Below are 122,014 nucleotides of genomic sequence, written 5' to 3'. Positions count from 1 at the left end.
TAAGAGACATGTTCATTGGCCCAGCCCCTGGAACCTAGGAATGTGGCCTAATTTGGCAAAAAAAAAAAAAAAAAGGCCTCTTCATGTGTAATTAAGGATTTGGAGGTGAGGAGACCCTTCTGTTGTTATTCAGTCACTCAGTCGTGTCCGACTCTTTGCAACCCCATGGACTGCAGCACGCCAGGCTTCCCTGTCCATCACCAACTCCCAGAGTTTACTCAAACTCATGTCCATCGCTTAAGTGATGTCATCCAACCATCTCATCCTCTGTCATCCCCTTCTCCTCCTGCCTTCAATCTTTCCCAGCATCAGGGTCTTTTCCAGTGAGTTGACTATTTACATCAGGTGGCCAAAGTATTGGAGCTTCAGCTTCAGTATCCATCCTCCCAATGAGTTTTCACACCTGTGAGAAAATAAATTACCATTGTATTGAGCCATCAAATTTGTGGCAACTTGTTGCAGAGGCAGTAAGGAGCTAATATACTCATCAAATCACAGAGGACGTTCTGGAGTCTGTCCTGAGTTCACTCCCTGCTAACCCTGAGACATAGACATTCCTGTTCCCATTACCACACCTGGAATCCTAGCAAGTAGCATCTCCGGGAAGTATTTGAAAATTCCATGAGCCACAGGAACTTCACCCTGAAACACTCAACTCGGAATGTCTTTCTCGGACTTTGGGGCACCTAATGTGGCATCCACAGCAGTCAGATTTATGAACTCAGGTGAGGTGGGGTTTTGCACTGACTTGCCTGTTAGCAAGAAGAGCAAGGCTATATGACCCAGCATGGAATTTTCTCGGGTTCAAATGCTTACTAAATATTTTTTGTATTATACAACTTTTTTTTTTTAATCTGATCCTTTAATTTTATTTATTTACTTTTGGCTCTGCTGGGTCTTTGTCGCTGATATGGGCTTTCTCTAATTTCGGCTAGTGGGGTGGCTACTCCTTGTTGGGGTGCATGGGCCTCCCATCGCAGCAGCTTCTCTCGCTGCGGAGCACCAGCTCTAGGCGGGGGCTCAGTAGTTGTGGCCCCTGGGCTTAGTTGCTCCATGGCATGTGGCATCGTGCCAGAGCAGGGATCAAACCCCTGTTCCCCACATTGGCAGGCAGATTCTTAACCACTGGATCACCAGGGAAGTCCTGTATTATAGGACTTTTACTTCAGTACTTAAACCCATTCTCACCATTAGAAATAATTCTCTGCCACACAGTGGGAGACGACTCATCCAGCCTCCGCCCGCTAATTGTCCTCCACGGCCTGCCTCCCATGCCTGGGACTTGAAATGTACCCAAGGTGCCAAGGCCAGTCTCCGCAGCCCCTCCCCACCTGTGACAGCACAGCCCCCTAACACCCTTCACGCGGGCCCACGTAGTTATCCTGGGAGTTACGAGTTGGATATTCATTCATTTCAATACCATGCCTTTTCCAACCCTTGGATAAAGGTCTAATGACTAGTTTAGACGTGTAAAATTGCTAAGAAACTGTCACACCGAGAGTGTCACGGGTCTATTCATGGGGTCTGCTCTGCTGAATTATGTATGTGTACCCACAGCCAGAATATCACCATCCCAAGAGCTGTGTTTTCTTAGCTTTCACTCTTTCATGTTAATCTCCAGTCTGTCAATCTGAGGATAACATATTTCACAAACATAATCACAGAAGAAATTATCCAGCTCTGGTTCTGATTAAAAGCATAAATAACTTTTTTGCATAATCATAACAGTAAATTAAAAAAAACGTCCAGCCTCTAAATTGTCAAAGACTTTTGTACTTAACACATAAACCACTAAGATAAATAATCTTTCTAAGGTATATATTTTATCCCAACTATATATTTTATTATACTTTGCATGCTCAGTCACTTTAGCCGTGTGAGATCCCATGGACCATAACCCGCCTGGCTCTTCTGTCCCGGGAATTCTCCAGGCAAGAACACTGGAATGGGGTGCCATTTCCTCCTCCAGAGGCTCTTCCTGACCCAGGGATGGAACCTGCATCTCCTGTGTTTCCTGCACTGCAGGCAGATTCTTTACTGCTGAGCCATTCATCCTTCTACAATAATTGCTAGAGTTTAAATTCCATATTTTCCAAATAGCATATGAGTTCTCATTCCTTGAGAGGGTGAATTAACACGTCTCAAAACTTAGTACTATTTATAGAAGTTAAATTGGGACAGGGATTTTTTTATGCTAACAAGTATTAAGGAACCACTCCATTTCAAGCACTTTTACATATGTTACTGTAATTAACTTTAGAATTTCATTTTTCTTTTATTACTTCTTGGTGCAGCTCCTTGGTCTCCCTCATTTTCTCTTTTCTCTGTTATAGGCTATTTCTTTATGGGAGCCCTTTGGGTAGAAACAGTGGTTTTTCCACAGATTTTCCAGAACTCTCTGGGGTGTGCTGAGGTTGTAAGACTCACAGCTGATTAATTCCCGCTACAGTTACCCTAGTGAACACCCTACCCCCGGTCACCTTCCTCTGACAGGAGTCAGCTATTGCTCTGAAAAGGCCCCTCAGGTCATGTCCTGGAGGATATGGGGACACTCGGCACATGTGAGTGTGTGTGAGTGAGTGTGCCTGTAAGGTGTGCAGCTGTGTAGGCTGGGGGGTGTTCAGAGGAGAGAGACAGCCATAAACACCTGGTGAGAGATGATGTTTTAACTTCAAAGTTTTATCTTCACTCAACAACCAATTGATAAGCCCCTTGGACATCTGGAAATCGAAGCGAGGTATTCATGGTCTCTTCCAAGCTGAGGGCAGCCTGCATCCTTTGGGGGAGAGGGCAGGAAAAGCAGGGAATCTCCTGGGGTGGGGGAGGGTAGGAACAGCAAGGGTATGAAACCGGGAACCCAGAACTTAGACCAGAACAGGATCTCCAGTATACAGAGCAGAAGTTTCCATAGCTGCTTCCTGCCCAGTCCGAGGCAACCTAGTGAAAGTCCCTTTGTGGTTGGTTGGTTTGTTGTTTGTTTTTAATATATTGTATACCTTTTCCAACTTCTATGCACTACATGAATAAAAAACTCAAAACATACAGGAGGACTTACAAAGAGCAGCTGTCCTGGGCCTCTTGCTTCCCAAATGCCCTCTCTTGCCTGCTGTTTCCTCTTCCAGTGGTTCCGAGCATATCTCTACAAAATGTGCTTGTTAAAAAAGCCTGATGCTGGGAAAGATTGAAGGCAGGAGAAGGGGACGACAGAGGACGAGATGGTTGGAAGCTATCACTGCCTCAGCAGACATGAGTTTGAGCAAACTGCAGGAGATGGTGAAAGAAAAGGAAGCTCTGTGTGCTGCAGTCCATGGGTTGCAGAGTCAGACATGACTGAGTGACTGAATAACAACAGTTAGCATTACTCAACCTGTCAATTACATATTGACATCATCCTTTGACAGGTGAAGTCTTTACTGTGCCCCAGCCCTGGTCCCAAAAAGTACATCTCTATTTTTTAATTTTCCTATTGATTCCTTAGTAATTTTAGTAATGCCCTCTCATCTCTTAACTCCATCAGTATAAACCACACATCCCTCAAATGTATAAGCAACTTAGACCCCTAGCAATGATCTGAATGAGCTCTTCAGGGCTTTATCTGTAGGGCTGGTTCCACACATTACAAAGCAGCCAACAGTGATACCTTCCTGAGACTATGCCATTTTTTGAGAACCAAATGGTGTGTTTTGAATCCATTCCTTTTATTGTACTGTTCATTGTTTTTCTCATGTCTTTTAAGGATTGGCCTTGTTCACATCTTCCCCACCACTACCTTCTCCAGTATCTGTTCTATCCAGTCAAACCCTCCTTCTGCTGGAATGACCTGCAGGAGTTCCCCATCCTCACCCTCCTAGCCTGGATCCACTTTCCAGGCCACATCACTGACATCTGGGAGCTTCTCTCCTACTGAGTGTGGCTCACTGTCTCCTGGACCCCACATCTTCCTCTTGTTTGCCTTTCTCAAGTATAAACTTAAGTGAAAGTGAAAGTTGCACAGTCGTGTCCAACTCTTTGCAACCCCGTGGACTGTAGCCCGCCAGGCTCCTCTGTCCATGCAATTCTTCAGGCAAGAATACTGGAGTGGGTAGCTGTTCCTTTCTCAGGGGATCTTCCCAACCCAGGGATCAAAACCAGGTCTCCCACATTGCAGGAGGATTATTTACTATCTGAGCCACCAGGGAAGCCCAAGAAAACTGGAGTGGGTAGCCTATCCCTGACCCAGGGATTGAACTGGGATCTCCTGCATTGCAGGTGGATTCTTCACCAACTGAACTACTAGGGAAGTAATTTTAAAAAATATATATTCTTTAATTATGGGAGTATGATAGCTCATTCACAGGAGACCTGGAAAATATAAAACAAATTTTAAGTAACCTTTGATGAGAGAACACTGGTAGATACAATTTCTGAATCTTCACACATCTGAAATGTGTTCATCCTGCCTTCATAGTTTATACTTTGATAGTTTGGCTGGGTAGAGAAATCTTAGTTCCAAGTCATTTTCCTTTAGAACCTGAAAGACCACTCCATTATCTTTTAGCACCCAGTGTAGGTAACAAGAGATCTTATTTCAAACCAACGTTTATTTACACAAAGAGCCTTTCTGCACCCTTGGCTTTCTGAAATCCCCCCAGGAATGTGTCAGGGCTGGGGGGTCTCAGTCATGGCACTGATAACTCAGTGGTCAGGGCTGGGGGGTCTCAGTCATGGCACTGATAACTCCGTGGATTGTTTTAATCTGAACACGTTAGTCCCTTAATTCTGGAAAGTCCTCAATCTCTGTTATATGTTATTCCTTCCCTCTGCTTTCTTTAATTTACTCCTATTAGTCACATATCAGGCCTCATACAATTTTCCTTCAGGCCTTTTGTTTTTTTTCCCATACTCTACCCTATTGCTTCCCAGGTGTCTCTAGTGATAAAGAACCCACCTGCCAACGCAGGAGACATAAGACACACAACAGATGTGGATTTGGTCCCTGGGTCAGGAGGATCCCCTGGAGAAGAAACCCACTCCAGTATTCTTGCCTGGAGAATCCCATGGACAGAGGAGCTGGTGGGCTACAGTCCACAGTGTCTCAAAGAGTCAGACACGACTGGAGTTTATGCGTATATATGCAGTCTCTTTTGCTGTTATTCTGCTGTCTGGAAGATTTTCTCTATTTCATTTTCCAACTTTTCAAATTTTTTATCCCAGCAATTATCTTTTATTTCAAAAAAGCATTCTCTTATTCTCCGATTGTTCCCTTTCTTATTTAGTAGACGTGTTATGTCTTGAATCTCTGAGAACACTGAATAGTGTGGGGGCCTTTTCACACCCAGTAAAGGGCTCTCTTGTTCCCTTGTTAGTTCCATTTGCTTTGCTCTGTTTCTTCTCCTTTTTCTTTCTTTTCTTGCAATGCTAACAGGGCTTTGCAGTCACTGCGAGCACGTTTCTCCTCAGTTGGTCCCTGCTTACCCATTGCTGATGAAGTGCAAAGCAAGAGCTCAGCTGCTTGTGGGCTGCGTGTGTGTGGGTGGAGCGCTTTCACTCGGCCCAGCTGGGGATGGTGGGGACAACCAGCATGTTTCAGGGCCCTAAATGCAACACAGGGAGGACGCTGCTTGGAAAACCAGTTCCCACAGCTAGCTGCCTGAATTCTCCCAAGACATTTCACTGAATGTCTTCAGAAAAGAATTCTACTTTCAGGGAAGGGAGGTGGATGAGGCAATAGGGATTGTTTGTGCTGGCTGTTGTCATTGTTGCTATTTTAGGTAGGCTTAGTCACTAAGTCAGGTCTGACTCTTTCGACCCTATGGACTGTGCCCACATAAATCACAGTTGTGACTGTGACCATATGCTGAGTCCTCTGAGTCCTCCTGTGTGTGTGCTCAGTGACTCAGTCGTGTCTGACTCTCTGCAACCCCATGTACTGAAGCCCACCAGGCTCCTCTGTCCACAGGATTTCCCAGGCAAGTACACTGGAGTGGGTTGCCATTTCCTTCTCCAGAGGATCTTCCTGACCCACGGGTCAAACCCGGGTCTCCTGCATTGCAGGTAGACTCTTTACCAACTGAGACCATGTTTTTGCTAGGAAATAAATTCTCAGGCATGGAATGGTCTTCCTGAGAGATGGAGGAGTGTTTGATCCTTAGAAAAAACACAGCATCTCCTGCAACCATGTCAAAATCCTCTAAGTATAAAGAACAGGGGAATCAAATCAGATATTTATGTGACACCAAAATTGGTGGAACCAAACCCCAACTGAAAATTGGTCTGGTTTTCTTGGGTCAAGATGAAGAGGCAATTTCTAAGACATCCCCAATGAAAACAAAAATCAAAGTATGATGATTTGCAGCCAAATGAAACAGAACTCTTTCATCATGTCAAAATGAGGATGTGGTCTATTCTCAAATGTATATTTCTGCTATTCACAGATTTCCCTTGCTTCTTTATAGGCATACTCCTCAAATGATGTATGAAACCAGATAGCCTTGCTTGCGAGCATGAATCTTAAAACTGAGAATGTTGTAGTGGTCACCTAGTTTCGGTTCTAAATTTAGAGACAAAGAAACTAAATCCCATGGGAGGCGATAGAAGAAGGGACACGGTGGGGGTGGGGGTGCTTCCCTGGTGGCTCAATGATGAGGAATCCACCTGCCAATGCAGGAGACACAGGTCTGATCCCTGGGTCGGGACGATGCCACATGCCACGTGGGACTGTGGACCACCACCATTGAGCCTGAGCTCTAGAGCCTGGGAGCCACAACTGCTGAAGCCCACACACCCTAGAGCCCATGTCCACAATGGGGGATGTTACTACGATGAGAAGCCTGTGCACCACAGCTAGAGAAAAGCCCACACAGCACCGAAGACTCACCAAAAGTCAATCAAAAAATTATATAGAATGGAAGAGACATGGGGTTAAGAAGGGAAGACTTGGGTTTGGATTGGTTTCCTAGTTTGAACTGGCCACATTGCCTGGGATGTGCTTCCAGTTGGTTAATATGTGAACATGAATCCTGGTAACAGAAATCTGGGGTGCTCTAGGTCCCAACAGACCCTGAAAAATATAAAAATTATCTGAGAAGTATAGGATGAGCATTCCAGATGCCTTAATTTAAAGGACAGGGAAGACCCTAGACATTCGCTCAAATCCATTCTAAACATTATTGTTTGAATGTGCAGGTGAATTTTCGGAAACTAGATTGTTCTCCGATATTCTTCATGGAGCTCTCAGAAGCAATGGAGAAGGATCTGAAGAGGGGTCAGATATTTGAAGAATCAGGTGATACACTCTGATGCCTTCTCTGCTCAGGGGAAGAACAGAACTTATAAACAATTTGACCAAATCACACAAGTTAAACAACAGAGGCCAGAGGAGCTGCAAGCCACAGGCATGTTGGATGTGTGGATAAATACTCACCAATACGTTCTCTAAGACCGTTCCCTCCAGAGATACATGGGCCATTAAAAAACAAGTCAGGAAACCATGATTGGTAAAATCATCTGGGTGATTAACATCATATAAGAGACGTGTGGCTAGATCCTAGTTGATGAGTTTTAGTATTATTTAGCATTTATTTAGTATATGAAAGTGAAAATGTCAGTCAGTGAGCCGTGTCTGACTCTTTTTGACCTCATGGACTGTAGCCTGCCAGGCTCCTCTGTCCATGGGATTCCCTAGACAAGAATACTGGAGGGAGTAGCCAGTCCCTTCTCCAGTGGATCTTCCCAACCCATGGATTAAACTGGGGTGTCCTGCACTGTGGACAGATTCTCTACCATCTGAGCCACCAGGGAAGTCTCTCATTTTGTATACAATAGTGTTTAGTGCTATATAATATATTTACATGGACATTTAAATTCCTATTAATTTCTCTTTTTAAATTTTTATTGAAGTATAGTTGATTTACAATGTTGTATCAGTTTCAGGACGGAGGTTCGTGACACTGTACAGGAGATAGGGATCAAGACCATCCCCATGGAAAAGAAATGCAAAAAAGCAAAATGGCTGTCTGAGGAGGCCTTACAAATAGCTGTGAAAAGAAGAGAAGCAAAAAGCAAAGGAGAAAAGGAAAGACATAAGCATCTGAATGCAGAGTTCCAAAGAATAGCAAGACGAGATAAGAAAGCCTTCTTCAGCAATCAATGCAAAGAAGTAGAGGAAAACAACAGAATGGGAAAGACTAGAGATCTCAAGAAAATTAGAGATACCAAGGGAACGTTTCATGCAAAGATGGGCTCAATAAAGGACAGAAATGGTATGGACCTAACAGAAGCAGAAAATATTAAGAAGAGGTGGCAGGAATACACAGAAGAACTGTACAAAAATGATCTTCATGACCAAGATAATCACGATGGTGTGATCACTCACCTAGAGCCAGACATCCTGGAATATGAAGTTAAGTGGGCCTTAGAAAGCATCACTATGAAAAAAGCTAGTGGAGGTGATGGAATTCCAGTTGAGCTCTTTCAAATCCTGAAAGATGATGCTGTGAAAGTGCTACGCTCAACATGCCAGCAAATTTGGAAAACTCAGCAGTGGCCACAGGACTGGAAAAGGTCAGTTTTCACTCCAATCCCAAAGAAAGGCAATGCCAAAGAATGCTCAAACTACCGCACAATTGCACTCATCTCACACGCTAGTAAAGTAATGCTCAAAATTCTCCAAGCCAGGCTTCAGCAGTACGTGAACCGTGAACTTCCAGATGTTCAAGCTGGTTTTAGAAAAGGCAGAGGAGCCAGAGATCAAATTGCCAACATCTGCTGGATCATGGAAAAAGCAAGAGAGTTCCAGAAAAACATCTATTTCTGCTTTATTGACTATGCCAAAGCCTTTGACTGTGTGGATCACAATAAACTGTGGAAAATTCTGAAAGAGATGGGAATACCAGACCACCTGACCTGCCTCTTGAGAAACCTATATGCAGGTCAGGAAGCAACAGTTAGAACTGGACATGGTACAACAGACTGGTTCCAAATAGGAAAAGGAGTATGTCAAGGCTGTATATTGTCACCCTGCTTATTTAACTTATACACAGAGTACATCATGAGAAACACTGGGCTGGAAGAAGCACAAGCTGGAATCAAGATTGCCAGGAGAAATATCAATAACCTCAGATATGCAGATGACACCACTCTTATGGCAGAAAGTGAAGAGGAACTAAAAAGCCTCTTGATGAAAGTGAAAGAGGAGAGTGAAAAAGTTGGCTTAAACCTCAACATTCAGAAAACGAAGATCATGGCATCTGGTCCCATCACTTCATGGGAAATAGAAGGGGAAACAGTGGAAACAGTGTCAGACTTTATTTTTGGGGGCTTCAAAATCACTGCAGATGGTGATTGCAGCCATGAAGTTAAAAGACGCTTACTCCTTGGAAGAAAAGTTATGACCAACCTAGATAGCATATTCAAAAGCAGAGACATTACGTTGCCAAATGCAGCCTACAAGGCTCCTCTGTCCATGGGATTTTCCAGACAAGAGTACTGGAGTGGGGTGCCATTGCCTTCTCCCCATCTAGTCAAGACTATGGTTTTTCCATTGGTCATGTATGGATGTAAGAGTTGGACTGTGAAGAAAGCTGAGCACCGAAGAATTGATGCTTTTGAACTGTGGTGTTGGAGAAGACTCTTGAGAGTCCCTTGGACTGCAAGGAGATCCAACGAGTCCATTCTGAAGATCAGCCCTGGGATTTCTTTGGAAGGAATGATGCTGAAGCTGAAACTCCAGTACTTTGGCCACCTCATGCGAAGAGTTGACTCATTGGAAAAGATTCTGATGCTGGGAGGGATTGGGGGCAGGAGGAGAAGGGGACGACAGAGGATGAGATGGCTGGATGGCATCACTGCCTCGATGGACGTGAGTCTGAGTGAACTCCGGGAGTTGGTGATGGACAGGGAGGCCTGGCGTGCTGAGATTCATGGGGTCACAAAGATTTGGACGTGACTGAGCGACTGAACTGAACTGAACTGATCAGTTTCAGGTACAGCAAAGTGAATCATATATAATGGTGTATATATATATACACATATATACCATTTTTTAGATTCTTTTCTCTTATAAGCCATTACACAGTGTTTACTACAGTTCCCTATGCTATACTCAGTTCAGTCACTAGTCATGTCCAACTGTTTTCAACCCTCTGGACTGCAGCACTCCAGGCTTCCCTGTCCATCACCAACTCCCAGAGCTTAGTCAAACTCATGTCCATCGAATTGGTGATGCCATCCAACCATCTCATCCTCTGTCATCCCCTTCTCTTCCTGCCTTCAATCTTTCCCAGCATCAAGGCCTTTTCCAATGAGTCAGTTCTTGGCATCAGGTGGCCAAAGTATTGGAGTTTCAGCTTCATCATCAGTCCTTCCAATGAATATTCAGGACTGATCTCCTTTAGGATGTACTGGTTGGATCTCCTTGTAGTCCAAGGGACTCTCAAGAGTCTTCAACACCACAGTTCAAAAGCATCAATTCTTCAGTGCTCAACCTTCTTTATAGTCCAACTCTCATATCCATACATGACTACTTGAAAAACCACAGCTTTGACTAGACAGACCTTTTTCAGCAAAGTAATGTCTCTGCTTTTTAATATGCTGTCTAGGTTGGTCATAGTTTTCTTCCAAGGAGCAAGCATCTTTTCATTTTATGGCTATAGTCACCATCTGCCGTGATTTTGGAGCCCAAGAAAATAAAGTCTCTCACTGTTTCCATTGTTTCCCCATCTGTTTTTCCATGAAGTGATGGGACCAGATGGCATAAGCTTATGAGTTTTAAGCCAACTTTTTCACTCTCCACTTTCGCTTTAATCAAGAGGCTCTTTATTTTTCCTTCACTTTCTGCCATAAGGGTGGTGTCATCTGCGTATCTGAGGTTATAGGTATTTCTCCCAGCAATCTTGATTCCAGATTGTGCTTCATCCAGCCCAGCATTTCATATGATGTACTCTGCATATAGGTTAAATAAGTAGGGTGACAACATACAGCCTTGACACACTCATTTCCCGATTTGGAACCAAGTCTGTTGTTCTGTGTCCAGTTCTAACTGTTGCTTCTTGATCTGCATATAGATTCCTCAGCAGGCAGGTAAGGTGGTCTCGTATACATGCAGTCCTTATTACTTATCTATTTTATATATGTGGCTGTATGTGCTAAGTCACTTCAGTTGTGTCCTACTCTTTGACACCCTATGGACTGTAGCCCGCCAGGCTACTCTGTCCATGGGATTCTCCAGGCAAGAATGCTGGAGTGGGGTGCTGTTTTATATGTAGTAGTGTGTATTTTACACATAGTAGTGTGCACTTTATACATAGCTGTGTGCATTTTACATGTAGCAGTGTGCTTTTTATACATAGCAGTGTGTATTTGTCAATCCCAATCTCCCAATCCATCCCTCCCCCCTAGTTAATTTCTAAATAAATGCCCATAAGCATCCAGAATCCCAGTGGAAAATGTTTGTTTCCTGGACCAACTGGGACACACACGGTCCTCTTTTATCCATCTGGGCCCTCCCACATCCTGATTTTGCCCAGGGGGTTTCAGAGCAGGACCAAATCAGCTGTGGGTGATGACCTGGGCTGCTCCTGACCACAGGGCACCTGACCGTCCTGTCTGATGATTTCTGCGTTCTTAGGAAGTAGGTGGTTACAGTCAAATCCTGGGAGGGAAATGTCAAGATAGAAGAAAAGAAGCTTTGAGAACATGGGGTTGAGGGGTGGGTGGGCCGTCCAAGCCACCCGAGATGCTGTGTCTGAGGCCAGTGGAGGCCTGCTCTCCCCTGACCAAGCGGTGACGATGTACATGCTGCCCCACCCTCCCTGGTGGCCGCCTCCGGGGGTCCCTCATCCTCCTCCCGGCTTCAGCTTGCTCGTCTGTGAGACGAGGCTCGGGGGACAAAGACCCCCGGGGGCTATCCCAGCACCAAATTTCTTATCACAAATAAAAATAAAAACTTTCTCCCTGCGGAACCTACTGCCAGCACAAGCCCCTTAGGTGGCTTCTCTGATCTGGTGGCAGAGTTTAGTCACTGAAGCCTGTGGAGTTTTTGACTCATTCCGGGTCGCACAGAAGTTCCAACTTCAGCATGCCTTGGTGAGAAACGTGTTAAAAATGTCTTTAAAAGCAGTCATGTCCACTTTAGTGTTTCTCCAGCCGAGGGACTTATTTTATCTTGAATTATGACATCGACACTAAATTTTAGACACCGCTGCTGCTGCTAAGTTGCTTCAGTCGTGTCCGACTCTGTGTGACCCCATAGACGGCAGCCTACCAGACTCCGCCGTCCCTGGGATTCTCCAGGCACCAGAGGTGCGAATATACCTGTCTGGTTACGTAATGCAGGTGGATGATCTTGTTTAAATGAGTAAGCTTGATTAAAAGCCTCCATAGATGCTCCTATCAGTGCTTTGAAATTGATATGGTGACTTACTCTCCTGGCACAAGCACCAGTGAGCAGGAAATCTCAGCCATGAAGCCCATTCCTCTTTGACCAAGTCCCATTCAATAGGCTGCCTGCCTCCCTCACCCTCAAGGTCAACGGCACGACGGCAGAGTTACGAAAGTACAGGGATATAACTCCTGACTCATGACGGCCAGGGCTGGGCGTCCGCCCCAGAGGTTGCATAGCTGTGGTCACCTCGTCTGGTCAGCCAGGTCCCTCTCAGAGAGGCCGTCTAGTCTCTGGCCTCCTGCCCCCTCTCGATTTCAGCAGCCCCAGGAATGCCTGTTCCAAGCCAAGAGCTTCCCTGGAAAAACACAGGTTTACAGCAGAGCCAGCTGCTCTGTGGGCAGCGACCTGATTCAGCAGGACGACCAAAGGCGAGGTCAGACAGGAGCCAGCGGTGAGCACAGGGCCCTGGCTTCCGTTCTTTCTCTTCCCCCTGTCACTCTCCCCGCCTTTAATTTTGTTCTGTGTTCACAGGGTCCTCTTTTAATAAAGGCAATCAAGTCTAAAAAGAACAGAGGATTTATTTAAATGTCAACCCAGGAAACTCTTGGGAATGAGCTGGCAGTCATAAGGAAGAAAGATGTGTGTTTTCAAATGAAGGAATTGTAGGCTGAAAAAAGTACACGCAATCTAAAGGCTGAGAGTTCTGTTTTCTTTGGTTTCTTTTCTTTCTTTTCTTTGGAATTTTTAGGACTCAGACCCAGGAGGCAGCATTTCAAGTGATCACGAGAGAACGGCTCCAGGGAGGCGAGGGAAGGAGCCAGCTTATAGAGAAGTTTTGCAACAAAGGACAGGGAGCATGAATATCAAAAGATGATTGGTAATTAAAGCAAAGCATGTATCGTGTGGAAGATGCGGGAGTCTGGGCTCACTGAAATCTTTCCTTTCACAGGCGTCTCAGCTATGCGGAGCCAGCATCCTGCGTTTTTCACACCCTGAGCTTCCTTTGCTCTTGTTGTTCAGTCACCCAGTCATGTCCCACTCTTTGCGACCCCATGGACTGCAGCATGCCAGGCTTCCCTGTCCTTCACTATATCCCGGAGCTTATTCAAACTCATGTCCATCCAGTCGGTGATGCCATCCAACCATCTCTTCCTCTGTTGCCCCCTTTTCCTCCTGCCCTCAATCTTTCCCAGCATCAGGGTCTTTTCAGTGAGTTGGCTCTTTGCATCAGGTAGTCAAAGGATTGGAGCTTCAGCTTTAGCATCAGTCCTTCCAATGAATATTCAGAGTTGATTTCCTTTAGGATGGACTGGTTTGATTCCTTTGCTGTCCAAGGGACTCTCAAGAGTCTTCTCCAACACCACAGTTCAAAAGCATCAGTTCTTCAACACTCAGCCTTCTCTATGGTGCAACTCTCACACCCGTACATGACTACTGGAAAGACCTCAGCTTTGACTATGCTCACCCGAGGGAGTGGCTGCAGTCTGATGGCTGCTAAATGGCAGGTATTCTTCTTTCTGAATGTCCTCAGGGCTCACTGGTTCACATCAGAGGGCTGGAATCGCCGATGACTGTGACATCCTTGTTTACTGATGTGGCAAGAAACCCTCCATGTCTCAGAATGCACCGTTCCAAGCACAGGTCTTCTGAGCCTTCTCTCAAGCTGCAGGTCAGCAGAGTCGGGGTACTCTGCACCTTCCGCCCCGAGCACCTCGAGGCCAAAACAAAGCAGTGGTATGGTGGGCAGAGGGGCAGGCCAGCTCCTTGATAAAAAGGATTCTGCAGAGGGAATGAGTCAACCACCCAGGCCATCTAATTTCAGATCCTTGGCCGATCTTACAGAGAAGTTCATTTCTTCCCCCGACATCCCCATCCAGTGGCCTCTGTGAGGATTTCACATGGGCGTGTCTAGAATGGATCCCTCTCAATAGTCCAATTCCAGAGCAAGCAGACTTGAGGAAAAAAAAAAATCAGACCAGACTCTCGGGACCGATCAAGCACAAGTGTGTGCAGACCATGGTCTGTGTGACTGTGGTAAGACAGTGTGTCACCAGCTCTGAGTACCGTCCACGCACACACGCTGCCTCCTCGCCAAGGACACCACCACCTCAGCACAAGCCCCAGGCTGACCCTCCCACCTGAGTACCAGCCTTGTTTCCTTTTCTGCCTCCAAGAGAGCAAGGCCATGTGGATCCCATGGGGGCAAACGGTGCTTCCTCTCCTGACTCATCAATAAGTCAGTATCACGAATAAAAACTGCTGCATTGGGGGTTTTGATTTTCGTTTTCTCAGGGCGGTGGTTGTATACCCTGAGAAAACCATCATTCTGAAAGACACATGTACCCCGATGTTCATAGCAACACTATTTACAACAGCCAGGACATGGAAGCAAGCTGGATGTCCATCAACTGATGAATCAGTAAAGAGGCTGTGGTACATCTAAGCAACGGAATAATTATTCAGCCATAAGAAAGAACGAATTTGAGTCAGTTCTAGTGAGGTAGATGAACCTAGAGCTTGTTATACAGAGTGAGGTAAGTCAGAAAGAGAAAAACAAGTACTGTCTGTTAATGTATATGTATGGAATCTAGAAAAATGGTATCGATGAACCTCTTTGTAGGGCAGCAATGGAGACGTGAAATTCAAAGACACTTGCTCCTTGGAGGGAAAGCTATGACAAACCTAGACAGCGTATTAAAAAGCAAAGTCATTACTTTGCCAACAAAGGTCCATCTAGTCAAGGCTATGGTTTTTCCAGTGGTCATGTATGGATGTGAGAGTTGGACTGTGAAGAAAGCTGAGCACCGAAGAATTGATGCTTTTGAACTGTGGTGTTGGAGAAGACTCTTCAGAGTCCCTTGGACTGCAAGGAGATTCAAGCAGTCCATCCTAAAGGAAATCAGTCCTGAGTGTTCACTGGAAAAACTGATGTTGAAGCTGAAACTCCAATACTTTGGCCACCTGATGCAAAGAACTGACTCATTAGAAAAGACTCTGATGCTGGGAAAGATTGAGGGCAGGAGGAGAAGGGGATGACAGAGGATGAGATGGTTGGATGGCATCACTGACTCAATGGACATGAGTTTGAGTGAACTCCAGGAGTTGGTGATGGACAAGGAGGCCTGGCATGCTGCAGTCCATGGGGTCACAAAGAGTTGGATAGACTGAGCGACTGAATTGAACTGAACTGGATGGAGACAAAGATGTTGAGAGTGGGCTCGTGGACATAGTAGCGGAAGGAGAGGACAGGACGAATGGAGAGAATAGCATCAACTTATATACACTATCATGTGTAAAATGGATAGCTAGTGAGAAGTTGGGAGATTTTACATCAGAGAAAAATCCAAAGCTCCCTGGGAAGAGCTCAATTAATAGCTTCCAGACCCCAATCTCTTTTTGATAACACTGTTGACATCCCATGCAAAAACCTAATAGGAAAAAAAAATGCACCTAAAAAGGTTAGATTTTCAACAAGATTGTTCCCAGCATGAGTAACTGAAATAATTGATAGACAGAAGGTGGATTTGAACTGTCACAACCCAGCCCCCCAGACCTGGCGAGCCTTTTAAAGAAGTAAACCTCTGTTAGCAAACGCACTCAAGTGTAAATGATCTCGACAAGCAGGCTTTTGACACCAAAGGGAGTTTAACAATAGTTTGTGACAGGTGAGTTTGAATGTGCAGAATTGGAGAAGATAACATTTCTCCACTGTTTCTTTAATTACAGCTTTGAGAGAGGAGGTTGTCAGTTCCACCTCATTCAGGAAATTGTCTTGTGATGTCTCTGTTAATTAAGACTGTCTACCTGTTGTCAGGCTTCCTGGGTAGCTCAGATGGTAAAGAATCTGCCTGCAATGCAGGAGACCCCAGTTCGATTCCTGGGTCAGGAAGATCCGCTGGAGAAGGGATGGGTTACCCACTCCAGTATTCTTGGGCTTCCCTTGTGGCTCAGCTGGTAAAGAATCTGCCCGCAATGCGGGAGATCTGGGTTTGGGAGACCTGGGTTCGATCCCTGGGTTGGGAAGATCCCCTGCAAAAGGGAAAGGCTACCCACTCCAGTATTCTGGCCTGGAGAATTCCATGGACTATTTAGTCCATGGGGCCGCAAAGAGTCGGACATGGGCGACTTTCACTTTCACCTGTTGTCAGGGAGGCTCCTCCTCATTTCCCAGCCTTTCGGTAGGTCTCAGGCTGGGGTGATCAGTGCAACTCTCCAAAAGAGGGTGCGATGGACAGGCCATCCACTCGGACTCACGTAGCTCACCCATGCCTTTGACAAGAAGTCCCTTTCAGCATAAAAGCCACGGCATGAGCCCCCTGGGAACCAAGCACCAGTGTTTGTCATGGTCATCATTAAACAAGAACTGTTTGAGCCACTGATGTTTTCATCACTTGTTGTCTGCAAAGGGATAAGGTCCGGGAACACCTGGATCCACCTCTCATAAAAGCCCTGCTCAGGAACGAATCCAGAAGGTCTGTGTAACTACTCCCCCCTCTAGCGGGTAGAACGTAACATCATTCTTGCCTGTGGGCTCAATTCCATGACACTTGATTCCAAAAGACAGAATATGGCAAGGGGAGGGAATAAGGTTATGGTGGAGAAATCTGGGAATCTCCACTCCACATGACCAGGGTTATCCTGCCCAGGGATGTCGTGTCCAAATCGGGTGCCCCGATGTGATGGGCTACAGAAGACCTCCCCTTCCTCCCCCAAACATCCTGAGTATTGACATGAAAGAAAACCTCCAAGAAGATAAATTGAGGGACATTCTAACAATACCCAGACTTATCAGGTGGCTCAGTGGGTAAAGAATCCACCTACAATGCAGGAGATGCGGGTTCGATCACCAGGTGGGGAAGACACCCTGGAGAAGGGAATGGCAACCTCTCACCCCTCAGTATTCTTGCCTGGGGAATCCCATGGACGGGGGAGCCTGGTGGGCTACAGTCCACGGGGTTGCAAAGAGTCAGACACGACAGAACAACTGCGCGCACACAGCACACAGCGAATGATAGTAGCCCTGCAGGGGTCCCCCAGGTACATAGCTGTGTTTAACGACACCCAAAAAGACACCTGGACTTGGAGCTTTATAAACCCAAGGGATCTGTTGAGAATGTTGGCCCCACGCCATGAAAAGCATATCAGTGGACTATACTTACAGCTCATAGCCAACTGGGCATGATATTTGGTGGATTCTGATAAGACTCCTCAGAGAATTAACTTCAGCCGCAAATCAGGATGGATACTACCCCAGTGGATCCAGACTTGTGAGACCTGTGTTACTCTTCCCACATGTGGTCTGGGCTGCTTGAGTGGTGCTATTACATGGCGGACCCATGACAGTTGGCCATGTCTGCTCTCAGCCTTCACTTAGGGAGCCCAACAGGGACCCACATAGCACTCCGAGTCTGTCCCACGCTCCTGTGGTGTGGTCCCTCTGAACAGGGTATATTTCATCAGCTGTGCCCTTGATAGATCCCAGCCAGGAGTGGGCAGGATGGAGGGAGAGAGAGAGGAGATGTAAATTCTCACAGGGAAGAGCATCACCTCCTACTTGAATTGAGAGTTTAAAAAATGTTCTCCTGTGTGTGGCATCACGGAACTTCCTGTGTGATGCCACCAAACACCCACTCATGGAACACAGATTCCAGTTCTTCCTCCTCACTGCCCAGCGCCGGGGAGGACCGAGAGGAGCTGACCCACCCCCGGAAGATGACACCGATGATGTGGATGTTGGTACAACAATGAACAGCTAAGCAGTTTTAAAACTGTCAATGTTGAAAGAAAAAAAAAATGGAAGAATGGAGAATCTTGCCAGAGGAATAGCTGAATGTCAGCGAGGAGAAAGAACCCTGAATAAACCCAAAATATGTTTTAAGGAAACCCTGAAAATGCCTTCTGCATCGCATTATCTCCTGCTGCTAGAACTGCCAATTTTTAGTTTTCTCACTATTTTTATTTTCTTGAGAAATGATCATTTTTATAAATAGCTTTCTAAATGTCAAACTAACTGCTGAATAATTTATCTCGCCTTATCCCGAATAACTTGTATTGTTCGGTCGCTAAGGCATGTGTGACTCTTTGCAACCCCATGGATGGCAGCACACCAGGCTTCCCTGTCCTGCTCCATCTCCTGGAGTTTGCTCAGATTTATATCCACTGAGTTAGTGATACCTTCCAACCATCTCATCCTCTGTCATCCCCTTCTCCTGCCTTCAATCTTTTCCAGCATCAGGGTCTTTTCCAATGAGTCGGCTCTTCGCATCAGGTGGCCAAAGGACTGGAGCTCCAGCTTCAGCATCAGTCCTTCCAATGACTATTCACAGTTGATTTCCCTTAGGATTGACTGGTTTGATCTCCTTTCAGTCCAAGGGACTCTCAAGAGTTTTATCTGATACCACAATTCGAAACTCTTTAGTGCTCAGCCTTCTTCATGGTCCAACTCTCACACCCATACATGACTACTGGAAAGACCATAGCTTTGACTAAATTAATCCTTGCTTAATTTTCTTCAGCATCACAAAAGGGTTGGGGGAAGGAATCATCAATGGCTGGAATGCAGTCATCTCTTTGAATGTCCTGTTGGCTTTGGCCATTCAACAGTGACAGCCCATGGCCAAATTCAGGTAAGATAGATTGAAGCCACCGAGGATCAAAGATAGGAGCCATGGGAGTGCTTCCTCTGTAGCAACGGTGAGCCTGTGACTCTGATCCTCAAGGAACAGAGTGTATATCTACCTGGTCCAGAGCACTGCGGACACTTGTCTACTTGGACACACTGCTCTCCCTTGTAGGAGCTGCAGAACTAGCCTGCGTCCGGGAGGAAGTCCAAGAGACTTAGCTTGACCTAGAAGGAGGTTCTACAAGGGCGTGCCTGGAGCATTTGCATCACCTGGTGTGTTAGAGGCACACTGGCTGAATCAGGAATTGGGGTAGAAGAGGGACAGTGACCTGTGAGTTAGCACACCCTTGGGGTCACTTGGATGCATCTTCATGCGTGAGGACTCCTGGTCTACAACCCTGGTTCTCAAACCTGGCTGAACATTAAATACTAATAATAAACTGATGTGTCTGTGAACATGGCCCGTGGGATGGACTCAGGTTTTCAAAACCGCTCCAGTGATTCAGGAGGGCAGGAAAGCTGGGGACTGCTGGTCAGGAACAACCCAGCAGCTGTGCGTCCACGTCCTGCCCCACACACGCATCGTGGGGTCCTACACATGTCTTCCAGAGCCAAAATACTCCTTTTCTCCCAAGGTTGTTCTAGAACAGGGCTTATTCTTCTCCTGCATGTCAGAATCATCAGAGGAAGTCTCAGAGATTTTCATTTAATTGTTTTTAAATTACTATTTACGAGGTCATTCTATTGTGCAACCAAGGTTAAGACTCAAGGGTTACAGAGGTATCCTACACCCTCATCTGGAAGGATTTCTCCTTTCCCAACAAGACGTTGAGTCATCTCAGTAACTGGCTTGGCGATGTGATACTGTGATTTATAAGGGATAAGCTGGGAGGTTGGGATTGACATATGAGGTGATGGTAGCGCTCAGTCACTTCAGTCGTGTCTGACTCTTTGCGACTCCATGGACTTAGGCCACCAGGCTCCTCTGTCCATGGAATTCTCTAGGCAAGAATACTGGAGTGGGTTGCCATTTCCTCCTCCAGGGGATCTTCCCACCTGGGACTGACATATACGATTACTACCCATCAAATAGATCATGAATGAGAACCTGCGGTGCAGAACAGGGAGCTCAGCTCAATCCTCTGTAGTGACCTATACGGGAAAAGAATCTAAAAACGCTTACGTAAATATCATAACTGATTCACGGTGCTGTACCCCTGGAAGGAGCACGACTTGTGAATCAACTATATGTCAATAAAAAGAAAAGAAAGAACGAGATACTTGAGCCCCGGTTCTGGCACAGAGCTCCCAGAACCCTTGGCGAGTCCTGTGTCTAGCGTTCTGTTAACGAGATGATTTTGGAAGGCAGCAAGAAGGAGGGCGGGTGGGCAGGGACTCAACCTTTCAGAGTGCTTTAGACGGTGGATCTTTCAGTCCCACCCCCGACTCGCGGGATCAGAGGCTGGAGACTGAATGACGCAAGCAATCCGTCCTCTGTAGTGAAGCCCCCATAAGAAGCCTGGGGAGGGAGGGCTTCTGGGCTGTGAACTGGTGCTCAGATGGCCGGTGCTCCCAGCCCCTACCCCATGCCTTGTGCTCCGCGTCTCTGCCGTCTGCCTCTTCCCGAGGTCTCTCCTTTTATAATACGCTGGAGAGCCAGGAAGTAAGGTGTTGCAGCTCTGTGAGCCGCTCTAGCAAATCAGTCAAACCCGAGGAAGGGGGGGAATCACTGGACCTATAACCGTAGGTAGGCCGGAAGCACAGGTGAGCGGGCCTTTAAAGTGGCCAAGGGACGGGGGTGGGTCCTGTAGGAATGAGCCCTTAGTCTAGGGGACTGGACTCTGTCTCCAGGTGGGGGTGGGGGTGGTGGGACCCCCAGCTGGTAACACAGAACTGCTTGCGTGGTGGAGCAGGGCACTCCACAGCCCGCGGGCGGAGTCAGAAGGGTCAGGTGGGAATGCCTGCCAGAACATAGCAGGCTGCTTGGAACCCAAACCACCTTCAGAACAGGAGGAAACTGGAAAAGGAAGGGGGTCAGATCTGGACAAAATACAAATCGAAAACATAAGACCTGTGAGCTCTGCACAGTCTCCTTTAAACACAGATATTGTTAAAGGAGATTGCTCAATATGCGAACTCATTCAAGTCCCTCTGCATTAAGAAATAGAGTGCTGTCTACTCTCCGCAGTAGTTTGACACCATTTGGCTCCTAGTTGTTCACAAGCCCACCCTCCTGAGTGACATTTTAGATGGGCCCTGGGTTCTTGCACCTGTCTTGGGACCCCGGCACATCAGAGATGTCTGAGCAACACCTTCTAGGATCTCAGCTTCCTGGGCTGCCTCTTAGCAAAGCTCTTTCCTTCCAGGCATTCCTGCTTCTGTAAAGAAACGAAAAAGATGCATCTCTTCCCCTTTAATTTAAGGAACATCCTTAATTAGGGCAATTTGATTAAAATCTTTTAAATAAATAATCCCAAATTTCATTTTAACATAACCAGTTTCAAAGTAATTAAAATGCCGTGGAAGATGTGAATCAAATCTCCCAGAAAAAATATCCTGGCCTCCATTTAAATTTCTAAAACAAGTGTGCAGATTCCTACATAAAATCATCTTGACTCAGCTGCTGCTTCCTCCAGGAAGCCCTCTGTGACTTACCCCCAAAGTAGACAAAGCCCCTGCTCCAGGGCTTCCCGACTCTGTGGACCTTTCTCCCTGTCATTCAGCGTCCCCAGCCATTAATCCCCAGCTGATTGACCCCTCCATCTGCCGAGGATGCAGCCCTCTGGGTGGCTCTGTGTTGCACCCATGGTGCCTGGCCCGGTGGCTGGTGCGTCCAGTGGGTGCTGCAGGTAAACAGAGAGCTCTTCCTTGGGCTCCAATGAGCCTGTGCTCTTTCTCTCATCTTGCAGCCTCCTCCAAACAGTCCAGTTGCCCAGCACTTGATATCAGGAGGGATTCAGGAAGTTCATCATCCGGCAGGGAAACTTACTACCAGGAGCAGGAGAGATCCTGCCACTTCAGCAGGGCCAGCTGCAAAGCCCAGCAGGGCCGCTCGGTCTGGTTTATTCCATCCTGGCTCGCTATCACTCCAGATGATCAAACACAGAGCAGGAGACACGCCACAAATCGGGAGATCAGAGAGCCCCGAGCGAGACATTAATAAATGCAACCACGCCGAGGGGGGCCCTGGAGAAGGGCAGATGTGATTCAAAGCGGAGGCTCCTCTTCCTGATCCCCTGGGACTGACTGTGTCCCGGGAATCTCTGGTCAGAGCTACAATTCCGGCATTTGTCCTGGACTGAATTGTGTCCTCCAAAACTCACAAGTTGAAGCCCCAACCCTCCAAGTGACTGTATTTGGAGGTGGGGCTTCTAAGGAGGTGAGGAAGGTCAAAGAGATCGGAGGGTGTGAGCCTGATCCAGGGTGTTCTTCGTGGAAGAAAGGAGACATGTAGGTGGTCTCTCTCCCTTCCCCCATCTCCCTCTGAGCACACAGAGAAATGGCTAGGTGAGGACACAGCAGGACGGAGCCATCTACAAGCTGAGGAAGGCGGTCCCACCACACCCAGCCTTGACCTCAGACTTCCAGACTCTAGAACATTGAGAAAATAAATTCCTGTTGTTTCAGCTGCCCTGTCTATGAATTTTTTTTTTTTTTTTTTTTTGGTTAGGAGAGCCCTAGCAAACTGATACAGCATCATTCATTTCTGCTCTATCAATAACTCTGTGTTTGATTTCATCATGTAAACCTGGGAAAATAAACAAGATGACTGGCTTTGGAAGGTGGAACCGTCCGGAGGTGAAAGGTGTCCTCAGTACTCCAGCAGGAGACCTTGGGTGTCGGCAGCTCAGAGTTCACTCGCATACGGGCCTAGGTCTTCTGTCCTTGCCAAATCCTTTACCCTCTTTCTGTAACCCAGAGGTTTGCCACAGGGGCAATGGTGTCCCTCCACAAAGTCACTTTGCAGAATCTGGAGACACTTCTGGTCCTCACAAGGGAGGGGGTTTCTGTAGACATCCAGTAGCTATAGAACCAGAAGGCTGCTAAACCCCCTGCTCTACAGGGAAGGCCACCAAAGATCAAGCCCGCCCCAGGGACGATCGCGCTGAGAAGCCCGCTTGCACGCCCCCTCCAGACTCCGATTCTAAGTTGTCAGTGTTTTCAGACCCCACACTCATTCATCCAAACCAGTCATCACCAGTGGAAGAATGTAAATGATTATGAAACCAAAAGAGTCGTGGAAGAAAATACAAAGCAAGCAAATAAGTCAAGATTAACTTTCCAGTTGGCATTGATTAACCTTAAACAGTCTTATCACATCACCGTGCAAATAAAATATCAGAGGCCAAATAAGAAGAGGGTTCCTTTTTCACTGGCTTTGTCACCTTGGCATGTTTCCTGACGAGGCTCATGTTTAGAACGGTGGCGGGAGCCCGTATGACATTCACCCTGTGAATCCAATGTCAGCCAATGGAGAGACATGTCATTATACCTGCAGGAGGCTGAGTTCACTTTCCCAGCTTCACGTTTTATAATTTAATAATTTCTCATCTAATTAGACATTGTTACAGCACGTGATGTCACCAACACTCAGAACTCTTCTTGGGGGGATTTTTCCATGCCTGTGCTGCACCCAAACGCATTCCCAGTCTTCAAGATGTTCAAATCTTTTTATAGATCTCACTAATAAAAACAGAGAAAGAAATAGCAAAGCAGCTGCTAAAGGGGCCTCTTTGCTGGGACTGTCTGGGTCCTCATGGTGACTGAGCGCCACGGCATTTATGGAGGTGACACTGATCTTGCCCTGGGCATCGTGTGGCTGGTAGAGTGGAAATGGTCCCCACCTTGGGTAACATCTGGCAGATCAGAGGACTGATTCCTGCTTTTGTGGTGCCCCAACTGCTGTCTATGAGCTTCCTGGGGCTGTCGTAGCAAAGTACCAGCAACTGCAGAGGCTCAAACGGCAGAAATACATTGCTCACAAGGCTGGAGGCCAGAAGTCCTAGATCAAGGTATGGCGGCGCCACGTTCGCTCCGAACGTGCTAGCCTGCTCCAGGCTTCTCCCCAGGACTGGTAAATGGCCACAGTGGCCTCTGTGTATGCTCTTCTCAGCACCTGAATGTCCCCCCTTTATGAGGACTCCAGTCACATTGGATTGGAACCCACTCTAATAACCCTTGCTATGGACTGAATGTTTTCAGTCACTAAGTCACGTCCAACTCTTTATGCACACACACATAAATGCACATGGACTGCAGCACGCCAGGCCTCCCTGTTCCTCACCAGCTCCTGGAGCTTGCTCAAGCTCATGTCCATTGAGTCAGTGATGCCATCAGACAATCTCATCCTCTGTCGTCCCCTTCTCCTCCTGCCTTCAATCTTTCCCAGCATCAGGGTCTTTTCCAATGAGTCGAGTCTTCCCATCAGGTGGCCTAAGTATTGGAGTTTCAGCTTCAGCATCAGTCTTTCCAATGAATATTCAGGGTTGATTTTCTTCAGGATGGACTGGTTTGATCTCCTTGCAATCCAAGGGACTCTCAAGAGTCTTCTTCTGTGGACCTAATGTTTGCCCCTAACCTGATATGTTGAAGCTTTAGTCCCCAGTATGATGGCATTGGGAGGTGGAACCTTCAGAAGGTGATTAGGTCACCATCGTGGAGCCCTCACAAATGGGATTAGTGCCCCTACAAGAGGACTTCCCAGGTGACGTTAGTGGTTGGTGAAGAATCCACCTGCCAATGAAGGAGACCTGGTTCAACCCCTGGGTCGGGAAGATTCCCTGGAAGAGGAAATGGCAACCCACTCCAGTATTCATCCCTGCAGAATCCCATGAACAGAGGAGCCTGGCCAGCTACAGTCCAGGAGGTCACAAAGAGTCGGACACGAATGGTGGACTAGCAGTTTCACCTTCTTTCTTTTCTAAAGACTCCACCTGCAGCTAAGCTCACGTTCGGAGGCCCCGCTTGCATCAGTTTGTTCCTTGAGAAACGTGCTCTGGGTGTCATGCTTGTTGAGGGGCCGCAGAATGCAGGCCTTGAGCAAAGTCCTTCATACACGTTCTCAGAGTGAATCCCTCCACATCCCAAGGGTGGGTTGAATTTACTCCCTCTTGTACAAAGCCAACACTTAAATGGGCTCCACTCTCACAGCTGGGCATTGTACGCTCAGGCTTATGAACAATGTCTGACCAACGCTAAAGGCCATGCCCTTTCCCAGTCCAACCTGCTGCTCCCAACAGTTTCTCTTCATCCTGGAAGTTGAGATGAATCAGGTTTAATTTAGCTCTTCTAAGGATCTGAGGGCCTTCGGAGCCCCTAGAGAAATCCCTTGTGTCACTCACGTGTCACCAGGAAATTCGCTTCCGTGATTCTATATTTTCAACAAAGGGGACAACTTCAGCCTTCCAGTTTTGTGTGATTTTTCCAAGTCTTGTCAGCAGGGTATCAGAGAGCCAACAACTGATTATTTGTTTTCCATTTTTTTGAAGCAGAAGGCAGCTCTGCCCAGCTCTAGAGGGTCAGTTCATACTGTAATGGCAGTGAGGCCAGCTCCCAGGTCAGTGGGCACCGTCACAGGGGCATCGGATGGATGGCCCCCCAGGACCTGGACTGAGGTCAGGCTTCAGCATGACGTCATCGCTTCTTCCTTCCTCGCATCCGCAGGCTCGCCTGTCTTCCGCCCGCCCCACAGCCCAGTCCAGCCTAAACGTGACTTGAAAGACAGACTGTGTACTTTGCTCCACAAACCAAGATATTCACCTCCTGATTTAAATCATGCCCGTGATGTAATGAAGGAGACCCAGGTTCGATTCCTGGGTCAGGAAGATCCCCTGGAGAAGGGATAGGCTACCCACCCTAGTATCCTTGGGCTTCCCTAGGAGCTCAGCTGGTAAAGAATCCACCTGCAGTGTGGGAGACCTGGATTCGATCCCTGGGTTGGGAAGATCCCCTGGAGGAGGGCAACCCACTCCAGGAAGTATTCTTGCCTGGAGAATCCCCATGGACAGAGGAGCCTGGCAGACTACAGTCCATGGGGTCGCAAAGAGTTGGACACGACTGAGCGACTAAGCACGCACGTGCACACACACACACACACACACACACACACACACGATGTAACACCATACTGACAAATGGAAACTCACTGTCCTGTGAGCTGGATGTATTTCCTGGGACAGACATAGCTGGTAGAGGACTTGCGATGATCGGCACGTTCATATAACAAAGCGCCCCCTCCCCGGCCCCCAAGGTTCTGTCCACCATCATCCCCATCTCCTCCTTACTCCTCCTTCATTGTTCGCCACCTCCCACACAAGCATGCTGTGTTATTTTTTCTCATCTTCTGTTATAGATTAAGTTGTGCCCCAGAAGAGATAAGTGCAGTCCTCAGAGTGCAGGACAGGGAAGCCTGACGTGCTGCAGTCCATGGGGTCGTGAAGAGTCGGACACGACTGAGCGACTGAACGCCAACACCAATGACAACCCCTAGGACCTGTGAACGTGCCCTTGATAGGCTTCCTTATAGCTGTAATCAAGTTAGGAAGAAGCCGTTAGGGTGAGTCCAAGCCCAAAGAGCAGGGTCCTTAGAAGAGGAGAAGCCACGTGAACACACAGACACACACAGGGAGGTCTCCCTGTGGGGACAGGGGCAGCTGCAAACCTCGGAGCCCCAAGGATTTCCGGGAGCCAGCAGAAGCCAGAAGGAGGTGAGGAAGGGCTGACCTAGAGGATCAGAGGGAGCTCAGGCCTGTCGACACCTTGGTCTCCTACGTCTGCTCCCCCAGAGCCAGGAGAGAAGAAACTCCCGTGCTTCTGAGCCACCCAGTCGGTGGTCCTTCATCACAGGCACCGCCGGACATTATATTCCTTCCAGCAGCCAAAGACCTCACCTGTTATGAGCCAGTCAGTGTCCAGGGCAGTCTCAGATGGCTTAAATAAAATTCATCCAAGAACTTCTCCTAGCGGTAAAAGGTTGAGTTCATTTCAAACAAAAGCACACAAATGAAAAACCTCCTTTAAAATTGAACGGGGCTTCCCAAGTGGCTCAGACAGTAAAGAATCTTCCTGCCAATGTGGGGGAACCGGGTTCGATCCCCGGGTCAGGAAGATCCCCTAGAGGAGGAAATGGCAACCCACTCCAGTATTCTGGCCTGGGAAATCCCATGGCCAGAGGAGCCTGAAGGGCTACAGTCCAGGGGGTCACAAAGATTCAGACAGGACTGACCGTGCATGCATGCAAAACCGAATGATTTCTGTTTTATGGGCAGAACACAATGTCCCCAGCACTTACTGCCCGGCCGCTTTGTCGGGAGCTGGGACTTGTCATGAGCTCGTGCTCGGGGTGGCAGAGTCTCCAAAGGGCACCTGGGTCGCCGGCACAGACCAGCAGTGGGCAGACTGCTGCCGGATCCTCGGTGGGACAGGGTCCGAGGGCACCTTTATCACCAGCCAGCCAGAGGCCCCTTCTCTCCTTCAGCACTTTCCTGAGTTACTGCCAACCGGCCTGGCTCAGCTTCATCCATTAAGAAAAAGTACTCACTGGGGAGAGGCTCTGTGGGCCATGAAAATGATTATGGATTCCAACCTGGAGGATCAAGGAGGGACAAAGGGAAGGTCAAACGGAAAACAGGCAAGACCTGTAATATCTACAGCAGTGCTTCTCCATCCCTCCCCGCACCCCTGATGCTAAGAAGGCTTGGTTCTACGAAGCACATGTGTAGCTTCCATCGTCTTTAACAATGGCCACTAATTGCCCACAGTCTCAACCTAGAGGACAAAACAGATGAGGGAGGGAGTTCTGATTAATTCTGTTCCTAAGAAGCTTCTGAATATTCACTGGAAGGACTGGTGATGAAGCTGAAGCTCCAATACTTTGGCCACCTGATGGGAAGGGCCAACTCAAGACAGGGAAAGACTGTGGCAAAGATTGAGGGCAAAAGGAGAAGGGCATGACAGAGGATGGGATGGTTGGATGGCATCACCAACCAATGGACTCAATGGACATGAGTCTGAGCAAGCTCCAGGAGATGGTAATGGACAGGGAGGCCTGGCGTACTGCAGTCCATGGGGTCGCAAAGAGCCAGTCGGGACTGAGCGACTGAACAAAGAAGCTGCTAACGGTGACCAGGCTGCCACCTCCGCAGCTCTTCTTCTCGGTGGAATTCCCATCTCAAGTTCATGGTCACCGGGGCAGTGATAAGCAGCTTGTTGCTCTGTCCCAGCTGGGCATGTGAGTCCCGTGGGAGACCCTCTACACCCTCTGGAAGCACTGTGTCTGGCTTACCAGCGAGGCCTGGAGAACACACTAGCAGTTGCCTGCCTGTACAGGACCAATGTGTCAAGTGACACAGACCACCCCTCTCAGAACCTGCCCTGGGCCCAGCGGCTGGCCTCTGGGCTTCCAGACCCAGGGTGCAGCCCTGGGGGAGAACTCTGTCCACGTGGGGCCACATTGGCTCCAGCTGCTCAACCAGCCACACTGGCCATTTGAATCACTGCCCATGGCACAGAGGGCGATGGTTTCCTGCCTGTCTCACCAGACCAGCAAGCCCAACCTGGCTAGAGGTGATGCCGGGAAAGCAATCCAATTGCCCAGATCTGAGCCTCACCCAGGAGGCTCTGTGTAATTGGCCCTGGGGAAGTGGGCATCAGTTTATCCCAAGATAGCCCCATGCACCCACCCCCGTGAGCCTGTATGTAGCCAGGTTGAGATGGCTGAACTAGAATATTAACCCCTGCCATTCCGGAGTTGCAGTCTATACTATTCTTTTAACTATAAAAGTCTAGCCTAGTCTACCACATTTAACAAATACTCCTTGAATGCATGAATGAATGAATGAACAAATGAAACCTTATCTGACCTCCTCAGGTTTGGAAGGAGAGTTTTAATTTTTTTTAATTTATTTATTTTAATTGGAGGCTAATTACTTTACAATATTGTAGTGGTTTTTGCCATACATTGACATGAATCAGCCACGGGTGTACATGTATTCCCCATCCTGAACCCCCCTCCCTCCTCCCTCCCCATCCCATCCCTCAGGGTCATCCCAGTGCACCAGCCCTGAGCACCCTGTCTCATACATTGAACCTGGACTGGCGATCTGTTTCACATATGATAACATACATGTTTCAATGCTATTCTCTCAGATCATCCCACCCTTGCCTTCTCCCACAGAGTCCAAAAGACTGTTCTATACATCTGTGTCTCTTTTGCTGTCTCACACATAGAGGGGAAGAAGAGTTTTAAAAGTGATCTGCCAATTCTGAGACATAAAGATGAAGGTTACTTTCCCGCTCAACAGTGATTCAGTAGAATTTGTTATTTGGCAGGAAAAGGGCAATGCTCTATGAAAAGTGAATAATAAGTTTTTCACACCTGCAAAATTGCCTCACAGCAGACCTTGTTTAATCCAAATAAACCAAGAGTAATTTGACTTTGGAATTAGATTAAATATGGAGAGTTGCAGACATAAGCCACAACTTAGAAAATGGAAGCAAATGGAAATTGATGAGTAAAAGGAGTTTCTAATAAACCATTTGCAAGTGTGACGGGGGCAGTGAGCTGCCAGGGCCGTGCTGGAACTCGTTAAATTTTCTCATTCTTTGTATAGCAAAAGCCCTGGTTAAATGGCGTCTTATTTATCGAGCGTCAAAAAAACAACATCTCATTAAATTCAACTCTTGGCTCAAACCATTTACACAATAGGAAAAGCAATCTTTCGGAAAATCAAGAGATTGAGAAATAATTTTGAAATTATGTAAGTAATGAAGGAAAGTCGTGTGTGTGTGTGTGTGTGTGTGTGTTCTTAGCAGCTAAGTTGTGTCTGACTCTTTGCAACCCCATGGACTGTAGCCCGGGAGGCTCTTTTGTCCATGGGATTTATCCAGGCAAGAATATTGGAGTGGTTGTCATTGCCTCTTCCAGGGGATCTTCCCCACCCAGGGATCGGACCGGCCTCTTCTGTCTCTTGTCTTGGCAGCTATTTCCTTACCACTGAGCCACCTGGGAAGGCCAATGAAGAAAAGTAGCAGCAGCCCAACGCAGGAGTCCCCAGATCCTCATGGAATGAGAGCTAGCAAAAACCAGTGATACACAGAAACGAGGGTGTTATAAACGCATAAGCAGAGGCTCAGCACAAAGAAATCACTGACTGGAAGAACATGGGCAAATATATTTGCAAAGGAAAGTAGTAATAACAGCCTCCTATTTACTAAGTCATTTTTTTTTACTTCATAAGAAAATATATATTTAATAATGTTCTCACCTTGCTGCTGCTGCTGCTGCTGCTAAGTCGCTTCAGTCGTGTCCGACTCTGTGCGACCCCGTAGACGGCAGCCCACCAGGCTCCTCTGTTCCTGGGTTAAGCTATGTTTTTGTTAAAAAGATGCTATGTTAATTCATATGCTGCGCTCTTCTGGGTTAACATGACCTTGGGAACAGGAAAGATGTCTTCTTTCTCCTGACCTCCATGTGCAAACCCTACGCCTAATGCCATTTTACTGCAGAGCATACGTCTGGAGTATTTTCCACTAATCATATCATTTATAATAACATAAAAGCAGGTAAAGAATCCACCTGCAATGCAGGAACCACAGGAGATGCAGGTTAAATCCCTGGGTCGAGAAGATCCCCTGGAGAAGGAAAAAGCAACCCGCTCCAGTATTCTTGCCTGGAGAATCCCACGGACAGAGGAGACTGGAGGGCTGTGGTCCACGGGTTCACGAGGAGTCGGACACTGCGGAGCACAGGCGCCACAGGTATGCACGCATACCTTTACTGCTGTCGAGTCCAACTCTCTGCGGCCCCGAGGACCGTAGCCCGCCAGGCTCCTCTGCCCATGGGATTCTCCAGGCAAGAATACTGGAGCGGGCTGCCATGCCCTCCTCCAGGGGAGCTCCCCAACCCAGGGATTGAACCCAGGCCTCCCACATTGCAGGCAGATTCTTTACTGTCTGAGCCACCAAGGAAGCCCACATGTATATATAATATATACAAATAGTACTGTGTAATATATGAGCAAAGCTAGTGGAGGTGATGGAATTCCAGTTGAGCTATTTCAAATCCCAAAAGATGATGCTGTGAAAGTGCTTTACTCAATATGCAAGCAAATTTGGAAAATTCAGCAGTGGCCACAGGACTGGAAAAGGTCAGTTTTCACTCCAATCCCAGAGAAAGGCAATGCCAAAGAATGCTCAAACTACCACACAATTGCACTCATCTCACACACTAGCAAAGTAATGCTCAATGTGCAATACCTGAACCATGAACTTCCAGATGTTCAAGCTGGATTTAGAAAAAGCAGAGGAACCAGAGATCAAATTGCCGACAACTGCTGGATCATCAAAAAAGCAAGAGAGTTCCAGAAAAACATCTATTTCTGCTTTATTGACTATGCCAAAGCCTTTGACTGTGTGGATCACAATAAACTGTGGGAAATTCTGAAAGAGATGGGAATACCAGACCACCTGACCTGCCTCTCGAGAAACCTGTATGCAGGTCAGGAAGCAACAGTTAGAACTGCATGTGGAACAACAGACTGGTTCCAAATAGGAAAAGGAGTACATCAAGGCTGTATATTGTCACCCTGTTTATTTAACTTATACACAGAGTACATCATGAGAAACACTGGGCTGGAAGAAGCACAAGCTGGAGCCAAGATCGCCAGGAGAAATATCAATAACCTCAGATATGCAGATGACACCACATTTATGGCAGAAAACGAAGAACTAAAGAGTCTCTTGGTGAATATGAAAGAGGAGAGTGAAAACACTGGCTTTAAATTCAACATTCAGAAAACTAAGATCATGGCATCCAGTTCCATCACTTTATGGCAAATAGATGGGAAAGCAATGGAAACAGTGACAGACTTCATATTTGGGGGCTCCAAAATCACTGCAGCCATGAACTTAAAAGATGCTTGCTCCTTGGAAGAAAAGTTATGACCAACCTAGACAGCATATTAAAAAGCAGAGACATTACTTTGCCAACAAAGGTCTGTCTAGTCAAAGCTATGGTTTTTCCAGTAGTCATGTATGAATGTAAGAGTTGGACTATAAAGAAAGCTGAGCACTGAAGAATTGATGCTTTTGAACTGTGGTGTTGGAGAAGACTCTTGAGAGTCCCTTGGACTGCACGGAGATCACCAGTCAATCCTAAAGGAAATCAATCCTGAATATTCATCAGAAGGACTGATACTGAAGCTGAAACTCCAATCCTTTGGCCACTTAATACGAAGAGCTGACTCATCTGAAAAGACCCTGATGCTGGGAAAGATTGAAGGGGAGAGGAGAAGGGAATGACAGGGGATGAGATCGTTGGATGCCATCACCAACTCAATGGACGTGAGCTTGAGTAGGCTCCAGGAGTTGGTGATGCATGGGGAAGCCTGGAGTGCTGCAGTCCATGGGGTCGCAGAGTCAGACATTACTAAGAGACGGAACTGAACTGAATATAAACATGCTATGTTACATATTATAACTATTTACACTTAAATATAATGATTTCCATTATGTTTAATTAGCATTAACAACCATAATAATTTTGTATGTATATATTAAATCTGTAAATATATATCATATTGGAGACCCTAAGTCTCTTTGAACTTTCCATTTTAGATAGGTTGTTGTTAAAAGCAAATGCATTATTGTATAAATAAGTTCATTTGTGTCATTTTTTTAAGACCCCACGTATAAGCAATACCATAAAATCCTTGTCCTTCTCTGTCTGACTCGCTTCACTCAGTGTGACAGTCCCCAGGTCCATCATGCTGCTGCAAATGGTGTGATTTCATTCTTTCTCACGGCTGGATCACATTCCACTGCATATACGCACCACATCTTTATCTATTCTTCTGTCAGTGGACATTCAGGTTGCTTCTGTACTTCAGCTATTGGGAACGGGGCTGCCGTGAACACTGGGGTGTACATATCCTTTTGAACCATATTTACAAAACATAAACAAACTCACAGACTTAGATAAGAACTTATAGTTACCAGAGGGGAAGGATGGGAGGATGTATAGTAAGAGAATTTGGGACTGATACATACACACTGCTGTATTTAAAATAGACCATCAACAAGGACCTACTGTAAAGCACAGGAACTCTGCTCGATAACTCTGCTCGTAACAACCTAAATGGGAAAAAAATTTGAGAAAGAATAGATACATGGATATGTACACCTGAAACTAACACCACATTGTTTATTAACTATGCTCCAATATAAAATTAAAAGTTAAAAAAAAAAAAAAACCAGATGAATTCAGCTTAGGAAATGAGCAGCCCCGGGGCAACTACGCTGAGAAACACATAACCTTGTTTCAGCTGCCACCCTGGGGAACTCTCCCTGGAGACAGGGTAATATCTTCAGGATGACTTCAAGGCTTTCTCTATTTACATATTTCTAGTTTAACACTACTTTCCTATCTGAATAATTTAACGTCAGTCCCGAGCCTGAATATTTTTACATTTTCCTATTACAGAATTCAGCAAACCCTAGACTTTTAACAAGGCAGTTCGCACATGCCCCTATGACCTCAGAGTCAGTGACGTCTGCAGCTCATCAGCAGATGCATCATTATCCCACTTTGCAGGTGGACTGCTTCTACGTCACAAACACAGCTCCTGCGTGTTACTTTTTAAAATAGCTCACTCTGGTTGCACGCCTGGGCTGTTCGTCCTTGCTTCTGCATTGCCTTGGAGAGGTTCCCAGGCTGGGGCCCCGGCAGAGCTGGGCTGGGCTCCAGAGTCTCCTGCAGCCTAGGGCTCGTCCACTGGAAGATGGGGGAGCAAGCAAGCAGCTCCTGGCCCAGGAAGCTGATGCCCCTATCCCTCAGGTGCCAACCTCCCCTCCGTCATGGGTGCCAGCCTCCCGTCCCCCATGGTGCCAGCCCCCTCTCCCCTACGGGTCCCAGCCCCCTCCCCCATGGTGCCAGCCTCCCATCCCCTAGCCTCCCCTCCCCCACGGGTCCCAGCCCCCCTCCCCCGTGGCTCCAGCCCCCTCCCCCACAGGTGCTAACCTCGGGTCAGCAGGCCACTCCTCTGCCTGTGCATCTCTGCACGCTTCCTCCTCTTGTTGTTCATCACCGCCCTGAAACAGGCAGAAGCCTCTGTTACAGTGACATGAATCCCCATAGCAGGATGAAGGGAGCAGGACTCAGCGCCCCCTCCCATCCCGTCTGTCCCAGATCCCACCTGGGTGGTCTCAGAGCCCCAGCACCACTTTCTGGGACAAGCCCAGGGGAAGCTTCAGTAGTCCCAGGAAAAGGGAAAACGTGTGCCCTCCGGGGCTGAGGGCCAAGTGTGTCTGCCTGAGGGTTGTCAGGAAAGACAGAACGAATGGCCAGGAAATCGTTTCACATATTAAGGTTCCAAGTGCTTCCCAGGTACCTGCAATGCAGAAGAGCCCGATTCAATTCCTTGGTGGGGAAGATCCTCTGGAGAAAGAATAGGCTACCCACTCTAGTATTCTTGGGCTTCCCTGGTGGCTCAGACAGTAAAGAACCTGCCTGCAATGTGGGAGACCTGGGTTCAATCCCTGGGTTGGGAAGATCCCCTGGAGGAGGGCATGGCAACCCACTCCAGTATTCGGGCCTGGAGAATCCCCATGGACAGAGGACATGGGCAGGCTACAGTCCATGGGGTCGAAAAAAGTCGGAGGAGACTAAGCACGCCCCAAGCACATTAAGAGTCCCAGCGCCACTGTGCGGCAGTCTGGGCACGAAATCCCCGCACAGAACAGTGTTTTAGGGACAAATGAAATGTGCGCTCCAGCCGACTTAAACGTGAGCCTTGGAGACCTAGTGCTTCGCAAACTAGCTGGAGAAGAAGGTTGGAACTAGAAGCTAGGCCCGTGCGGAGCAGGCCAGGACTCTGTGAGCTCGGACCCCAGCCGTGTGCAAGGCACCGTGGAGGCTCATTGGGCCAACACACCAGCGCAAAGGTGCGGGTGGGTATATTCAATGGCACCCCACTCCAGTACCCTTGCCTGGAAAATCCCATGGACGGAAGACCCTGGTAGGCTGCAGTCCATGGGGTCACTAAGAGTCGGACACGACTGAGCGACTTCACTTTCACTTTTCACTTTCATGCATTGGAGGAGGAAATGGCAACCCACTCCAGTGTTCTTGCCTGGAGAATCCCAGGGTTGGGGGAGGCTGGTGGGATGCCGTCTATGGGGTCGCACAGAGTCAGACATGACTTAGCAGCAGCAGCAGCAGCAGCAGGGCGGCCCCAACAGAGTACCACGTGGTCACAGTTCTATAGGCTAGAAATCCATGCTGAAGGAGTCGGCAGGGTTGGTGTTTCCTGAGGCCTCCCTCCTGGGCTTGCAGACAGCCGTCTTCTTCCAGAGTCCTCCCGCGGTCCTCCCTGGGTGCCTCGGGTCTGTGTTTTCATCTCCTCTTCTTCTAAGGCCACCAGGCCTGTTGGATCAGGCTCCACCCTCATAACCTCATTTTACTTCAATTGCCTCCAAAAAGGCCCTTCTGAGGTACTGGGGGTTAGAACTTTAACACATGAAGCAGAGGGTTACAGGACCTGATTCCGCCTGTAACAGGTAAAAATTGTGAATGGATGTCTCGGGGTAAGGGAACGTCGACTTAAAACATAGTCACCACAGGGGATGACAGAGGATGAGATGGCTGGATGGCATCACCAACTCAACGGACGTGAGTTTGAGCAAGCTCCAGGAGATGGTGAAGGACAAGGAAGCCTGGCTTGCTGCAGCCCCTGGGGTCACAAAGAGCCAGACATGACTTAGTGACTGAACAACAACAAGCTAAAGTTGAGAGATACCAACATTCAGAAAGCTAAGACCATGGCATCCGGTCCCATTGCTTCATGGCAAATAGATGGAGTAAAAATGGAAACACTGGCAGATTTTATTTTCTTGGGCTCCAAAATCACTGTGAGTGGTGACCATAGCCATGAAATTAAAAGATGCTTGCTCCTTGGAAGGAAAGAGATGACCAACCTAGACAGTGTATTAAAAAGCAGAGACATCACTTTGCTGATAAAGGTCTGAACAGTCAAAGCTATGGTTTTTCCAGTAGTCATGTATGGATGTGAGAGTTGGACCATAAAGAAAGCTGAGCACCAAAGAATCGATGCTTTTGAACTGAGGTGTTGGAGAAAACTTTTGAGAGTCCCTTGGACTGCAAGGAGATCCAACCAGTCCATCCTAGAGGAAATCAGTCTTGAATATCCATTGGAAGGACTGATGCTGAAGCTGAAGCTCCAACCCTTTGGCCACCTGATGGGAAGAGCTGACTCATTGGAAAAAAAAAAAAAACCCTGATGTTGGGAAAGATTAAAGACAAGAGGAAAAGGGGGTGACAGAGGATGAGATGGTTGGGTGGCATCACTGACTCAATGGACATAGTTTGAGTCGCAAAGAGTTAGACACGACTTAGCAACTGGACAACAATGTTTTATTCAGTGGGAATTTTTAGGACCTTAAGCCCAGGAGACAGCATCTCAAGTAATTCTGAGTAAACTACTCTAAGGCAGGGGGAGGGCAGGGAGGAGTCAGGTTACCTAGAGGTTTGCAACAAATGGCAGGTAGTCTGAACATCAAAAGTGTTTTTGCGAATGAATGAAAACCACACATTTCAAGGTAAGGAATTTAGTGCTTGTCCCTGTACGGTAAGAGGCAGGAGGCTGAGCCCGCTGAAATTGTTCGTTCCTGTGCCTCTCAGCTATCGGGGCCAGTGTGGCAGGTACTGCTCTCCTTCCTGCACGCCCTGGAGGCTGATGACTGTGGCCTGCTTGTTTATTGACGTGGCAGGAAACCCTCCATCTCTCAGGGAGGATACGGGCTTCTCCCCACCCCCCAGCCATGCTCAAGTAGACATTTTCGGCTAATTCAAATAACTGGCACCCTGTGCGGCACAGGTAACCAAGAAAGGGGAGCTGAGGGGTCTCAGGGAGCTGTGAGCCTCTGGGGTGGGGGGCATTTTCAGGCACAGAGGACAGAAGCGGAGTAGGGCAGGGATGAGGGACTGGGCAATCCTGGCACATGGAGGAATTTGCTAGAGGAAGGGGACCACCACAGGATCACAGGGCAGACCTAAGAGCTGGATTCCACCTCCCCTCCTTGGCCCAGAACCAGCCCTGCTGGGCGATCGAGGCCAACACTTCAGCACACATATTTGATGTGAGAGAAATGTCAGAGCAACCAAGAAGGATCCTCAGCTGCAGGGGCTCCTCCCCTTCTCGAAAAATATAGTCACAAAAATGCTCTGCCCTGCAAGACATATACGTATAAACTCTTCTATCCAAAACCCCAAACGTTGTTCATATAATGAGTTTGAAAATAAAAGAAAAATATTAGAAGCCCTTCTTCATGAATTCTGATAAGGATATTATTCTGTTCAGAGGCTTCCTAATTATAAAGCTGCACAATAAACCCCAATTCCAGCAGAGTTATTCTTCTTCATCAGGCAGATGGTAATTGCTTTCAAAAAATATATATATGTGTGCAAGACTCGTGGCTTATCTGCTTAAGCTATCTGTTTTGGAGGAAGTAATATCTATCTTCTTAAATTGCCTAATTTCTTATTCTGCAGAGGCTCGCTCAGAATAAAATCTCTTTTCAAGAAAATATTGCTGTCTAGATGAAACAGCAGCACTAAAACTATAGAATATTTTCTCAGAAAAGATGAGATTGCAAAGTGATAGATTCAGAGGGAGGTGTCATAAACGTTTGCTCCCCAGCTAAAGTGAATGCAAACAACAGCAAGGAGGTTTTAGGCTGTTCAGACGCTCGGGCTCAGACACATGGGCAGGTTGGGATGGGAGGTGGCCTCTGGGCTCATCCAGACCCCAGGAAGGGGGTGGGGGAGTTGTAGGCATTTTAGGAGCAATCCAATGTTGATTACCCCCAGGGTCACAGATAACCATCTTCTTTCTTCAAAAGTGACTTGACATCGAGTGGTCCAGCCATAGATGGAGATAATGCTTTCCTCCCTATAAGATGTTTCAGGGCAACAAACGCTTTATGGTGTGTTGAGGGGGTGGCAGTTACATCATACAAGCAGGAGATGGTGTAGGACACAATTTTAACAGAGCAGAGCAAAGCCTATTGGAAAAGAGAGAAGTCCATTCAGCATCATCTGTAAAAGAAAATCATGGCTTCCCAGGTCGGTGATCCAATGGCTAAGGCTCTGGACTCCCAGTGCAGGGGGCCTGGGTTCAATCCCTGGTTAGGGACCCAGATCCCACGTGTTACAGCTAACTGTTCGCATGCTGTGACTAAAGATCCCCCGTTCCGCAGCTAAGACCTGGGACAGCCAAACAAATAAGTAATCTTTAAAAAAAAGAATCCAACTGCTTTGCAAGAGATGCAAAAGACTCAGGCTCGATGCCTGGGTTGGGAAGGTCCCCTGGAGGAGGAAATGGCAACCCACTCCAGTATGCTTGCCTGGGAAATCCCATGATCAGAGGAGCCTGGTGGGCTACAGTCCATGGGGTCACAAAGAGCTGAACACACTGAGCGAGCACACACACACACACACACACACAAAGGAAATCACAGAAATCGACTAGCCTGGATTAAGACAGGACAAATAAGAAAATATCTCAGGGCCTTGTACATAGGAAGGATAAGCATGGTTGTACAAACCTTGGACCCTCCCAGGGCTAAATAATAATTTACTCTGGGAGAGTCACCTGCTTTCTGGGCAGTGGGGCTCATGCTGCCCCAGAGCCATTTATGCTGAGACCAAAAGCATGGAATTGCTGGAAGGTGACCTCGGGAGCAAGAACCAGAAAGTTCCATGAGACAGAGCAACCATGGTCAGACGGAAACGTGCACCGTCTCTGCTTTAGAATAACAAACAGGCTGATCTGTCCTTTGTTGGCTCGTGAGCCAGTGTCGACAGAGATCCGAGTCTGGGGAGAAGAGAAAAGTGCTGCTCACAATACCCATGAGGGCTAAAACAAAACCCTCTCAAGTAGGGACACAGGACATTTGAAATGTTTTCCCAAAGAGTTCATGTTACTTCAAAAAGAGTTCATGAACTTGCTAGTGAGTCTTCCCATCAATGCTTGCGTATACGCTCCAGCCCACTCACACACCCCGTGTCCAAAACACGTCAATTTCTTGCAGAAATATTCATAATTAAACCTTACATTTTTAACAAGTTAAGGACAAAATGAAACCCAAACATGAGTTACAGAGGTAGAGCGGCATCTCAGAGTCCGCCGGGGCAATTCAGAAACATCATTCACAGACTTCACCTCTGGTCCAGCGGTGAAGAATCTGCCTGCCAATGCACAGGACTCGGGTTTGATCCCTGGTCTGGGAAGATTCCACATGCCTCGGGACATGAAGCCTGAGAGCCGTGACTCTTGAAGCCCGTGCACCATGGAGCCCATGGTCCACAGTGAGAGAGGCCCCCACAAGGAGAAGCTGGACCATCGCAACTCGAGAGTAACCCCTGCTCTCCGCAACTCAAGGACACCTGCAGGCAGCAACCAATACCCAGCGTCACCAAAAAGAAACGAATAAAACGAAAGACAAATATCATTTGCTTCACAGATAAACATTTGATGACTCAAACCACCAGCAGCAGCCCCTCAATATCTTGCTTTCATCGGGTTAAAGAAACATTCTCGCACTCTGGGACACTCGTAGCTTCTAAATCCATGAAGAGACAGTCACAGCCACACATCTTAATTACGGCCTCTGTTTTCCATCAGAACCATGACCTTTGACCGTGGCTTTTCCCACCTTTTTTTCCCTAGTTCACGCTCGCTCTAAATTAAGCTAGTATATAGTATTTTTTGTTCTCTGTCCCCAGCCTTTTCTATGTGTTTGAAAGAGTTCTCTGCCAGGGCTCTCTCGTCATCTGATTCGTCTGTTGAAGGGGCTCTTACCACAGACCTTAGGATAAAAGCTTCCCCTAAATCCTGTGCCAGGAATTCTGGGAAAACATCTGAGCTCAGAGACCCCGTGTCATCGCCATGGTCTCAGCTGCCAAGCAGCAGTCACGACTCGCTCCAGTGCAGGGCAGTCAGTGTCTCCTTCGCGCGTTGCCTGGCTGTTCATGTGGTCCCATCCCTCAAAGAAATATGGGATTCCTCTGGGGCAGGCTGCCTGACCGGAGACACTATCCCCTGCTTCAAAAGCAGATGGGGACCATATATCACTGGAACAACAAAACGACTCCTGCCACGAGACTGTCACCCCTCCCTGTCCACGCTGCCTGAACACGGGGACCACTGCACAAACATCTCCGGCAGGCAGCCTCACCGGTGGGGATGGCTTTGATCAAATTGGGCTTTTCATATCTCTGGAATCTAGAGAAATGGTACGATGAACCTATCTGCAAGGCAGAAATAAAGCCGCAAGTGTAGAGAGCAGACTCGTGGACACGTCGGGGGAAGGAGAAGGTGGGACAAATCGAAATAGGAGAGCTGGCGTATATGCTCTACCACGTGCGAAAGAGCTAGCTGGTGTGAACCTGCTGTCTAACACGGGGAGCTCAGCCCAGGGCTCTGAGGCGACCTAGAGGCAGGGGGTGACGGAGGATGAGAGGCAGGCTCAAGAGGGCAGGGACATGTGTACACACAGCTGATCCACGCTGCTGGCCAGCAGAAACCAACGCAACATTGGAAAGTAATTATCCTCCACTTAAAAATAAAGTTTAAAAAATATAGGCTTTACTATTTAAATATTCATTACTGGATTAATTCATTTAGGCGTGTATACAATTATTCAGTAAAAAACAATGCTCAGAAATGCCATCCCCTGAAAGACAGCAGGACAAATTTTATCTCACATTGCTTTTGAAGGTATCTGTTCTATATCTTAAAATCTCTTTTGCTGTTCTTTGAGCTTTGTTTCCTCAGATGGTGGTTCTCTGGGTGGTTTTTTCTCAAGCCTTTGGTGGTGTTTCATTCTCTGCGTATGGGATTGCTCAGGAACCCCTGCTCATTCCCCAGGAAAGGCTGAGGCTGAATGTGCTGTCTTCCATGACCGTGGGTGAAGGACATGAACAGAGGAGCAAACCAGCACTGGTCATCGGATAGTTAGTCACTCATTCGGGTCCAACTCTCTGCAACCCCGTGGACTGTAGCCCACCAGGCTCTTCTGTCCATGGAATTCTCCAGGCAAGAAAACTGGAGTGGGTAGCCATCTCCTCCTCCAGGGGATCTTCCTGACCCATGGATTGAACCCAGGTCTTCTGCATTGTAGGCCGATTCTCTACTGTCCAAGCCACAAGGGAAGTCTATTTGTCCAGATAAGCAGCTTCTAATTCACTCTGAGATATCCAGTGGCTCCCATGCTTTCTCCGAACTTTGGGTGGATCTTCCAAAGCTGCCTGTTGTGACCCAGCAAGGATCACCTTGGTGACTGTCCGGAGTCCCCATCCTATTCTTTATCTTCAGTTCAGTTCAGTCACTCAGTTGTGTCCAACTCTTTGTGACCTCATGGACTGCAGCACGCCAGGCCTCCCTGTCCATCACCAACTCCCAGAATTCACCCAAACTCATGTCCATTGAGTCGGTGATGCCATCCAACCCTCTCATCCTCTGTCTTCCCCTTCTCCTCCTGCCCTCAATCCCTCCCAGCATCAGGGTCTTTTCCAGTGAGTCAACTCTTCACATCAGGTGGCCAAAGTACTGGAGTTTCAGCCTCAGCATCAGTCCTTCCAATGAACACCCAGGACTGATCTCCTTTAGGATGGACTAGTTGGATCTTCTTGCAGTCCAAGAGACTCTCAAGAGTCTTCTCCAACACCACAGTTCAAAGGCATCAATTCTTTGGCATTCAGCTTTCTTTATAGTCCAACTCTCACATCCATACATGACTACAGGAAAAACCATAGCCTTGACTAGACGGACCTTTGTTGGCAAAGTAATGTCTCTGCTTTTGAATATGCTATCTAGGTTGGTCATAACTTTCCTTCCAAGGAGTAAGCGTCTTTTAATTTCATGGCTGCAGTCACCATCTGCAGTCATTTTGGAGCCCCCCAAAATAAAGTCAGCCACTGTTTCCACTGTTTCCCAATCTATTTGCCATGAAGTGATGGGACCAGATGCCATGATCTTTGTTTTCTGAATGTTGAGCTTTAGGCCAACTTTTTCACTCTCCACTTTCACTTTCATCAAGAGGCTCTTTAGTTCTTCACTTTCTGCCATAAGGGTGGTGTCATCTACATATCTGAGGTTATTCATATTTCTCCCAGCAATCTTGATTCCAGCTTGTGCTTCTTCCAGCCCAGCGTTTCTCATGATGTACTCTGTGTATAAGTTAAATACGCAGGGTGACAATATACAGTCTTGACGAACTCCTTTTCCTATTTGGAACCAGTCTGTTGTTCCATGTCCAGTTCTAACTGTTGCTTCCTGACCTGCACACAGATTTCTCGGGAGGCAGGTCAGGTGGTCTGGTATTCCCATCTCTTTCAGAATTTTCCAGTTTGTTGTGATTCACATAGTCAAGGCTTTGGCATAGTCAATAAAGCAGAAATAGATGTTTTTCTGAAACTCTCTTGCTTTTTCCATGATCCAGCAGATGTTGGCAATTTGATCTCTGGTTCCTCTGCCTTTTCTAAAACCAACTTGAACATCTGGAAGTTCACGGTTCACGTCCTGTTGAAGCCTAGCTTGGAGAATTTTGAGCATTACTTTACTAGCCTGTGAGATGAGTGCAGCTGTGTGGTAGCTTGAGCATTCTTTGGCATTCTTGATCAGCCTCTGTGGCAGAACGTTTGTGTCATGGATTCACTGAACTGCTTTCCCTGCCGATCTGCTTCAGTCTGCTCTTGTCTTTCAGGAACGCCTCCGCGTTTCAGGTCCACTGAGGACCCTCTTTCTTATTTTCTAGCAGTTATGCTGGTGGGAGTGGAACACAGTGCGACCAACTTGGAGAAGAGTTTAGTAGTTTCTTGCAGAATTAAACATAGACCTAGCCTTTGACGTACTCCTTGTCATAACCTGAAAGAAGTGAAAACAGGCACTTAAAAAGACTTGCATCTCGGTGGGCACAGAGGCTATCTACACAATATCCAAAACTGGAAACAACCCCAGAGTCCTTCGAGAGGAAAATAAACATATCGTGGCATATTCATACGATGAATACTGTCATTCAGTTGCTCTGTCATGTCCGACTCTTCGAGACCCCATGACCTGCAGCATGCCAGGCGCCTCTGTCCTTCACTATCTCCCAGAGTTTGCTCAAACCCATGTCAACTGAGTCAGTGCAATGAATACTACCGATCAATAAAACAAAATACTGATACATGCACGACATGGATGAATCTCACCTTGAGACCATATATTGATTATATATCGGTTGGCAGATGTCAGACACAAAAGAGGACCTACTGTATAATTCCATTAATAAAAAAGTTCAAAAATAAGCAAAGCCACTGTATGGTAATAGATACCAGAACAAAGGGTGCCTTTGGTGGAGGCTTAGGGCGGGCTTGACACATCATGGAGTGAAGGAAATAGTCCATATCTTAACCAAAGTCTAAGCTACACAAAGGTCCGTCTAGTCAAGGCTATGGTTTTTCCAGTAGTCATGTATGGATGTGAGAGCTGGACTATAAAGAAAGCTGAGCGCCAAAGAATTGATGTTTTTGAACTGTGGGGTTGGAGAAGACTCGAGAGTTCCTTGGACTGCAACAAGATCCAACCAGTCCATCCAAAGGAAATCAGTCCTGAATATTCATTGGAAGGACTGATGCTGAAGTTGAAACTCCAATACTTTGGCCACCTGATGCGAAGAGCTGATTCATTTGAAAAGACCCTGATGCTGGGAAAGATTGAAGGCGGGAGGATAAGGGGATAGAGGATGAGATGGTTGGATGGCATCACCGACTCGATGGACATGAGTTTGGGTGAACTCTGGGAGTTGGTGATGGACAGGGAGGCCTGGTGTGCTGCGGTTCATGGGGTCGCAAAGACTCGGACACGACTGAGCAACTGAACTGAACTGAACTGCAGCCACACAAGTGCATACACGCTTGAAAACCCACTCAGTCGTGCAATAAAAATCTGCGCACTTCACTGAATGCAAATGAACCGTCTACTTTAAAAAGTTTGAAAATAAGATACTATTTTTGAGTACCAAATTTGCAGAGTTTATTTTTAATTATTTTTTTCAAAGCTGACATGAGAGCACTAACACATTTATTGTCCCGCACTGCTGGGAAGATAAACAGCAAAAAAGTTTCAGAAGATTCCATTATATTCTAATGCTTTGAAAATGCATAAGATAAATATAATACATGCTCTCAGTTTCAGCTAATTACAATATTTCACTCACCACCCCTCAGCTGTGTCAGGAAGCAGGACTGACTTTCCCAGAATACTATATTTGGACCCATATTTAGAGCTAATATTTAAGGTAACAGTGAATAGAGACACGCACCACCTTGACACACAATATCAGCTGTCATTTTACACTTCCATACAACCAGAAAGGAACTGTCTTTGCCTCTAGCAAAGATAAAAAGGGCAGGAAGAATGAGATGATTATCTCTGGAAACCTCTCCAGGACCAAGCAGCTTCTTCAGAAAAGAATGTATGACTCATTTCATCAGTCAAGCATGCCTCAACTGCCAAGAGAAAAATCTAAATTCCGTAATCACAAAAGCCATCTCAAGCTCTTTCTTCTCTGCTCAAAAAGCTAAGTATAGCCCAAGAGGAAGCCTTCAGCGACGGTCGTGGTGATGGTTCACGGGGTCTTCTAGGCAGTCCCCACGCTGACCCCCTCTGGACTGGACCACCTGACCTTTGGAGGTCATGAAGGAACAGCGTAGGGATGTTCTGCCAACTCCTGAAAGACACCACAGTGAGGGCAGAGGGGAGGCAGCTGTGGGCCGCGATGGGGAGCCCTCCGCAGCCATTCCAGCACTCACGCAGCTCTGGGCGGTGAGCAGCTAACACCCAAGGGCGATTTCCCTGTTTTGGCTTCCTCAGCACCCCTGTTTCTTCGTTTGTTTCTCTAACACCTCAGTACCTTTGTCATCAATTTTCTAGATTAAATATCTCCTGTTGAAACACTTGGCATATCTCTGTGTTGCTGATTTGTTGTTGTTGTTATTCAGTAGCTAAGTCATGTCCAACTCTTTGAGACCCCATAAAATGCCAGCCTTCCCTGTCCTTTACTATCTCCCGAAGTTTGCTCAAACTCATGTCCACTGAGCCAATGATGCCATCCAACCATCTCATCCTCTGTCGTCCCCTTCTCCTCCTGCCCTCAATCCTTCCCAGCATCAGGGTCTTTTCCAATGCATCAGCTCTTCGCATCAGGTGGCCAAAGTATCGGAGTTTCAGCATCAGTCCTTCCAATGAACACCCAGGACTGATCTCCTTTAGGATGGACTGGTTTGATCTCCTTGCGGTCCAAGGGACTCTCAAGAGTCTTCTCCAACACCACAGTTCAACAGCATCAATTCTTCGGCACTCAGCCTTCTTTATGGTCCAAGTCTCACATCCATACATGACCACTGGAAAAACCATAGCCTTGACTAGACGGACCTTTGTCAGCAAAGTGATGTCTCTGTTTCTTAATCTGTTGTCTAGGTTTGTCATTTTTTTCTTCCAAGGATCAAGCATCTTCTAATTTCATGGCTGCAGTCACTGTCCACAGTGATTTTGGAGCCCAAGGAAATAAAGCCTGTCACTGTTTCCACTTTCCCCCCTCCTATTTGCCATGAAGCGATGGGACTGAATGCCATAATCTTAGTTTTTGAACGTTGAGTTTTAAGCCAGCTTTTTCACTTTCTTCTTTCCCCTTCATCAAGAGCCTCTTTAGTTCCTCTCCACTTTCTGCCATTAGGGTGGTGTCATCTGCATATCTGAGATTGGTGCTCTTGATTCCAGCTTGTGTGTTCCTGATTGGACCTGGACTATTATAGGATTAGCACCAGGAGTGAGTCCAAAAACTGAGAAGACCAGCTAACGGCTTTGACTTGAGCACAATGATGGAATCAGCGCTGGTGGAAAATGGTGAACTGGTAGTCAGTGCAAAGCAGCAGCAGCAGCTCTGTCATGTTCAGCACCTGTGCTGCCTGAGATGCGGATGCACTTGAAAGGAAGGTTTGGGGAGAGCACACAGCTGTTGCACTTGACCCTGATGGTAGAGACACTGATGACAGTGGAAAGGCAGAAGATGGGGGCTCTGCACAGTGGGGAGAGAGCTGGTGGAAGGAAAACAGGCTCAGAGATCAGAACGCTCAGCTCAAGAAGAGTCAGAGCCGGCAGGACACTCCACCATGGCCCTAAGAGACCATCATGACCCTTAGAACTGCAGCACTGGAGCAGCTGAAACCAGCCCCCAAAGCTGCTTCTTGAGGCTGCAGAATCATAAAGGACACTGAATTCACGGCCTTGCCAGCACTCAGGTGTGAGAGCCTGGTCATGGATTGGGAAGAAACAGAACCCAGATGACTGAGACTGGCCCATCTGGGTGACTTCGAAAGCTTTGAGAACCTAGAACCCTAACTGCCCTTGCCTGCCGGGAGAGTTTCACCACACCTGAATAAGGATACTAGCTCCTACGCCTGGAAAAATGTTAGTCATTCAGTCATGTTCAACTCTTTTTGACCCCGTGGACTGTAGCCTGCTGGGCTCCTCTGTCCATGGGATTCTCCAGGCAAGAATACTGGAGTGGGTCGCCATTCCCTTCTCCAGGGGATCTTCCCAACCCAGGTATCAAACCCAGGTCTCCTGCATTGGCAGGTAGATCCTTTACCATCTGAGCCACCAGGGAAGCCATTCTATGCCTGGCGGCCCCATGCTAATCATACCCAAGGAAGTCCTCCCCAACACTCACCTGCCACTCCTCCCTGCCCCCAAACCAGCGCCCAGCTCACCCCAAGGGAGCAAGTGTCAGGTCTGATCCAAGAGGAGAGAGCTTGTACCCTGGGAGAAAGAAGCAAAGCCCTGCCCTGTTATGGCACAACCTACAGCATGTGGATGAGGCATCTGGATAAGGTATCAGGCCTAGGGGTCCAGGCTCCCTCACCACCACCTCCTGTGAGTCTGGGCAAGAGCCTCACTGCTATGACTTCAGACGTCTGTGTTGTAAAATGGAAAGCTGAGTTTTCAATTAAATAATAAATCCTTCTACATCCATCGTGGGTCTTGGGTAAGTGCAGAACACAGTATGGAATATTCCTTAATGTCCTCAAGCTCTTTACTTTAGAGCTTTCTAGAGCAACTTTCTAGGGAGCGCTCAGAGGGTGATAAAGACGTCCTCCCCAGAACCCCGGCTCCAGGAGGGCAGGACTCCTGCACTCTGGTCTCTGCAGTGACTGCATGAAGCAGGTGCTCATAGAGCGACGGCGCGGCACCATCCGTCCAGGTTTGAACCTTGGCTTCACTGACCGTTCACTGCATCATTTTGGACCAGGTACTTAATTTCCCTATAAAGTAAGGCTAAACATGCTGCCTACTTAAGAGGTGTTAGGTCCCATCACTTCATGGCAAATAGATGGGGAAACAATGGAAACAGTGAGTGACTTTACTTTCTTGGGCTCCAAAATCACTGCAGATGATGACTTCAGGCATGAAATTAAAAGATGCTTGCTCCTTGGAAGAAAAGTTATGACCAAGCTAGATAGCATATTAAAAAAAAAACAGAGACATTACTTTGCCAACAAAGGTCCGTCTAGTCAAAGCTATGGTTTTTCCAGTAGTTATGTATGGATGTGAGAGATGGACTATAAAGAAAGCTGAATGTCGAAGAATTGATGCCTTTGAACTATGGTGTTGGAGAAGACTCTTGAGAGTCCCTTAGACAGCAAGGAGATCCAACTAGTCCATTCTAAAGGAAATCAGTCCTGAATATTCACTGGAAGGACTGATGCAGAAGCTGAAACTCCAATACTTTGGCCACCCGATGCGAAGAACTGACTCATTGGATAAGACTCTAATGCTGGGAAGGATTGAAGGTGGGAAGAGACGGGAACGACAGAGGATGAGATGGTTGGATGGCATCACCAAATCGATGGACATGAGTTTGAGTAAGCTCCAGGAGTTGGTGATGGACAGGGAGGCCTGGCGTCCTGCAGTCCATGTGGTCACAAACAGTTGGACACGACTGAGCAAACTGAACTGAGCTGAAGATTAAGTGAATTAAGATTCAGATCACATAGTGCTTGGGATGACACAAGCTACGAATTGCCATGTGAGTGTTGGCTTTGATGATTGGTGGAAAAACGAAGGCCATCATAGGTCATGTGCCTAGTGACATCAGAGATCAACACTATGCTGCCTTGCAGTGAATTCTTTTAGTGAAAAAATGTCTTTGAATTTTGGTCATGATCTCAACACCTCCGTTCAAGGGAATAAACAATGTGCACGACTCGGGCGCTGACCTTCTGAGCTGGTCTGGTTGATGCCTTTTTGAGACTGGACTCCAAAAGAAATAGGACCAGCTGGAAAAAATCGATACAGCCCTTAGAGACAAAAAAAATAAATGGTCAGACCCAGTTCCGCATCTCTTTATAAAAACCGCCACTGGAGAGAGCTGGCCCCGACATCACTGATTCAAATGCTCATGGGAGTGTCATTGGCGGGTACAGCGCAATTCCCAGACGACCGATGACGATGGTGATAACCAGCTTCCCTTCCTGTGTCCCTTTCTTCCCTTCGAGGCAGACAGGCCTCGGCTCTCTCTGCAGAGATTCCCTGGCTGTCCTCCTCCCCATCCCATCACTGCTTGCGAAGGGAGAAGGAACTCAGGACCCGCAGTTGTCCTTAGAGATTATTTTCTTTTGCGAAATGCTCACAATTCAACTGTCCTAATGGTGTAAACTTAATCTCTAATAAGGTAAATTTTAAAAACTTGTTAACTTTTTTTTCCATTGTAACTGCAACCTATTCCTTTTCAGAGTGTTGGAAAATCAAATAAATAAGAAAAATTTTAACACGAAGTGTAACCTATACACACTGCTAGGCTGGGTAGTTACCCAGTCATTCTTCTCACACGGAACTTTCTAGAATCTCCTGGGATAAGAAGGAAAGGTCCTTCTTCCCATTCCTGCCTTTACCGTGCAGTCACTGAAGCAAGTCTCTGGGTCCGTGGACTGGAGGGTTGAGGGGACAGTAAATTGAGAATACCTACCTGTACTAATGTAATAATTGTTACCATTTCAATTTTCCTCCTTCAGTCATTCTTCCTACACACAGCTTTATGTAGCTGTAGCTATAGTGTGGATATACCTTTTCACTCTGCTTTCTTACTTGAAATTATTAAGTTCATCATAAATATTTTCATTTTGCCATATAATCTCCATAGCTATAAGGTTATTGCTGCATACTGTTCTCTCAAGTGGATTAGGTATAACAGGTAAAATGACCACAGTCTCACCTGCTGGTCAGTCCTGCTTTGGCTTTTTGCTTCAGCCATCAGTATTAAATGAGGTCCCAGGTAGCTCAGATGGTAAAGCGTCTGCCTACAGTGTGGGAGGCCCGGGTTCAATCCCTGGGTCTGGAAGATCTCCTGGAGAAGGAAATGGCAACCCACTCCAGTATTATTGCCTGGGAAATCCCATGGCCAGAGGAACCTGGTGGGCTACACTCCATGGGGTCACAAAGAGTCAGAGGACATGACTGAATGACTTCACTTTCTTTCATTTTAACTTTTACTTAAAAAACAAAAACAAAAACAAAAAAAGCTGCATTCAGAGAATAAATTATATGGTCACTCTAATAATCTTCCCAACCAGAAATAAAGACCTTATAGACAGCTGCCTGGGATTTCAGTTAAACAATTCCCAAACCACATGGGATGACACCCCTGCTTCAGGTGAGGCCTCCCCAAGGCCCGCTAGTCTGTGGGGATGACAGTCTCATCTACAGAGGCTTTCTCACCTTCAGCTCCAGAGCAGGACCAATACTCAACCCAAGCAGAAACCCTGTAGCGCAAGGTACACTCTGGGGCAGCTGGTCAACCCCAGCCCAGGACTCAGGGACATGGGGTCAGGGTGCAAGGCCCAGCACAGGGCTGAGCTGGGCCAGCTGCTCAGCTTCTTCATCAATAAAATGGGTCAGATAAAACCTGAGATGGCGTCTCTGGCCGAAAATGATAAAACATGTAATGCTTGCCTGTCCCCACCAGCATCGCCACCAGATCTTCTAACATTCCGACTTCCCACAGGTTAAATGAACTCTGCATATTTACAGACAGACCCTGTCATCTTCCTGCTCCACTTCTCTTTAAAAATCAGAGCTGGATAGAATGGGGGTCACAAAAATGTTCAGGAGACCTGGACAACTACATCACAGCCAGTTACAGCGAGACTTGGTCACCAGCCACTGATCTTGCCTGGGCAGAAGCTCTGCCCAGTCCCACCCACTGAAAAAACAGCCTCCACGGAGACACACCTTTGTACCTCGTCCCGATCCAGGGACCATGTCCCAGCGTGCATGCACTTGCCACAAGCCGGCGAGGACTGGCCAGCACCCTGCTCTGCTGGGAGACAACCCCAGAAAACCCAACCACAGACCATCAGATCTGTGTTTAGTTCCGGGGTGGTCTGAAAAGTTACTTTTCATAGTGAAAATTTTTAACAATTTGGAAAAAGTGAAAATGATAGAGACATTTAGAAACAATCATCATGATGACATTAGAATGAACACGCGGGGCAGACGAATTTAGAGGGTCCTCGAGATAGATGAAAGCCAAACCAGAAACAGCGGAGAAGTCTGGAGTCAGCCCTGAGCCATCTGGGTTTTCCGGGGGATTCCTCCTACTTTCATAGCTCAGTCGGTAAAGAGACTGCCTGTAATGCAGGAGACATGGGTTTGATTCCTGGGTCGGGAAGATCCCCTGGAGCAGGAAATGGCAACCCATTTCAGTATCCTTGCCTGGAGAATCCCATGGACAGAGGAGCCTGGCGGGCAAGAGTTGGGCACAACGGAGCGACTAGGCGCGCACACACCTCCTACACCGCGGTGCTCATCACCGCCCCACCCGGTTCCCAATTGCGCAGCCGGGCCACGCACATCAGACCCGGCCCGCGGGGCAGCGCCATCGCTGCAAACATTGCCTCCACGGCTTCTCTGGTTGGTCCAGCTTTGGGGGCTTTTTGCTTGAAATTTCACCAGACAAAAATACTTGTCAATGGGTTCGAGGCAGAAAGAGAGGGGAGGGATGAAAGCACCCAAGTTGAGGGAGGCTTCCCACCCTTTCCGCTGCCGGTCCCGAGGTCACCCGCGGGTACCGGAGTCCGGGGCCTGCCCCGAGCACCCGCGGGCGCCAGCGTCGGACGCAAAAGCCAGTGCTCAGAGGTCCCTTCCTTCCCCTTTCGGAACGCAGGACCCCTGTGGCGTGGAGGGGACGAAAGGAGCCGGGCCGGGACGCAGGGGTCAATTCATGAAACGGTCATCTTCTAAAGTCCTGACTCGAGGCGTGGTGGGGGCGGAGGGGGGGCGGGGCGGGGGCGGCTATTCTTTAGGGGCTTGCGGCGCTCACGCTCACTGAGTCCTACTTCCCAGTCCCCGATTCTTTGATTGGTCTTTGGGAAAGCGCTGGTTCCGCAGACCCGGGTCCCGGATTGCCGTGTGGGACCCCAGGCTCCATCTGGGACGAGGGAATCAGTAAACAGGTTGCTTTCCATCCTTTCCCCGACGTCCCCTTCCCCTCGGGATTGTTCGAACCAGGGGAAGCGAGGTCGGAGGTAGGTCACCGGCCGGCGGCCAAGCCTGGATCCCGGGGCGGAAAAGCTGGGGGCCTCGAGACCCCGAGTGCGTGCCCACACACGCCCCTTGTCTCCCTACTTCGCATCCTCGTTCCGCGTCTGCCGGGCTCCGCGCGCGGCGCCCCCGCAGCCGGGCTCCCGGTGTGGCCGGCGCGCGCCGTTGTCTCCCCCCAGCGGCCGTGCGCTTGTAGCCGCCGGACCCGGGCAGGCGGCTGGGGGGGAGCGGAGAGGCTCGGCGCAGGCAGGCCCACGGCCCCGCCCCGCGCCCCCCCGCCCGGGCCGGCAGGACCGCCCCCTCCGCGCCGCGCGCGGCTCAGACGGAGCAGCCGCCTCTGCAATGTCAGCAGCCGCAGCGGCAGCGGCGGCGGCGGCGGAGACGCGAGCGGCAGCGGCCGGGGCCCCGCGGTAGCTGCCCGCGCGGCACGGCACGGCCCGAGCCCGCGGCCCCCCTCGCTGCCTCCGGGGCGCGGCGGCCGGCTCTGCGCGCCCCGGCGCGGCGCTCGGACTCGAAGCCAGCCCCGGCTGCGGCCGCGCACAAAGGACCGCGGACGCCGGGCTCCGGGGACCGGCCGGGGGGGACGGACCACCGCGCCGCGCGCCCTCCACGCCTCCGCTTCCCCGGCGGCCGGAGCCCGAGCCCGAGCCCGAGCCGGCCCCGTCATATGACAGCGGCGACCCAGCGGCCGGCGAGAGCGCGTGCTGCCCACTCGCCTGCGCCACGGCCGCCGGCGCCGGGGGTGGCCCGCGCCGCGCCCCGCTGAGTGGTCGCCGGTCGCCGCCCCGCGCGCCCCTCGGGCTCCGGGCGCAGGAGCCGAGGGGAGACCCCCGCCCGCGCCGAGCCTAAGATGGCCACGCTGCTCCGCAAAATCGGGCTCATCCGCCTGCACAACCGGGACACCGAGGACCCCAAGCACCACCACAACAACCACCGCGCCGGCGGCGGCGGCGGCGGCGGCCCGCAGAGCGCGGCGCTGCGCGGCAAGGGCGGCGCCAAGAGCGGCGGCCACAAGCCCCCGCAGCAGCCGCACCCGGCCGGGGGCGCGGGCGACGCCAGCCCCGGGCCCGGCAAGGGCAAAGGCAAGCGCGCGGCGGAGCTGGCCCCGCGCGACAAGGCGCCGCCGCCGGCGGCGGTGGCGGCGGGGGCGCCGGGCGCCGGGGGCCCCCGAGAGCGGGCGGCGGGCGCCAGGGCGGGGCCGGGCCCGGCGGCGGCGGCGGCGGCGGCGGCGGCGGCGGGCGGCAGCCTGGTGCCCGCGGCGCGCCAGCAGCACTGCGCGCAGGTGCGCAGCCGGCGCCTCATGAAGGAGCTGCGGGACATCGCGCGCCTCAGCGACCGCTTCATCTCCGTTGAGCTGGTGGACGAGAGCCTGTTCGACTGGAACGTGAAGCTGCACCAGGTGGACAAGGACTCGGTGCTGTGGCAGGACATGAAGGAGACCAACACCGAGTTCATTCTGCTCAACCTCACCTTCCCCGACAACTTCCCCTTCTCGCCGCCCTTCATGCGGGTGCTCAGCCCGCGCCTGGAGAACGGCTACGTGCTGGACGGCGGCGCCATCTGCATGGAGCTGCTCACGCCGCGCGGCTGGTCCAGCGCCTACACGGTGGAGGCCGTCATGCGCCAGTTCGCCGCCAGCCTGGTCAAGGGCCAGGTAAGCGGGCGGGCGGGAGGCGCGCGGGGCGCGCGGGGCGCCCTTGAAACCTGCCTCCTACGGGGAGACGTCCCCCGGGCGCCTCCGCTCGACTTGCCTGAGCGTTTTCTCCCTTGCCCGCTTTCCCATCCCGTCGCTCCGGGTCTCCGCCTCTCCAGAATTCGGGTTCTCCCTCCCGCACGCCCCCCTGTCTCTCCTCCTCCGTCCTTCTCGCTGATCGTCCCTCCGGATCCGCCTGTCCACCTCCGGTCCTCGCCTCAAACCTGCTGCCTCCATCCGCTCCTGCCTTTTTCCCCCTTGCCCCTCCACCATCTCCGCCTCCTCCCTCCCCCTCTGCCCCCTAATCCCCCTCTCTCCTCCCCTCCCGTCCCATCCCGCCCCCGCCCCCGCCCAGGTCTCCTCCGTGGCCTCCCCATCTCCTGTAGCCATAATCTCCCCGAAGGTGAAACTTTATATGGATCTCATCATCTAAATGTCCAGCCCAGTTTATCGCCCCCTCACCCGCCACACACACAGGTTTCCCCCACCCCCGAATAGCTCAGGGATGCCCTGCGTGCGAGTTGGGGGTGGTGGGGGGGGTTGTCTCTGCAGAGGGCCAGCTGCCTGCTGCCGAATCTGCTCGCTGGCCCTGCTTCGTCCTGATGGGCATCTAGTGCAAGGTGAAAATTCTGCTCTTGACAAATTTCACTGGAGAGGCAGAGGTGTGGTGTGAGTCGTTCTGTAAGTGACAGGCCAGACTCCCCCAGGAAACGCCTGGGACCTGCCTCTCACCAGGACCATTGGCTCCTGGGAGATCTAGCTCTCTCTCAGACCTATGAACTTCCTTCAGTTTCCTCATGCCCCCAGGGCTTAAATCCACCATCAGGGTTAAAGATTTTTGACGACTGAAATCAGGGGCAAGCTTGATGTCCGAGTCTTCTCAACTCCTGCCCCAGATGGCAGCTTTACTGTAAAGAACCCCCAGAAAACCTGAGAAGGGAGAATGAATGAACCTTCTGAAATCCCTTCCCCTAATCCCAGGGACGGGGGAGCGTGGTGGGCTGCCGTCTATGGGATCGCACAGAGTCGGACACGACTGAAACTACTTAGAAGCAGCAGCAGCTGCAGGCAGAGGTGTGATGGTTTTTCTCTTCCCAAGCTATATGCTCTTGATCATGTTCAGGTTGGTTGATGTTTTCCTAAATCTCTATTGAGCATTGCTGCTACTGCTGCTGCTGCTGCTGCTGCTAAGTCGCTTCAGTCGTGTCCGACTCTGTGCAACCCCCGAGATGGCAGCCCACCAGGCTCCCCCATCCCTGGGATTCTCCAGGCAAGAACACTGGAGTGGGTCTATTGAGCGTTACTTTAAAAAAAAAAAAAAAAAAAGCATAGTTTTATGTGGGTGTGTTTTAGGTTTATGGAGAATCACTGTTTTGTTTAGGAGACCCCAAATGACCTCGATGTGCTCTTTCTACAGCCAGCATCTTAGAAGCCATCAGTCCCCTGTCACCTGCCTCTTCAGGATCTTTCACACTAATCAAATAATGCTTGTTCTGCCAATTTCACTAGAGGTGGAGCCCCTGGGATTCCACGCCAATTGCCTTGGCACTTAATTCTTGACTGAGGTCTGTTTTCACCAAGTAACTATGCTGCTAGTCCAGCTTTCCTGGGGTTTAGCTTCCGCTTGTTTCTCCAGTTTGAAACAGCATGAATGTGGCAGCTTTAGAAAGGCGAGGTTTAACGCTTTTACATCAGAAATTCACCCTGAAGCTTGTGATTTCGTGCTGGCTCTGATGTGATGGGAGCCTGCGATGGAATACAAGCCACGGGGGTCAGAGGGGGTCCCGTTTATATTATCAGGATTCGTACAAATGATGGGGAAGACTTTTTCACAGCAATGCCATCTGTTGTTGGTATCAGAAAGCTCTGCTAATCAGAACTCTCTAGAACACTCTCCTACCATCTTTTATCCTTCATGGGGATGACTTTGAGGACATGGGGCAGAGGAATATCATTCTGCCTTATAATCATAGAATCATAGCATTTAGGTTTGGAAGCGATCCCAGAGGTCACATGGACCTCAGCATGCATTTTAAAGATGCAGGAAAATAAAGATTTCAAATGACAAGTAAGGACTTTTTTCCCTAAGAAGAGATCTATCTTAGTAAGTTGTTAATAAATATTTGCCACGTTCACATCAGTGCTGTGAGTGATCGTTCTGTTGGTGCCTCGGCACTTCTATTAAATTGGGCAAGTCCTTCGGTATATATTTCTTTTCTCCGTACTCCAAATTGAGAATCTTCATACAGTTGGCAAGATAGAGACCTCATTGTTGCAAGTAATTATCAACATTTTTATTTATTAGTTTCAAAATCTTAGTTGAACTCAGCACCTCCCCCACCTAGCATATTGTGTTATACTTAGCCTGTTCTAAAGTCTAGCATGTGAAATATCTGAAAGGAAGAGGACTCAGAAATTTTTAAAAATACCAATTCATTTCCTTTGCCCTTTTCCTGCTAACTTCAGCATCCAAAAGAGTCGTGTAGGGTACACACAAACCCCTCAACATGCAGTGTAAGGACTGGAGGAATGGTCGCCCACCAGTGTCTCAGGCTTCTCTGCAGGACAGGGTCTGGGTAGTTTGGGGGCCCTGTGTGTTAGGTGCCTTTCCTGCTTTTGTGAATTTCCTACCTACAGGTTGTTCATCGCACGTACCTTGGTTACCGAATTATTTCCATAGTCAAAGGTAATAAATAGGCTTTGGGAAAGCAATCAAAATACCTGATGAGGTTTTCAAAGAGAACCAAGAATGCTACCAAACCAATAATTACTTTAAAAGGCAGAACGGTTCCATTCTAGTTACCTTCCCCTCTCTGTCGGCTCTTTCTTTTTTAGGATTCATTTTTCTTACTGGACAAAGTTAGAAAAGTCTCCGTTTCCTCTTTCGCAACTGCTAAGCTTAACTTTCTGAATTGGGGATAGCCTAAAGTTGATTTTGTTTCTCTGCCTTTAGACACATCATAAAATACTTTTAGCAGAGCATAGCATAGTGAAGTCGCTTGTCGTGTCCGACTCTTTGCGACTCCATGGCCTGTAGCCTACCAGGCTCCTCTATCCTTGGGATTTTCCAAGCAAGAATACTGGAGTGGGTTTCCATTTCCTTCTCCAGGGGATCTGCCTGACCCAGGGATCGAACCTGGGTCTCCTGCATTGTAGGCAGACGCTTTACCATCTGAGCCACCAGGGAAGACAAAATACTTTTAAGGGTCATATTGAGAAGAGATCGGTTTTCTTAATCAAATGGTCGCATAAAGAAGAGATCTGCTTCACCATTTTGTGTTGAGCATTAAATGTTTGGGTTTATCTTGCGGTGTGACGGATCAGCCATTTCACGTTACCTGACTCTTGGAGGCCCCATGTTATCAACATCTCTGGTGTGCTGCTTTAGGAATTTTGTCTGTTTTAAATTAACTTACCAAATATTTCTTTGTATATATTCTGTGTAGAGATGGTGACGTACATACCTTGCCTGTTTATTACCAAATCTTCTTCTGACTACAAAGAGACATTTTAGCTAACTCTTCGTTTGTGAAATTAAAAGAGAAATCGCCATGCCTTGGACGGTCCTGCCCAGGCCATGCCCTGTGTGTACCGGGTCTCACTCCCGGAATAACTGATGATTCTACAGATGCCCTCTACTTGCACTTGTCTGAGCAGAAGGCTCCCCAAAGTGACTTGCTGTTGTTCAGTTGCTCAGTTGTGTCCGACTCTTTGTGACCCCATAGAATGCAGCACACCAGACTTCCCTGTCCTTCAGCATCTCCCAGAGCTTACTAAACCTCATGTCCATTGAGTCAGTGATGCCATCCAGCCGTCTCATCCTCTGTCATCCCTTTCTCCTCCTGCCCTCAATCTTTCCCAACATCAGGGTCTTTTCAAGCGAGTTGGCTCTTCACATCAAGTGGCCAAAGTATTGGAGCTTCAGCTTCAGCAGTATAGGAGTCATAGTGGCTTGAGGGTACATTAAGTTGGGGTTCTATTTTCAGATCAGTGTCCCTCCTGAGTGTCTCCTTTTTAATTAGTGAGATATCACCCTGGGCAGGGGAACCAGATGGCGCTTGAAAGAGAGTTTCTTATTCCTCCTCTGCCCCCTTGGTGCCAACCACGGGACTCAACCCAGCAGGAGGTCGATGCATTAGCAGCAGTGGCCCCTAGCATGTACTGTTGGCTCTGTGCCAAGCTCTGGGCAGCTGAGCATTAGGGCGATCAGCTTACCTGGCCCCGCTGTTCCAGTGGTCACTATACAGGTGAGGGAACCTTAGCTCCACGCCATCAGGGGAAGTGAATGCCGCTTCGTGTGCTGATACCAGCAATGACTGTGAGGCTCTGAGCACCAGCCCACATTGGTGGTGGTTGTCCTTGATGGCAGAGTCACACGCAGGCCAGCTAGGACCCTGATTATCTCCAGCCGGTGGTTGGAGGTGACCTATGTGGTCATCATTTGTGTCCACAGAGGACAGGGACACAGTCAGCCATCAGCAGAAGAATTAGAACAGTCGGACTGAAACACCTTCAGTTCTCGGTGTTTGAACTAGAAATAGGTAAGCGATTCTGGGACAGTTGAGTTTCCTGACAGCAATCGTTTCTGGAATTTTGGAACGCAGCAAAGTGGCAGGTGTCCAAGCTTGTGAACGTATGATGAAGAAGGAGCAGCCCTGCAGATCAGCTTTGGTTGATGATAAAGTGCATCTCGGAGGTCAACCTTAGCGCTTCAAGGGTTCTGTGTCATGGGTGTTCCTGAGTCTGGCGCGCACACACACACAGCCCATCTTCAGGATTTCTTCCAAAGTACTAGGCCTGGAAGTAGCTTTTTACTTGTTACTGCACAATCTCCATGGCTTCCCAGGTGGCTCAGTGGTAAAGAACCTGTCTGCCAGTGCAGGAGTCTCGGGTTCAGTCTCTGGATGGGAAAGATCCCCTGGAGGAGGGCATGGCAGCCCACTCCAGTATTCTTGCCTGGGAAATCCCATGGATAGAGGAGCCTGGCGGGCTACAGTCCAGGGGGTCGCAAATGAGTCAAACACAACTCAGCGACTAGAAGCAAGCAAATGCAATCTCAAAAAGTAGCGAAGAACAGCCCTATGGGTTCCTAAAGTGTACTGGCGTCTGAGCTGTTGTAGTTCACACAACATTCTGAAAGCGCTGTGTGGGTTTGCTAAGTCTCTGACCCAAAGTACCGCAGTCTGGGGCGCTCAAACAACAGGCATTTACTTCTCACCTTCTGGAGGCCAGAAGTCTGAGACCAAGGTGACAGCAGGCTTGGCTTCTTCTGAGGGGAGGAGGATGTTCTCAGGCCTCCTGCTCAGCTCGTAGACAGCCGTCTGCTCCCTGTGTCCCTGCGTGGCCTTCCTTCTGTCTCTGTGTCCTCACCTCCCCTTCTTGTAAGGACACTGGTCTTACTGGGTCAGTGAAAGGGAAAGTTGCCCAGTCGCATCCAGCTCTTTGAAACCCCGTGGACTATACAGTCCCTGGAATTCTCCAGACCAGAATACTGGAATGGGTAGCCTTTCCCTTCTCCAAGGGATCTTCCCAACCCAGGGTTGAACCTAGGTCTCCTGCATTGCAGGCGGATTCTTTACCAGCTGAGCCACAAGGGAAGCCCAAGAATACTGGAGTGGGTAGCCTATCCCTTCTCCAGGGGATCTTCCTGACCCAGAAATTGAACCGGGGTCTCCTAGCATTGCAGGTGGATTCTTTACCAACTGAGCTATGAGGGAAGCCCTTGTGTTACTGGATCAGGGCCCACTCTAATGACCTCAGTTTGACATGATTACCTCTGCAAAGACCCTCCACACACCGACAGTTACCTTCTGAGGTGCTTGGGGGTAGGACTCCATGCTGAGTTTCGGTGGGATCACCGCACAGCCCCATGAGGAGCCCAAACAGGAATTTCTTAACCAGTTCAACCTCTTTTCTCTCGAGGCTGTTGCTGGTTTGCAGAGTAACATAAATGAAGCCCACCTGTGTGCACACAGGACCGCACTCAGTGGGGTCAGCTTGGAACAGAGACCGTGGCCCCTTTAAAGGGAAGCTAGGAGAAGCGGGTGTGTAAACAATGACAGCAGGGGCGTGGGTCATGCCATGTGACTCAGCCAGGAGAGCAGATTCAGGGCGGGGGCGGGGGGTGTCTTATGAGTCACTCTGCCATTGTGTCCTGTGCCCTCGTGTAGGTGACAGAGGTCATCACCCATGCCGGATGACTCTGCGGCTGAGGTCTCCCTGTGCTCGATGGTTCGGAGGAAAAAATAGCTTGTTCCGCTATCAAGTAGGGCGGGCAGGAGGACACGGCCAGGCCTCTGCATCCTAAAATAGTCCCACGCCAACTTGGCGAGCTCCCACACGCCGGCTCCGAAGCGAGGCTGCTCATCCCGGGCTGACGGTGCAGTTCACAGCAGTAGTGACTCACTTTACCCGGAGTTGTAGCCTTTTCAGATCAGCACGTACAGAAGGAGGATGTACATGCCTTTGTGTTTACTTGTCTGATTTATACGAAACGGTGTAAAGGTTTATTTTCCTTTTTCAGGCTCAGGAGAGTTTAGGGGCTTTTCTTTGGACTTCAATGGGACATGCCAAACCAACTAAGAAGTTGAAGTTTGTTTTAACCCAGAGCCCTGCCCTTTCTCATCCCCAGGAACAGGCATATGTGATGCAGGTTTAGAAGGAAAGCGGCCTCAGTGGTACCACTCTGGGGGCAGTAAAGGGACCAGACAAATGACTTTCATGTCCATTTAAAAGATAAAATTAAAAAAAAAAAATACAGCCTCTAATAGTGGGTTCTCTGAGCCACATTTCTTTTGAATCCTAGATTCTTACCGGGTAGATAAGGTGGTGGGAAGGGCTTCACCAGTGGTTCAGTGGTAAAGAATCTGCCTGCCAATGCAGGAGCTGAAGGAGACACAGGTTCGATCCCTGGGTGGGGAAGATCCCCTGGAGGATGGCATGGCAACCCACTCCGGTATTCTTGCCTGGAGAATCCCATGGATGGAGGAGCCTGGCAAGCTACAGTCTATGGAGTTGCAAAGAGTCAAACTCGACTGAGGTGACTTTGCACACCCACGCATGCAAGAGAGTGGGGAGATGGGATGGGATAGGGGAGGGGTAACTCCTATCCTCTCTGCTGGAGGTGGTCAGCCCTGGGTCCATTAGATGCTCTGGGAAGCCTTTGAATTATTCCAGGGCTCACATGTGTGCTCGGCCACTGAGTAGTGTCTGACTCTTCACAATCCCATGGACTGTAGCCCACCAGGCTCCTCCGTCCATGGGAATTCCCCAGGCAAGAATACTGGAGTGGGTTTCCATTTGCTCCTCCAGGGCATCTTCCCAACCCAGGGATCAAACCCATACCTCCTGCATTGGCAGGCAGATTCTTTACCACTGTGCCACTTGGGAAGCCCACATTATTCCAATGCCAGGTCCCCATCATCGAAGATTGAGATTTCTCATGGATAAGATCAGGCCCTAGTAGAGTCCTGCTGGAAAATCTACTTGATTGTAATGGATGACCAGGGCTGGACCAGAACTGCTCTTGTATTCCACATCCACCGTCTGTGGTCCCTCCTCCCACCAGCAGACCTGCCCCCCCCCCTTGCTTGAACTCACTGTCCTGTGTCCACCCTGACCAGCCCTCTGGAAGCCCTGCTTGTGTAGAAGAGACCGTCACATGACCCAGGCCTGCCTCCCTGGACTAAGGAGTGGAAGCGCTGCAAAAAGGGAGCGTGAGTGTCAAAAGAGTCCTCACCTCAGATCAGACACAGCTCCAAGGGCTCAGGTGCAGGATCACCCAGAACTGTGGATAACTAGCTGGTTCATGCACTGTAGGCATTGCGTGCCCACTCTGTGCCAGGCACACACTGGGCACACAGTGAATAAAATTTGTGGAAAGTGCTGGTCACCAAGAACTATCTGCTGCTGCTGCTGCTGCTGCTAAGTAGCTTTAGTCGTGTCCAACTCTGTGTGACCCCATAGATGGCAGCCCACCAGACTCCCCCGTCCCTGGGATTCTCCAGGCAAGAACACTGGAGTGGGCTGCCATTTCCTTCTCCAATGCATAAAAGTGAAAAGTGAAAGTGAAGTCGCTCAGTCATGTCCGACTCTTCGTGACCCCATGGACTGCAGCCTACCAGGCTCCTCCATCCATGGGATTTTCTAGGCAAGAGTACTGGAGTGGGGTGCCATCGCCTTCTCCGAAGAACTATCTAGTGATTGCTATTCAGTTGCTCCATCATGTCCGACTCTTTGCAACCATGTTGACTGCAGCATGCCAGGCTTCCCTGTCCTTTACTATCTCCCAGAGTTTGCTCAAACTCATGTCCATTGAGAAGGAGGTGCTATCCAACCATCTCATCTTCTGCCACCCTCTTCTCCTCCTGCCCTCAATCTTTCCCAGCATCAGGGTGTTTTCCAATGTGTCGGCTCATTACTTCAGGTGGCCAAAGTATTGGAGTTTCAGCTTCAGCATCAGTCCTTCCAATCAATATTCAGGGTTGATTTCCTTTAGGATTGACTGGTTTGATCTCTTTGCTGTCCAAGCGACTCTCAAGAGTCTTCTCCAGCACCACAGTTTAAAAGCATCACATCTTCAGTGCTGAACCTTTTGTAAGGTCCTACTCTCATGTCTGTACATGACTACTGGAAAAACTGTAGCTTTGACTACATGGGCCTTTGTCAGCAAAGAGATGATTAGTAGGGATGATGCGAAACCCCCTCACATGTGTCTATGATATGTCCAGCAGTCCTGCAGTTACTGCTTGCTTAGTATTTAGAAAAGGCCTGTTCACTGGTGTGTACAGACTGGACACCTGGCCATGGCCTGCATGTGCATTGGGGACTTATGAGAGGCAGGGTTCTGGGGTCAGCAGGGTTTTCCAAGCTTCTGCGTAACTATCCCAGCAGGAACGCTCATTGCAGGTACCTGATTGTAACACTGAGGGTTAGCCTGCTTTTCTAAGTTTTGTTTCACTGCTCAGTTCAGTTCAGTCACTCAGTCGTGTCCAACTCTTTGTGACCCCATGGACTGCAGCATGCCAGGCTTCCCTGTCCATCACCAACTCCCAGAGCTTGCTCAAACTCATGTCTGTCAGATCCATGGTGCCATCCAACCATCTCGTCCTCCTCTGTTGCCCCCTTCTCCTCCTGCCCTCCATCTTTCTCAATCAGGGTCTTTTCCAGTGAGTCAGTTTTTTGCATCAGGTGGCCAAAGTATTGGAGTTTCAGCTTCAGCATCAGTCCTTCCAGTGAATATTCAGGACTGCTTTCCTTTAGGATGGACTGGACAAAGGACCCCAGATGGAGAGCGTCAGGGGAATAAACAGAATTGGGACCGACCAGGTGGCGTTGGTTAGGAGAGGAGGGCCGGGTGGGGCCTGGGAGAGGGAGGAAGTGGCCAGAAGGTGCCGCTGCCCACCTGGCGGGTCTGGGGTGATCTACCTCCTCCTCCCAACCTGGCTTCTCCTCGCCCCACCGTCTCCCTACAGGCGTGTCATCCCCTCTTGGCTTCCTGTGGTGCCCCGTCCAGCTGCTCCATCCCCTTCCGTCCTCCCTGCTGGCGTTGCTCTGGTTCCTCTAAACCCTCACCTGGCCTTCTCACGCCCTTGGTCATGACCATTATAGAATACATCCAAACCCCCAATCAGCACCCACCCAGGGTGTGGCTCTTCCCACCAGGGGCCCCCGGGAGGTCCCTCTCCCACCAGCCCCACCCTCTCAGGGCACACCGTAGGTCTCCCCCTTTGCTGAGTTCACAGGCCCACCCCGATCTGGAAAGCTCCCCCGTTCATCAGTTGAGCCCCTTCCATCCTCCAAAACCCTGCCGAGATGCCTTAGCTCCCGAGGAAGACTCCTCCATGACTCCTCCAATAACGCGAGGGCTCTGTTCTCTAATACCTCCGCGTGGTCTGGACAATGTTGATTTCTATGCTGATCCTGCTAGACTGCATTACCTTTCTGCAGCTCTGTTTCACGTTCCCCTCACCCAATACTCAGCATATCATATGTGCTGAACAAATGTGTCCATTACCAATTTGCTCAACTGAGCACACACCCCATCCCCTCCACTCATAGCTATTTGAAATACAGTAAGGCTGTGAATTTGCCAGGTGCTTCCTGTGGGCCGGCTGCTGTGCAAATGCTTTAGTGGGTCATTTGATTAAATCTTTCCAACAGCCTATGGGGTAGGTGCTGTTGTTAGCCCCTTCTTACAGAGGGGGAAACTGAGGCTCATTGAGGTTGAATCTGTGCCCGAGGCAGATGGCTAGTAAAAGGGCAGAGCTGAGATGTCACCAGGCAGTCTGTCAGAGCCACCTGGTTCCTGTGGGCTGTCACATTGGCAGGTGGCACCCCCCACCGCAACCCTGACCAGGTAGCCCGTGCAGCTTGGTCATTCTCATGGGTCCCCACGCTCCTCAGGGATAGCTTTGTAAGGGTAACATGCTTGATTTTGCTACAACTCAGAATTAATACACAAGGGGTGGGACTTGATGTAGCCAGCAAATCTAATCTAAAATTCCGTAGTTTATGGTACAGAATTTTCCACAAACTTAAACAACTGTATTGGCCCAAATTCAACAGTCAGCAGCTTGTATCTATTATGTCAAATGGAAGAAAGTTTTAATTCTTTCAAAGTATAGGAGAAAGAGAATTATTGCTTCATTATTTCTTCTATACACAAAAAGGAAAGACATTTTAAAGATTCTGAAGATAACTGGAGAAAGAAATGCTTTCTGAAGGTAATGGTTACATTGGTGAAGCCACACAGGTTGAAGAAATTACTACTTTAAAAATAGTTTCTGTAAAATAATAATTCTCCATCACAATATTTAGCAAGTATCCCCAAGATTTATTATTATTATTATTAAGAGTTCTTGATGAGAGAAGGAAATCCTATATTTTAGTGGATCAGATTACATTTTAAAAGTGAATTCAGCTCACTTGAGACTTGAAGGAGAAATTTCCCAGAAAAATATTGTTAAGGAGGTACTTGCCATTTTTTGATGGTGAAAATCAGACATTTCCAAACATCAGAATATGAAATTACAAATGTTATTATATGGTATTATAATAAAAAGCAGCTATTCTTGTTTTGCAAAATTGGTCGTTTTGTGCACACACACACACACACACGCGCGCGCGCGCACACACAACAATTGCTTTTCCTTACCAATACATATGAATGAGAGTGATTTTGACTGTCAGGCTGGGAGCCGGTTTTGCTTCCCAAGAGACCCCAGCTAGGTATTGCGTGTAACTGTACAAAAGTAAGCTTTCACTACAGCGAGGATTAACCTGTGTCGGTCTTCCACGATTGGAGGCACACCCTACCCTGCTCTGCTCCCCTGCCAGCGGAAATAACATGAAGGAAACTTGAAACTGAATTTGTTACAAGCTTAAATTAATTGTAACAAGGTGACATGCGCTTTTACAATGTAACTTTTAAAAGTCATCCGAATACTAAATGAATCATGATTTCTTTAATCTCAGTTTGTACAAGAGGACTAAGTCTCAGGGAAGCGTCCTCTGTAGGTCACGTGTGAGGGGACACACTCCCCTGAGGTTGGAGCCCCTCCAGCTTGGCCTGGGGAAGGCTGCTGCTGCTAAGTTACTTCAGTCGTGTCCGACTCTGTGCGACCCCAGAGACGGCAGCCCACCAGGCTCCCCCGTCCCTGGGATTCTCCAGGCAAGAACACTGGAGTGGGTTGCCATTTCCTTCTCCAATGCATGTAAGTGAAAAGTGAAAGTGAAGTTGCTCAGTCGTGTCTGACTCTTAGCGACCCCATGGACTGCAGCCCACCAGGCTTCTCCGTCCATGGGATTTTCCACGCAAGAGTACTGGAGGGGGTGCCATTGCCTTCTCCAGCAGAGCCCCGAAAATATGCGGGTTAGGGTCCTCAGGAAGCCCTCACCCGGTGAACGCCTGACGCTAACACAGAGGAGCTCCCGTAGCGGCCCTTGTGGCCCCTCCCCTCACAGAACCGCTTGTTTTTCCCTTGATCACTTTTATACTGCGTATTAGGAAATACTGTAATCTTAGCCCGTAAAAGACAAAGTTTTTCTATAAGAACCAACCGGTAAAATTACATTAAGCGTAAAGGAAATTATTTTAATTCATAACTAAAACTAATCTAATAAAAAGTGACTTTGAACCCTACTGGATTGAATTACAGTGATTTTTGTTTCTGTAATTTTATTTAAAAGATCCTGGCATCCGCCTTTTCATAGACAAGAGAGATGGATGCCTTTTGGTTATTCTTGCAGATCAGAGAAGGAACCAGAGGCCCCAGGAGCCCCTTCCTACAACCTCAGATCCCACAAGGCCACCCTGAGCATCTGTGGACATCTGGAGACCCCTCCTCAGAACAATGCATCAAATGCACAAAATAAAATTCACAGGAAAACAGTCCAACTTAGGAATATAGTTATCACCTTTTTAAAATGATGAACTAAAACGTGAAGTTAAAAAGCACGACTTTATTGACACATTTAGTATCAAGACCTAGTTAGTGGGGTCCAGTGGCTAAGACTCCATGCTCCCAATGCAGGGGCCCAAGTTCCATCCCTGGTCAGGGAGCTAGATTCCACAGCCAAATAAATAAAAATAAATATTAAAAAGAAATCTATTTACTGTCCTAACTGGACATAGAAAGAAACTGATGACATTTCAAGCTATCCACAACTGTTGCGTGAGTTTTAAATGTCTGGGATTTCTCTTGGTAACAAAATGAAAGCAATGCTAAATCTGCTCTGCTCTGTTACTTCCAAGCACAACTAAATGAAGTGCTGAACTGCAGTTAGGAGTTAATGAAAATAAAGACAGCTTTTGCATCTAAGCTTATGTTCCCTTGAGGATTCGTGGCCCCTGGAGCCCATGGCTCTAGGTGTTGAGAGCTGTCTTGGGAAAGAACTTAAGTCTTACCACACAGCTCATGGCCAGGACCTCTGGGGATGAGGTTCAGGACCCCAGCATGTAGCTCAGTCATGGTCTTGTTGGGTGGACTTGGGATAAAGCCATGGACCTCACGCAGGGGCTGGCTGCACCCCAACCCCTCTTCCCAAGCCTGCTTCCCACCTGAGCCTCAGTTGCCTCACCTGAAAATGACCCCACATCACAGGTGTATTATGATGCTCAAAGGAAATGATGGCCGCAGGTGCCTTGCATACAGGAGGTGATCAATAGATGCTTCTTCTTATAAAAGTAGAATTTTATTGAAATAAACATAAGAAAAGTACAACCAGCGATCCAGAAGTGGTTTCCCATCAATATCCATCACAGGAAGCAATCTGCTTTCATGAGTATTAGTATTTCCGAGTGATACTGACATTCAGTTGGTTCGATTTTTTTTTCTTTGTTTGATCAGAGTTTTATAATATTCACAAAAATCACAGTGCAGCCCCCTCTTTGCTCTCTCAGAACTGTCACCTACCCTTGTGGACTCTTGTCATCACCTGCTGACTCTCCATCATCAAGTCATTTTATATTGTTAAGAGTTGATTTCTAATACAAACCATGATTGTGTTATCCAAGCACAGGTTTGAGAGCTTTTTCAGCTTTACAGCCTTGCTCTCCAAGAACCCTCTTTGTTAGCAGTATCTTTAAATTACCTTAATTTCTGCTGCTGCTGTTAGAAAATCACATTGAAGAATATAATTATTTCACACATTTATCTTCTCTCAATCACATCTTGGTTGAGATGCTTTCTTTATTACAGAATTTGAAGTCCATATGAAAACTTTGGGGCTTCCATTTTGTTTCAAGATGAAAAGCTGAGTCAGAAATCAAATTTTAAATGTTTTCAAATGCTGTGGTTTCCAGTAGTTATCACAGGTCACACAGAATGAACACAAATTGCCTCAGTACAACTGAAAGAGAGTTTCACTTAGTGATTCTTTGCCTGACTGATAACCTTTAGAGAAAGTCTTTTCTTTTTTTTTTTTAGAGTGTATATACATGTATATTTGTGTATATATATATTTACTTATATATATATGAATAAGTATACATAGGTATTTATGTATATATATATACACACACACACACACACGTGTATACATCCTTGTCCCTCATTGGCTATTATAAAATATTGATTGTAGTTCTCTGTGCTATACGTTAGATCCCTGTTTTTAATCTGTTTTATATGTTGTAGCGGTATGTATGCTAATCCCAAACTCAAGGGAAAGTCTTTCTTTAATGAAATTCATAAGAAGTGTAGTTGAAATGTTCAACCCACCTATGTATACAATATATTACAATAATTGGAAGATAATCAACATCAAACACCAATCTTCTCTTATTGCTTGGTCAGCTAAGGCTCTGAGCATTGGCCTGGAAACTGGGCTAAGGCGTCCTGCATTTGACAAAAGAGTGACTAGATGTCTTCGGGGTTTTTCCAGCTCTTAAGACTCCGATGAATGGAGCCAGCATTCTCAGGAGGAGAGGGAATAGTGTACGGTTCGTTGGTCCTCCAGGATGTTTGTGTTCTTTCTGTTGTACTCCCACTGATTTCCCGCAAACTTAGCAATACTGAAATCTGAAATTCAACCTCTGAGATCACCAGAGACATGAAGCCCCCTCCCATCCCCAGGGGCTCTCAGCTTGCAGGGTGCATCAGTCTAAGAAGCTGCTTCGTGGAAGTAGATTCTGTAACAACATCTAAATCACTGTGTGGGCCTGGGTGGTGTTGCCATAACTACCCCTGTAGGTTGGTAATGTTTTCAGCACTGTAGTCAGCAAATAGAAACGGTTCTACCCAGCACTGCTCAGACTGTTTATTTCACAGGCATTTATGTCTCTTTTCCCCTCCTGTAAACTCATTATTTGGCTGTCATTGAACCTTCTGGTTGAGATCATTTAGTTGCCCTACCCTAAGAAAGGCTTCGCAGATGTCGTTAATGGTAAAGAACCCGCCTGCCAATGCAGGAGATGTAAGAGATGAGGGTTCAGTCCCTGGGTTGGGGAGATCCTGGAGGAGGAAATGGGAACCCACTCCAGGATTCTTTCCTGGAGAATCCCATGGATAGAGGAGCCTGGTGGGCTACAGTCCATAGGGTCACAAGGAATTGGACATGACTGAAGCAATTTAGCACACACCCCAAGAAAAAATATCAATAGCCCTCAATCTGCAGCTTGGCCCCAACCATGTACCACTTAGAAGTCTCAGAGGACAGCTGATCACCCCATTCAGATGAGGAGGCACCTAGCAGCTGTTGGTCAACCCCTGACTTGATTGCCCTTGGGGCTAAGATGCCTCACAAGAACAGACGACCATTGTTTAACCTTTTCGGGGTGTTTGAAGAAGGGATAGATGGTCTCATGCCGTCTCTGTGGCCAGGAGAAACCCAAGGTCTTCAGAGCTGGGTCTTGATCAGCGCCCAACCCAGAAAGACACCCACAGCCCAGAACTCTAAGCTCAAATCTGGAAGGAAGTGTAGGAAGGATGCAGCCAATGTCAGGAGGTGAGAGCCACAGGTCTGCGTGGAGGAAGGAGTGAGCATGCTAGCCAGCAGGGCTCTCTGATAGACATGGACAAGCCAGATCGTGGAGGAAGGAGTGAGCATGCTGGCCAGCAGGGGCTCTGATAGAAGTGGACAAGCCAGATTGTGGAGGAAGGAGTGAGCATGCTGGCCAGCAGGGCTCTCTGATAGACGTGGACAAGCCAGATCCCCACCTCGGAGCAGTGCTTGCATTCAGCATTGCTGCTGACAGAGCACTTCTCCTGCGGCTTCCTGGGGATCCAAGATGAGAAGAAGGCCAGCCTGAGGAGCAGGGCAGACTAGCAGACCCAAGGGTACAGTAAGTGCCTGTTTTATTGAGCTCCCAAGGGCAATGTCATTGAACCAGACCATTACTCCTCAAGTGGGGACTAGGAGCTTAGTGATAATTTCCAAGAGGGATTTTCTCTCCCTATTGTCTCATTCTGTAGCATCATTAAGTAGGTGTTGTCAAATATTCAAGTTTGAGGGCTACTAATTAGAAAGATCACTTCTTAACAAATAGGTGGGGGAAAAGTGGAAACAGTGACAGATTTTATTTTCTTGGGCTCCGAAATCATTATAGTCTGTGACTGCAGCCATGCAATTAAAACACACTTGCTTCTTGGCCAAAAAGCTATGACAAACCTAAACAACGTATTAAAAAGCAGAGGCATCATTTTCCCTACAAAGGTCCATGTAGTCAATGCTATGGGTTTTCCAGTAGTCATATCCAGATATTAGTTGGACCATAAAGAAAGATGAGCACCAAAGAATTGGTGCTTTTGACCTGTGGTGCTGGAGAAGACTCTTGAGAGTCCCTTGGACTGCAAGGAGATCAAACCAGTCGATCCTAAAGGAAATTAACCCTGAATATTCACTGGAAGGACTGATGCTGATGCTGAAGCTGAAGCTCCAATCCTTTGGCCACCTGATGCAAGGAGCTGATTCACTGGAAGTGACCCTGATGCTGGGAAAGATTGAGGGCAGGAGGAGAAGTGGACGACAGAGGATGAGATGGTTGGATGGCATCACCGACTCAATGAACATGAGTTTGAGAAAATTCTGGGAGACAGTGGAGGACAGGGAAGCCTGGTGTGCTGCAGTCCACGGGGTTGCAAAGAGTCAGACACAACTTAGTGACTGAATAAAAACAATAACAATTAGGAAGAAGACAGTCTGCCAGGAAGGGCTGGACAGAATGAACTTGTTACAGGACTCCTCGAGGTAAAAGACCACCCTACTAGTGTGCATTCAGGACAGAAGGAGCCTTGTCCAGAATTCCTGTGGAGCAATCCCCAGAGTCAATGGAAACTTCCATTCTGTGCCATTGAATTAAGTTGACCCAAAAAGTTAAAGGAAAATGTAAGATTTCTGCCACAAGGAAACACTTCTGACATGTCAGCTTTCTAAACCTATGGTGAATTTCATAATTTGTTTGGTCTTCAGAAGAACAATGCAGTGTTATTAACTAGTCTTACAAGTCAAGCATAGTTTGAGTGATAGAATTTTTCATCTTACAAGTCAAGTGTAGTTTGAGTGACAGAATTTTTCATAAGTCATCTTTCAGAAGTGTGAATGTCTAAATCACCCATTTATTTGCTCCTCAGTATTTCCCTTTCTTTTTCATGTTATTTTCTCTACATAATTACAGTGAATATTGGTGTATTGTACCCAATCTTCATTTTCCCCATTTCCTGCCAATCTCATTTATCCCACTACTCTCTGCCAGGCTTTTAAGTCAGTTCAGTTCAGTTCAGTCACTTAGTCATGTCCGACCCCATGAATCTCAGCACTCAAGGTCTCCCTGTCCATCACCAACTCCCGGAGTTCACCCAAACTCATGTGCATCGAGTCGGTGATGCCATCCAGCCATCTCATCCTCTGTCGTCCCCTTCTCCTCCTGCCCCCAATCCCTCCCAGCATCAGGGTCTTGTCCAGTGAGTCAACTCTTCACATCCGGTGGCCAAAGTACTGGAGTTTCAGCTTCAGCATCAGTCCTTCCAATGAACATCCAGGACTGGTCTCCTTTAGGATGGACTGGCTGGACCTCCTTGCAGTCCAAGGAACTTGCAAGAGTCTTCTCCAGCACCACAGTTCAAAAGTATCAATTCTTTGGTGCTCAGCTTTCTTCACAGTCCAACTCTCAGATCCATACATGACTACAGGAAAAACCATAGCCTTGACTAGACGGACCTTTGTTGGCAAAGTAATGTCTCTGCTTTTGAATATGCTATCTAGGTTGGTCATAACTTTCCTTCCAAGGAGTAAACATCTTTTAATTTCATGGCTGTAATCACCATATGCAGTGATTTTGGAGCCCCCAAAAATAAAGTCTGACACTGTTTCCACTGTTTCCTCATCTGTTTCCCATGAAGTGATGGAACCAGATGCCATGATCTTTGTTTTCTGAATGTTGAGTTTTAAGCCAACTTTTTCACTCTCCTCTTTCACTTTCATCAAGAGGCTTTTGAGTTCCTCTTCACTTTCTGCCATAAGGGTGGTGTCATCTGCATATCTGAGGTTATTGATGTTTCTCCCTGAAATCTTGATTCCAGCTTGTGCTTCTTCCAGCCCAGCATTTCTCATGATGTACTCTGCATATAAGTTAAATAAGCAGGGTGACAATATACAGCCTTGATGTACTCCTTTTCCTATTTGGAACCAGTCTGTTGTACCATGTCCAGTTCTAACTGTTGCTTCCTGACCTGCATATAGGTTTCTCAAGAGGCAGGTCAGGTGGTCTGGTATTCCCATGTCTTTCAGAATTTCCCACAGTTTATTGTGATCCACACAGTCAAAGGCTTTGGCATAGACAATAAAGCAGAAATAGTTGTTTTTCTGGAACTCTCTTGCTTTTTCCATGATCCAGCAGATGTTGGCAATTTGATCTCTGATTCCTCTGCCTTTTCTAAAACCAGCTTGAACATCTGGAATTTCACAGTTCATATATTGCTGAAGCCTGGCTTGGAGAATTTTGAGCATTACTTAACTAGCATGTGAGATGAGTGCAATTGTGTGGTAGTTTGAGCATTCTTTGGCATTGCCTTTCTTTGGGATTGGAATGAAAACTGACCTTTTCCAGTCCTGTGGCCACTGCTGAGTTTTCCAAATTTGCTGGCATAATGAGTGCAGCACTTTCACAGCATCATCTTTCAGAATTTGAAATAGCTCAACTGGAATTCCATCACCTCCACTAGCTTTGTTCATAGTGATGCTTTTAAGTCAGTAAGTCACAATATTTACAGAGAGGTAGCATATTAGAAGGAAAAGGCAATGGCACCCCACTCCAGTACTCTTGCCTGGAAAATCCCATGGACTGAGGAGCCTGGAAGGCTGCAGTCCATGGGGTCGCTAAGAGTTGGACGAGACTGAGTGACTTCACTTTCACTTTTCACTTTCATGCATTGGAGAGGGAAATGGCAACCCACTCCAGTGTTCTTGCCTGGAGAATCCCAGGGATGGGGGAGCCTGGCGGGCTGCCATCTATGGGGTCGCACAGAGTTGGACACGACTGAAGTGACTTGGCAGCAGCAGCATATTAGAAAATATTTCAGAATGCTCTAGAAGGTTTCACTCTGAGGTTGGCTGAGTGAACCCTTTGAACCCTTTGAAACGTATTCCTTGCAAACCTTAAGCAGGTGCCATGTGTTAAGTTTAACATACAGTGATTCCAGTATTATTTTGACTTAATAAAACTTTTACTGTTGTACAAACCAGAAGAATGTGCAGCAGACAGTCTGGGGAAAGGGTTTGGTAGCAACTGGAAGAGGAGAGAAGGCCACCAGTGCAGAGGAGGGTGGAGTTTCCTCCGTGCTGGGCCTTGGGTGGAGCACCCCTCCAGTTCTTTATGCTGCCTGTTGCTGCTAAGTTGCCTCAGTTCTGTCTGACTCTTTTCAACTCTGTGGACTGTAGCCCCCCAGACTCCTCCGTCCATGGGATTCTCCAAGCAAGAATACCGGAGTGGGTTGCCATTTCCTCTTCCAGGGGATCTTCCTGACCCAGGGATGGAACCCGTGTCTGTTACCTGTCCTGCCTTGGCAGGTGGGTTTTTACCACTAGTGCCACCTGGGAAACCCTCTTTACACTGGTATAGACTGCAAGGTTACCTGTTCTGACACTGCACTGGCCTCAAGCCATGCTCTGGCCAGGGGAACCAGGTGCCAGGCCTTGATTCAAAGATCTCCTCAAACCCAGTTAGGCTTAGTTAGCATTTGTATTATGATTTTATACTGAAATTTTGTTCCAGAAGATTCTAAGTTTTCTGTGGAATCTCGGAATTAAGCAGAGTTGGGGAAACACATTGACCTGTAGACCCGGATTTCAGTGCTGCTTACTGAGCTGTGATGACATTTGGTATTTCCTTGGCATGCAACCAGATCTCTCCCCAATATAGCATGGTTTAAAGTCCTGTGCTGGGAACACTGAAGGGCTTCCCTGGTGGCTCAGATGGTAAAGAATTCAACTGCCATGCAGGAGATCTAGCTTCAGTCCCTGGTTTGGGGAGATCCCGTGGAGCAGGGAATGGCTGCCCACTCCGGTATTCTTGCCTGGAGAATCCCATGGACAGAGGAGCCTGGTGGGCTACAGTCCACGGGGTCACAAAGAGTAGGTCACAACCAAGCACAGGGGACAAGCACAGGAGCTAAAGCTATGAGAGACTCAAAATCCTGCATCTCACGAAATTCCAAAGTCAAGGTGGTGAGCCGTCTCATCAGTGGGAAATCCCCTCATTCAGATCCTGTGGGATTGCTCAGCATGCAGACTGTTCGTGTGTCTGTAGGGTTCCGAAGGCCTTTATCAGAAGTAGCTGATTTCACTGTCTCCTACGTGAGGTTTCTTGTCCAATTCTGGCTGCCTTTCCTAGTCGGAGCTGAACAGGATTGGTCATGTGGAAGTCAGAACAAACCCCTGCCAGCCCTCCCCGGGGGCTCGGAGGCTCTGGGGTCAGCGAAGGCGGCCTTTGCAGGCCTTCCCGCTGGGCTGTGCGACCCCGCCCCAAGTGTGCACTCGAGCCTCAGGCTACCCTGAGTCAGACTAGCGCCCCCGCAGTGGGAGCATCTCCCTAGAGGAGGAGTACCTTCTCCCGGGGGGAGCACTTTGGTGCGGCTTCCAGGGGGCTTGTGGGGCCATGGGGATTAGCCCAGCCCTTCCGCCTAGTAGACACCCCATAGCTATTATAGAAGGAAGTTGAGTTCGTAACCTTCCAGTAGCCAAGACCGTGAATCATCAAAGAAAGATTAAAGGTGTTGAGTGCACTGTAATTACAGTGTCAGTAAGGTGGACATTTTTAGCAACAGGCACTCCATCAAGATGATGTTTCTGGTTGACACTGAGTATCGAAATAATTTCACCCCCTGCAACGTGAGCATCCCAGGTGATCTGAATTTTTTGTTTCTCCTCTAAACACCAAATGATCCTGGTGTCTTAGTAAATGAGAATTCCTCTCATGAGCTTTTTAATCATGTGCCCTTGAAGTGTCCTCATTCGATTTGCCAGAAAACAGACCACAGGGACACTCATGAAGGCTGGCATTTAGAGTCCAGGAAAGAGTGAGCGAGGGTCCTGCCCACTGTCCTCAGATGATCAGTCCGCATGGAGGGCTGGATCTTTATTTTGTCAAGTAAGTTTAATGGGAAAGAGCTCCCCTGTAAATGTCTGTCTCTCTGTGGTCTTCACCTGATTGGGGTTTCGATGAGGCCAGATCATTTCATTCTGTCCTCTCCCCCTCCTTCCTCTCAGCAGTGACTTTCCTTACACGAGTCTGCCCTGGGCTGTATTATTATGGGAGGGCTGCGGCAGCCAGCAAGCGCCACAGTCTGGGTGGCTACACAGCAGACATTTATTTGTCACAGTCCTGGAGGCTGGAAGTCAGACCACGGTGTCCACAGGGCTGGTCTCCTTGGAGGCTTTGCTTCTTGGTGTGTAGACGGCCGTCTCCTCAGTGTCCTCACGTGCCCGTCCCTGTGTGTGTGTCCTGATCGCCTCCTCTTAGTAATGCAGCATGTAAAGGGAAAGTCGCTCAGTCACATCCAACTCTTTGCGATCCCATGGACTATACAGTCCTTGGAATTCTCCAGGCCAGAATCCTGGAGTGGGTAGCCATTCCCTTCTCCAGGGGTATCTTCCCAACCCAGGGATATGAACCCAGATCTCCCGCATTGCAGGCGGATTCTTTACCAGCTGAGCCACAAGGGAAGCCCAAGAATACTGGAGTGGCATCAGTTCAGTTCGGTTCAGTTGCTCAGTCGTGTCCGACTCTTTGCCACCCGATGGACTGCAGCACACCAGGCCTCCCTGTCCATCACCAACTCCCAGAGTCTACCCAAACTCATGTCCATTGAGTCAGTGATGCCATCCAGCCGTCTCATCCTCTGTGGCATAACCCTGTTTATTTAAGAATGTATTCCAATTTCAAATGGCACTGTTCAGCAATGCAAGGCTGCAAGTACATCTGCAGCCACCTAATACCAGGACACCAGTCAGGTGGGATCAGGGCCCCTCCAATGACCTCACTTTACCTTACTTACCTCTGTACAGACCTTGTCTGCACAGTCACATTCTGAGATCCTAGGGGTGAGGGCTTCCACATACAAATGTTGGGAGACATGGCTGAGCCCGTAACAGAGTCTTTCTTTCACACCGTATCGGTTTTGGCCGCTTGTTCTCCTCTCGTGACCTGGCTTTCCGGTTTCCCGTCTCCTGTCATTGTCCGGAGGCCCAGCACCTCCTCCGCGGCAAGCCCCTGGAGCGAGCGTCGGGATGTTTCTCATTTCACGGGCCCTGTTCCTCCCACAGCATCCCATGCACACGTTCCTCCTCATTGGCATGAGGTTCCTGTTTTCTTCGCTTTTTCAGAATGCCTTGTTTGTTTGCTTTCCTTAAAGATTATAATTGCCTTCATTTTTTTTCATGCTTTTCTTCTCTTCCTGAAAGATTCTTTCTGGCCCTGTGGGCTGTGGCCTTCTCCCCCTGCTTTTATCAAACCAGGGATTGAGGGCCCGCCATTTCCCTGGTGCTCACCCCAGCCCCCTGTTATTCTCCGCACCTCATGACTTTTGCCCCCCTTTTCTTTTCATGATGTTTGAACATCTCCCCATCCCTGCTCCCACGTGGCTCCCTCCCCTCCACTTGGCCCCTGCTTGACTGGAATGTGCTTCTCCCTCCCGGCTGTCCAGCCATCACTGCCTCCCATGTTTCATCCACCCTGGACCAGCCACTCACCCTTCTGTTTCTCTCTGGGTCGGTGTTTCCTCTCCTCCGCTTCGCCCAGGTGCCTCCTTCTCCTTCAGCATCTCCATCAGCCCTGCGAGCAGGTGTCTTAGAAAAGGGGTGCTGTGCCCTGTGCATCTGTCGGGGGGTCTACGGAGGCAGAGGACCCTAGAGGGTTTGCTGTCGGGAAGGCAGTGTGGACATGCTGGGTGGACCGAAAGGGAGAGATGCTGATGTGCTGATGATTTATTTGAAACCACAGCTTGAGATTCAGCCATCCTGGAAGGCCACATTAATGGACCAATTGAGGTCAAAATTGGAGTGAGTATGCTTTAATCAAACTGATTTTTATGCTGATGCGCCCAAGTTGTTGCATTTTTTTAAATTAAAACCGATATTTATTGTTGTAGATGTCTCTTGACCAAACTTAGATGTAGGATGCTTTCTGAAAACCCTAATTTCCATTTTTATGGTAATTCTATCACTCAGTCTATGAGAAAACAATTCTTCATTGTTAAATTTATTGATCATGTCTCAAACAAGCCCCTAAGAGTTTGGGGGGATAATACGTCAGAGGCAAGGTTTATCAGGGAAAACTGTTTATCCAACCATTTGCACTGTGCATGCATTCTTGTTTTATTCAAAAGTAGAGGAATTCATTAAAATATCCCCAAGTATCTCTACCAGCCTGAGAACAGGCCAGGACAGCCCTTCTTGGTGACAACTCCTGGCAGAAGTGAATATAATTTATACACAAGGCCACGCTTCTCCTTCCAGCATCCTGAATGCCTTGTTCAGCTCCAGGCCGACTAAACAAGCCCTCCCATCTCTGGTTCTCTTGGAACGCGGAACTCTGCAGGGCAAGGCGGGCTTGGTTTCATGGCCAACATTGACAGAGGTCAGGAACACTGTACAGACTCTTCCTGAATGAATCTCTTCGATCACAATTATGTTCGTCTGCGTGTCCAGATGAAATGCTTTGCAGATGACGGACACGCAGCATCTTTTCCACAACTGATTGCCAAGACCAACTGACCCCAGATGTTACACAAGCAGAGGGATTTTTCCATAAACTTCACAAATATCAGAGTCTAACAAAATGTCATAAGACTGAAGCCTTAATACATATAATCCAAGGCATCTTATAAAATAAAAATTCATGTTTAAAGTATTACGGTAATTTTCTTACTCAAACAGCATACACTTAGATATTTACATTTTAATTTAGGAATGATGTTGCTGACTTTCACAGGATCATAGTTAAAATGATCTGTGGGCTTTTTTTCCTTCCACTTAATGCAGTTAACCACAAAAAGCCAATTAAGTGAAAAACAACAAATGGGTGTTCTCTGTAGCAGCCGGCTTTGATCTTTCCCCATGATATCATGATTTATTAGAGAAGTAGATGGCTCTAATTCAGTTCAATTTAACAACAGTTATTGAGTTGGAGTCAAATGCCCTTATGAGATTAAAGTAGGACCAGGGAATGTTTTATTTTTTAATTTATTTTTAATTTATTGTAGTGAAATATAGTTGATTTACAGTGTTGTGCTAGTTTCTGCTGTACAGCAAAGTGATTTATGTGTATATATATATATATATATTCTGCTTGTATATTCTTTTTCATATTCTTTCCACTATGGTTTATCAGAGGACATTGAATATAGTCCCCTGTGTGATACCGTAGGCCCTTGCTGTTTATCCGCCCTATACATACTCGTTTGAATTGCTAATCCCAATCCCCCAATCCATCCCTCCCTCACCCCTTCGCCCCTTTTGCAACCACAAGTCTGTTCTCTCTGTCTGTGAGTCTGCTTCTGGTTCACACATAAGTTCATTTGTGTTGTGTTTATCCCATAGGGCTTCCCCGATAGCTCAGTTAGTAAAGAACCTGCCTGCAAAGGAAGGTTTGGTTCCTGTGTTGGGAAGAGACACTGGAGAAGGGATAGGTTACCTACTCCAGCATTCTTGGGCTTCCCTTGTAGCTCAGCTGGTAAAGAATCTGCCTGTAATGCAGGAGACCTGAGTTTGATCCCTGGGTTGGAAAGATCCCCTGGAAAAAGGAAACGCTACCCACTCCAGTATTCTGGCCTAGAGAATTCCATGGACTATACAGACCATGGTGTCTCAAAGAGTCAGACACGACTGAGCGACTTTCGCTTCAGACCCCACATATAGGTGATATCATAGTATTTGTCATTCTCTGTCTGAACTACTTCATTTAGTATGACCATCTCTAGATCCAGCCTTGTTACTCCAAAGGGCATTATTGGTTTTATGGCTGAGTAATATTTTATTGTATATACATGCCACATTTTCTTTATCCATTCACCTGTGGATGAATGGGCTTCCCAGGCAGTGCTAGTGATAAAGAATCCACCTGCCAGTGGAGGAGACGTAAGAGATGTGGGTTCGATCCCTGAGTTGGAAAGATCCTTCGGAGGAAGGCATGGCAACCCATTCCAGTGTTCTTGCCTGGAGAATCCCGTGGATAGAGGAACCTGGCGGGCTACAGCCCACGCGGTCACAGAGAGTCGGACACGACTGAAGCGACTTGCTCAGCACAGCCTCTTCTTTATTCACTCATCTGCCGATGGGCACTTAGGTGGCTTCCATTCTTGGGTGTGATAAACAGTGCTTCTGTGAGCATAGGGGCACTTGCATCTTTTCACATTAGAGTTTACATCTTTTCTGGGTGTGTGCCAGGGAGCAGGATTGCTGGATCGTATGGCAGCTCTATTTTTAGCTTCTAAGGAACCCCCTATTTAGTTTCTAAGGAGCCCCAGACTGTTCTCCAGAGCGGCTGCACTGGTTTGCATCCCACCAACAGTGGAGGTGTGTTCCTTCTTCCAGGAGACGTTTCATGATACTCAGACAAGAGCCCGCATCAGTCCATGGCAATCAGAGCCCAACAGTGCGTGAGCTGCCGAGGGGAGCCAAGACTCAGGTGTGCTTCTGTGCCCGGCACTGAGTCCAGAGGCTCGAAGGTCCCTACAAGGTAGCACACAGCCTGATGCCTTTGTCCCCTACTCTCAGAAGACTGCCCTTCCCAGAGGGTGGCCAGCTGTGGCCTTTGTCCACTCAAGGCAAGACTTGTGATGACACACTTATATGATGCTATTGCAGTTTTTAATCATATTTTTGTTTTTATTCTTACCATGAATATCAAGGGCTCAGTGTTTCCTGAAGGGGCCAGGAAAAGCATGGATTTTGTGATAATGCGCAAAATTTTAATGTTATACATTGTTTTATCTAACATGTAAAATTCTGAGCTTTTTTCTGATTATAGAAAGTATTACATACTTATTGTACAAAATCCATCCAATAGCAGAATGTACAAAATAGGGAATGAACAGATCCAGAATTCTACCTGCCAGAAATAATGATTTTTTTACACACACACACACCACACATACACACGTGAGCTCACACACACACGCACACACACACAGTTGCACCAGTGTAACAGCTTCCACAGTAATGGCATCGTGCTGTGTGTGTGATGGTCTGAAGTCCACACGTCTTTTCTCACCAGTGCACCACGCACGTCTAAACATTAGGTTGCTGAGCCCGAGCAGGTCGCTCCGCAAGGCTGCCAAGCGCCCCAGGTGTGGAGTCGTGGGCTCCGGAGCTGCCCACAGAGCAGCCTTCTCTCTTATCGTTCTTGTGCATCACAGTCACTCCCCTGCGATTGTGTTGCCATGAAAGACCCTCCCAGAAGCAGGTCACTGGATCCGAGGGGGTGGGCACACATATGGATGGGACAGTGTTGTCAAACTGCCTGTCATCAGGGCCACTCTAGGCTGCGTCCCACCAGCAGCGTGAGCTTGACGCCTCTCCACACCCCTGTGCTTGTTATTCCAATGCATACTTCCTGGTCTCACTGACAAAACAGATCTGGTTCTTTCTTAAACCCTGCACTGAACTGCCTCCCTGTTTGTTTATCTGCCTCTGTATTTGCTTTTTTAATCGCGTTCTGGTTTATTTCAGGGCCGTGTTAGTTTCAGGTTATAGCACAGTGATGCAGCTCTGCATGTATATGCATACATGCATTCCTTTTCAGGTTCTTTTTCCTCATAGGCTATTGCAAAATATTGAATATAGTCCCCTGTGCTGTACCGTAGGTCCTGGTTGTTTATTTTATATATTGTTGCTCAGTTGTGTCCAACTCTTTTCTACCCAGTGGACTGCAGCACGCCAGACTTTCCTATCCTTCACTATCTCCCAGAGTTTGCTCAAACTCATATCCATTGAATCAGTGATGCCATCCAACCGTCTCATCCTCTGTCATCCCCTTCTCCTCCTGCCCTCAATCTGTCCAAGCATCAGGGTCCTTTCCAATGAGTAGGCTCTTCCCATCGCATGACCAAAGTGTTGAAGCTTCAGCATCAAGTATGTATTTGTTCATCTCAAGCTCCTAATTTATCCACTCTCCCTTTTCCCCTTTTCTAACCATAATTCTTTTTCTATATCTGTGGGTCTATTTCTGTTTTGTAAATACATTCATTGATATCTGTTTTTTTTTCCCACATCTAAGGGATATTATATGATATTTGTCTTTCTCTGTCTAACTTCATTAAGTATGAAAATCTCTAGGTCCTGTAAAAACATTTCTTTTGTAAAACTGAGGTATAGCATCTGTATTCGTCTGCTAGGGCTGCCGTAACAACATACCACAGACCAGGCGGCATTTATTTTCCCATCGTTCTGGAGGCTGCAAGTTCAATATCAAGGTGTGGGCAGGGTCAGTTTCTGCTGAGGCGTCTCTCCCTGTAAGTGGGCATCCCTCTGTGCCTGTCTGCACCCTAATGTCCTCTGCCCATAAGGACCCCAGGCCTATAGGACTAGGGCTTGCTTCGGACTTCCCAGTTCTTCCCAGGTGGCGCTAGTGGTAAAGAATCTGCTGCCAATTCAGGTACATGTAAGAGACGCAGGTTCAACCCCTGGGTCGGGAAAATCCCCTGGAGAAGGACATGGCAACCCACTCCAGTATTCTTGCCTGGAGAATCCCATGGACAGAGGAGCCTGGTGGGCTACAGCCCATGGGGTCACAGAGAGTTGGACACGACTGAGCAACTAACACTTAACACCTCACTAGTGACCTCATTAACCTCGTGCGTGCTGTGTGCTCAGTCGCTCAGTCATGTCCGACTCTTGCGACCCTGTAGACCGTAGCCCACCAGGCTCCTCTGTCCATGGGATTCTCCAGGCAAGAATACTGGGGTGGGTTGCTATTTCCTTCTCCAGGGATCCTCCCCACCCAGGAATCGAACCTGAGTCTCTTGTGTTGCAGACAGACTACCGACTGAGCTATGAGGGAAGCCCTGATTAACCTTAATTACCACTATAAAGGCCAAATTTCTAAGTAGAAATAAGGGCCGAGATCAGCTGAGGATCTGAAGACCTGACGGGGTAAGGACCTGCTTCCTGGATCACTTACATTCTGGGCCCTGGTGGCTGCTGGCTGGGCCACCCCGTCCCCCGGGCTCTCTGGGGAGCATCTGGCCTCCCTTGGAGGGAACTGGAGAGAGAGCAAGAGAGTGTGCCCGCAGCAGAGGCCCTGTCCCAGAAGGGACATCCCATCAGCTCTGCCGTGATCTGTGCATGTGACAAGTGACAGGTCCTGGCCATACTCACGTTGCAGGTCACCAGGGGCAGGAACCCCAGGAACAGGGATTTGGGGCCACCTTAGAGGCTCCAAAATCACTACAGATGGTGACTGCAGCCATGAAATTAAAAGACGCTTACTCCTTGGAAGGAAAGTTATGACAAACCTAGATAGCATATTCAAAAGCAGAGACATTACTTTGCCAACAAAGGTTTGTCTAGTCAAGGCTATGGTTTTTCCTGTGGTCATGTATGGATGTGAGAGTTGGACTGTGAAGAAGGCTGAGCGCTGAAGAATTGATGCTTTTGAACTGTGGTGTTGGAGAAGACTCTTGAGAGTCCCTTGGACTGCAAGGAGATCCAACCAGTCCATTCTGAAGGAGATCAGCCCTGGGATTTCTTTGGAAGGAATGATGCTAAAGCTGAAACTCCAGTACTTTGGCCACCTCATGCGAAGAGTTGACTCATTGGAAAAGACTCTGATGCTGGGAGGGATTGGGGGCAAGAGGAGAAGGGGACGACAGAGGATGAGATGGCTGAATGGCATCACTGACTCGATGGACGTGAATCTGGGTGAACTCCGGGAGTTGGTGATGGACAGGGAGGCCTGGCGTGCTGCTATTCATGGGGTCACAAAGAGTCGGACACGACTGAGCGACTGATCTGATCTGATCTGATCTAGAGGCTGCCCATTACAGGATGGGCCGTGTTTGCTGATCTGGTCAGTAAGGCTTTGTTTTCGTTACATTTTCTAAACAGTTATAGTTGACATATGGGAAAGCTGTCAAACTTTCACATATCCATAATATATTCATACAGATGTATGTCCATTTCCATCCCATTTTTACTGTGACTTCTTTCTTTTGGCCTCACGGGCAGAGAGAATTGGGTTAATCGTGGCCCACCCGTCCTTCTCTCTCTCGTCTTTTATTGAAGAAAAGATGCTGATGTTGCAGCAGTTTGGTCCATTCGTCTCTTCGCAGCAAGCACTGTGTGTGAAGACCCGTCTCCTCACACCTGCATCGCAGGATACACCCCTGTGTGCTCTTGCAGTAGCTTCATAAGTATATCTTTTGCATTTCAAGTGTGGTCCATTGGCTTTGTGGGCGATGAGAAGCCCAGCTTCTCCGTGTACTGCAGGGACCTAGCCATCCTCCACTGCCCTTTACTTTTTTGCCTTCATGATTATGTACAATCCCCACAAACATAAAGTCCTCGTGGGCTCCGCTCACCCATCTCCCTGCTCCTGCACGAACATTATTCTGTCTTAGGGACACAACCTCCTAGCTTGCTACTCTGTCCAGCGTCAGGTAGGACAAGACCCCCTCCCTGCTCTTCTCAGCCCTCTGTGGATCATTCATGTTGCATGTAAATTGTTTTCAACTGTTTGTCAAGAATTTTATCACAGTAGGGAGCTCTCGTTGCTGCAACAGAGCATGCCCGCAAATCTCAGTGTCAACGATGAGTGTGCATTTCCTGCACACGGTCTGATGGGGGCTGGCGCCACTTCCCACCATGTGTCTTCTCCATGGAGAGGATGTCAGGCACATTATCAGATTCCCAGCCACAGAGGACGAGGATGGCTGAGCATGGCAGCTCCTACTGGCTGCCCACAATGGATGTGCCAACCTGTCACTGTCCACTGGCCAGAACTAGCCACACGGCCACCATTCAGTGTGCAGGAGGTGGGAACACAGGGCAGGAATGCCGCCTACCCCATCAAGTTCCCCCAAAACAGCCACGTCTCAGGCTCAGCAAGTTGTACACATTAAATACAAACAGCATTGGCCCGTCAATCATGCCTTACAGGGGTTGAAAAAAATTGCTAAGCCTTTAGGATTTTCTGCGTAGGCAATTCTATCATCTGCAAATAACCAGATCAACAGGCGATTGCATCCCAGTGGCATGAAAAAACTCTTAATACCATGAAAGGCAGGCAAACAAAGCTGGAACCAAATGATCATTTTTTGCCACTTCAAATATCAAGATCGAGCAAGCTTGATTTTTGTATATTTGCATCACAACACAAGCCAACATGAACATCACATGACAAAGCCAGGATATTGTGAAAAATTGCCCTGTAACATTTAAAATATCACTGCAAAACATACCTGGTATTACCTTTCCCATTCCCAGGAAAAGGGCAGTTTTGATAATTTAATTCTTTCACTCCCTTTGATATCTAATTAGCACCTCCAAAATAAACCCTATCCCAAATTGTCGACTGTAAACATAACCATTGCATGAGCTGTTTTCAGTCAAGTGGAAGAAATTTGTCTTCTGTAAATGTTGACTTTGTTAAAGATGCTTATTGGAAACCTCTGATCAGAACTGGTGTGCTGGTTGGTTTTAAGTCTTCAGGGGCTTCCCTGGTGGCTCAGATAATAATGAATCTGCCTGCAGTAAGGGAGACCCGGGTTCCATCCCTGGGTTGGAAAGATCCCCTGGAGGAGAAAATGCCAACCCACTCCAGTATTCTTGTCTAGAGAAACCCATGGACAGAGGAGCCTGGTGGGCTAAAGTCCATGGGGTCACAAAGAGTCAGACACGACTGAGCAGCCAGCACTTCACTGCAGGGCTAAGAGCACTGGTCTGTGCTCACACTGTCGGGGTGGGACCATCCAGCACTGCCATCTGTGACACCATGGAGATGGCCCCTCCAGCAGGAGCGCTAGTCCTTAGGCTGTTACTCAGGACAAGAGCAGGCAGGGGGTGGCATGTGAGAACAAGGTCTCCTGTCATCAGATAAGGTTGGTATACCCTGGCCTACTCAGAGCCATTCAATTTCTTATGCTGATGATACGGTGATATTTCTTGTGAAAGCTGAGACGCACATCGGTCCTAGGATGCCAGGTTTGGTGCGGTGAGCTCCGAGTCTGATCCCAGCAGCTGGCTTGGGCGCTGTGGGCGCATCTTCAGTTGCTCAGCTGACCCGCCCCTTTTCGACCCCGTGGACTGTAGCCTTTGGGTCGCTGACGAACTCCTGTCTACCTCTGCTGACACAGAGAAGCCATTCGCCCCTTCATTCTCCACGGGATTATTTGCAAAATTATGACCGTGTCCACCTCCCAGGGGAGGATTAGATGAGCTGATGTGTGAGATGCCACATGGAGCGCCCACGTCCCACTTCGCTCTGGCATTCTGGCCAGGACACAAGGGAGCCTGTACCACATCAGTGCTGGTGACTCCCCTGGATCCCTGCTTCCCCCTTGGGAAGAGGCTGGACCACGCACGGGGCACTGGATATGTGGTCCTGTGATGCCTCCATGGAGGCCTTGGGTACCCGAGACCATGAGCTGGGATGCCTCAGCCTCATGTGTCCCTCCCAGCACACAGTGAGAAGGGGTTTGTTCCCCTCCAGTCTGTGCTGTGTGTTCACAGGTATATGAAAATATATCTGTGGGCATAAAATACATAATCACAGCTGACCTGAACTTGCCATACAGACTAACTCCATACATTATATCCATGGTTAAAATTAGGTATCCAGGGGACTTCCCTGGTGGTCCAGTGGTTAAGGCTCTGTGCTTCCAGTGCAGGGGCCCTGGGTTCAATCCCTGGTCGTGGGACTAAGATCCCACATGCTGGGAGGTGTGGCCAAAACATAAACAGGCTCCTCTGTCCATGGAATTCTCCAGGCAAGGATACTGGAGTGGGTTGCCATTCCCTTCTCCAGGGGATCTTCCCAACCTGGGCATTGAAGCTGGGGTCTCCCACATCGCAGGAAGATTCTTTATGGTCCCAGCCACCAGAGAAGCCCATTAGAAACTTAAGTTTCCGAAATGGAAATACAATTCTCTTAAGTTACAGTAGACTAGCACCTGAGAGCCAGTATGGCTTTCTCATGCTTCCCACCAAATGTCACCAAAGAGTAAAGCCAGTCTACTGACACCAGGTTGTGGTGAAGGACAGCACAGTGCTTTTTGTGAGGCATCCAACATGGGGCAAGGAGAATGGGCAGCCCATGGTCAAAAGACCCAAAGTCTCCAGTGGCATTCAGGGAAGGGTTTTAAAGACAATGTTTAGGGTGAGGGTCAAAGGTACCTGATCAGCTCATGGACCTGTTTTTTCATTGGTTGGTGGTGAGGTGGTTGTTGTAGTTCAGTTGCTATGTTGTGCCCAGCTCTTTGCGACCGCATAGACTGCAGTACGCCAGGCCTCCCTGTCCTTCACTGTCTCCCGGAGTTTGCTCAAACTCATGTCCATTGAGTCAGTGATGCCATCCAACCATCTCATCCTCTGTCATCCCCTTCTCCTCCTGGCCTCAATCTTTCCCAGCATCAGGGTCTTTTCTAATGAGTCAGCTTTTGCATCAGGTGGCCAAAGGATTGGAGCTTCAGCTTCAGCATCAGTCCTTCCAGTGAATATTCAGGACTGATTTCCTTCAGGATTGACTGGTTTGATCTCCTTGCTGTCCAAGGGACTCTTGGTGAAATAACCAAATATTGGGAGTCAACCTCATCAACCTTCTGGTTCCAGCGGGCCTGGGGTCTCCACGCTTGTAGGGAGCATACAGTTAACTTCTCCCACCTGGTGGGGGTTTAGTATCTGAAAAACAGCTTAAGGGTATAGCTCAGAATATTTTCTACAGTCCTCAGGGAGGAACTCAAGGCCCTCGACTTTGTTTTATGGCTGAACTATTATTGTTCTGTCTTATTTGACTGTTCCCCTTTGTGGGCTCATCGTTTGACTTCTCTGATTAAATTTCTTCTTTGGAACTCTGAGAAGGCCAAGAAGACTAACGTTTTTCTACAGACAAGAGACGGGGACACACAGAGGGGTGGGAGACAGCCTGTCCCTGGGAGGGGCCCACGCTGTCCTTGATCTTGTTCAGTCGCTCAGTTGTGTCCAACTCTTGGCGAGTCCTGCTTGGTTTCAAAAACTTAAACGATGATTCTTCAGAACATTTGATTATGCTGTTGTTTACTCAGAAATCTTTAAGAATTACCTTATTTAATTTGTATTACATTTTAGATGCCTTGAGAATATATTTGGGTTCAATTTGTATAGTTTTTGTTAGACTTAATAGCAAGTCCATCAAGTAAAAAGTTCACGTATCTGCAAAACACAGTTTGCATTGGATGTGCAAACATTATCTGTCGAATTTGTTTTTCCTCAAACGCTATGTCTTTATGAAAAGTATGAAAGTGTTAGTGGCTCAGTCGTGTCCAACTCTTTACCACCCCATGGACTATAGCCCACCAGTCTCCTCTATCCATGGAATTTTCCAGACAAGAATACTGGAGTGGGTAGCCATTCCCTTCTCCAGGGGATCTTCCCAACCCAGGGATCGATCCCGAGTCTCCTGCATTGCAGGTGGCTTCTTTACTATCTGAGCCACCCAGGAAGCCCACTGTGTTTGTCTGCTGCTGCTGCTGCTAAGTCACTTCAGTCGTGTCCGACTCTGTGCGACCCCATAGACAGCAGCCCACCAGGCTGCCCCGTCCCTGGGATTCTCCAGGCAAGAACACTGGAGTGGGTTGCCATTTCCTTCTCCAGTGCATGAAAGTGAAAAGTGAAAGTGAAGTCGCTCAGTTGTGTCCGACTCCTAGAGACCCCATGGACTGCAGCCCACCAGGTTCCTCCATTCATGGGATTTTCCAGGCAAGAGTACTGGAGTGGGGTGCCATTGCATTCTGCCCTCTGTGGCTCCCTCTGGTTTTTTTTTGGGCTACACCAATTGTTATTGTGTACAATTATATTGACCAAATAGTTACCCAACTTGATCTTTATAAAGAAAACAAAATTAATTCGACTTGCCATGGTGTAGTCTCAACATTGAGATTATGTAACTAATAATGTATAAATCAGAAACTCCTTTTGGTCCCATTGTGGGGTTTGGTAGATCTAGGAAGCTGCTGCTTACTTAGATAATGCGGGAGGGATATTTACAAATCAATGGGGTCCCAGTTCCAGTCGTGACTCCGCATTTCTTTCGGGGTGACCCTGCTCCCCACCTACCAGCAACCATTTCCACCTTTTACCGTAGAAGGTGATAGTTGCTGTCTCTGCCACGCCAAAGAGCAAGACATAAATGAGAAAGGTCGGTTGAAAATGATGTAGAAACCATAGCGGGCTTTGCAGGGATCGCTGTCGACTTGTAGAACAGGTTTCGTTTACACAGCATTATAAAGTAGAAGGTACCCACAGGTCAGGCATCAGTCAACCTGGCACCTCTATCTCCATCACGATGCCCGCCCTTCGGCATGCCTGGCAGCCAGCTTGTAATACACACGTGTCCCCAGAGGGGAGGGAAGGGAAGGGGAGGGGAGGTTCCATGTCTGCCATTTTCAGCATGCAACAAGTTTTGAGAAAAGACAAACCCCCTACCCACTGTGTGTAACAATAGACCCGTGTCTTCACGGGAGGGATTGGAGGGAGGGATACACTTCTTCCGCTGGCCCCAAAGTTCAGTCCCTTTGTACAAAAGAGGAAAATTAATTTGGGCAAACAATGAAAGGAAACAAGTATAACCCTGATTACCGTGAGAGGAGGGGGTGAGGCTAGGAAAGGATCCAACAGTCTGATATAAAGAAATAAAGCTATCCTTTCTGTTAAAGGGATTGGTGCAACGGGGTTTATTGCCTTTAGAAATCTATTTAACATTTAAATACAATTGTGAACTGCTCAACTAAAGATTGGACCGATATTGTGCAAACCTGCTGATAACCTAGGCACGTGTGGGTGGGAGCCACTCAGCCTTTATGTCTGCATCAGTGAGGATTGCTTTACCTGGTACAGCAGATCCATGGTGGGCAGGAAAAGTGAGAACGGTAGCCAGGCAGTCATGTCCGACTCTGCAACCCCGAGGACCGTAGCCCACCAGGCTCCTCTGTCCATGGGATTCTCCAGGCAGGAATACTGGAGTGGGTTGCCATTTACTCCTCCAGGGGATCTTCCCAACCCAGGTCTCCCGCATTGCAGGCAGATTCGTTACCATCTGAGCATTCAGATTCCAGCTCCACCTGCAGTGTGACCACGGGCTGTTTAACTCTGAGCCTGTTTCCTCCTCATGAGGGCGGGTATCGAGATCTCTCTATGGTGTGGATTAAGCAAGTTGATCCATGTCACTCTCAGAACTGTGACCGGCCCAAGCTTTATGTTGTTGTTGTTCGTTGTTCAGTCACTCAGTCATGCCGAACTCTTTGCAACCCATGAACTGCAGCACACCAGGCTTCCCTGTCCTCCACCATCTCCCGGAGTTTGCTCAAACTCGTGTCCATCGAGTCAGTGATGCCGTTCAACCAGCTTGTCCTCTGCCACCCTCTTCTCCTCCCGCCTTCAATCTTTCCCAGCATCAGAGTGTTTTCCAGTGAGTCAGCTTTTCACATCAGGTGTCCAAAGTATTGGAGCTTCAGCTTCAGCATCAGTCCTTCCAATGAATATTCAGGGTTGATCCCTGGTTGATTTAGGAATCTCCTTGCAGTCCAAGGGACTCTCAAGAGTCTTCTCCAACACCACAGTTTGAAAGCATCAATTCTTCAGTGCCCATCGTTCTTCATGGTCCAACTCTCCATACATGACTACTGGAAACTCCATAGCTTTGACTGTATGGACCTTTGTCAGCAAAGTGATGTCTCTGCTTTTTAATACACTGTCTAGATTTGTCGTAGCTTTCCTTCCAAGGAGCAAGTGTCTTTCATATTTGTAGCTGCAGTCACCATCCTCATTGATTTTGGAGCCCAAGAAAATGAAATCTGCCACAATTTCCACTTTTCTCCATCTATTTGCCATGTAGTGATAGGACCGGATGCCATGATCTTCGTTTTCTGCATGTTGAGCTTTAAGCCAACTTTTTCACTCTCCTTTTTCACTTTCATCAAGAGGCTTTTTAGTTCCTCTTCACTTTCTGCCATAAGGGTGGTGTCATCTGCATATATGAGGTTGTTGATATTTCTCCCGGCAATCTTGATTCCAGTTTGTGAGTCATCTGGCCCGGCATTTCACATGATGTTCTCTGCATAGATGCTAAACAAGCAGGGTGACAGTACACACCTTTAGGTACTCCCTTTCCAATTTGGAACCAGTCTGTTGTTCCATGTCCAGTTCTAGCTGTTGCTTCTTGTCCTGCATACAGGTTTCTCAGGAGCCAGGTAAGGTGGTCTGGTATTCCCATCTGTATGTCTATTTTGGTTGAAGATTCCCAGTGATGTTTATAAAAATCACTGACTGAATTCACTTCTCTACTTACTATAGTTCTGACTTAATCAAAAAGAAAAGATTCTGTAGCACCACCCTTATACAAATAAAGAGCTGAAATCAGAACATCCCTAAAGTAATGACCTGAAAGCAATAATAGCCATCCCAGGTGCTTATAGAAAATCACTTCTTAAATTTTTATTAGGTCAGCCAGAATCAGCCCGTCAGTTTCCTAAGCCTTTCAGGCAGAGACTAGAAATTTGAGTTTAGAACTGACTTCCTTTCTTGATTACAATCTTGAGACTGTTTTCTGGTGACAGAACATGGTGTTTTCTAGAAAGATGCCCACCCCTTCCTTCTCAGCACTGAGTAAGCTATTTCATCTGTTATCTTTGCCCTGCATTTTCTTGCAAACAGAAAAGGCAGGTGTTGGGTTTCACCTGCACTGGGCCCAGCACCTGTGTGACATCCGCCTATGGCTGGATGGCAGTATGTAGCCCTGATGGTTTGCAAGCCTTACCTTTATGCAGGTGTTCATAGCACGTGGCCAAAATACTGAGTGCTGTGCAGTAGGGCTCTTATTACTCCTAGCACTTTCTTCATTTAATGAGAAAACAGTGTAAGGAAGGCAGTGTAGGGAGCTGGGGGGCAGGCTGAGGGGTGGGAGGCATGGGACATAATGCAGGGGCAGAGGCCCCCAGCGGTGGAAGCAAGACACTGGCCTGCGATGGACGCTCACCGGCGGAAGTGCACAGGCTTGCAGCACCTGCCCTGGTTATGGGTGCTGCACCCGAGGTACAGGTGCTGCATTTCACCCCAAGACCCTTCAAAAAGTACACCCGATGAAACACTCTTAGTTTTTAAGGTCAGGTGCACCAGGATTCCTGTGTTAGGATATCTTTGCACCACTGACATGGCTCAGAACAGGCCGGGGTCCTCGGGAGTCAGGGTGGGGAAATGCCTGCCCCGGTAGGGTCCTGGGAGGGGGTGTCTGCAGTCTGGGTGGGGATGGGGGAGGGAGTCTGGGTGGGGAGGGAAGGCGGGGGGGCTGCTCCCACTCTCGCCTCCCTTCCTCCCAGCCTCCCTTCCTCTGCCCCTGCCCCCAGCACTGCACCTCATTAGCACCTCATTATCAGCCAGCACACAAAGCTGTCAGAGTCAAGTTCTCCGGGCAAATACACCAGGCGTGATTCAAGTTTACTACAGGCTGCTTGCTTACTCAAGGTTTTTCACACATAGATGGCCACTTTTCCCAGGAAAGAGAGTTCCCCATTCTTTTATATTGAAGTATATTGAAGTATGTCATGTTAGATTCAGGTGTACGCAGTGACTCAGTCTACATCTCATATATATATGTAAATTATAAATATATATTCTTTTTCAGATTCTTCCCCTTATAGGTTATTACAAAATACTGAGTGCTATCCAGTAGGCTCTTGTCAGTTATCTGTTTTATATACAGTTGTGTGCATCTGTGAGTCCCATCCTCCTAATTTATCCCTACCCTGCCTTCCCCTTTGGTAAACATAGACTGGTTTTTCTTGACATTTTTAGTGTAGTGTCGGTGATTCGTGATGTTGTGTTAGTTTCAGGCGTACAGCAAAGTGAATTGGTTGTACGTATTCCTGTATCCACTCGTTTTTAGATTCTTTTCCCATTTAGGTCATTACGTAGAATTGAGTAGAGTCCCTGCGCTTTACAGCAGGTCTTTATCAGCGATACATTTAGGTCATTACATGGAATTGAGTGGAGTCCCCGCTTTACAGCAGGTCCTTATCAGCGATACATTTGTGTGTAGTAGTGTGTCTATGTCAGCCCCGATTTCCCAGTTTATCCCTCCCTCCTGCCCCCCAGTAACCATAAATTTATTTTCTACATCTGTAACTGTATTTTGTAGTTAAGTCCATTCGTAATTGTATCTATTTTGTAGATAAGTCCATTTCTGAGGGAGGTAAGTCAGAAAAAGACAGATACCAAGTGATATTGCTTATATGTGGAATCTGAACTATGGCTACATAAGTTTGTTTTCTGTCTGTGGGTCTGTTTTCAAAACACCCCATTTTAAGGCCATGGAGGTGGGACAGGGCTGTTTGGCCAGGGCCCCCATGTTGACTCATTGTGGGATGGAATGGAAACTTGGGACCCCCAAAAAAGACACAGGTGCATCCTGAAAGCGTGCAAAACCCACCCCAGACCTCGGCCAGTGTGTGCGGACGTGCCTGGAAGCAAAGGGGCCCCGCGCGTGCCGCGTTCCTGGTGACACTTGCCGGGCTCTTTCCGCTACCTGGAGCAGTGTTTCAAGGCTCATCCTGTTAGTGATGCCCACCCGCCCACGAGTCTCCTTATTTTCCATTTTTACAGCCAAAGCTCCATTGTCTTCACTGGACTTGGGTGTCTCCGGGATGGTTCCTAGGGCAGGAGCACCCCACCCGCCTTGGCATAGGGAGAGGTGAGGGGTCAGAAATCGCTCCATGCCCATCCTCAGGGGTGGCCTTACCTGTGAGCCTGGGGACCACCGGCTCACATCAGTGCTAGAGCTCTGTGGTCGCGTGAGGGGGCAGAGCCAGCAGGACAGACCTTCCCACATGGCCCCCGACCCAGATCAGCCCCCACAGCCTTCTGCCTCAGATTGAGTCTCTTTCTGCCACCCCCTGGACTTCCCCTCCACCACCCCACCTCTGAGCACCCTCCAGGAGAGTGCAGCCTCACAAACAGCCCGGCTCAGGCCATGACCTGCACCCCAAGCCAAAGCGATGTCGCGGGAGCCAGCATCTCAGGCCAGGTTCAGGGGCTCCTGGTTTCAGCCCCATTAGGAATTCTTGGTCACTGCCATGGCTCCTAGCCCTCACCAGGCTTTCCTGGTGGCTCAGACGGTAAAACATCTGCCTGCAATGCAGGAAACCCACCCGGTTCCATTCTTGGGTCAGGAACATCCCCTGGAGAAGGAAATGTCAGCCCACTCCAGTATTCGTACCTAGAAAATCCCATGGACAGAGGAGCCTGGTGGGATACAGTCCATGGGGTCGCAGAGATGGACAGGACTGAGCGACTCCGCTTTCACTTTCTCCCAGCCCTCACTCGGGGTGACCTGCAGGTGCGCTGGGCTGGGGGGTGGGCAGAGCTTGCAAGGAGTCCCTCACTTTCTGCCCCTAGGACAGGAGGGCCCCAGCCCCCACTCGCCTCCCCCCACCACCTTCAAAACCAGAAGGGCTGGCCCAGCAGGCCTCCTTGGCTGAGCGAGGGACTCTTGGGGGATGTTCCAGACTTTGAGAAACAGCTGCCTAGAAAGTTGATAGTTTAGTCCCTCAGTCGTGTCCAACACTCGTAACCCCGTAGACCGTAGCCCTGCAGGTTCCTCTGTCCATGGTATTTCCCAGGCAAGAACACTGGAGTGGGTTGTCATTCCCTTCCCCAGGGATCAAATTCAGGCCCTCTCACTGATGGCAGATTCTTTGCTGACTGAGCCACCAGAGAAGCACCAGAAAGTTGGTGGGGTTTGTGCAACATAGGAGGGGGGGAGGTACACACTATTGGGTGTAAGATAAGCTCAGGAACGTATTGTGCAAGGAATGCAGCCAATGTTTCATAATAACTATCAGTGGAAAAAAACCTTTAAAATGGTATGAACAATAAAAAATTCTTTTAAACTTACATAGAAATACAAAGTCACTCTAGTACTCTTACCTGGAAAATCCCATGGACAGAGGAGCCTGGTAGGCTGCAGTCCATGGGGTCGCTAAGAGTCGGGCACGACTGAGTGACTTCATTTTCACTTTTCACTTTCATGCATTGGAGAAGGAAATGGCAACCCACTCCAGTGTTCTTGCCTGGAGAATCCCAGGGACGGGGGAGCCTGGTGGGCTGCCGTCTATGGGGTCGCTAAGAGTCGGGCACGACTGAGTGACTTCACTTTCACTTTTCACTTTCATGCATTGGAGAAGGAAATGGCAACCCACTCCAGTGTTCTTGCCTGGAGAATCCCAGGGACCGGGGAGCCTGGTGGGCTGCCGTCTATGGGGTCACACAGAGTTGGACACGACCGATGCAACTTAGCAGCAGCAGCAGCAGAAATACAAAGTAAAGAGAAAATGGGGAAGTTAGAGAAAAACTGATTGGAAGGTTGATAAGCTGGATGGCCGAGATGTCCACGCAGAGGCTGCAGTGGTCGCCCTGGTGACCGTGTCCAGCAGTAAGTGACCGGCACCTGGGAGGCAGGGGGAGGCTGAGCTGTGGACTCCAGGGTTCCTGCTCAGGGCATGATGTGTGAACCAGGACGTGTGCACGGAGACCCAGTCTGCGTGGCTCTTCAGAGACAAACCGTGTTCTGAGCTGCTGTCTGAGGCTTCATCATGTCCCCATCTCAATGGCTTCCATCCTCACCCAGCACTTTGAGAAACAGAACCTAGCTGACCGCAGACCCTGCCTTCTCAGACCCATCCCACTGGAAGCAGGTGGAAGGCAGGCGTGGGGTCTCTCCAGTGGGCAGAATTGAAATTTCACGTCATTAGGAACACCACCGCTTTCCTGAAATTCAGTGAAGTAGTAAAGAACAGGGCTTCTTGAGTAGCTCAGGTGGTAGAGAATCTGCCTGCCATGCAGGAGACCCCAGTTCAATTCCTAGGTCGGGAAGATCCCCGGGAGAAGGGATAGGCCACCCACTGCAGTATTCTTGGGCTTCCATGGTGGCTCAGATGGTAAAGAATCCACCTGCCTGCCATGCGGGAGCCTGGGTTTGATCCCTGGGTGGGGAAGATCCCCTGAAGGAGGAAATAGCAACCCATTCCGGTATTCTTGCCTGGAGAATCCCATGAACAGAGGAGCCTGACGGGCTGGAGTCCCTGGGGTAGCAAAGAGTCAGACACGACTAAGTGACCAAGCGTGCACACACACACACAGAGTAAAGAATAAAGTAATCCACAGTCTTCATCTTGCGATGTCATGTGTCGAGGGTGGGGGCAGAGGGTTGGCCCGATCCTGACCCGAGAGGTCCGGTGGGTAGGAAAACACCCCCGAGCCCTACTCACTCACCAGGATGTGGAGCTGCCCCTGTGAGAAGGCTGATGATTGTGATGGAGCCAGGTCAAGGGGAGCGTGACCGAGCTGATAAAGATCCCCCACAGGGATCTCCTGGCAGGGCAGAGGGTCTGCTCTCCGGCTTCTCCAGGCGCCAAGATCCGCTAAGAAGCAGCAGACCCAGAAGCGGCAGCTGTGCTGTGTTAAACGGGCCCTCCAGCTTGCAGACGGGAACATGCCCTCCTTGACTGGCCCGTGGCCAGCAGCTCTGCCCATGCCCTGTGTGTAGCAGATGGAGACCATGGATGCCGGCGTCCCAGGGAACAAGGCCCCTGGGGGGGTGAAGGCGCCCGACTGACCAAGGTCCCCAGAGTCGGGCAGGAGCAGAGGTCCCCACGATGGTGGCCGTAGGGCCAGACGCTTGGTGCCGAAGGCAGATTGGGTGCCCTGATCAGCTCAGAGCGTGCACATGGGGTGAGCTCCAGGTGGGAAGAAGGGTGCAGAGGGGAGGGGACGGAGGAGCTCAGGGACCCTGGCGCCCCGAATCCAGCGAGAGCAGCCAGGCTGCAGCGTCCTGCGCAGCGAAGGGTTGGTACCTGTTTCCCTCGCTGACTCCCAGGAGCTGCTCCGTGATGTGAGAGCCGGCCTGGCCTGGGATTCGGCTGGGGGATCCGGTGTGACTTTGAGCATGTGGTTGGCTTCTCTGTGTCTGTTTCCTCACCTGTGAATCAGGGTTGATGGACTGAAGATAGCAGAGCCCACCTGGTGGGGGTCCGGGGACCACCCCCCAACCCACTTAAGGAGTCTATGCAACCCGGGTCCTGAGGACAGTGCCCAGCACAGCAGGGACGAGCCACCGCCACCACCACGACTGCCTTTAAAGAGTGAAGTCCAGCTGCCACTGCCTGTGTCCCACACAGCTGGTGAAACCCACTGGGACCCAGTTGCTTAAGCAGAACTATTGGCAGAGCCTCCAGAAAAAAATAATTCTGAAGCAATCATCTTACATAATTTAAAGTCTGATCATCACGTTCCTTTTTCCCTGTTTGCTTCTCCTAAGAAAGTGCAATCTGTCTTAAAACAGATCCCATAATTGCTAGAACTTTATTTAAAATGTAGAAGAAAGAGATGCTTATGTTTTGCAAGAATCAAAAATATCCATGAACTGCGCCTTTGGTGCTGCCAGTGGCTTGAGGATGGTTTAACGGTTATCAAGTTGTCCCTTCTTATCTGCGGGGACACACTTGGCCCCCCAGCAGACTCGGGAAACCATGGATAGTACTGAACACTACACTGTGTCTTCTTCTCTGTGTGGAAGTGCTGGGCAGAGAGGGTTCGAGTCCCAGGTGCCTGGGTGGGACTGCGGGTGACGGTCAGGCACAACTCGTTTCACTGTACTTCGCAGATAATGTGGGTTGTTTGTTGTTGTTTTTTAAGCAAATTCAAGGTTGTGGCAACCCTTCATCAAGTAAGTCTATCAGTGCCGATTTTTCAACAGCATTATTTTGTACTTGGGCTTCCCTGGTGGCTCAGACAGTAAAGAATCCACCTGCAGTGCAGAAGACCTGGGTTCGAGCCCTGGGTTGGGAAGATCCCCTGGAGAAGGAAATAGGGACCCACTCCAGGGTTCTTGCCTGGAGAATCCCATGGACAGAGGAGCCTGGAGGGCTACAGTCCATGGGGTCACAAAAAGTCAGACACGACTGAGTGACTAACATTTTGCACTTAATGCTGATTTTTAAATGTTTCCATTGTTTCTTTACACACAATGCAATTGTGCACTTAATTTACTAGAGTGGTGTGTAAACATAGCCTTTATATGCGCTGGGAAAGCAGAATATTCATGTGACTCTCTTTAAGATACTCGCTTTATTTCAATGGCCTAGAACCAAACCTGCAGTGTATCCAAGATCTGCCTGGGCATGAGATTTCATCTCGCTGTTCAGAACAGTCTGTGATTTAAAACTTGTGAATTTTTATTTCTGGAATTTTCCATTTAGTATTTTTGGACTGTAGTTGATAAGGGTAACTGAAATCACAGAAAGAGGAATAGTAGCTAAGGGGCACCACTGGGTTAAATAATATGGCTTCACTTTAATTTCTATTAAATATTATCCAGGTTTACATAAAAGTGATGCTGACTTTGTCATCCTGAGAGGTTCACAAAAATCAAGAGAGACTATCTGAAGACATTGATCATTTAATAATTGGGAAACCACTTTAGAGACTGTAGTGGAGAGTCTTCCCGCCCAGAAGACCTTCCTTCCTGACGGCAGTGGCCACGCGTCCTTGGCCCCGATGAGGGTCAGTGCTGTGGAAAGCTGGCCTGTGGTCCTGCCAGGGAGGGCACGCGAGTCTGGTCAATTGCATTCATGCATCCACTCCTTCAGGGCTTCCCTGGTGGCTCAGATAGTAAAGAATCCGCCTGCAGTGTGGGAGACCTGGGTTCGATCCCTGGGTGGAGAAGATCCCCTGGAGGAGGGCATGGCAACCCACTCCAGTACTGTTGCCTGGAGAATCCCATGGACAGAGGAGCCTGGTGGGCTGGACACGACTGGGCGAGTAAGCACAGCATAGAGCATTCTCTCATCCAGACATCCCCAATGTGCCACCCGCCAGGCCCGTGCCGAGCCCTGGCCATCTCCCTTCCCTGGTGTCTCCAGCAACCCGCACAACGTCTGCTCTGTTTATCTATGGGAAATACAGTTTATCTATGGGAAATACACTCCTTTGCACGTCAGCAACTTTGATAGACCAGGCCTGTCTTTAAGCAGGGATTCTCAATGTCCGGCATCTAATGCCTGATGATCTGAGGTGGCACTGATGTCCTAATAACAGAAAGAAAGGGCATAATAAATGGAATGCACTTGAAGCATCCCAAAACCGTACCCCACCCCAGTCCGTGGAAAAATCGTGTTCCCCGAAATTGGTGCCTGGTGCCAAACAGGTGGGGGACTGCTGTCTTTCAGGGTGGGTCGACCGCAAGAGCAATGCTCCTGGGGTGTGTGCAGCGAAAGGCTGTGTGCTGATGGGGAGAGAGCCCCGGCCTCCTCCCAGGTGTCCCCCGGTTCACCCAGTTATCTTCCCTAGACACGGCATCACCTGCTGGCGATCTGCCCGCCTCAGGTGGATGCGTGCAGCCCCGCGATGCTCTGTGAGGACGTCTCCGGTAGAGGGACCACAGTGCCTTTCTGCAGAGGACGGTGTAGCCACGAGTGCACCCATGCAAAGCTTCATGCCACTCCCTGAGCGGAGGAGTCTGGGCTTTCCACCTACAGCCACCGAGGGCGGGTCCATTCCGTCCAGCACCACGAGCACACTGCCCCCAGCGTCCTCTGTTCCAGTGGGATGGTCTAGCGGCCTGCTGTGAAACGCGCTTTTCTAATAGGCTTTGTGTGTCTTAACTATGAGTTAGTACCCAGTGTCAGAGTTAGAGGACAGACCTTGTATCCTCAAGGTATAACTTCCAGACAGACAGACAGCTTTTTTGTTTCTGAGATGAAAGTTTTGAGTTGATCATTTCTAGAGTCTGCCTCACAGTCTTTTTTTTTTTTTTTTTTTGGTGGTTTATATTATAAAAATAAGACCTTTAATATATCGTAGAATCTTTATGGGCTTCCCAGGTGGCGCTAGTGGTAAAGAACCTGCCTGCTAATGCAAGAGACATAAGAGATGCAGGTTTGATCCCTGGGTCGGGAAGATCCCCTGGAAGAGGGCATGGCAACCCACTCCAGTATGCTTGCCTGGAGAATCCCATGGGCAGAGGAGCCTGGCGGGCTACAGTCCATGGGTTGCAAAGAGTCAGACACGACCGAAGTAACTTAGCAGCAGCAGAATCTTTATAGTATTTTGCAATGAGGATATAGAGGCTTGATTTTTTAATTGAAGTATACTTGATATAAAATATTATTTAAGTTATAGGCATACAATATAGTGATTTGCAAATTTTAGAAGGTGTAGTTTGTTTATAGTTATCATAAAGTATTGGCTGTATTCCCTTATTTTATACCTAGGAGTTTGTCTTATACCTTCACCCTTATACTGCCCCCGCTCCCCTCTTCCCACTGGTAATCACTGGTTTGTTCTCTTATATCTATGAGTCTGTTTTTTTCTTTTTAATATACCAATTTGTTTTGCTTTTTAGATTCCACACATAAGTGATGCCATACGGTATTTGTCTTTCTCTGTCTGACTTACTTCACTTAGCACAGTGTTTTCCAAGTCCGTCCATGTTATTGCAAATGGCAAAATTTCGTTCCTTTTTGTGGCTGAAGACCCTGACCCTGGGAAAGATCGAAGGCAGGAGGAGAAGGGGATGACAGAGGACGAGATGGTTGGATGGCATCACAGACTCAACGGACGTGAGTTTGAGTGAACTCTGGGAGTTGGTGATGGACAGGGAGGCCTGACGTGCTGCAGTCCCTGGTCGCAAAGAGTGGGACACGACTCAGCGACTGAAGTGACTGACTGAATATTCCATTGTTTATGTATACCACATCTTTATCCATTCAACTGTTGATGGAAACTTAGATTGTTTCCACGTCTTGGCAATTGTGAGTAATGCTGCTATGGACTTTGGGGTGCATGTATCTTTTTGAATTAGTGGTTTGTGGTTTTTTTTTTCTTTTTTTGATAAATACCCAGGAGTGTATTTGTACAGTGTTCTATTTTTAGTTTTTTGTGTCTCACCAAAGATGTTCCCAATAAGATCTGAGACTAAATTACAAATAGCTGGGGCGGGGTGTGAGGATGATGTGACAGGAGCCATGCTGGGCATGAATTCTGGTTAAAACCCAAAAGGAGGGCACAGGGACCTGAATGCCCAGCACAGGGACAGGACGCGGGGTGGTGGGGAGCTGAGCCTCTGTGTCCTCGGACATGCTGGCTGCCGGGAGGGAGCCCCCCAGGTCCGGCAAAGCCCTTTCCCGGCGGGCTCTTCGTGTCCCACGGGCCCAGCCACGGGGCCATCTCCCTTGGTCCCATGCCCTCCCAGGCCCACTGGTCCTCACCTGGTGGTCTGCGGGAAGCAGCTGTGCCTGGTGGAGGTTCAGCCGGTCAGTGGAAGCCCATTGACCAGCCCTGACCACCACGCTGAAGTGGAGCGTTGTCTGGAGGTGTAATGAGATGCAGTGTGTGAAAGCGGCCCCAGCACTGCAGCACAGGAGCTGACATGAGCCGGACACGGAGCGGATGCCTTTGCACTTGTGGACAGGGGCCACACGGGCAATCAGGGGCTTTCATGCTGTCAAAACCCAATACCTGGCAGTCCAGTGGTTAGGACTCTGTGCTTTCTTTGCCAAGGGCTCAGGTTCAATTCCTGCTCTGGGAGCTAAGATCCTGCAAGCCATGCGGTCCAGCCAAAGGGAAATTTTTTCCAGCCAAAGGAACCATTTCCAGCACCAGCTCGTTACCTGCTCAGGTGGCCACACGGCACGTGCCCACAGCATCATTCTGCCCCCTCACTGCCTGCCCTTCTGACCCCCTCTGCTCCCCCTCCCCTGCCTTGGCTGGTGCTGGGTGGGGTCCCTGACGAGCGGTGGGCTCCCCCTGTAAACTGACCATCCTCCAAGTCCAGGTATGAGGCCTGAGGCTTCCCTCCAGGTGACTCCTGGGTTCCAGTCAGCTCAGGAACCCTCACATTTCTCTCCCTGCAGTTTAAACAACATCACTGTAGCCGCACACGTACACACTTGCACATACAAGCACACATGTGAGCGTTTGTGTACATACATGCATATGTATGCACATGTACACGTGCACACGCAGCGTACACACACACAGACATTCTCAGACCCATGGTCAAGGCTGCGGAACCAACTCGGCACGTTTCCAGCCACATCAGCCTCTCCCTGATGCCTCAGTGGACCACATCCAGCAGGAGTGCCTTCCTCGCTGGTCAGCGGTTTCAGAGTCGCCCTTTGATTTGGGAAAGCATTGCTCTGAAGTGGTCTCGTTCACTGCAGAGTCTTATCTGTCCTCTAGAACTTGTAAGCCGACCTGCTTTGAATGGCAGAGCTTCAAAGAGAGGTGAGATCACTGCCGTCTTTCCAAGCGGACCTCCTTCCAAATCCGCGTGTTCCTGGGTTTTCCTCAGGCCGAGCACAGGTCCGGTCTGAGCGCCTCCTCCACGTGCGGCGTCCTCGAGAGAGTCTACACTGAGCACTACACACACTTGAAACCCACATGGGGGGAGGGTGGGGCGTGCGAGTGCTTTTAGACTAACAGTCACACGTTCTAAGACTTTAAAAACAAATTACAGCCGCTCTGTAATTCAACACACGAAATGAGTGAAGGAGCCTCAAAACTTTGCATGAAGAGTCTGTAAGTTCCTACTAGTTTTAAAGGAGCAAAGCTTGTAATTCATGGGCAAGTGAACCATGAAAATGTCATGAAAGTATGTTTGCAAAGAAGAAAAATAGAAGAAAATCTAATCAAGTGAGAAATGTCAAATGAATATGTTTATGTCAACCAGTTAAAATGATGTTACTGAAAGGGCTAGGAAAGCAGCCCTACAAATACAAAATACTGGACTTGCCTGAAGATGTTTTTGTGACCGGATAAGCCATCATAATATCCACACATTTTTTTTCCAGGAGGGCAGAACGAAACTAACTTTGCCAAAGAATAGGGATAAGATCGTCTGTGATGATTTCAAAGATGAAAACCCACATTTATTGTGTTCATCCTGTGCCTGGCACTGAGCTGAGCATCCTACACCTGTTAATACATTGCTGCTGCTGCTGCTGCTGCTGCTAAGTTGCTTCAGTCACGTCTGACTCTGTGCGACCCCATAGATGGCAGCCCACCAGCAAGTCCCTATAAAACCTCAGTGGCATACAGTACTGTTATTATGCTTATTTTCCAGGTGAGGAAGTTGCAATTCAGAGAGGTTAATTAACACATCCAAGGTCACACAGCCAGGAGGTATCGGAGCAGGGCTTTGAGGCCAGGTGTATTGAATTCTTCACCCCCACCCACCAAGCACGCGCACACACACACACACACACACACACCCTAGCTTCACCAAGTGTCTTCCCATCCTTTTCTGAATCCAGCCATGTCTTTCAACCTCCACTTTGGGGTCCCTTATCCTCACCCACCTGGCAAACACTTTCCACCTGTATTTCAAGGCTCAGTTCAAGTGTCTTCAGACGTGGAAATCTTTCTGAACCCACAGACAACGAACCCTACCTCTTCTCCTTCCCTTTCCCCAAGGTAGGCCCCACCCTCCCTGCTGAGCTATAAGTTCCATGAGGATCAGAAGCAGTTTCCAATTTAGAAAACCCTGCAGTCCCAGTTGCAGGGGGAAATGGCAACCCACTCCCGTATTCTTGCCTGGAGAATCCCATGGACAGAGGAGCCTGGCAGGTTACATTCCACAGGGTCACAAAGAGTCAGACACGACTGAAGCGACTTGGCACGCACGCATGCAGTCCCAGTAACCAGCCCAGTTCGTAACTCCGGGAGGACCTGGGGCGACCATTTGCTGAATGAATGGAGATGGACCGTCTCCCCCTTGCTCGGGGCCATCTTTATTCCATACCCCAGTGGCTCTCGTTCGGGGGTGATTCTATCTCTCAGGAGACATCTGGCGACATCTGGAGACGCTTCGGATGTCATAGCTCATGTAGTACCGCTAGCATCTCCACAGACGCTGCTGAACATCCTCCTGTGCACGGGACACCCCCCAGCAAAGACTCACCCAGCCCGCGTTGTCAGTTAGTGCTGGGGCTGAGGAACCCTGACGTTCCCCCCCGTCTCAGCACCGACAACACACTTCAGTTCTCTCCCCTCGATGAATCTTAGGCCCTGCCGCAGGGGCCGCAGTCCCTGTCTTTCTACACCCAGGATTCAACATACTAAGTGAGCGAATGAATGAACGAGAGATGAGTAGGAGACAGAGACAGACTGAAGTCCAGCGTGCACACTGCGGGTAGCAGAAGCCGCAGCAGACCCGGTGGCTGGTGCCAGAACGTGAGGCTGGGGTCACTCGTTAGCTCTGTGGAAGTGTTCTCATGTGGTTCATTGTGATTGACACACACCCCCCCCAAAACAAAAAAATCCGTGAGCAAAATAGAAAGATCAAACCAAGCGCCCACGAATGGCTGTGTTTGGCAGATGCAGCCCCAGGGAACTGGGTGCGTATGAGCACTGCTTGGTGTCAATATTACAGCGAGATTTTGAGCTTTTTAAGGTGATTGGGGCAGAACCCTATGGTTATGTATAACTGTACATTTACAGTCTGGAGCAAGGCTAATGGTCATCAAGAGAGAGAGGGTACTTTTCTGAGCTCTTAATGAGAGCACAGAGCTATCATGTAGGCTGAGTAAACTCTCAGATCAGGTCCTTTAGCATTAAAGTGGAGGTGTTTTAGGGAAAAACAAGAGTTATTTGAAGGGAAATCTCCAGGAAAGACTGTCTGAGTATTAGTTACATGGAAACGGATAAGAGAAACCATCAGGTTAGGAAAATAAGAAAAACTGTTCTTAATTCGTTGTATGCACCTTAAAACTCTCAACACGTTTTGAAATTCAGTATCTTATCTGAAGTTTGTAGTGCTGCTGTAAAGTGGGTCTTGTCCCTGATTTATAGAGGGACGTACAGAGGGTCCAGAGAAGGCAATGGCACCCCACTCCAGTACGCTGGCCTGGAAAATCCCATGGGCGGAGGAGCCTGGTAGGCTGCAGTCCATGGGGTCGCTGAGGGTCGGACACGACTGAGCGACCTCACTTTCACTTTTCACTTTCCTGCATTGGAGAAGGAAGTGGCAACCCACTGCAGTGTTCTTGCCTGGAGAGTCCCAGGGACGGAGGAGCCTGGTGGGCTGCCATCTCTGGGGTCGCACAGAGTTGGACACGACTGAAGCGACTTAGCAGCAGCAGCAGTACAGAGGATCAGGGAGAAGGAAATGGCAACCCATTCCAGTCTTCTTGCATGGGAAGTCCCGTGGATGGGAGCCTGGTGGGCTACAGGCCATGGGGTCGCACAGAGTTGGACACGCCTGAAGCGACGAAGCACGCACACACAGAGGATCAGAGAAGTTAGGCTGCAGTTTTCCCCAGAGTCCAGACTCCAGGAGACTGCTCCCTGGAAGGAAGAATGGGAGACGCAGCATCACCAAGTGTTAAAGAAACACAAAGCAAAACCACAGTGAGGGGTCACCTCACACTGGTCACAGTGGCCACCATGAAAGCGTCTACAAACAAATGCTGGAGAGGGTGTGGGGAAAAGCGAGCCCTCAGACACTGCTGGTGGGAATGCAAACCGGCGCAGCCACGATGGAGCAGTGTGAGTGAGTGAGTGAAGGTCAGTCATATCCAGCTCTTTTTGACCCCGTGGGCTACATATGCAGTCCATGGGATTCTCCAGGCCAGAATACTGGAGTGGGTAGCCCCTTCTCCAGGGGATGTTCCCGAGCTAAGGATCAAACCCAGGTGTTCCACATTGCAGGTGGATTCTTTACTGTCTGAGCCACCAGGGAAGCCCATGGCGCAGTAAGGAGGTTCCTTAAAAAACTGAGCTACCATATGATCTAGCGATTTCATTCCTGGGCATATGTCTGGAGCAAACTCTAATTCAAAAACCCTTTAATCCATGCACCCCCATGTTCACAGCAGCACTGTTCACAATAGCCAAGACATGGAGACAACCTAAGTCTCCATGCACAGATGAGTGAATAAAGGAGGTTATATACATTAATATATGTGCATGCGTGCATGCTAAGGCACTTCACTCGTGTCCGACTCTTTGCAACCCCATGGACTGTAGCCCACCAGGCTCCTCCATCCATGGAATTTTCCAGGCAAGAACACTGGAGTGGGGTGCCATTCCTTCTTCCAGGGGTTCTTCCCAACCCAGGGACTGAACCCATGTCTCTTTCGTCTCCTGCTTTGGCAGGTGGGCTCTTTACCACTAGCGCCACCTGGGAAGCCCAGTGTATGCACATATATTACTATATACATAGAGTGTATATATATATATATATACAGTGGGATATTCCTCACCATAAAAATGAATGAAATATTGCCATTTGTAGCCACATAGACGGACCTAGAGATTACCATGCTAAATGGAGTCAGAAACAGAAAGACAAATACTAACACCATATAATATCATTCATATGTGGAATCTGAAAAAGGTGATACAAATGAGCTTATTTCCAAAACAGAAACTCACAGACACAGGAAACAAACTTGTGGTTACCAAAGCAGAGGAGGGATAAAATTAAGAATATGGGATTTACATAAACATGCTACTGTATATAAAATACATAATAAACACAAACCTACTGCATAGCACAGGGAACTGTACTCAATATCTTGTAATAATATAAAATGGAAAAAATATATGTCCATAACGCATGTACTCAGAGAACTAATATAAATGTGTGTGCACATGTATATGTGTGTGTGCATGTATAACTGAATCACTTTGCATACACCTGAAACTCGTACAGCGTTGTTAATCGGCTATACTTCAATTAAAAACTAAAGAAGTTCCCTGGCAGTCTAGTGGTTAGGATTCATTGCTATCACTGCCTTGGCCTGGGTTCAATCCCTCGTTGGAAAACTAAGATCCCACAAGCCACATGGCATTGTCAAAAAAATTAAAAAAAAAAAGAATAGGAGTTGGTTCAACGTCCGAGTGGCCTGGACCATCAAGAGGCCCGAGGTGGAGAGGGTGCCCCTGACCTTCCAGGCGCAGTGGGCTCCTCAAGGACATTTCAGCAAGCGTAGCTCAGCCACCCTGGTTTTCAAGCCCAGTGTGTTACTGGGCGATGCTTAGGTAGCCAATCAGAGGAGGACAGGCGGTCTATGCAGCAATATCTGTTAGCTGCAAACTCGGCCGTAAGACACAAGGCGAGAGGGGAGGTGCTGGAGGCCAGCTGAGCTCAGTGGAGATGCTGAGACCCCGGCTGCCACACACGCACTCTGTCTCCCACGGACCCTGTCTCCCAGCTGCTGAATTGACTGGGTGCTGGTGTTTTATGTTCATCATTCTTCTCGGGGAGAAGAGGCCACAAAAACTGGTCTGTTCGTTTGGGGTTTTGTCTGTTGTTTTCTGCAACAATTGGGACTTTCACAAAGAATGAGCCAAGTGTACGTTCATGCCAAGAGCACAGGAATACTCCAAGGTTATTGTGAGCTGGTGTTTGTCTGGCTGCCGTTAGTTCAGAATTCTCAAGTCATACCATAAATTTTCAGTATCATAGAAAAGAATGATAGATATGGTTAGAACTTGTGGTGTTTTATGCAAAAGAAATTAGCTCTTGATACCTGCTCCCACTTATGTAGAAATTGATACTGACATCCCTGCAAAGGTACATTTGCCTGTGTTTAATGAAATAATTCTGGACTTTGATCTTGGCTCACACAGTGATGATTATAAATGTCTTAGCTGCTCGTGGTCCCTTTGTGTCTAGTATAACTACATCCCATAAGCAAAGCAAGAGGACACGGGGAGTTTCTAGAAGTCAGTACATGGTGGTTTCCTGTCTTCTTTTCCCGTTTTCCTTCACCGTTTAGCAGCTTATTTGACATGGCTGTTGTTCTTCAGTCACCCAGTCGTGTCTGAGTCTTTTGACTCCATGGACAGCAGCACGCCAGGCTTCCCTGTCTTTCAGCATCTCCTGGAGTTTGCTCAGACTCATGTCTATTGAGTCGGTGATGCCATCCAACCATCTCATCCTCTTTTGCCCCTTTCTCCTCTTGCCTTCAGTCTTTCCCAGAATCAGGGTCTTTTCCATTGAGTCAGCATCAGGTGGGCAAGGTTGAGCTTCAGTATCAGCCCTTCCGATGAATAGTCAGGGTTGATTTCCTTTAGCAGGAGATCAACTGCTTTGATCTCCTATTTGATGTGGACCAAACAGCTAATCGGAGAAAGCAATGGCAACCCACTCCAGGACTCTCCATGGGTTCGCAAGGAGTTGGACACGACTGAATGGCTTCACTTCATTCGCTTCATACTTTATCACTGGAGAAGGAAACGGCAACCCACTGCAGTATTCTTGCCTGGAGAATCCCAGGGACAGAGGAGCCTGGCGGGCCATGGTCCATGGGGTCGCAGAGAGTCGGACACGACTGAAGTGACTGAGTATGGGCACAAAGTAGCTAATTAGAAGAGCTGGTCTTGCCCTTGACTGGCAGGGGGAAAAGTTCAGCCAGAGAGATGGCCAGAGGAGACAGAGCGAAACAGGGGCTCCAGTGGCCGACTCCTCGGCTAGGCGTGGCTCTGAGTCTCCCCTGTTGGAAAGACAGCACGTGTTGAAAAGGAACTAGAAGCCCTGAATTTAAATGTGCGACACAGCCTCCCATTCTCACTTCGTGGGGATCAGTGCCGTTTCCCCCGTGGATTCAGATGTCTACCCAGGGGACTTGTCAGTGGTTCATCAGAGCTCGGATGGGGGATCTCACGCACCCAGCCGCACAGACCTGGGGGCTGCCTCTTCGGGGGGCAGGTATGCGGTGAGGCCCTGGGGATGAGCCTGGTTCCCGTCCGGGTCCCTTTGCACGGGTGGTGCATGCCCGTGTTGTGCGTCACGTGTCAGGAATGCAGAGAGCCTTCCCAGGGCGCATCATTGGTGAGTGTTCACTAGTGGGTGCAACTGCGGGCGTTTGCGTCCCACCTACGAAACGTGTGTATGAGATGCTTGGGATGAGAAGCGGATCTGCCAGGACAGGCGAGCGAAGGGAGGTCGGGCGCAAGGACATGTGCCCGAGAGGCTCAGACAGCGTTTCTGCTGATGGGCTATCACGTGGGGACTGGCCCAGCCAGGGGCAGTAAGAACAGCAACAGCTCATCTGACGGGGAGTCCGGCCCCGCCCCGCTCCTGTGGTCCTTCGTCCGCCCATCCCCACCACCACCAAGTTAAACCTCCCTCCCCAGGGCTCCCCGAGGGGTGTGATGGCCTGAGTCACAGCCACTCAGTGGGGTCTCCTGGTTCCTTCTCATGGTCTAGAGTCTGTGGCCAGGCCGAGATGAGCCAGACCCTCTGTTCACTGCAGCCCCACGTGCTCCGTCCTTCAGACCACGGCCTGCCCGGGCACTGAGAGCTGGGCAAACCTCTCCCTTGCTCCCCACCCCCAGGGACTGTGTAGGGGAAGCGCTGGCCTCACCTGAACCTCTCCCTGGGAACACTCAGGGCCAGGCTTCTGCCTTCCTGTCTATGGCCCCTCTGTCTTCTCAGGAGCTTGTTCCCTCGCAGCATGAAATACAAGAAAGTCGCTTATTGCTCCTGAGCTTGAATGTGAAAAGTCAGAGTGTTCAAGTGTGCGTGTGTGTGTGAATGTATAAATACACAGATTATACGTAAATGCGTTATCTCTAAGTTGTAATTAAAGGCACCCTGAGGTGGGAGGGAAGAGAAGTTAGAATAGCATTTTCGCCTCCAGGGCGACGCGCTGCGTTCTGCATGGATGCTCTTTTGATAAAGCTGGTCCTCCCAGAGACCGCCTGCCAGCATCCAAGGATGAGCGCCTTCCAAGGACGCCAGCAGCACGTGTGTCTCTCCCTCCCCCAAAAGCTTGCCTGCCGCTGGATTACTGCATCCGTTTGATACCAAATCCATGATGTTCCCTATCTCTCCTTTCACCGCGGACTTCAGAAATCCCCGCCTCTGTGAGTGTTCTTTACAAAGAGGGCGGTAATCGGGATCACTGCTGGGCTCTAACCTGCTTTTCATCTTTTCCCTCTCACCCAGGGGCGGATCTGTAGGAAAGCTGGCAAGTCGAAAAAGTCCTTCAGTCGCAAGGAAGCCGAGGCCACCTTTAAGAGTTTGGTGAAGACTCATGAAAAGTACGGCTGGGTCACCCCGCCCGTGTCTGACGGCTGATGTTCGCGCCGTGCACTAGACGCTTAAGCTGCCTCTCCACACACACACACACCTGACATCTCCTCTCCACGCTGAGCACCCTTCATCCTTTTTATAACTCCAGCCTTCGGAACGGAATCCTGAATGCCAAGGAGACGCCTAAGTTATTTATGATCAGATGTGTTTACAGAGAGAAGGACGGGGAGCCAACGCTGTTCGGGATTAGGTTTCGATGATAAATGAATGATCATCTCTAGGTCACTTTAGATCACACGTCGAGATGGTGACGTTCCCCTGCCCGCCTGCCCTCCCCGCCCCCACCCCATCATTGGGCCTCTAGCTTCTCCTCCTGACAGCAGCTCCACAGAGCAGCCAGGAAGCTCAGCTCCCCTCGCTGGACCCGTTGACACGCCCCTAGGAACGCCGTGCCCCGTCCAGTCCCCGTACGCTGTGCCCCTGTCTCCTTCTCTCCCCAGCAGGTCAACATCGTAACTTGAAGACACATCTTTCTGTGGCCCCGTGTCATGACATGTAGACCTCGTTTGTGCTCTATGACCGCTGGTTCATGAGAACAAAAAAAATTTAATATGGCCAAGTTCTCGGGATGGAAAACAGCAACCGCCCTCTTGGCTAGACCGTGCTCCCAAGGCCGATGCCGACGCATGTGCGGTCCGCAGCTCAGCCCACGCCCGTGGGTGAAGGCGGGGTGCTGTGGCCACAACCGGGCAGCTGGGTGCAGACGCCGGGGTGGGGGGCGCTCAGGTCGGGTTGCGGACGGGGTCTCTTCCGACATCCTCAGACGCTCCTACGACGTTCGTGTTCCTGTCTCCTCTCTGCTGGTCGACCCACCGCCGAAAGCAAAAGACAGTGTGCCATCCGCTGAAGCCACCTGACCCGTGTCCTGTGTGCGCGTGGCGGGGAATGCCAGAACTGCCTTCGGAGGCCTGGTGACGGTAGGACAATTTGCATGGCCCAGTAGTCACTCGTGTGTCCCCGAGGCCGCGATGCGTGAGCACCCTCGCTCGGATATAAACTCCTGTTACTTAATCTCCCCACAATTTCAGTTTTCTCTTCTGTTAAGTTACTTAGACCTTTCCAAGAAGTTCCATGAAATGAGGAAACCACTGTTTCTTATAATATGCGGAAAAGAGGTAAAATGTTCATTCCAAGTGGAAAAATCTTATTGGACACATTTTAAATAAAATCACGCATACCTGAATCTGGTCGTTGTGGGCTCTTCTTCCACTGAAAGTATTTGTTTTCGGGCTTTCCAGGTGGCGCTAGTGGTAAGGAATCCACCTGCCAATGCAGGAGACGCCAGAGGCACAGGTTCGATTCCTGGGTTCATAGTTAAGATACTGCACGTGCCAGGAAGGCATTCCTGCCATAAGTTGCAGGAAAGGAGTCTCAGGAACCAATGGTCTTTTCAAAAATCCAGTGGATTGGAACGGTCCCCAGAAGCAGCCAGAAAGACAATAGGACACTGGCTGGAAGGACTGATGGGTTATTTGGCCGAACCCGGATGCTGCCAGTCCCAGTTTAGCATCGTGAAGGAAGAGGAAGCGTCTCTGCTCACTATATTAGATCCTTCAGGCAGTTTCGGGTACTTGGCGTCCCACACACCTGTCCCAGGAGGTCAGAGCTCTCAGACACCAAACCTTAACGCCGAGGGCCAGCTCCCCCAGTAGGGTTTGGCCTTACCCGAATCCACTCTTTATTGCTACTTTAATTATTTTAACCATGTTCTTATGGCCCCGGATACACATGCAGTTCTGTGCAGCTAAGATGCTTGACTTCTTGTTCAAGTTCCCTCTGAGTAAATGTAGTCATGAAATTCGATGACAATGAACTTAAGGTATCCGTTCACCTGATCCTCCACGGCAGAATTCTCCGTCCTGGAAACGTGACATCCAGCCTCCGGTCCCTGGGCCCCTGGGCTCCAGTCTATAATGGAATCACACGTGGGAGAGTGAGGGCCTAGGACAGAAGCACTGGTCAGGGAGAGCACCTCGGTTTCTTTCTTTCCAGAAGTCCTCTCTTCCAATTGTAAAATAAAAGTAACTTTCTACTAGGAACGTAGGTACATATTTGACCCAAACCTGGGTCACTTGAGTGCTGCTCATTAACTGATGGAACAGCTTGGCCACGGTTGGTTCAGGGGCGGCCAGGTGGTGGGCAAGGTGACTGCCAACGGCAAAGGGGAGGGAGACCATTGGCTTGGCTCCATTCCAACCTGTACCTCCTAAACTTCCTGTGCGTGGTGTTTCCATTAGGTTTGTTAGAAACCGGAAGTGATAGAAGAAATACCTCTTTGTTTAAAAAAAAATGCTAGTCTTCACTTAAATTGGGAAGACTTTTTTATTTTAAAAAGCAGCAGGGAATAATTTAAAACTCAACTATTGCTTTGACTCTTAGAAGCAAGAATTCCCCTTTCTGGGGGCTGGAGGGAAACATGACAGAGTTGGCCAAACAGCAGAGGCCGGAGGGGATGTTCCGTGATGACCCTGCGTGTGGGTCCTTCCTGCCCTCTCGGTCGGTCTGGCAGGGCTCATGTTCCCACGCAGGCCAAGAAGCCCATCGCTCTGCAGGTGGACAGCAGGGAGGAATCAGACGGGCCAGCACGTGTTCAAGGCCTGTCATCTCCACACCCCCGCTCACAGACAGGAACTTGAATCCAGCCGGTGCCCACAGAACCAAGGGAGGAAAAATGCAAACCACCATGCGCCTCCTTTCCAGCCAGCACTTTTCCTGGACTGACTGCCCGAGCCCCTGGGTGTCCCCTCCACAGCAGGCCAGGGGCTGTGCGTGGGACCTGCGTATAGCTTACGGTCTTTCCAAAGATCAAGAACGACTGCTGCTTAGGAAGTTCCTCGGCTTCTTTGGTGTCTCAGATGGTAAAGAATCTGTCTGCCATGCAGGAGACCCAGATTCAATTCCCGGGTCAGGAAGAACCCCCTGAAAAATGGAATGGCCACCCACTCCAGTATTCCTGCCTTGAGAATCCATCCCATGGACAGAGGAGCCTGCTGGGTTACAGTCCATGGGGTCACAAAGAGCCAGATGTGACTGAGTGACTAACACTTTTACTTTCAGTAAGTTCTCTGTGATCAGTAAAGTTCCACACACTCACACAGAGTCTCTGGAAGACTAACAATTTCTAAAATTCATTACTCAGAAAAAAAAACAACAGGGTTTAGACCTCAATTTTTCAGCCCCCAACTTCTTTCCATTTATCATAATTCAACCTTATTTCATGAGAAGAAACTTGGGCCTCATGAAAAAGGCCCGGTACAGAAAGACAAACGCCCGCAGTGTCTGTGTGACTGGCGAGGCACATCAGCTGTTTGAGCCTCAGTTCCCTGGGCTGCAGCTTCCCTCATAGCTCTGTCATAGGGTTGGGAAGATACCCTGGAGAAGGCGTAGGCTACCCACTCCAGTATTCTTGGGCTTCCCTGGTGGCTCAGCTGGTAAAGAACCCGCCTGCAGTGCGGGAGACCTGGGTTTGATCCCTGGGTTGGGAAGATCCCCTGGAGAAGGGAAAGGCTACCCACGCCAGTATTCTGGCCTGGAGAATTCCAGGGACAGAGGAGCCTGGTGGGCTACAGTCCATGGGGTCTCAAAGAGTCGGACAGAACTGAGTGATTTGACACAACCTTATTCCATGAGAGGGAACTTTGGCCTCATGAAAAAACCCGATACACAAACGCCCGCAGTGTCTGTGTGACTGGCAAGTCACACCACCTGTTTGAGCCTCAGTTTTCTGGGCTGTAACTTCCTACCAGGTTGGCATGAGAATGGACGTGAACAATGGAAAATGCTTGGGAAGCAAAAAACTGTCATGTGAACTTGAAGTGTCATTTTTAGAGTAAGAGGAAATGTATATTACAATGCACTTGGATGTGGGCTCAGATTGAGCCGTTACAGTGGCTCGAATGCAGTCAGCTTGAAATCCTGCGCTGGCTTTCTGTCCTCAGCCCCTTCCTTTAAGTCAGTAAAGCACATTCAGTGAGCATCTCTGCACCCACTCAGATACGGGGAAAGTAGAAGTTAAAGACGCGGCTCCTTCCTGGAGGACTTCAGCAGACAAGAATAGCACACAGACAGCTAAATTGCATTGCAGCAGTTGTGGCTCAGAGTGTTCCTGGCCGATCACCAGGGAAGATTTCGGAATGAGTCAGCTTTGAGCTATGGCTGGGAAGAGGGAAGGCCAGGATGGGGCAGGGTCTCCATCCACACTGGCCCAGGATGGGGCACTGGGCAGCCGCTTGTCCCTTCTCCCTGCAGGGACCCTGTCTGCGGATCTGATTTCTGGAGGCAGGACAGCATATTGGCCTCTGGGGCTGCCCCCTTCCCTAACAACTGGATTCCCATGTTTCATCTGAACCCTCCCAAAAGCATGCAGAATTTTCACAGAATGTGCTTGCTAGAGAAGCAGAGCTGATCCCAACTGCAGTGAGGGCGGATCCACTGAATCTAGGAGGAACTTAAGTCTAACTTGATACACCCTACTGTGGAGGCACCAAGCCCAGCGTGGCTTTTCAAAGTCAACTGCAGAGGTGACACCGAGGCCACTGTCTTGGTGGTGCTTTCTGATCATCCTTGGTGCTTCCCACAGACCATTCGGCAGTTCATGCGACCCGCATCCCAGTGCATGCCTTTTATTTCACTGTTGGGTCCAAAGAGCCACACACCTTCCAGAGCTGGGTGGAAATCACCCAAAGTCATCCACTCTGCGTTGAAAGCAAGTTGCTGAGAAAGACAGTTTGTACTCCCTCCTGTTTTGGGAAGCCATGGTGAGGGGCTTGGAGCTCAGTCCACGTGGCCACAGAACTTTTCTTCCCCTCCCAAGACGTTAAAATAATAGACAGCTTCACTCCTTAACTTTCAGCTGTGACACTATGGTCTGACTCATCTGATTTTTGCCACCTCCAGTTTACATAGTATTGAGTATCCCTGGATCCCAGGGCCCATCTGACCTGTAAGATATGACCAGCCAATGAACTGGGACAGCCAAACACACACTGTTGTCATCAGGGCCGGCAGTAAGCACTGTCAGCTCGGCTCCAGAAGAAACACAGGTGCCCAGTGTGCCGGCCAAAGACACATAATCAAGGCAGAATGTTTAAAGAGAACGCAGATTCGAAAGTACCAGTGTTTATCACCAGGTCGTAATAGGGCTAAGTAAATAGGAGAGCCGACGGGGGTGGGGGAGGCGGCTCCAAGGTCCTCCTCGCGGGTCAGGAAGGCAGTATGTGGTGAGGAGATAAACGCTGTAGCCCTTCTCACTGCAGACTCACCACTATTTCCTGCCGAGCTCCAACAAGGAGGCGCTTCCCTGTTTCTTCTGCTGGAGGTAAATTAAGACACACAATCACTTCGTACGTCTAGGTCTTGGGAATCACTGCTGGTGATACTCCTTGAGCTAAACTAGAGCTGCTGTGGCCCAAAGTGCTGGGTTTCATATCCTGCTCGTCCTTTTTACTGACGACATTTTATCTCTTGAACACTGTCGCTATGGTGACCACGGTAGAATGCCATCTACAGCTGTGGGCTCTTGGACGCTTTCAGACTATTACCACGATGCACGCTGAGGCTTCACTGCATACTTCTTCCAAGGTTGTCCTAGTCTGGGATCCGCAAATGCGAGAGGGGAAATTGCGTGTGCCATAAAATAAATAGGAAAGAAATGTTGACTGTTAGAAGAGGTCGAATGCCCGAGTCACATAGTCTAGAGGCAAGGTCCTAAGAGGGAACATCGTGATTCTGAAAAGACTCCAACATCAGTAAACGTCTCTCCGTGGAACGTCTGCTGCACCCTTACACGCTGTGTGTCCACGTTTGCCTGGACTCCTCTGAACCTCCACGGACCTTGTCCTCTGTGGGCCGCTGTGGGCAGCCCTGTCGTGTAGTGTCCGCTGGTTCTTTTTGTGCTTTATTTGTGGTTTGCCAAATGAAAATTCTGAAGCATGTCTCAGGTATTCTCCATAAAAATCGATGAAATGTGAACCAAACCTAAGCATTTGTGTGATTTACATTTCTCCTTCAGTTGCCATATGCATTATAAACAGGTTTGCCAAAGGTCCCCATTGAAGTTTCTCAACATAATTGACATTGTGTGCTTGGCACAATAGTGCGCCTAAACTAATACCAAAGCACAGAGACACTTCTCTAGAAAACTCTTATGGAGTGGTAATTCTGGAAAGTGACCGTTTTCATGTAACACGAGCTCACTTTTGGGGCTTCCCTGGTGGCTCAGTTTTGTGACGAATCTGCCTGTCACTGCAGGAGACACAGGAGATGATCCACGGATTGGGAAGACGCCCTGGAGGAGGAAATGGCAACCCACTCCAGTGTTCTTGCTTGGAAAACCCCAAGGACAGAAGAGTCTGGTGGGCTACAGGCCGCAGGGTCACAAAGAGTCGAACAACTGAGCCACTGAGCTCACGAGCTCACTTTATTTAAAAGATACTTCAGCCAACTTTTCACACCAATATATAAGTTGGCTTTTAGTTTTAAACTGTTTATCAGAGAAGCTTCTCAGCCCTGGTGTCAGTATTTGAGACTGTTTCCCAATCAAGAGCACATTTTTCTTTAAAAAAAAAATCTCTAAATGTGATTTGGTATTAACAGGCGAAGGCTTTGGAATTAAACAGCCTTGAATCTCCTCTACCTCCCATCACATGTGAATAAGGAATTTAGCCTCCCAGACGTGGTCTCCACTTTCTGAATGAAAGTTAGGAAGTGACCATTTTACAGTGGAGTTTGCTACGACAAGACCAGCACTAAGCAGGGAGCAGGGCGCCCCCTCCCTGGCACGCAACTGGCACTCAGAGCATTTGGGGGAAATAACAATGAGACTGACCTGCAATGGTCAAGCCAACAGCTTGACTTGGCTGTTAGAATCTACTTTAAGCTGTTCATTTCCTTCCAGGTGAACTCACACCCTTTCCCGTGAGCAAAGGCAGGGAAGGTCCTCCATCAGCCGGGCGTTGGCTCTGCCTTTCTCTCGGGCGATGGAGAGGGACGTGGGTCCACTCCTGCACTCTTCCCTGAGCGTATCCAAGTCCAGCTGGTGGGGAGTTGACGCGGTGGCCTGGGTAGCCTGTGTCCGGGGACATTTCTTCCTTAAGGCAAAAGTTAAGGCCCAGCGGGACTGCAGCTGACCCCTAACCTAAGACGCGCGATCCACGTCTGTGCCCGGACGGATCAAGACTACGTAAGATTCACGCCCTGGGCCTCTGCTGTGTCTGTCACTTAGGTGTTTATCTTGAGTTCTATTTCCATGCTAGAATAACTGCTTCCTGTTAATGAAAACAAGTTACTTTTACTTAAACACAAGGATAAAGTAGAGATATGGAAGTAGATGTGTACACCATCTGTTTGCAAAAATGAAGTTTAAATAAACTGTGTTTAGTCTGCTCAGCCTCCAAGTGTAGGGACTGTGTATAATCCGGCAGGGATTGGTCCTTATAGAAGCAACAGGGTCAGAACACGGTGAGTTTTGAAAGCAAAGCATATTTTGTTGTTTAAATTTATCCCAGAGAAGTTTGGTAAAGATTTTTCTTTCGAGTCATGAAAGGTTTTTTAATAAGTATTTTGAAGATTGTTGTTGTTCGGTCGCTAAGTCCTGTCGGACTCTTCACGACCCCGTGGACTGCAGCACACCAGGCTCCTCTGTCCTCCACTATCTCCCAGAGTTTGCTCAAATTCCTGCCCATTAAATTGGTGATGCCATCCAACCATCTCATCCTCTGTCAAATCCAATCACGTAACTGTAAGCAACATGAATGAACCTTCCCATAGGGAACTATTCCTTTTTTTTTGTTTTCTTCCTGTTCATCCACATTGGCAACATTTTTAATTTCTTGAAGACCTTTTAGAACTACTTTCTCACGTCATCTCCATGAGCAGCGTTTTGAGGTGGACTCGTGAGCAGTACCATGCTGAGGTTGAAGATAGAAAGCAGGGGTTGAAAGCTTCACTGATTTTTCTAATCTGATTTCACTTAAACGTGGTCAGTTATTGCCCTGTGTCACTTAAGCTTTACATTATGTAGATCCTAAAATGCCTTTTAAATCTCTAACTTCAAAGGATACTTCTAGCTACAACGGTCCAAAGTCTACCAATTTTAAATAATACAGATAATTTTGCAGATAATCTCTTACAAATAATCTCTTCTAGGACCTGGAGGCTCCCAGGGTCTCCCTTCTCACCTGCTGGGGGATTGTGTCCTCTGTCCATCATCCTCAGAGCCCTGGACTTCAACAGCATCCAGGGTCCACCTTTCCCACATTCAAATGGCAGGAATAGAAACCATTCTTAGCAAGTTGATCGTATGGAGCTTGCTCAAATTTACTCCAGAAAGTTAGTGTTGGAAATAAAAGCAAAGGCTCTGACTTCAAATCTTCATGCCAAGTGTTTATTTAATAAACGAACTGGAAAGGGCCTCAGCGGTCACTGGAAATGAATGACCCGGTCATTTAATTTGGTTCAGTCTGCCCCAAGGGAAGTCCTCAGCCTAGAGCCTGTTCCCATCACATGGGGGTTTTGAAACTAGTCTGTCCCAGTGACTTCTCATAATGAAAGGACTCTGCAACATAAGAAGTGTAACCTAAAGACCTCACTTTTCAGAAGGATGTTTCTTAGCCATAGAAAAAAAGTGAAGTCGCTCAGTCATATCCAACTTTCTGTGACCCCATGGACTGTAGCCTAACAGGCTCCTCCGTCCATGGGATTTTCCAAGTAAGAATACTGGAGTGGGTTGCCATTTCCTTCTCCAGGGGATCTTCCTGACCCAGGGTTCGAACCCGGGTCTCCTGCATTGCAGGCAGAGGCTTTACCATCTGAGCCACCAGTGAAGCTCATTTTAAATTAAATTCAGAGTCCACGGTTCTCATCCAATACATTAAGAAGCTGGGACCAGAGGTGGGAGCCTGGTTATTCTGGTCATGTTTTCCTAGATGTAAAGATATATCTGGTGCTTCCCTGGTGGCTCAGACGGTAAAAAGTATGCCTGCAATGTGGGAGACCCAGGTTCTATCCCTGGGTCAGGAAGATCCCCTGGAGAAGGAAATGACAACCCACTCTAGTATTCTTGTCTGGAGAATCCCATGGACTGAGGAGCCTGGCGGCTACAGTCCGTGGGGTCACAGAGTAGGACACGACTGAGCAGCTAACACTTCCATCTACACGAGCGCTTGTGTTTGATGCATCTGTTGTCTTGGAACATAAAGAATACGTAGATACACCAATAGGCACATAAAATGTAAATAATAGTTTCCCGGCTGCCATAACAGGTCATCACAAGCTGGGTGGATCCAAACAGCAGCAGAATGTATGCTCTAACAGCTCTAGAAGCCAGAAGCCCAAGATCACGGAGCTGGCAAGACCATACTTCCCATCACTGGTCTGGGAAGGTTCCCCTTGCCTCTTCCAGCCTCTGGTGGTTCCTGGGGTCCCCCGGCCGTGGCTACATCTTGCCAATCTCTGCCTCGATCTGTGCCAAAAAGCCCGCTCTGCCTCTTCTTTTCAGGGCACTTGTCATTTTGGGGGGACACACCTAAGTAATCCAGGATGATCTCATCTCAAGATCTTTAATCACACCTGCGAAGACTTTTTCCAATAAGGTTGGGACGTGGAAGTAGCTTGTGGTAAGCCGGCAGGTATCAACTCGCCCCAGGTGTCACTGCCAGTGATGCTGAAACTGGCACGCCCTCCATGTCCTGGCCTGGCCTGCCCTTGACTCTGGGGCCGAGCCCCCCACTGCTGAGTCTGCAGGTCACGCCATCCAGAGAGCAGCTCCCCCACCACCCACCTTCCACACCAGAAGCCTGAGCAGGGGTCCCTCTTCTCAGTATCCTGGCCCCGGCGTGGAGGGCGGTGGGAGGGATGGGGGGGCCTGAAGCTTCTCCAAGGAGAAGAGGAAGCAGGAGGAAGCCCACCATGGGTCCACTGGATCTGAGGATCTGCAGAAGGTACCTCGGGTCCGCACGTCTCATTAAGAAACCTACCCCCAATTGATTCCCTCGGACAAGTGAGTCACAGCTTCCTAAGGACACCTTTCCCCTTGAGCTGGATTCTCCCCTCTCAGACTCACTCTACGTACTGAACACCTGCGGGCAGCTGAGAGCTGAGTCACCAGCCCACAGCACCCGTTCTGCTGTGGGGTCCGCAGACGCCTCCCCGAAGCCCTGACTCCCCACCCTCCGCCCTCCTGGATGTGAACAGACACGTGTCTTCTGGGACCACAGCACACGCAGCAGAGAAACGGGAGGTATCTCTTCTCCAGGAAGAAGCGCCCCCAGCCCTGTAAATTCATTACCAACAGCTGTCAGGAAATACCGCCGCCCTCAGGGAAGCGACCCGGCCTAGAGCCACAGAGAAAAGCCCGTGCCCTCCTCTGAGCTTCTCTTGGCCACCTTGGGCATCCCTCCGCTCTCTCCACTGGCTGAAGGTTAAGACTGCTCCCAGACGAGTCATTGTGGGATTTGCCCCCAGCATGAAACTGGAAAAGTAAAAGTGTTAGTCATTCAGTCATGTCCAACACCTTTCGACCCCACGGACTATATGTAGCTCACCAGGCTCCTCTGTCCATGAAATTCTCCAGGCAAGAATACTGGAGTGGGTCGCCATTCATTTCTCCAAGGGATCTTCAAAACCCAGGGATTGAACCCGGAGACCAAGGAGACCCAGGTTCGATCCCTGGATTGGGAAGATCCCCTGGAGAAGGGAATGGCAACCCACTCCAGTATTCTTGCCTGGAGAATTCCATGGACGTAGGAGCCTGGGTGGCTACAGTCCATGGGGTCAGGAAGAGTCGGACAGGACTGAGCGACTTTCTTTCTCCTACATCGCAGGTGGATTCTTTACCCTCTGAGACACCAGGGGAGCCCTGCACAGAATTGCCCTGTGTTAGTTATCCACCCCCCACCCGCTGCCACAGTGCAGCCCCTGCTTGGCTCCGTCTGCCAGGCGCAAAGCGGATGCTCTAAGGTCTGCTGATGGGTTAACAGAAAGAGAGAGCCTTTTAACTGGAGGGAGGTGGGGGCCAGGGCCCGGACACAGAGAGGCTCAGTGTCGCCCCTTTCTCGGCCGCCGGCTTCGGAACGCCGTGTTCAACGTGCGGGTGGTTCCGGGCCTTGCTGATCACTTTTTTCTTTCCGAAGCTCATCCAGGCTGGAACTCAATGAGACACCGAGTGGTACACACGTAATAATCAATCTGCCCTCGGATCAGAGTCTCTGCAGGGGTAAGTTGGACCTGGTTCTGACCGTTTCCACCAGAACCGATGACCCTGGAGACCAGGCCTGCTCAGAGCCCTGGGGGAGGGTGTGTTGCTACAAAGGATTCGGCGGGTCGGCTAGTGAGATGAGACTGAAGGAGAAATTGGCCCTTCCAATTCCAAACCGAAAACAGAAGACTGCATTTCTCAACCACAAATAGCACATCAACCAGCCAAAGAGGCAGGACCTGTTCAGAAATATCCGTCTACAGTTGACCCTGTAATTTACTTTCTTTGTCGTAGGAAGAGATATATATTTTTTTTTTTTCTGAAGCTTCCTTCCCTTCCCCATAATTATGAATGTTGGATGGAACTAGGAGATGTACCAATAAAAGATTCCTGTCCTGCCCAGAGGCCTGGTCAGGGTCCCTGTTTCAGCAGGCCCAACGGGACCATCAGAACAAAGAGGCCTCGGCAGGGGGGCTTCGTGGGCCCAGAGGCGTAGAGTTCACACAGATGGGCCCAAACTGCCCACTTGAGCTTCCTAACATGCTATTGGTGTGGGTTCTTTTTCTTCTTCTTTTTTTTTTCCATTTTGGTGGAGAGGAAAAGCCATATATTCCCTACAGTTTTTTACTTAAAAAAAAAATATATGAGAAGGCAGGAATGAAAAGGGAAATTCGTGGTCAGAGTGAGTCCCTGTGAACAAGAAGGGTGGGGCAGAAATAAAAATATTTAAAGTGCTATGGCTAAGGCATAGCATTGGCCTTCCTTGGTGGCTCAGTGGTAAAGAATCCACCTGCAGTGCAGGAGATGCGAGTTCGATTGTTAGGTTGGGAAGATCCCCTGGAGAAGGAAATGGCAACCCACACCAGTGTTCTTGCCTAGAGAATCCCATGGACAGAGCAACCTGGCAGGCTACAGTCCATGGGGTCACAAAAGAGGCGGACATGACTTAGCGACTAAAGAACAACAGAGCAGCGGTGAAGCTGGGATTCTTCTTGCTCAGAAAGGACTTGATTTCCCCACAGCCCCAGGGCCCGGCCACCCACCCACCCCGGCCTGCAGACGCCCTGGGCCTCTCAGCAGGACCCTCACGTCACCGGACCACCCTGGGAGTGAGGGTCTCCAAAGAGCCTCCCTGCCTACTCAGGTAGCATCCCAGAATCAGGAGCAGTGGGAGAGGCCATCACAGGAAGGGAGCGGTGAGTGAACCCTGCCTCCAGGCTCCCCCGGAACTTTCCCCAATGTTACCCCAGACGCTCACCCCAGGCTGCTTTCCTTCTCACAGTGTCTGTGGGCAGGATTACAGAACCCGGAGTGGGCACCTGTCTCCCCCAGTAGATTTAAAGAGTTACTGAAAGCAGGGTCTGGCTGCTCACGGCTCAAAAGCCGATAAACAGGCCAGGTTGATGGAAGGGAAAACTTGTTTTATTTCAGATGCAGGCAACTGGCAGGTGGGGGGCGGTGGGGAGGGCAGACTTCTGTCCAAAGGCTGAGCCCCCACCCCAAACAATCAGAGGTGACAGACAGAAACAGCACAGTCTGCTCTGACGGTCACCTTAAAATTGGCCGTCAGTGGTCTGACCAGCGTCATCTTGATGGTTTTAGGTACAGTTAATCTTCAGTTTCAGGGTCAGTTTATTTCCATTTCTTCAAGGCCAGTTCTCAAAATTATGGCAGCTTATGTCGAGGCTAAGTCTGGGCTCATGTAGTTAACTCCTTCCACCTGGTGGAGTTTTCGGCATAAGACAGCTCACAGGATATGGCTCAGAATGTTATCTACAGCCCTTGAGAAAGAGCTAAGTGTCCTTGACTGTGCTTAACGACTACAGTATTATCATTTGGTCTCCTTTGACCGTTTTATTTTGTTTCTGCATGTTGTCAAGTCTCTGATTAAACTTACTCTTTGGCTGAAGTTTTTTCACAGATAAAAGTCAGGCTGAGGGCCTGGAGGGCAGGGGCAAGGACCCGCTCTGTTTCAAAACCACTGGACCCTGTCCCCCAAGAGTGTTTCTCGCCGGTGAGATGTCCACCTGATGGGAGATGCCCACCCGTGGCATGTCCACATTACTGAGTCTTTCTCCATCCCAATGCCAGAATGCGACTGGGACGCCTAGAAGCTTGGCAGAACCGTGCCCCGAGAATCACCTCTGCAAATATCTCCCCCAGCTGACAAGTTGGCCAGCGGCTGGGTGAGCTATGGCTGGAATGCTT

At 48.8% G+C, this 122,014-nt stretch overlaps 1 protein-coding gene and 1 non-coding gene across 2 annotated transcripts; one reads left to right on the top strand and one right to left on the bottom strand.

Annotated features, from left to right (window-relative positions):
• Positions 1-51,963: 51,963 nt before the first annotated feature.
• UBE2QL1 (ubiquitin conjugating enzyme E2 Q family like 1) lies at positions 51,964-109,795 on the top strand. Its single transcript, XM_024981539.2, has 2 exons — positions 51,964-53,297; positions 108,466-109,795. The coding sequence occupies exons 1-2, from the start codon at positions 52,494-52,496 to the stop codon at positions 108,595-108,597; spliced, it is 936 nt and encodes a 311-aa protein (XP_024837307.1). The 5' UTR covers positions 51,964-52,493; the 3' UTR covers positions 108,598-109,795.
• TRNAC-ACA (transfer RNA cysteine (anticodon ACA)) lies at positions 56,451-56,523 on the bottom strand. The gene has a single exon. It is a non-coding gene; the product is annotated as a tRNA-Cys (tRNA).
• Positions 109,796-122,014: the final 12,219 nt, after the last annotated feature.

This window comes from Bos taurus, chromosome 20 (genome assembly GCF_002263795.3).
Source record: "Bos taurus isolate L1 Dominette 01449 registration number 42190680 breed Hereford chromosome 20, ARS-UCD2.0, whole genome shotgun sequence".
NCBI lineage: Eukaryota > Metazoa > Chordata > Mammalia > Artiodactyla > Bovidae > Bos > Bos taurus.
This window is presented reverse-complemented; position numbering and strand designations above follow the sequence as displayed.

What these genes read in the sequence shown, in the direction of transcription:
- UBE2QL1 (XM_024981539.2), top strand. Translation starts at nt 52,494, where the DNA reads ATGGCCACGCTGCTCCGCAAAATCGGGCTCATCCGCCTGCACAACCGG. An exon ending in CCAGCCTGGTCAAGGGCCAG is followed by an intron (nt 53,298 to 108,465) that starts GTAAGCGGGCGG and finishes CCTCTCACCCAG; the next exon opens with GGGCGGATCTGTAGGAAAGC.